Here is a 121,896-nt window from a genome sequence, read left to right on the forward strand (position 1 = left end):
CACAGAGCCTGATGTGGGGCTCAAACTCTTGAACCATGAGATCATGACCTGAGCTGAAACCAAGACTCAGGCATTCCAACTGACCGAGCCACCCAGGCACCCCTGCTCATTTCTGTTTTTAGTTTCTTAATTTTGATTCTAATTTTTTAAATCTCCGAGTGCTTTTTTAAGTGTATTCAATTCAGATTGAAACGTGTTATCAGTTTCTTTCATTTTGTTGGTGTTTGTTATGGAAGAATTTTGGTCAGCAGTTGTCTTATATGGACTTCGTTTGCTTTTTTTTTCTTTTTTTTTTTTTTTCATTCCTGAGCATAGTGTAGACAGAGTTCACAGTTTAAGAGTATCTCTTTCATCAGCTTAGTAAAGTGCAGTTTCCTTACAGATGATCATGAGAGGAATGAAAAAGGTTGGCATATCTTGCTCCTTTTTCATTTCTGCAGGATCAGTATTTTTCCTCTCTTACTGTATCACTGTGATATACCGTGATTCACTTGGATATGATTACTATGTCAATCTACAAAGGGCATAATTCATCCCTACTTATTTGATTATTGACTAGAAGCTGTGCTTCTTTGCAGCTGCCATTTCCTGCCCAGCTCACTACCAAGCCACTTTCCCTTTGGCTGATGCTGGGAACTACTGTGTCCCAGACCTGTGCTCAGTATTTTGACACTTACTGTTGCCTTTATTTTTCTGGGAGTGATTTTGTGCTTTAGTATAGCTCCTGCAAACAGAAAAGATTTTTTAATTGAATCTGATAATTCTCTATGTTAGCTACAGTTTGGTACATTTCTATTGTGATTATAGATATATTTATATATTTATATAGAATAATTTTATAATAATTTTATATAGAAAAATTTTTCTGTGTTATTTGTTTTTTATGTTTACTGCAACTACTATTTTTGTAATTTACAGATTTTTTTAAGCTGATTTCTCTTGCTGTGAAAAAAAAATTTACCTGGAATTTAGTAATTCTATTAGTTACACTTTAATATTTTCTTCTGTCAAATCCAAGTAAAATTAAATGTATTGTTACGGGGGCGCCTGGGTGGCTCAGTCGGTTGAGCGTCTGACTTCAGCTCAAGTCATGATCTCACGGTTTGTGAGTTCGAGCCCCACGTCGGGCTCTGTGCTGACAGCTCAGAGCCTGGAGCCTGCTTCTGATTCTGTCTCTCCCTCTCTCTCTGCCCCTCCCCCACTCATGCTCTGTCTCTGTCAAAAATAAATAAACATTAAAAATTTTTTTTAAAATATATTGTTACATACATACTTGTATATATGTATACATACACACATTTCTATTTGTATCTATTTTTCCCTACAATGAACACATATTATCTCTGTAATATAAAAATTATTTAAAGGTAGAGAGTTTAATATATAAATGGATAAATAAATGAGCAAATAAAAGTTATATGGAAATGATGTTGTTACACACAGGTAGACTTACCAACAGCCATAAAATGGAAGTATTCTGAATGCAGGATCTCCTCAATCCCTCCTCTCCTAAATGGTTTCACTTACAAGTAGTAAACAGGTGCAGAAAAAGAATGGGTGCAAGCAGGAGTGTCTGAGCTGAGCCCCTATGGTAAGGTTTCAGATTTAGCAAATAAAAACATGACACGAGATATCCTTATACTAAAAATGTATATGCTGTATGTCTGTGATTCAAGTGGTCTCACCCATGCATTACACAGGAGAGTGGAGGCGGGGCAAGAGGGCTCTTCCCTGTGAACCTCTGGTCTCTCCCTGCTGAATGGAGCTGAAATGTATGCCCTCTGTTTGGGCATCAGACTCATCATCTCTTATTTGCCAACACTCTCTCAAGGGCCACGTTAGCACTTAATCTAAGGAATGAGGACACTACTGCCATTGGTTTTCAGCCTAAGGGAGTCAGCATCCCAGAGCTCCAATCTGACCCCTTGCTAACAACTCTCCCCGCCCCCGCCACACACACACCCAGACCTTCTGGCAGGTTCAGACCTCAGAAGCTGGAACTGACCAGAAAAAACCCACACTGAGGGATCATGGCCAGGTATTGTCTCCTCCGAAGCTCAAGAAGACTGCTAACCAGTTGCCCCAGCAGGACATTGCTTGCTTAAAAACAACGTATGTATTGATTCCAATGGGTGTGAGCCCCCAAAATCACTGCAAAATCTGCCAGTATCTTTTGGTCACACCCCACCCCCATCCTCACTCATGAATTTTCCTGCTAACAATTATTTAGAGGTTTCCACTGTTTCTTCTCCTTCCTAAAATAGTTACAGTAAACTAACAGTTAACCATTTTGTATAAAACTCTTAAGTTTCTGGTATATTCTTCCATTATATCTGTGATGACGATCTCTCAGTCAAGCTCTCAGAAAACGTGGGCGCAAAACAGGCTTGAGTTTCAGGCCTCAATCAATCATTTAATAGCTCGTGATTTGGACCAATTCACTGACCTTCTTCAAGACGTCTATCCCCAATCTATAAAGTCGGACTAGTACAAATGCCTTCTGTGAGCCACACCCTACTCTGTTAGAAACCATTCAGACTGACAGGGGAAAACGTTTTACACACCCCACATTTGAACTAGATCTTAACCTTTTAGAAGCCACAGCGAGGAACAGGAAAAAAACAAAAACAAAAAAACTACAAGCTTCTTTTGCAGCAGAACTAGGAAGCAAATAGCCAGACTACAATGTATCTATCTGCAGGTAGGCAGGCATTACAAATTAGGAAATTCTTTTGTCCTCACAGGGGCAAGAGGTAGACTTCATTTTAGTGAGAAAGGCAAGATGGAAACCAGTATGTATAGCATGCAGCATTTTGTATAAGAAAGAAAAAATGGAAAAATATATTTTATTTTCTTATTTTATAGAAACGATACATGGAGCGTAATCAAAGTGGTTAAATCTGGTGTGAACATGGGGGATTGGTGGTGCAAAACATAGCTGTTCAGGAAGGGGGTGGGAATGAGATTTTTAAACTGTGTATCTTCTTACACATTTTGATTTTGAAAACATGTGAATATATCTTATTCAAAAATAAATGGAAAGTTGAACAGAGGGGAGGAGGGTGTGGGGATGGGTTAAATGGGTGATGGATATCAAGGATGGCACTTGTGATGAGCACTGGGTGTTGCAAGTCATGAATCACTAAATTCTAACCTGAAACTAATATCACTCTGTATGTTAAGTAACTAGAAATTAAATAAAATCTTGAAATACATACATACATACATACAAAAATTAAAATAAAGTCTAGGGGCACCTGAGTGACTCAGTTAAGTGTCTGACTTTTGGTTTCAGCTCAGATCATGATCTCACAGTTTGTGAGTTCAAGCCCTGCATCAGGCTCTGCACTGACAGTGCAGAGCCTGTTTGGGATTCTCTCTTTCTCTCTGCCCCTCTGCTGCTTGCATGCTCTCTCTCTCAAAATAAGCTTAAAAAAAAAATAAAATAAAATAAAGTGTACTCCAAAAGTTGTGAGTTAAATAAGACTATGTGTGTTAGTGTATTATGTGTGTGTGTGGGGGGGGGGGGGGGGTGAAGGCGTCCAGAAACTTACTATGGCATATGATGGTGATTTATTAAATGTAGCACCCTTCTCTTTTTTACAGTTTTTTTCTAGTTATAAAATTATACAGTTTGATTAGACAAAATTTTGCAAGTTAGAGGAAAGTCTAAGGAAAAATCATCATCCATTTTCCCACCACTCAGAAGTAACTCTCTTAACATTTTGCATATTGCTTATTAATCTTTATATTTTATTTAAATATTTCTACATAGGGCAATATACCTTAACTCAATGACATCCTTTGCAACCTCTGTTTTAATATTTGCAATATACTCCATTATATAAATGTCCTTTCTGTTCTGTTTACTTGCCTACGTTCCCATCGCCCTATCGCCTCCCTGAGGATAGGGACTGTGTCTTCTCCATCTTTGTGTCCCCTGTGTGTGGCTTGTAGAGGGATCTTGGTAACTATCTGATGGAGAAATGCACAAATTAATTAATCAAAAGCATCTAAGTAGATGCTTATTGTTGGGTGTTTGGGTCATTTCCAGTTGTTTTTAATCTCCTAAATAACGCTAGTACGGTCATCCGTATACATAAACCACAAATCACCACACGCGTCTTCACTTGTTTCCTTAGGCAAAATTCCTAGAAGTGGAATGACTGGCTGAACGGATAGGAAAAAACTTAAGGTTGTGGAAATCACATTGCTAATTTGCCTTCCAAAAAGTTGTCCCAATATGCACTCTCAGCAGCTGCCTAGCGGGGGCCTGGTACTGAGGCTCATCCTTGAATCTTTGCTCATTGCTTAGGAAGACCAAAAGCATCCTATCACTTTCATTTAAATGTGCCTCATTGTTTCAGTGAGGTTAAACAGGCTCTCCAATCTTATAAGACATGATTTTTTTAAACCAGTTGTCTGCTCAAACCCTGTGTTCATCCATCTCCTTGGACCTTCATGTTTTTCTTCTATATCTTCTCTTTTTAGATTTTGAATCTCCCTGCTTCTCGCCTGATTCATAGTTTACCTAATTGTCTCCGGGGAATTTTTCAGAGGCTTAGGAAAGATGTTGACTGTGGAAGATTTCCAGCAGACATGAAAGTAGAGAGAATAGTACGACGTACCCCCACCTTCCCATCGCCTAACTTCAAGGATTCTGAACATTTGACAATTTCATCTGTTTATCTGTTTCTTCCCCAACACACACATTCAGACATTTAAGAAAATTTTTTTTCTGGAGTATTTTAGGCAAGTCCTAGACATCATAGCATTTTACCCATAAATATCTAAAGAATTTTTAAGCTGCCATATGAGTATTTCTATTTAAGTGCACGGATTGACTCCACAATTAGGAATTTATTTATAACCTTTCAGAATGCTGCCCTCTATCATTTCGCTACATTCCGTTGACACTTTCTTACATCAAATGTGGCCTTTGTCCTTCTTCAGGCCACCTGCATAGGTTACTGCATGGGGTACTGGTGAACTATCACAGTCATGCACTTAGAACAAACACATGGCCAAGGCCTTGCCAAAGTCACCCAGGTAGGCAGGAGAGGAGAATCACCAATTTTGCATTTTGCACGTAAACAACTTGTCTCCAGGCCTGTGTTTTACTAACTGGCTGCCCACCTTAATCAAACTCAGAATTCAACAGCACCAACACTGTTAAATCTTCGTTCATCTTCATTAAATAGTAGCTGATGTTGAGAGGGGCAAACGGGTTTATTCCCTTTCCCTCCCTGTTAAATGCAGATTTCTCTGCCATCCTGGAAGCAGCAAATCCCACTGCCTTCCCCTTTGCACACTGTGTTTCATGCAGTAACAGAACTCCAAAATGGTGACGGTATCTTTCTTTCCTCTGGTGAAACCATTTTTATCCAGTTTTAAGTAGCCGTAGAAATCAGATTCCAAGCAAGCTGCCTCAAATGTGAGGACTACAGGTGTGCAGAGTGGAAAAGGACAGAAGAGAGAGAGAGCATGAAGAAGACGTGTCTGCAAGACAGCAAAAGTAGATTTTTAAAAATAAGTGCTTGCAAAGACATAACTGCAGCCAGGCTGGAAGAGGAGAAGGCCACGCCACCCCCGAGCTCCCGCGGCCCGTTCCCTGTGCTAATCCCAGTGAGAGCAACAGGAGCCGCCGGAATCTGAGCCGCCTGCCTGACTTCAGCATCTGGCGCTGCAGCCTAGGGCTGTAGGTTCGGAGAAGTTATGTCGTGCGAGTGAAGAAACACAGCTTGTCAAGGCCCGGGACCAGCCGTGGCCTGGGTCCCGAGCCTGCTCCAGAAAAGTCAAAATGCCCTTTATTGACCAGCACTTGCATTCAGGTCAAGCTTTCGCCCTGTGCCAGCCCTTTAGCATCTCCTGGCTGGGTGTGCTACGAGGAGAGCCAGGGGCAGCTCAGCCTGCCCTAATATCAAGGAACGTTGTTGTTGTTGTTGTTGTTGTTGTTGCGTGCACACGCGTGCGCACCCTGCTGTTTCCTGCTTTGGAACCTGGAAGCTACAAAGCACCTCGTTCGAAATGAAGCCTGCTGTCAAGTGGTAAACAAGGTGGATTCTGGGAATTAAAATGTCAACCCCGACCCAAAGCCAGGCCTTTGCGAACATGAGTGGTGGCCAGGTGGCACCCGGAAAGGTTTTTAAAGACTCTAGGCCGGCACGAGGTGTGTGAAACCAGAGCTTTGCCTTTCCGTGGAAAAAGCTAGGGGAGAACAGGAGGAGACAGGCTCTCTCACCATGAAACGTGTTTATAGGAGAATCTTTTGAATTAAAATAGATGTACTCCCGAAATAATCTTGTTTTGAAACATCAGAAATCTTAGGAAGAGGAAAAGGCTATCAATACACTTACCCTTTGAATCTGTTATGGCCCTTGCTATTTATAATGTATTTTTCCTCCATGTGGCTTAAAATAATCAACGGACATTATCACATTAACCCTTGAAATCCCCCCTGCCCTTCCACAGACACCTCACCTTCAGGGCCACAGAGGACACAGCCCCAGGTCTGTGGATGTGGCCTCTGCTGCCCTTGCTCCTCTGAGCCCCCAGGCCTGCCGAGGCCCAGGAGAGCGTCCTGGCCGCCACAGTTCAGTCTTTCCTCACCTGCACTGCTGCCAAGTGGCAGAGAGCCTGCTGGACAGAGACCTTGGAGCATCAGAGCCACGGGACCCTAGACACTCCCTGGGCCCCAGTCCCTGCCGCAGTGTCCTGACCTACTGGTGTCACTGTGAGGCCCACAGCAAGTCACTATGGTCAATGGTAAAGCACTGGCACTTAAAAATTGTTCACCTTTTAAAAAGTAAATTAGAACAGGGTAGAACTATCTCAAGAGAGGGTGCAAAAGTGGCAGTCCACACGGTATGTGCGTGTTCACTTTTAAGACTGAGGAAGGCTCCTATGAAATTTCGTATTATCAGCTTCTCTTGAAAAACCTGGGGCTGGTGCTCCCAAGCATCAGCCCTTGATGAGAGGTGAGGGGCCCTGCCCTTTCGGCAGTGAGCAGGTCTCTCTCCAAGGGACACTGTGAGTTCCTGAGGGGGCACGCCAATCCCAGTGAAGGTACTCCTGGCCCCTCACAGGCATTTGGGGTATGGCCCCTGGCAGGCAGAGGCAGGAGCAGGCTTTCCGGGGGCCAAAACCTATACAATTTTGGAGGTGCGTTTTATGGAAAAAAAAAAAAAAAAACTATGCATGCAAAGTTAAATGCAAAATGAGTATTTATTTACAATGAGAAAAGAATTGATAACAAATTACAGTTTTTGTGACAAATATCCATGGTGACAATTAGAAATCACAGGGATGACAATATATACACAATATGCACGAAATCTAGAAAGATAATACAGTGTTGAAAAATAATACTTCACTGCATGGCATCCTTCCATAATACTCTTGTCCTATGGTTTTTGGCTGTATATAGTCTGATTACATCTCCATATGAGATGATTTTATAACATTTTCTCTAGAGAGAATAGATAGACCTTTACTCTTTCCTCTAGATCAGCTGGCTGAAATTTAGTGTAAATTATTCATAGTTCAGAAAAGTTTCTTCTAGCTTCGCCCCTCATTATCAGTAATGTTATGTGCATTTTTAGGATTGTTGTCAGATTTAGGAAAACTTCTATCAAGTTTCTTTTATTAATGAGCTGCCCACAGTTGTACTTGAGGTTTGATATACTTCTATAGGCCTGTGCCTGTAGCACAGGAATTCTAATCGATTCTATTTTACATAATTCTCATAAAAAAAGGGTATATAGTACAATTATAATTGTATGCTCTGCCTTATTGAGAATATTCTTGCATAAAGTGGACTTCTGTTTTGACTAGGCATTGATGAGAATTGAATCCATTGCTTAGAGTTTTATGCGCCCAATAATCAGAACAGTATCCTACCATAGTCTCTGTACATTTCGAGCCTTGTTACTCCTGTGTTACCCAAATGCTTCAGGAACTGCATACCTTGGATACATCCATGTCATGATGCTGAGAGAGTTCACGGAACAGGCAGGAAGAGCATTCTTGGAAGCCATTCCTGTACCAGCATGGCCAGCAATGACTTATCCATGAGACTGATGCAGACCACAGAAATACATCCCACTAAACCCAAATGGATCCCAACTTCAACCCCCTTCACAGATACCAGCAAAGCCCTTGGCCACTCCAATGACAGTTGACAGTCTCCAATGACAGTCTGGCAGAGCAGAAGAGAGAATGGACAGGCATCAGCCATTGTACCATTGCAGTTCAAACCTCTTATCTTGGCCAATTTTACAAAAATGCAGAACCATGCACACGCACTGCGAAGGTCCCTCCCAGGATTCTTGAAAGGGGGCCTGGAAAATCAGGGGCCTGAAGTTGGAGCTTCACTTGCTTCCAGGTGAATTTGCTTCTGGTGGATTATAACAGTCTCATTCCCCCTGCTTTCTTAAATGGAAAAGAAAGAGGTTCAATAACCTGGAGAGACACACCCCACTGTATAAGCCGTAATCCTGTGTGAGTGCCCTTTCCGGCAGTACCGCCGGCTGTCGTGGTGCTTATCAATCACTGAAGTGACTTACTTCCCCAAAATTATCTTTCTGAGCTCTGTCAACATCTGGATCTTTTGGAGGAAATGCATCTTACACATGGCCATTGTCCACCAGATATGCCGCACTTGCAGAAAAATGGCCAAGGGCTGCTGTGCTGAGAAACCCTTATGCTACAGGTAGAGAGAAGTGAGAACTGCCCAAGGTGGTTGGGGCCAGGATTAGACCCCTCCTACAGCAATCCTCAGCCCAAAGCGATATTCTGCTAGTTCAGAGCAAAATCTCAGCTTTCAGGTGGCTCTACCATCTCTTCTCATCCCTTCTCAAATACCACATGCACAGCCTCCTGTAGGGTCTTGCTTAGTGTATCAATCAGGTGTTGCTCCATTATTGTATAACCATCCACTCCAAAACTCCTTGGCTTGAAACCGCCATCATGTGTTCTCAGGAATCTATGGACTGGCTAGAGAGGCTCTGCTTCATGCTGGAGGACTGCAGGTCTGGGTCTGTTCCACACATTTCTCATCCTCCTTGGGCCAGAGGACTAGCTGAGGCATTTTCTTCTCAAGGTGATGGCAGAGGTGCAAGACGATGAGCAGAAACATGTGAGGCCTCTTAAGATGCAGGCTTGGAATTGACACACTATGGCTTTCATCCACGTGCCATTGGCCAAAGCAAGTCACACTGTCAAAATCAAAGTAAAAGATGTAAAGTGTACTCCACTTAGAAACTCATGACGAGGGTGTGAATGCAGAAAAGTGTGAAAAATTGGGGACAACTTCCACACCTAGGGAGGAGAGCAGATGACAGATGGGCAAGGCCAGCAGCCCACTGTAGAGATGAGAGGATTGGGGAGCGCCACAGACAACACAGCTTTAGCAGGGCATTTGGCAGGGGCAAATGTGGACAGCTGGGTAGATTTATTGCTGAACCACAGTGCCCAAAGAGCATTGACTAACGGATTGATGTCCATCTGGAAGAGGTTTGCAGTGGCATACCATCAGCTTCTGCTCTGCTCCGCTCTTTTCATCCACATCTTGGTTGTAAGTATTTGAATCATGTTTTATCAGATTTGCAGATGATACACAGCTGAGTAGTGTGACTAATGCCCGTTGATGACGAAACCAAAGCTCAAACTGGCATCAACAGTCTGAGTTTATGGGCCCGAAATAACAAAGATGAATAAATTAGAAAGGAAACTAACATTTATTGAACACCTACTGTATGCCAGGCACACATTTTAATCCTCACAACACTTTGAAGCAAATATTATGCACATCTTTCAGATTAAAAAACCATATTCTAGAAAAAGAAGTAAAAACTACATCCAAATCAGGCAGAAGTACGGAAATAAAAAATAAGCATGGAAATTAATAAAATGGAGAATAGAAAGACACTGGAGAAAAATCAACAAAACTAACGGCGGTTCTTTAAAGATCCACAAAATTGACACATCTTTAGCTATGCTGACCGAGAGAAAAAGAAAGAAAAATCAAATACCTAAAGTCAGGAATAAGAAGATATCATTACTGACCTTACAGAAATAAAACGGATTATAAGGGAATACTATAAACAATTATACATCAACAAATTAGATAACTCAGGTGAAATTCCTAAAAGACACAAATCAGTGTGACTGACTCAAGAAGAAATAGCAAATCTGAACAGGCCTATAACAAGTAAAGAGATCATATTGGTAATTTAAAATTTTCCCATAAATTGGGGCACCTGGGTGGCTCAGTCTGTTAAGCATCCAACTTCGGCTCAGGTCATGATCTCTCAGTTCGTGAGTTTGAGCCCTGCATTGGAGTCTGCTTTGGATTCTGCATCTCCCTTTCTCTCTGCTCCTCCCTCACTCATGCCCTGTCTCTCTCTCTCTCTCAAAAATAAACATTAAGGAAAAAATTAAAAATTTCCCATAAGGATAAGCAGCCCAGGCTCATAGGGATTCACTGATAAATTCTACCAAACATTCCAAAAAGAATTTATATCAATTCTTCACAACATTTTAGGAAAATTAGAAGAAGAGGAAACACTTTTTCTTAAATTTATTTATTTATTTTGAGGGGAGGGGCAGGGACACAGATAGAGGGGAAGAGAGAGTCCCAAGGAGGCTCCATGCTGTCAGCACAAAGCCTAATGCAGGGCTCAAACTCACAAATGCATGAGATCATGACCTGAGCTGAAATCAATAGTTAGACACTTAACCAACTGAGCCACCCAGATGCCCCAAGAGGAAATACTTTTCAATCAATTCCATGAAGCCACTATTACCCTGATATCAAAACTACAGACATCACAAGAAAAAGAAATCCTACAGAACAATATTCTTTATAACATTAGATGGAAAAACCCTCAACAAAATTCTAGCAAACCCAAACCAACAACATATAAAAAGAATTACGTGCCATGAGCAAATGGTATTTGTCCAGAGAATGCAAAGTTGTTTTAACCTTCAAAAATCAATTAATGTAATACAGCATATTAATGGAATAAAGGACAGAAAACATAAGGTTGTTTCAATAAATGCAGAAAAAGTACTTGACAATAATGAATTTTTTTTATTTTTTTATAAAAAAAATGATTTTTTATGATAAAAACACTCAACAAACTAGGAACAGAAAGAAACATCTCAATCTGCTAAGGGATATCTATTTAAAAACCCATAGCTAGCAGTATACTAAATGGTGAAAAACTAAACACTTTCCCCCTAAGACTAAGATGTCTGTTCTCTCCACTTCTACTTAACGTGCACTGGAGGTTCTAGTCAGGGAAGTTGGGTAAAAGAAAGAAATAAATATCATCATAATTGGAAAGGAAGAAGTAAAACTATTTTCAGATGATATGATCTTGTTTATAAAAATGTTAAGGAATCCACTTAAACACTATTAGAACTAATAAATGTACTTTTATAAACTAGCAATTCAAAATTGAACAATGAAATTGAGTAAGTAAAATTAGAATTAGGAAAACAATTCCATTTACAATAGCATCAAAAAGAATAAGTACTCAGGTGTAAATGTAATGAAAGAAACTCAAGACTTGCCTTGTTGAGAGAAATACAGGAAGATATAAATAAATGGAAAGGCATACTGTGTTTATTGCTGGGAAGACTTAATATTGTTAAGATGGCAATACTCCCCAAATTAATCTCCAGATTCGATGCAATCCCTATCAAAATCCCACTTGCCACTTTTTTTTTCTGAGAAATTGAAAAACTAAACTTAAAATTCATGTAGAAATCAAAGAGATCCAGAATAGCCCAAACAATCTTGAAAGCAAAGAACAAAGTTGGAAGACTCCCATTTCCCAATTTCAAAACTTATGACAATGCTATAGTAATCAATACTGCGTGGTACCAACATAAGAGCAGATGGATAGATCTATGGAATAGAATTAAGAATATAGAAATAAACTCTTACATTCATAGTCAATTGATTTTTAACAAGTGTGCCAACATCATTCAGTGGGAAACGATAGTCTCCTTAATACATGGCGCTGGGACAATTCAACATGCAGAAGAGTGAAGTTGAAACTCTACCTCACTCCACAGACAGAAATTGATTCAAAATGGATCACAGAGTCAAATGTGTGAGCCAAAACTACTCTTAAAATAAAGCATAAGAGTAAATTTTCATGACCTAAGATTTGGCAATGGATTCTTAGGTATGACATCAAAAGCAAGAGACAAAAGATAAATCGAAGTTGAGCAGAATTAAAAACTTTTGTGTGTTTTGATAAGGACATTATCAAAAAGTATGAAGACAACCTCAGAATGGGAGAAAATATTTTCAAATCCTATATCTGATATGAAAGTTGTACCTATAGTAAATAATTCTTCTAAATCAATAGTAAAAAGACAAATAAATAACCCAATTTAAACATGGGCAAAGGAGTTAAAGACATTGCTCCACAGAAGATATAGAATGGCCAATAGGTACATGAAAATATGCTCAAAACCACTAGTCATTAGGGGAATGCAAATCAAAACTACAGTGAAATACCACACATACCCATTAGGAAGGTATAATAAAGATAGACCATTTGTGTTTACGAGGAATTGAAGAAAATAGGCCCCTCATGCGTTGCTGGTGGAAATGTAAAATGGTGCAGCCACTTTGTAAAAGAGTTTGGCAATTCCTCAGATAATAAATGTGGAGTTACCATATGGCCCAGCAATTTTACCCATAGGTGTACAGACAGGAGAAATGAAAACATGAATCTACACAGAGACCTGGACACACATGTTTATAGAAGCATTAGTCACAATAGCCAAAAAATGAGAACAACCCAAATGTTCATCAACTGATGAATGGAAACACAAAGTATGGTACATCCACACAATGGAATATTATCTGGCAATAAAAAAGAATGAAGTCTTGATTTGCTGAAACATAACAAATCTTGAAAATATTATGCTAAGTGAAAGAAGCCAGACACAAAAGATCACACATTTTATACAAAATGTCCAGCATGAGCAAGTCAATAGACAGAAGGTAGATTAGTAATTACTTACGACTGGGGGATGCGGGTCCGAGGGGAGTAGAAATTGATGGTTAATAGGTATGGGGTTTTCTCATTAAGGGGACCAAAAATTCTCTAAAATTAGAATGTGGTGATGATTGCACAATCCTGTGAATAAACTAAAAAATCCACATTGAATTGTATATTTCAATAGGTAAATTATGTGGTATGTGATGTATCTCAATGAGGCTCTTTAAAAAAAATTGCACAGGTGGAAAAAAGAGCTCTATCCTAGGAAAGTGCTTCTCACACTTTAATGTGCATGCAATTCACTGGGGATTTGTTAAGATACAGATTCGGATTTGTAGGTCTGGGATGGAGCTTAAGACTTGGCATTTTGCCTGGACCACACCTAGAAGAACAGGGCCCTAAGGTAGTTAGACAGCTTTCTCAGGGTTAGACAGCTACTAGATTGGGGGAGCCTGAGTTCCATTTGTGCGACACAGAGTTGCTAACAAGTGTGAAGGGTGAATTAAGCCTGGTTCTCCTCAACTGCTATAAAAAACAGCTCTATATAACTATCACCTGAATGTATCAAGAGTTCACCACAGGCACTGAAACTCTGGACACTTAAACTGAATTAGTAGAGGCAGAGAGTCCATCCCAGTAAAGAAAGCCCTGGGTGCTCCCGTCTGATTAGATGGCCTCTGGAATCCCAGGTTCAGATGCGGCAGCCACATTTAAGAGGAACACTGGAGAGTGCTAGTTTGCCTAGAAGAAGGTAATGTGCATGGTGAGAGGATGAGAAACCTCACAAGGAGGACTGATAAAATGACTGGTGAGGTTTAGAAGCCAGAAGTAAAGACGCAGACAAGCAATGCTGGCTTTAAATGAGGGCTATCCTGTGAAAGAGGAAATGAATGTTTTCTCTGTGACCCAGAGGGCAGAACAAAGATTAAGAAAGGAAGGTTGTTGGGAAGTCACTCCAATAAATTAAAGAGTCGTACAATTTTAATAATTAAAAGCTTCCTGGATCATTCAGGACTCAGAAGCCAAACACAAATTGGCTCAAGCCAAATGGGAAGGTTATTTTTCATGTAACACGCAAGTCCAGAGACAGGTTTTAGGCATTCCATCTTTGCACACTGTCTTTCTCTCTGTTAATTCCATCTCCAGGCGTGTCCTCCTCTGGTGGTGCCATGATGGTCACTAGCAGCACCAGACTTAGCTCTTATCCGTTTAACAACCAAAAGAATGAGTGTCTCTCTCCCAAGGATTCCATCAAAACTCCCAGGACTTACTTTTGCTGCACAGCTTGAGTCACATGCCTATTCTTGAACCAATCGTTCATTATGGCTGTAGTGTGAAACGTGATAATGTGCCAGGCTGGGATCACATGCCCACCACTAAAGCTGCCCACACCACGAGAACTGAGACTGGAGAGGAGATGATTCTTCAAAGAAAGAAAATAGACTGGCTGTTTTTTCCTGAAGGGAGAATAGAAGTTTGTCAGGAAAACCAACAGATTTCCCCAAACTGCAAATTAAAGAGGCTCCTTTGGGAGGGAAGGAGGGAGAGAGATCCCCATCTCTGGAGACCTCCAAGCAGAGGCTGAATGCTCACCATCATGTTGCCCAGTAGGGTACAGTGGATGGGACGGATCCCACAGGATTGCCTCTAAGGACAGCAACTCTCCGTCGTCTTCCTTCTCATTCTCAGGCACTTGCTTCTGCCTCAAAATACCTTGCGTCAAAGAAGCTTCCTAATTCATATTGCATAGAATTTTTCAAGCCCTTTCAGAAACAGACGTATTTCCTTTTGTCTTCCCTCTTCAGCCACTTTTTGTGGCCTGAATGTGCACTCACTCTCTGTGACTGTCCTTGGCCTTTTGTCTTTGCCATAATTAAAGATGCTCTCTCCAAGGACACATGGAATGAGGAGGCTTCAGCAGAGCATTATCATCTCTTGTACATTACTTTTTGGCAATTCACCCCTTATTCAAGGTAAGGCATTTTGTTTTGCAAGAAAACAAGATCACTCAAGCTAACTAAAGAAAGAGGCGTGCGTGTCTGTGTGTCTGTGTCTGGGTGTGTATGGAGCGGGGAGGATACGGCAGTGTCTGGGGATCATCTGGAACAGGAATCACTGTCAGCCAGCAGTCCTCACAGACTAGAAACTTACTGAGTTCTCACACTCAAGATCACCATCTCACCCAGCACTCTGCATTATTCACCTGGCCAACCATTGGTGACATGTTTGAATCTTCACACTTGGCCACCAACTGACTTGCTTTTCACTGTCTCAGGTCCTGGAAGAGGAATGTCACTGGACCAGCTCTTGCTTTGCCCTCAGACAATAGGCCAACCCTGGTCTAAATCTCAACTCTTTTCCAAATATCTGTGTCCAGGAGGGAAGATACAGATTTGACAGCCCAGGATGCTCTTCACCAAGTCCATGGGTAAAACCATGGAACATGGTGTTCACCTAACCTGCACCCCAAATTTGTCACGTGCATCCCTCCTCTTACACCTGAGTGTTGCAGAAAAGATTTAAGTGTGCAGCCTCATGTTCTCCCTATAAGTAACCAACCAACTGAAAGGGTACAAACTGATCGGACCATCAGGCAACACAGAATAAATGTCTTTCCAAATGGCAAGGGCAGAGGAGGCTGGGAGTCTGTTGCACATGGCCTCGAAGACAGTGCCAAGAAAGGGGTTGAGATTAAAGAAAAGGAAAAATAATTCATCAAAGCTCAGGTGTCCTCTGCACCTCCAGCCTATGGGAGAGGGAGGCTCACACCTATGAGTCCATAATCTACCCAGAGATAGAGGCTACCTGTGTGACAGGCTGGACCAACCCTAAGAAGTCCCAGCTACGCACAAAAGGAAAGGCACCTGAGTCCCCCAGTGCCCCTGTTCAGAGACCAACCACCCCCTCTAAACCTCATGTCCCCTCCCTGTGGGGTTGTCAGGGGATTCACCAGGGAAGCAGCCAGACCAACAAGACTAAGGTATCAGGGAGAACCAGGCCACGTGTGACTCAGCCACCTGCCCCTTGCTGAAAATAAGGCTGAAAATACCTAATAATGTAAGTCTCTGAGGGCTCACCAGCCCTAACTCAAAGACACCATTCCTATGAAAATATGCAGCCAGAGAGAGAGAGACTGGAGGGAATTCTAAAAAATTGAAGGGAAGCACTGGTTCCAGCCACTGTGAGAGAATTAGACACGGTAATTAATGGAATCTTATAAAACAAATTCAAATTGATCGGTCAGTAGATGAGAGTATTGCCACCCAGACTGAAACGGATTTAAAGGAACATAAATTGAGTCAATAACAAATGTGGAAGGAGACAGGAGTCGGGACAAAGCAACTAGTGTAGCATTACTGGAGTTGATGTTATTTATTATAGGGGATTAATAGTAATGAAAAAAAAAGCTCCCATGACAAAGTCTTTGAAAGAACCTACAATGTAAACTTAGATCTATAAGTAAGATCTGGTTTTAAGAGCTTAATTGAAAATATTAAGTGGGGGAACAGCAATTTAATTAAATATAAAGATGATGATAAATCACCAAGATTGTATTTAGTCATGGGAAGAGAGATCCTGAACAAGGGCTCTGAGGTAATAAAAATGTTGGGAAATGCAGACAGTTTTCTAAAGAGGACATTTGCAAAGCATCGATTGTGAACTCCCTCCCACGCCTCCCCACAGGGATACTGTACCAGGACCCCTTTAAGTGGTCAAGGCCCTCTGGGGTCTGTCTGTCTCCTCCCCTACCTCAGAAAGAAAAACAAACAAACAAACAAAAAACAAAAAAACCTTCCCTGGCTGCACAGACCTCCTGTCATCAACCTCATCCCTGAATATGCAAAAGGACAGGCCCCATCCCGTGCCCATGACTCATGGAGCAGGCAATGCCAGAACCCCCTCACATTCTATACACAAGCCAGGAGAAGGGGGAACCCTGGGAGCCAGAAGGAGTGCAGTTCACCACCAGATGGCTCTGATTAATAAGTGAGGAAACAGGATTAAAGAGCCACAAAGCTGCTTAACCCCAGAGTAGCTGACGTCCAACCCTCGCGCTTAAGTAGAGGGTCCAGAACATGTCCCTAACCTCAACAGTGCCACCCACCATGCCTCGTCCACACAGTCTCTCACAAGAGAGGCTGTGGCTGGCACAGGCTCGGTGTGGAGAGGAAGGACAGCGGCGCCGTGGCAATTGGACAAGGAGGATGCATGCAGATGACAGGAAGGAATCATGAGCTAAGAAGGGGCGGATGACTCTTACAGCAAGAGACACACGGCCCATGAACAAATACAGCAGGACCTTCTCCTCCTTAGCCCTGAAGACTTGGGCCTGCATTAGCAAGTCGGGAAGGCTTCCCTAGATCTCCTGCCTCCCCGCCCTTGGGGCACCTGGGTGGCTCAGTCAGTTAAGTGTTCAACTCCTGATTTCAGCTCAGGTCATGATCTCATGGTCTATGAGTTTGAGCCCTGCATGCTGTCCACATGGAGCCTGCTTGGGAGTCTCTCTCTCCCTTTCTTTTTGCCTCTCTCCCACTTGCGCTCTCTCTTTCTATAAACAAACAAACTTAAAAAAAAAAAAAAAAAGATGCCTGCCCCAACTCTTCAGAAACAGCCTGACTTGGTCATCTCTCCATACTGCTGGACCCCAAAGAAGTGGCCTCTTTCTGAGCACTGGGGCCTGTGCTCTTGGGTGTGGGGAGAAAGGGGGTACATCCAGAAGGCATGAGTTAGTATATGTGGAAGCTGAGAGACAGGTACATGACAGCGTATTTATACACCTCTCTACTTTTATGTATGTTCACATTTTTCCATAATAACATCATTTTAATAAATTTTAAAATATAAAAAGACATTGACCTCAAATGATTTTCCCTAATAGTCTTACTCTCTCCCCACCTCCTCTAATACAATGGTTCTCAAACTGTGGGACCCAGGCCAGCACTATTGGCATCATCTAGGAACTTCCTAAAAATGCAAATTCACAGGCTTACCTGGACCTACTGAATCAGAAATTCTGGGGTGGGACCCAGCAAACTATGCTTAACAAGTCATCTAGATTATTCTGAAGCATGCAGAAACTTGAGAATTACTGGTCTAATGGATTTTCTTTATGATCTTCCAACTCATGGCTTTCACAGATTGGTAATATTTCAAATTGTTGAAAGTCCCCTCCCCAATGCCTTTGGGAGAATGTGTTTTCTCCACAGCTGGCATCCCCTCAATCCCAGTCACATCTCACTCCCTGGACCAAACCTACACCTGGCTTAGATCCCTGTGCCTAACTCCATGATTTAAGTACATATCCAGGTCCTGGAGGTTGGGACTATAATTTATTCACCTTAGTAAGACTTACCTTGTCACTTAGGGGGCTTCTAGGTACAAGGAACAAATTAATGGACCTAGACAGCAGGCAAAAGCTATCACCTCATCTAGCCATTAAGGTGGCTGTGACAGGTTAACACAGTGGTTCCATGGTGCCATCAAGGATTCAGGCTCTCTCCTTCTTTCCTCCTAGCCACCTCTGCTTATACCTCTCTCCCCAAAGATCAACCCCCATCATGGTCACAAGGTGGCAACTGGCATCATGATCAGACAGGAAGAATAAGGGCTATTTCTTCTAGATATCTCCTATTTCACAGTGAGGGGTCCTTTCTCAGCAGACTTCTCCTCATGTCACATTGGCTGCAAGTAGGTGACATGCCATCTCTGAACCAGTTGCTGCAAGGGGAAATGAGAATGCTTTGATGAGAATAGCCTAGTCTGTGGGACCCCTGAGTTCCCCGGTAGAGGTGTGGACATTCCAATGCAACTGGGAGTTGGCCAAAAAGAAGAGGAAGGAATGGCTGCTCTGGGTCCTTCCCCAGGAGCCTGTGCATGACTGTGGGGGAGGGGAAACTGTCCTAGTGTGCAGCCCCAGAGAGTGAAAAGCAAATGTTGCTGAGTTGAATCATTGAGATTTCGGTACTGTTAGCAAAGCCTATCCTGACTGACAGACGTGGGATTCCTTCCCATGCTGCACAGACATGAAACTGGATGATTTTGCTCCAGAGAAATGGAATCAGACAAGCTTTGGACTGGAAAACACCAGAGGTTATGATGAGTGGGATGAGGCATCATTCTGAGAGTCTCAGCCATCTCCCTACCATACTTTGCTCCCAGGTTGCTGACAGCCAGGCAGGAAACTGGAGAATGTTCTGGAAACTGGAAAAAACTGCCCCAAGAGAAACCACTCTCAACTCCCTTGAGTTCTTCTAACAAGATATCCAAGCCCCTGCCTGACCTCCCTATAGTGAAGCCCCCAGTCACCACACCCTGTATAGCCAAGAATACATCCTCTTAATGTGGACAGATAGCCAAGGGTGGACAGCATGGCAAAAGTTAAGACCAGATCAGATAATTACAAACAAACTGAAGCAAAAAAGAAAATTAACAAACTTGGAAGAAACAAAATTCAGGGAGAAGAAAATTTTTAAAAAATAAACAGTGAAATAAAATACTTCATATACAAAAGAATTATAAGAAAACAATGTCATTTTGAAGAGGTAAGAGAGAACAAATTTTGTTTATGAAGTTTTAAAAAACGGTAATTTAAATTTAAAAATTTCATAAAAAAAAACAAGGGTGCCTGGGTGGCTCAGTAGGTTAAGTGTCTGACTGATGGCTCAGGTCATAATTTCGCAGTTCTTGAGTTTCAGCCCTGCATTGGGCTCTGTGCTGACAGCTCGGAGCCTGGAACCTGCTTCGGATTCCGTGTCTCCCTCTCTCGCTCCGTCCCTCTTCTGCTCATGCTCTGTCTCTCTCAAGAATAAATAAACATTAATTTTTTTAATTTAATAAAAAACAATAGAAAATAGAATTAAGGAAATTTCCCAAGAAGGTAGAATTTTTAAAAAAGATGACACTTAGGGAGAACAGGAGAGGAATAAAATAATCAACTCAGGAGTTCCAAACTCCAACAAAGAATTTGCAGAATGATAGAACAAAGAAAAGGGAGGCAGAAGAATTATCAAAGAAGAAATAACACAAGGGATTTTCCCAGGACTAAAGGACATGAATTTCCCAATTGAAGGACCCACTGAGTGCCCACCACAGAGGATGAATGAGAAACCCTCACCAAGGCATGTAATCATGAAGTTTCAGAACACTGGGGCAAAAGTTCCCAGAGAGAAACAAATAAAAGTCATGTACATATGATCCAGAATGAGAACGGTATCAGGCCTCTAACCAAAAACTTTTAATAGTGGGTTAGAAGACAGCAGCACAGTGCTTTCAAAGGGATGAGGGAAAATGATGCTAATTAGTCATGTTACAACGTGGATGGAACTTGAGGCTATTATGCTAAGCAAAATAAGTCAGTCAGACAAAGATGGATATCATATGATTTCACTTATATGTGGAATTTGAGGAACATTTTCAGACGTTCAACAAACATTCAAGATCTCAGAATCATGCACCTTTCTCCGGAAGCCACAGGAAATCATGATTCACCAAACAAGGGAATACACTAAGGAAGAGGAAGAAATAGGACCTGGGACACAGGTGAATTTCTGAGATGGGGTGAAGGAAAGCCGCAGGGTGACCACCACAGGTGTGCAAAAGGTCTGGAGAGAAACCAGGAAGGTTAGAGGAATTTAGGGCAGATGTCCCCAAAAACTGTGAAGCTGGCAGTTCCCAGCTGCATTTGCAAAAGAGAATGGGAAGATTTCATGATAGAGACAGAAAGACAGAAAGTTAAGGCAAATAAAAAATGAGGCAATTATCCCACTTCTCCACCCTCCCAGAAAATAAGAAGCAATAATTTGTCAAAGAATGGAAATGTAATCATGGAACAATAGGCTGCTTAATTGTCAATTATACTTGTAGTCATACTATTGTAAACACCAAATCTTTATTTAATCAAATCTTGTGATACAAGCAGATTGTGAGAAGGGAGGAGTAGAAGTGTGTGTGTTTGTGTGTATGCGTGTGTGTGTATGTTTGTAAAAGAGCTAAATCCTAATCTTGAAATAACAAGTCAACAGATAATGTTGAAGCTCGAAAATCAAAAAATTGAACTATAATCGTGTATTTTTGAGAGAGGTGGACACAAGAAACCAGTGCAAGGGCTCTGTTGAGAATGGCACGTTTGGGTGGAAGAAGGCAAGCAAGGGCGTCTGTTGTCCACCATCAGCCAGACTGTGCTATTTGAATTATTAAACTATGTTCCTGTTCTTTTTGCAAAAATATCTTCTGAAGATATAAATGATTTCCACTTGTTCCAGGAGAACCCACCAAAGCCTGGGCTTCTCCTGGAGATCCTGTGGGGATTCCAGCTGGAGGGCGGACACATCCTCACAACAAACAGCCAGTGGCCCCCTCCTCACTTGTTGCAGAATCTTCATTTGTAACAACTGATACCACTGAAGCTTTTGAAAGCTCCCAGGGAGAAACCAACTAGCCACTCCCAGGTTAGCCTCAAACCTCCAAGGTGACCTTTCCGGGTCACCAAGACCAACAGCGGTGGTGTCCATGTGCCAGGTTTCAGGGGCTGCGAGCCAATCCTGGGGCTCCAAACAGTCTGGAGCATCGAGACTGGGGCTGAGCTACAGCACATCTGCCCCAGACGGGGTCCCAGCCAGGCGCAGACCGACACGGGTGACCCCGCTCCTGCCAGCCCCAGACCTCCTCACCCCACTCACCACACTTGTTTACACATCTGGTTACCTCTTCCCACACGGAATCCCCCTGAAGCCAGTGCTATGGGTGGAGTGAAACTGAATCCCAACAGGAAAGACCCTGTGTTCAAATCCATACCCGACCCCAACTGGCTGCATCTATGATCTATTTTTCTGCCATCAGCCGATCAGCAACCACAGTCCAGTGGTGGCAGCTACAGTCTAAATACTTTACCTTTCAGGGCACCTGGGTGGCTCAGTCAGTTGGGCATCCAACTTCGGCTCAGGTCATGACCTCATGGTTCTTGAGTTCGAGCCCCGCATCAGGCTTTGTGCTGATGGCTCAGAGCCTGGGACCTGCTTCAGATTCTGTGTCCCCCTCTCTCTCTGCCCCTCCCCTGCTCGAGCTCTCTCTCTCTGTCTCTCAAAAATAAATAAACGTTTAAAAATATATAAGTAAGTAAGTAAATAAATAAATACTTTACCCTTCTTACTCATGGAGCCCGAATGACTACAGCCATACAGATAGTAACTGCCAACTCTGCCCTATTGGCTCCGACGTCTGAATTCTTTCCTTTATTCCAGACTATCTCTATAAATGGGGAGGGATACATTTTATTCCCAGGAGGGATGCAAAGTTTCCCTGGGAGAATATTTGTAAGCATTACTACACGACACAATTTGTTGTTTAAGAATTGTTTGTGCAAGGTCCGATGCTAGATGCAGTCCCTAGACTCAGAGAGGGCAGAGCCCAGTGTGGGAGGAAGACACTACAACAAATCAGCACAGCTTTGTGATAAGAGAGTCCGACCCCCTACTGATTTCCAGGAATGCTCAGACGCCTCTCCTGTGCTGTGGACGTGTCCCATGACTGGCCACTTAGCAGCAGTCACTTTGTTCCTCTTTATTCCCTCTTGTCCAGGGCTGTCTGCTGCTGAGGCCTCGGCCATCTCCAAGCACCCCAGCGCCACGGTGCAGCCACCCTCACCATGTACCTCCTCTACCACCACAGCAAGAAACCTCTGGAGTCCTGAAGCCCCCAGAATGTGGCCGTAGCATCTGGAGCCACTTTGCCTTCTGTGCCTGAAGGGAAGCTCTGTCACCTGGGGCCAAAGCGAGGGAGCTCCTGCACCCAACATCTTTCAAGGCCTCCACTGAAAAAATCTCCTTCCGTCTGAACCTTGAGTTTCATCTGTGTCCATAGGACATTGAGTTGGGGACAAATCCAAGTAACAGCCCTTCTAAAGACAAAGGTTTTACTCCTGAGCCTAACTCCTGCCTGCCTCCCTCTTCCCAAGAAGCTCCTCAATCCCTCATAAATATAGTCCATTCCCATCTCATCTTCCAGACACACACTGTCATGGCTCAGGGCCTATGGCGGGCTGACGCCCCAGTCCACACACATGTTCAGGCACGCATGCAGTTGCACACACCTGCACACACACACAGCCGTCCCCTGGTGCGTGACTGTCCCCCTGCCCATCCTGACTCTCCTGCCTGGTCATTCTCCCATGGTCAAGGCCCAACAAACTTACACCGTATCATTTGGGTACAGAAGGCTGCAGAAGGGCATGTGTCCTCCACACATTTCAGGACAATGTCCCGAAATTTCAGGAGATACAAGTATCTAGTGATTGATGGTTATGTAATAGAACATAAAACCTGGTAGTCTGAGAATAAGTTGTCCAAAATGGGAGATATTGCCAGAACTGTGTTTGTGCTATGATGGGATAAAAGGCACACACTTCTCAACCATTTAGACACTTCAGAACAAGGGAAATAGGAGGGCCATCCCAAGCCTGGAGGGGCCTCACTGATGGGGCTCTCAATGACCACTGCAATCACATTGAGCCTCTAAACTTCCAGACTTCTTGATCATTCCCTCAACGACCCATCAAGATAATGAAAATCCTCCCTATTTCCTCAGGGCCCTGGCCTCTGCTAGGCAAAGTTTTATTGTTGTTGGAAATCCCTAACCAATCAGACAAATTAATCTCTGATAAAAGATTAATGTAAGGACGGCAAATGGATTTCATTTCTGCAGCCTGCCATGATTGATTGGTAGGGCAACCTGAAGTGCTCATCTGAAGACTGCGGCCGGAGCTTAGCACAGCAAGAGTGCTGGGATCGATGCGGGCTGTCTGCCCCCAGCCCTCCAGGGACAATGCCATCACAGGTGCTGCTTGTCTGCAATCCTAGCATTAGCGGCTGCCCTAGGTTAACCTGTGCCTCTCTCTTGGGCATGGCCCTTGGGAGAAGCAAGTCTTATTCTAGACAGGGAAAGACCTTGAGCCCATGAGGAGGTAGATGGAGCAGGGGGACCCCACCGGCCCTCTTAGGACAGCCTTTTCCACGCTCCAGGAAAACCTGAGCTCAATCAGTAGCATCTCAGAGGGGCCGCAGCGGTGCTCCAGCCCAGGGTGAGATAAGGGCTGAGCAGCCATCAATTCCAGTTAATCACAATGAACATCATTAACCTGTACCCTCCAGGGTGGTGACAACCATCCACGTGGGGGTCAGTGTGATCTGCCCATTGGTGGTTGGACCCAGGTACCAGTGAGCAACCACCACCTGTTCTGGGGACTCAGGTCCCAGGAAAGAGGGTTGGAATCTGATCAGGCACTTACCGACACGAAGAGAAAGTGGATCAATCTTGTAAAGAAACCCTGGGTGCACTGAGGCCTCACAGTGGGATGAGGGATCCTTAGCCACCAGGTTACTTTTTTTAATTTTATTATTTTTCCAGGGCTGCTTATGCTCTTGCTGAAATAGTAAATATAAAGGGCTCCGAAAAGGTAGGAAGTTCCTGGGGACATTGTGTGGAACCCGTGATTTCTGGAACCTGGGTGTGTGAAGTAAGAGGAGAAGCAAGTAGAAGTAAGACAACAAAGCCCATTCTGTCTGCTTCTGTGGGGCTGGCAGACCCTGAGCTGTCTCCCTCCAAGGAGAGTTCACAAACTCATGCCAGGCCCCACCTCTCCAGCAAGCCATGGCCCTTCCATTCTGGGATCCACACACTATTTGCAGAAGTTTCCAGCCCATGGACAAGTCCCAGCTTGCCCAGTTAGTCCAAATAAAGCACATAGGGACCATGATGGCAGATTGGCTCATCGGAGAGGTAGGTACACTGGGAACAGACTCCCGCAAATAGCAAGCATGAGCTGACCCTGACTCCAGAGGAGAGAGACCCATAAGCATCTTCCGATGGCAGCTTTGGGGTTGGAATGACTCTTAATACAGTGATCTCTGGGGGCGCTTGGGTGGCTCAGTTTGTTAAGCATCCAACTCTTGATTTCAGCTCAGCTCATGATCTCACATTTTCGTGAGTTGGGCCTCTGTGTCAGGCTCTGCGCTGGCAGCACAGAGCTTGCTTGGGATTCTCTCTCTCTCTCTCTCTCTCTCTCTCTCTCTCTCCCCCTCTCTTTCTGCCCCTCCCCCCCAAGCTATCTCTGTCTCCCTCAAATAAATAAATAAGCTTAAAAAAAATTTTTTTAATACAATGATCACTAGATTCAACTGGAATGCCCTTGTAAGATGGCCTTCCATCATTTTCTCTTTCTCTTTGTCTTTTCTGTTCTTTACCTAATTCTTTATCTCTTTTTCTTTCTTTTCTCCTTTAGCTTCCATTCTCTCTTTGTACAAGTGTAGACATCTACTGGATGTCAGGTGTGGCCCTGGGTGCTGGGGATGCAGAGATGAACAAAGCCCAATCCCTCTTCTGGGCAGCTCTCAGGCTAGAAAGGGAGATCATAAATCTACATGCACGGAAGTACATGGCAGTACAGAGTACAGGGAAAAGGGCAACTGCTACAGAGAATTTGTCATTTGAGTTGGCATTTAAAGGATTAATTGATGTTTAAGTGACAATCAGGTAAGGATGTTTCAGGCAAAGATGTTGTCATGGGTGAAAGTACCCAGGCCTGAGAGAATATGTGGTATTTGGGAAAGTGCAGGCAACAAGGTGTTGCCAGAGTCTGTTAGCAGAGGAAGTGTAGGTGGGGAGACTGAACAGGTAAGTAGAGAGCATGGAGAACAGTGTGTGCTAAGATAGGATTTTATCCTGAGACCAGCAGGAAGTGGCCTCACTGGATTTACCTGAGAGAGAATTCTGCACTCGGGCCAGATATGGAAGAGCATGGCAGGCCAATGCTCCTGCTGCAGTGACTAGGGGGAAAAAAAAGATAAATTGGGAAAAATTTAAAGATCTTTTATTATATCTTTTTTTTAAGATCTAAGAGTACTATAGAGGCAATGAAGTCCAGATGAACTAAATTTCAGCAAAGGAAAAGCCTTTCCTAGGTGAGCTGATGAATTTTGGCTGTGTTCTCCCTTGGAGACTCTCGCCAGTTCAGGACACAGGCTCGTGACGGGACTTGGCCCAGCCAAAGGAAACTTACCAAGGAAAGAGGAACAAGCAAAGTCTTCAAGGTCATACAGGCTGGCCGATGGATTGGAAATAAGAGGAGTCCCGAAGGCAAAGCTGGTTTTGACCTAGGACAGTGCTTAGAGGCTGGGCACCAGGGCTGGAAAAGGAATGAAGTCTCCCCCCATCATCAGAAGGAGGGGGGCTGTCGCAAACATTCCAGTCTCTTTTAGGATACTTGCCAGATTTTGAACCCACCCAGAGTGGAAAGATAAAGATCTGAGCTCAAAATATCAGTGGTGTTAACTGTGTTAACTTAGCTAAATTGGAAGTGCCTTTCCCAGAATCCTTTTCCTTGTTTGGTACCAGATTATGGGTGATCACAAGATAAATTGGAGATTTGGAAAGTGGATTGAGGCAACAGTCCTCTGCTGATCTACAGCAACTGCAGGGCCCACCCCTGGACACAAACACAGCAGCCTTCCACAGACTCCCCCACAACCCCCTCCCATAACCACATAAGGTCTAATTCATATAATCACTATTCCATGTCGTTCAGACTGGTTCTGCTACTCTGATCAAACTCTGACACAACAGAGGCCACCAAACTTCTTATGTAAACATTTTATTTAATAAAAGCTATTATCATTATTATTTATAAATAATATAGATTTATGTCATAAATATTTTTATACATGTCTTACGGATCAAGAGGCAAAAATGAGGATATTATAAAGATACTTATATCTTTATAATGGCTCATTTGGTTGAGCATCTGACTCTTGATTTTGGTTCAGATCCTGACATCACGGTTGTGACATCAAGCCCTGCATCAGGCTCAGTGTTGACAGTGCAGAGCCTGCTTGGGATGTTATCTCTCCCTCTTTCTCTGCCCCTCCCATACTCACATGCGTGCTCTCTCACTTGCTCTCTCTCTCAAAATAAATAAATACACTTGAAAATATAAAAAATAGAGGTACTTATATAACAAAAGAGAAAATTGAGTTCCATAAATTTTTTGACTAAATTCAAAATGCAGTAAAAATAATTTGAAGAGGAATATTTTTTTGGTAATACAGGTCTGCTTATAAGAGGAACAGAATTCTTTTGGACATGATAGCTTTTCACTTAATAGGGAGGGATTCAGAGTTAATGCTCCCCATCACCAAATAGATTACAAATTCTTATCTCTAAAAACCATTCTTAGCTTGTGGGTCATACAAAACCAGGTGGTGGCAAGATATGACAGGTAAGCCATACTTTGTTGGCCCTGTGATACACCCTTTAAAGGGGAAGAACTTTTAGGGCTGAAGAGGTAGAGTGCCAGCAGGCTGTAAATCAAAACTTCAGAAAGATTTCACCGATGGAACAAGGACAAACTGAAGATAAGCTGAGTCTTACTAAAACTGCAATCCATTTCCAGCCCAGCTCAATCTCTGGCTGGATTGAGCTGGTAGTCTCTTTATCCTATCTACCTAACAAAGAAGGAATCCTTGCTGGTTGAGGATATTACCCAAAGCCTCTATAATTCTGTTATACACAATGACCAATATGTAATGAAAAATTACTAGATATGCAAAGGGACAAGAAAATGTGATGATAAGGAGAAAAAACAAATAATAGAAATAAGTTAGAGCACTTTTAAAATAGCTATAATAGTATATTAAAGAAAGTTGACACAGCTAAACAGAGGATTAGTGAATCCAAAGACAAGTCAATAGAAGATATCCAAAGTAAAGCACAGAGAGCTTTATCTGAAAGAAAGACCCTGGCTGCAGGGTATAGTATAGGATGGATTGCTGGGGACAAAAATTGAAGTCAAAATCCTTTGAGGAGATGAGTAGAGATTTGCTTTTTCAAATCCTCTAAAAGCAGCCAGGATGAGGAGCAAATAGCACCCAAAGCCTTCTTCTCTCCCTCCTTAAGGAAAAAGGATCTTATTCAAAACACTGCCCACCCTGCCATAGCCTTACTCAACTGAAAGCAAATAAAATCAGAGGTCTCTCAGAGAAGCATCCCCATCTTCGGGTCAAACTAGGTCTCTTTTTTTCCTTATGATAATTGTATTTCTAGCTTGGCTGAGACTGGAGGAAGAGAGGAGGAAGAAAACCTTAAGATTCTCCGAATTCCCTGGCTCTTCCTTGGGCAGAGAGAGAGAAACATTCCAGGCTCCAAACCAGCCTGCTGACTATCTCATCACTGACTGTTTCCCAGAATGTTAGTGGAGACTCTGCACCACTACCAACCCTCCTGGAAAACCATAAGCTTCCAGCTGATCAGAAGTTGTGAAGTGCAGCCAATCCAGGTCCTGGCAGAAAATCAGTCCATGTTAAAATGAAATAGCGAGCTGGGGGTAAAGGTGGGGAAGTGGGCAGGAAAACTCCCTTCAGGGGGAAAGCTCTATGTGATGCTCATTCGTTCAGCAATGTGAAACCTCTATTATGTGCCAGGCATAGGTCTAGGCCTGAGAACACAGCAGGAAACAAGATAGGCAAGGCTACTTGACTGTATCTCAGGCACTTTAATCGGTTTATACAGTAAATAAATACATAAGCAAGAAATTATCAGTTTGTGAAAAGTGTTACGATGAAATTAAAAAGGCATGATGTAGTAATATAAAATGGTAATTTGGGTGGCCAGGGAAGTCTTCTCTGAGTTGGTGATATTTAGACTAAGATCTGAATGACAAGAAGGAGCCAGCCATGTGGAAACCTGAGTTAGGAACCTTTTAAGCTCCCTCACCAACCCCACCCCCCTACACACACAGACACACACAGACACACAGACACACACACACACACACACACACACACACCAAAAAAAAGATCATTTCAAGCAGAGGAAGGAGCTAGGACAAATGTCCTAAAGGCTAGTGTAGCTGGAGAATAGTGGGTGCTGGGGAGAGAAAGAAAGAGTAAGGTAGGAAATGTGGGGGGTACCTGGGTGGCTCAGGTGGTTAAGCATCCGACTCTTGATCTCTGCTAAGATCATGATCTCACAGTTCATGAGACTGAGCCCCACATTAGGCTCTACACTGAAATGTATGGAGCCTACTTGGGTTTCCCTCTCTTTCTCTGCCCCTCCCTCACACTTGTGCTCTCTCTCAAAATAAATAAACTTAAAAAAAAATGGTAGAAAAGGTGGGAAGAAGCCAGTTATATAATTTCTTAATCATTATGACACAGAGCTTGATTTTATGTGCGATGGAAAGTCATCAGGGATTGAAACTACATAGAAGAGCCCTCTGCATTGTTTCCTGCTTTGGCTTGATCTCATGGTTCTGATCTTCCAGTTATTAATGAATCTCTCCCCAAATTCTTCTACCCCTCAGCCTTTGTCAGGCCTTTGGCTCAGGCCAAAAATCCTGGAGTCACCCCTGACTCCTCGTTCTTGAAACCCTGAGAAAATTCTGTGGGGTTTACCTTTGGTGTATGTCAGTACCCGATACTTCTCACCAACCCCTCTGCTGTACCCCACATAAGCCACTGTCATCCCACACCTGGGTGATTAAAACTTTTTCCTCTTTTTTTTTTAAATGGCTATCAGCAATGTTCATGTGATAGCCTTTTTTTAAATGTTTACTTATTTTTGAGAGAGAAAGAGTAGGGGAGGGGCAGAGAGAGAGAGACAGAGGACCCAGAGTGGGCTCTGCACTGACATCTGAGAGCCTGACGCAGGGTTCAAAATCATGAACCGTGAGATCGTGACCTGAGGCGAAGTCGGATGCTCAACCGATTGAACCACCAAGGCGCCACCCAGAGCGAGCCCCTTAAATAGCCAAGCATACCAGTTTATACCACTCCCATGCTCTGAGAGCCTCCTTGGTTCCCATCTCACTCCAGGTAAAATCTGAAGTTCTTATACACACTTATCAGGTCTCTAGGGTATCTGCTCCTCATCACTTCTCTCCCCTCACCACCTCCCACTGCCCCTCACTCACTCCATCCCCAGGTCCCTGGCCTCCCTGCCACCACAATGCTCTACCCCTGGGGCCTTTGCAGTTCCCTCTGTCCCAAACACCCTTTCCCTGGATAGCCCACAATGTACCCCCTCCTCCAGCAAATGTTGGGTCAAAGGCTACCCCTCAGCAGAGCCCTGCTTGTCTACACTGTTAAGTCAAGCAAACTGTCCCCATCCTGGCACTCTGTACCCTCCTTACACAGCTTTAATGCTCTTTTGTGTGTGTGTGTGTGTGTGTGTGTGTGTGTGTGTGGTCTTCCCACCTTCTAAAACACTGTACAATTTACCTATTTATTATGGTAATTGATTATCATCTGGTCTGTCCGCCAATGTGGATGAATTTCTGTGAGGGTATGCATCATGTCTATTTTGTTCTCTTTACGCCAAACCCCTGAAGAAGTGTTTAGCATATAGTCAATGCTCAATTAGTATTTCTGAATAAACATTGTTGAATGTATTGATAATTTTGAAATTTTTACGCTCTGCCCTAGATCAGCATAGGACATGAAAATCATTATATGTGACAATATTTATATCCACAGCATGTCACTCAATCATTCCAGAAAAGGTTTTTGAAAAGAAAAAAAAAAAAACAGTTTGAGCAGTGTATGCTGACCACAAATGCACTACCTTGGCCTCCAAGTTGAACATGATGAATTGAATACATGCATCCTCCCTAGATCCCAACAAAAAAGGCAGAATGAACCCATAAAGACAAAAAGAACAAGAGGGAGGTGACAGCAGACCAGATGCATGTACAAGGACTAATATGGAAAGCAGGTGGACAGGGGCAGCCACACGGGTGGCAAGGGAGAACTGTGCTTGTCCGAAGGGAGGGAAGCCAGGAAGGAAGCTGGTTCCTGCTGAAGCATCTAGAACCAGAAGAAGGAGGCTGTTCTGACAGGTGGGGCTGAGCACAAGAGGATGGACTGATGATCCGTGTGAGAGACAGCGGGAACCCCACACCCCCTCCCACCCCATGGACAGCAACCACACACGGACTGCTAACTTCACATAACTTGTGATGTAGCTACTTTAGAAAGATGTTATCAGTAGGGCGTTGGGGTGGCTCAATCAATTAAGCATCCAGCTCTTGATTTTCACTCAGGTCATGATCTCATGGTTTGTGAGACTGAGCACCGCGTGGGGCTCTGTGCTAACAGTGAGGAGCCTGCTTGGGGTTCTCTCTCTCTCTCTCTCTCTCTCTCTCTCTCTCTCTCTCTCTCTCTCTCTCTGTTCCTACTCTGCTCATGCTTGCTCTCTCTCTCAAAGTAAGTTTTATACAAAGAAAAGAAGAGAAAAGAAAAGAAAGATGTTATTAGGACATGTCTGCGAGATGGGGAGGGGATAAGAGAGAGAAGACGTATTCCATGTTTGGAATTCAGCAGGAAACAAGGAAAACCTGAAGCTCGCATGCTAGCAGTATTAGGAGGGTGGCAACTGCTGAGAGTGGAAAGTGCTCACCTGTGGGAACCATGAGATGTGATGGAGGAGGGATGGGACAGGAGCCCGCCGTTCTCCTTAATAAGCATTATAGAACTAGCCGTCTTTTAAACTATGTCCGTATAGCCCTTTTGTAAAAATGAAAACTGAATTTCTGGCTGCAGTGTGGAGAATAGACTGGAGAAGGCAAGAAGGGAACGAGGGAAACCCCGTAAGTAGTCCGGGGAGAGGTGGTAGGGACAGGGCCAGCGTGGCAGGAACAGAAGTGGAGATAACTGGCCACATTTGCTAAGTTCACGACAGAGTCTACATGACTTCCTGAAAGACTGACTACAGGTGTTCAAAAGTAACAGGAATCAAATTTAATTTCTAGGCATCTGGTTGGAGGTGCTTGGGTCACAGTGGAGAAGTGAATGCCTAGGGCACAGCATTCAAGGAGGCCTTGCTCCCAGGGCCACCTAGGTCCAGGTGGGCACCTGAGGGTGAGGGTCTCCTGAACTGCTGTGCTCACCTCACTCTAGTTCCAACCTTGACTTGGAAGATTCTAGTGCTGTTTACTGAGATGGGCAAATGAGTGGGAAAAGTACAAGTCACAAGGGAGGACAGAGAGTGATAAAAGTTTGAGTTTGGACAAGTCATGAGTTGTCAAGCTGTACAAGTCTGCAGCTCAGGGGTATAGCCAGGTTGGAGATGGAAATTCAAATGTCTCAGCATAGAGATTATCCTGAAAGTCATGGGTCAAGACTGGATAACCCAGAGAGAGTGGGTATGAAGAGTAAAGGAGGGACCAGAGGAGAGATATTCCAACCTGTAACAATGAAGAGGAAAGGAATGAAAAGGGTGAAGGAGCAGCCAGAGAAGTAGGAAGGAAACTGGGAGAGGCTGCTGTTCCAAAGCCAAGAAGAAAGACTTTGCAGAGGAGACCATCCCGAATGCTTCACAGCCCAACCCCTTACGGAGATTATCCTGTGAAGAAGATAAAATGCATAAGGCGCCCGGATGGCTCAGTTGAGTGTCTGACTCTTGATTTCGACTCAGATCATGACCTCATGATTCATGAGATCAAGTCTCGCACTGTCAGTGCAGAGCCTACTTAGGATTTTCTCATTCTCTCTCTCTCTCTCTCTCTCTCTCTCTCTCTCTCTCTGTCTCTCTGTCTCTCTTTCTCCCTGTCTCTCTGCCCCTCCCTTCCCCCCCTCAAAATAAATAAACACTTAAAAAAAAGAAGACAAAATGCTTGTGTCCCCCATCTTGCCCACGGCCAGCCTCCATATGTCCACCTAGGACTTCAGATAACCCAGCTTTCCTCCACCTGTGGTATGGCCTGTCATTCTGCTTCCTCCCAGCTTCCAGGTCATGCCTTTCCCTGCTGTCTGTGGCCTATCCATTCCCCAGGACTTCAGACGCCTCCTGTCTTGACCTTTGCTTTCTAAGGACTGGACTTCGGTCATTCATTCAACAACTGTTTATGAAGAACCTAGTATGCCAGCTATGGTGCTGGGCACAGTGAAGACAAAAGTAATTAGGACAAAGTAGTTACCCTGAAAGACTCTTGTCTGCCATGAAACTCTCTGCCCTGTGCCCTTTCAGATAAAACTCTTCACCTGCCCGAGTCTGTATTCTGGCTCCAAGCCCCCTGGCCAAACCTACCAGAAGCCCCAGTGAGCCTCCATGGGATGGCGAGGGGCCTAAACATTTCCCTTTTCATGAGGTGTGGCCTCATTGGAACACAGACCAATCCACTTTGGGGAAAGGCATGCCTAGGATAAGCCAAAGTATGTGCCCATTCAGCCCAGATCCTAGTACAGTGCCTGGCACATGGTCATGCATGGAATGGTGGATGAATAAATGAAGTGCCCACCCTGATTTCAATTCAAATGATCTTTTGCAACAACAAAAACAAATACGTAAGGGATCTTTGCATGGCAGACACTGATGAAGGTTGCCTGCAGGAGGGGTGTGCAAAGTCAATCTGCCTAGAGACAAGGAAAGCATGGACGAGGGAAGCCCAGACATCTCCACTCCCATGGGACCCCCCGAGCCCAGGCTGAGGCCATGAACCCACTGCCTATTCCATCTGCAGTCTGATGCTCCGGCTATGTCCTGGAACTAGCCCAGTATCCCATTCTCCAGAACATGTGGCTGTAGCAGCAGTTTGGAGCTTGGAGCAACCTCTCAACAATCTCAGCCTGACACGCAGCAACTGAAAACTCCCAACAAGAGACTGTATTCCTGGGCTGGGGGTGTGGAATGGAGGTGGGTATTCCAGACCTCTTATGGAAACTGACCCTGGACACAGAGGGTGGGAAGGGCAGCCCCAGGCTTTGTGCCACCTCAAAACCCCTTCACTTAGAAGCCAGAGAAACTAGACTGCCTGACTCTAGCTAGCAGATGAAAGGAACCTGTTTACTGATTCGTGGCTCAGCCAAGGGACTGTTCAGCTCTTACTTCAGCCAGCCTTGTATAACTTTCCAGAGTCAACTGTCCAAGCACGTATATCATCATGCCAGCCTAGAGCTGCTTTGGGAACCTCTACACATGACCACATAGATACACAGCTTGTTGGTTTTAAGGCAAATCCTATTCAGGGCTGCCTCCTGAAGGTAAGCTGGAAAGTATGCCACCCATGCCCTCTCCCAGGGTGTCCGGCTGCCAGGCATCTTCCCCGATCCCCACCATTGCATCACAGCCCCCACGCAGACAATCTTCCACATCTGGACAAACGACCTGCACCACCATGCTGTCCACCCAACACCCTGTCTGAATGTGGGGACCCGTACGCATCAGGGCAAAGCCCCCATCCCGCTCTGTGGCCCCACCTGGCAGCCAGCTGGCCCTTCTCTCACAGCCCCATCAGCTTCATCCGTGTTGATTTTCCCATTAGTTTAATAGTTCATTTCAAAGTGCTAATATTGATTAGAACAGGTCTCAAAAGCTCAACACAGTCAACGTGAAGGTGGGAACCTGCAGGCATTACCGGAAAAAACAAACCTGTAGCTCTGAGTTGAGGCTCACCAATCAGCAGTGTGTGTGTGTGTGTGTGTGTGTGTGTGTGTGTGTGTATGTGTGTGATTGGAACGAAGAACAAATTCAAAAATATTAAGGTGCCGGAACATACATTTTGAAAGACTAAGTCTCGTAGGAATGGCCTCAGTGTTTACCCCCTGGAACTCTCTCCTCTCCCCCAGCTCCATTTTTAACATGAGATTCGACTCAATGACCTGTCCTCACCCCACCTCTGTGGACGCTTCCAGGAAGGCGCATGCCCAGAGCCAGGCTACCTCTGCCCCAGCAGACAGCATGTGCCTCAGCATCCCAACCCCCAACCCCGGTGAGTTCCATCCTGCGGTGTGAGGCAAAGCCTCCACGGAACACTGAGGTTTTCTCTTCCTTCGATTCTTCCTACATTCAGCCAAGATGCTACTTGTTCTCCGCATCTCCCCGTGGTGCCAGTTTCACCTTATGGAGTCATCGTGAGAATTCACTCCCCTTCTCACAGGGTGTCCCTTCAAACATTTCAAGGCAGCTGCTCTGTTCACACCTCCTCCCTTTTCAAAGTGAAAGGGTTCTCATCTTCTCAATAATCCCTCCAAGGAGCTGGTATCCACATCAGACCAGTCTCTTGGCCCTGGACATATTCTTCCGTGTGAAAGCCCCTCAAAGGTGGACTGGAGCTTTGCAATGGATATCAAGGAACTTGACGATGTTCCTAGCTTTATTTCCAGAATCTACTTCTGGAAATCCATCCTAAAGAAAAGATCGCATACATAGCCAAGTGTTGTTCTTACAGCTCTTCCCTCGCACTGCTGGCCTTCATTATGGAACAATATACAATAAGGTGGGCGAGTAAATTATGGCATGTCCACATAATGACACAGTGTGCGACAACCATGCAATCCTATTTTTGGGGGGAATATGGAAAAAAGCAATATACGTAATTACATACTCAGTATCACACAGACGCACACCCACATGGCACACTCACATGTACTCGTGCACACGGGGGCATGCACATGAAACAGGAAGGCACACCCTTAAATGTGAGCAGTGGGAATATGTATCGGTGGCATTCTGGGTGAGGATTCTCTTGCATTCTGTCTGTATTTCTCAAATATTCAACTATGAGCATCTACTACTTCTCATTTGCAACTAGAAAAGTTATTGTTTAAAATAGAACTGGGAGCACCTGGGTGGTTGGTTAAGCGTCCGACTTCGGCTCAGGTCATGATCTCACGGTCTGTGGGTTCAAGCCCCAGGTCAGGCTCTGTGCTGATAGCTCAGAGCCTGGAGCCTGCTTCTGATTCTGTGTCTCCCTCTCTCTCTGCCCCTCCCCCACCTCTCCCTCTCTCTCTCTTTCTAAAATAAAAAAACATAAAAAAATTTTTTAATGAAATAAAATAGAACTGGACACAGGGCCCTCGTATTGTCTGAACAGCACAGGGTGTGGGTCACTCTCCCTGTGCTGTGTCCTTGCCTCCCTTGTCCTGAAGCCTGATAAGCACACACTCGTTGTCAGCCAACTGCCCTGAGGTGCTTTGCAGGAGCTGCCCTTACCCAGTACCCCTGCTGGTGACACCATGGGACATGTTTTTGCCCGGGGCAAGTCTTGTCCCAGACAGAGAATGCACACGCAGCAGAAGACAGGAGGTGGTGATTCAAGAGTAAGTCATACTTGGGGAATAAATAAAATACTGCCCACAGTAACAGGCCTGCCTTGCACGTATTCCCCTTGGGACCAGATCTTACCGGGTCATTATCACAGACGAAGGGTGGCCACAAGGGCAGATTTCACCTATGTTGTAAGTCCCCATGAAACTCTGAAAGAGCCCATCCAGGTGGTTGTCTCTTACATATGGACAGAGGGGAAAGTAATGCCAGGAGGACACGGGAGGAATTCAGTGAAGTGGTGAAAAGCCCAGAAGCACTTACTAGCTGTGTGACCTTAGGCAAGTTACTCAACCTCTCTGAACCTTAGCTTCTACCAGTATGAAATGGAGATGATACTAGGACTGCATACCCCGGTGGTTGTGAGGATTCACTGAGTTCAATTCTTCCAAACACATAAAACAGAAACTATCAGCCATCGGTGTTCACAGGTTACATGTGGCAGACCAGGGAGGGGACCTTGGCTGCCTGGCCCCACGTCAATTGCTTAGGCCATTGGGCCTATCGTCCTCTCTCTCTCTGTCCTTTAATAAATTCCCTCTGTGTAGATGAACTGCAGAAGCAGAAGTGCGTGCAGAGGGGGCTCTGAGCTTTTCTCTGGGAGTGGTGCACAGCCCCTTCCTCCCCTTGGGGACTCCGCAGGGCCCTAGCGTGGCGCCTCTGCTGTGCAGTGCCTCATGCCCAGCTTCCCCACCTGCCAGGATCCACATCCATCTGTTCACAAAGACCAGATGGGCCCCAATCTCCTCCTGTGAGTTGACTATCTGGTCCAAGGAAGCAAGAAAGGTCACTGCCGTGTGTGGGCAGGCCCCCTCTCTCTGTAAACTCATCTCTCAATAAATGATGAGTGTTGTCACATCTCACTCGAGAAGCCAGAACAATATATGCTCAAGCCTTTCCAATCAGGATTGTTCCCACAAGCCTTTGGCTTGTGTGGGGAACATTTGGTTTAAAAGGAAATGGAATTTCCCCTTCAATATTCTTCTTGGATGACAGGTCTGTGATTGGAATCAGGGCATGAAAAATCATGCCCTGGTGGTTATTTCCATTAGTGGCTTTTGACTTTGCAGGGACACCTGGAGCACAGGGTGCCCAGCCTCTCCCACCTCCTACTTCCCACCCCCACGGTGTAGGGAGGTCCTGGCTGACTGACCTGGGGCTTCCTGATATTTTAGAGCCCTGTGCTGTCTGTAGAGGAGCATGGCTAACTCATCTTGGCAAGAACCTGCTATGCAGTCCCTCCTCACATCATTGTCCCTCTAGCCCATGTTCTAGTCCAGCCTTCTTCCTCTGCAGAATGTGACAGAACACCTGAAATGCACATGGACACACATGTGTGTGTGCACACACACAGTGAATGCTTGCTTCTCTGCCTGTGATAAACAATCACAGGGAAGTTCTAATTGTCAATAAGACAGAAGAATTGTGCATTGTCTAGGTTTCAGGATACCACTGGGTTGTAGAATCCAGTGAAGGAAATGGACATGGGGCCTACAGACTCAAAGGAAGGGTAAAATGAGACCACACTCAAGAACGAGTCCTTGAAGAAGGTTCGGTGGGAAATAGCGTGGCAGCAGCATCATGGCTGGCTTGTGTGTGTCTCCTGTCCTATCCTGGAAGCCCTGGAGGGTGACCACACATCTATGTCCCTCACCCCCAGCACGGGTCCAGGAAAGGCAAGTGCTCAGGAAATGTATGCTGATGATGTAAAGAAGGAAGAATCAAGAGGATCAGGGTGGCTAGCTTCTGCTCAGAGATCTGGGTGCTGTTTTACTTTACTTCAGGCAGGGCTTGAAGAACAACAAAGTGTGTGTGTGTGTTGTGCAGGATGTAAACTAAGAGGAGCCAGGTCCTCTGCAGCCAGATGCGGAGCCTGGTCTGGTGACTCAGAGGGGAAGGCACCAGCTACATGATGCTTACACCCTGCTCCTGGACCAGGAGGGCGGGGGTGCAGACGCAGTGTAGTGAATGGGGTCACAGCACCTGCCTGCCAGCGGCACGGAGCCCACGCCAATCCCATTAACATTGAGAAGATGTCAAGAGTTCCCTGCCATTTTATATAAAGAATCTTTCTATTCAATAAAGAAAAAAATACCTTGCACTGTTTAAAGGTTGTGTTTGGCAACAGAAATCTGAAAAACAGTGACTTAAACACAGTCAGGTGAGGGCAGGCCATGACTGGCCCATCCCGAGAGCCACGTATCAAGGACGCTGCCCTTCATCCTGCTGCAGGATGCAGGCAGCCTGGATTCCTGTCTTTTTTGACGCCTGATAGTCTACTCTCTTGGGAGTCTAGATATAACCCCCATGTTCTTCTGAAGTGGCTTTTAAAAAGTTGAGTTGAGTGGGGTTCTGTCACTCACAACAGCACCCATTTAAACTGTGTACTTCCTACAGCCTCGCGTTCCTGACCCCAGTTGCAGCCAAAATGCCAAAGGTTTGCCTGAGCCCAGCAGGCAGCATGGGGTCAAGATTTATTCTTAATGGAGACGATCACTGGGGAAACCCCTGCAGCAACAAGGAGGAAGGAGCCATCTCTCAGCCTTCTGGGCACATGGGGTGACAAACAGCTCCTGTGTCCAGTCTGCAACTCCCCTCTCTGGACCTGCTGCAGGCTCAGCTGAGTTACGTCAGAGTTTCTCCTGGAGGAGCACATAAAGTGGCGAGAAGAGCCTGTAGCCTTTGAGAAATTGAATGAAGATAGAGGCACACTTGGTGGGTGTCAGAAAATGTGAGTCCTGGTGCACTCTGAGAACTTCTGCATGGTGCATTTTTCCTGGGGGACCACAGTTGGTTCTATGAAAGCATAGAGAGCTGTGTGTCCTGGGGTGAGTCATCCAACCTCTCTGAGCTATAGTTTGCAGAACTGTTGTGAGGCTTGGGGATGAGGGCAGCACCCCAGCACATGGATGATGCTTTCCCCAGCTTTCTTGGTAGGTCAAAGTTTACTGAAGGGAAGTAAAATAAAATGACCCTGCCCTAATCCTTTGCTTTGGGGGAGATGTTTGGGCATCGCAATTAAGAAGATGAACTTCCATGTTAGATGTGTCTACTGCAAGCCATACTGTGCCTGCCGTGTGTAGTCGGACAAGTTACCTCATCTCATTAGCCTGTTCCCCCACCTCTACAATGATGCTCATGATAATGCCCTGCTCAGCAGGTGTGCTGTGAGACAGTGAACAGAAAGCAGCACTTGCCAGCATTTGCTGATTTTGTAGCTGCTATTCACTTGCATTTTTCTGACCTTTCCCTGGGTCGGGAGCTGCCCTTAGGGCTGCTGATGGGGAGCTGCCTCCAGGAAGAGACTTGCTATATCTGGGGTGAACAGTGGGGTACCAGGATGACAGGAAGGAAGACTGCGGGATCCAGAGCAGCCCCCACTGCCCCTGCCAGGCCTCTGGCTATGAGAACCCACAGCAGCCCCTGCTGGAAGGCCCTTGGCCAGCCGGCACCTCAGTGTGCCAAGGACACTGCTGACCCCACCCCAGGTCAGATGTGTGCTTGGTCGCCTGAGCTCCCCAACCCCTCCCGGCCCAGAACAGCAGGTGTATGTGCTCAGTAACTCGAGCCTACCTTCTGAGAGCCCAAGCAATTGAGAGAGGACAGACAGCTCTTTCTTCAGACAACCACAAGGCCAATAAACAACTTTTCAGGGAGACTATGGCCAGCTCAAGATTCTGCAGGGCCGGCTGTCAGTTTGGGGATTATCCAGGACCTTTGCTTCTCATAACAACAACGGCGGCAGCAACCAGCACCATTTGTTGAGCAGCCCGTGGTTGCCGGCACTGCCCCGGGTTCTTTCCATGCTGTCTCCCATTTCTTCCTCTCTACAGCTCTACGCGGAGAGTGACTGATAGAAGCAGAGTTCCCAGAGTCACAAAGAGGAGGCTTGCGCCTCAGCTCTGTCACAGGCCGACTGTTTGACCTTGAGCAAGTCAAATTAGCCTTGTGGAGCCTCAGTTTCCTCATGTGTAAGATACAGCTGATCATACCTACCTCATATGGCTTTTGAGAATGAGCTGAAGTAATGTAGAAAATATTGGTAACCCAGAGCCGGGCACAGAGTAAACCCTAAAGACACGGCAGCAGTCTCCCCACTCTAAGTGCGAGGACACTGAAGCCCATTCAGGCAGAACCTGAAGCAGTCTGACAAGCTCATGCTTTTACCCACTATGTACTCTCTGGCACATCTGGGTTGTTTCCCCAAGTCCGGTAACTCTGCTAGTGAACAGAAGAGAGAGAAGAAAATCACTGGATTCAGGATTCCAGCCAGAAAGAGATAGAAAGCACCAGCTAAGATGGGGGGGAGGGGCGGGGAGGGGCATGGATGGCTTCTTCTTGTCCAAATCTTCTTCCTGCCCCAAATCTAGAACGTTCCCAAATCTTCCTGCCCCAAAATCCAGAACGTTCTTCAGAAAGCACTAAAGATGAGTACACAGAGAAGAAATCCCAAGTTATCTTGTTCCAAACACTGACTCTTCCCAATACACAGAAAGCCGCAGACCACATGTCCATGCCCCTGGGACCAAGGGCAAAGGATAAAAGCAGATGAGAATCGTCATTCAAAGGGTATGGTGACCGTCTTCAGAGAGAAGCCCTCTGTGTGTGTCTGTGTATGTGCTCACTCAGATGCCATGGGTCAAAGTGTACCCAAAGCTCTACAAAGGGTCCAAGTGACCACAATTCCCCAAAGTCTTAATTATTCTGATTATTGCTTCATTTCAACATAGCTTAAGCTGGGATAAATGTATTTATCAAGAAGACGTTTGTCATGAGGTTATTATTTTCTTCATGACAACAATTTTATACATGACGTTTAGAAGTTTAAACCCATAAGGGTCTGTTTAAACCATAATATGTAAGCAATGCCATGTCTTTTAGTGAAAATACATTTACATTAGACCATATTAAACATGTACCGCCCAATCAGACATGAAATGTCTACCCAGACCCAGCCCTTTCCCCCTCCACTCAAGCCACATGACGCCGAGGCCCCTAGCCCAGCCCCGGCTCCCGGGAAGGTCCTGGTTAGATAAGCACATCTCTTACCAGTGTTGTGTTCAAGAATCCAATCAGCACCTGGCATCCCTTTGGCAACTGTCATGGGTCCAGGGAGGGATGTGAGGGATGTGAAAGAACATTCCTTCATCCTGTGGGTGGAGGACAGGGCTCCTTGCCCGGGCCTCACTGTGCCGCACCTCTGGACTTCCTAGTTGGCAGGATGGTGAACTCCTCTGCTGAACTGGAGGGGATTTTCCACAACTTGCAGCAGGAAAGCATCCTTGTGCTGGAGATAGGCCTGGAGATAATGGAAGGGAAGGGACTCTTGAGATAACTAGGCAAAACTGAAGGCAGTAGTGGAAGAAGGTAAAGTGTTCATGAAGGAGCCTTCGCTTAAGCAATAACGACATTTCCCTGCATAAACTTATTTGATTGGAGAATCGCAAGAGAAGATGAAAGGAGGGCCAGACTCGAGCCCCAGCCCCCGAGGGAGAAGGACGGTCAAAGTGGAGAGAAGTTTCCTGTAGGTGGAACCACACAATCAGCCCCAAACAGCTGGCTCCCCATTTTTCAGGGAAGAAGTAAGGGAGGAGGGGAGAGACAGTGAGCCCCGTGGGAGAGGGCACAGAGGGGACGCGCAATCGGCGACCACGTTCCCGGGATGTGGGCACCTTTCTAGCGTCTCTGCGCCAGTTTGAACTTAAAGCCCTTGTAGACAGCTAGTATCATCTGCCAGGGGCTTCCTTCCAGCCCCTGATATACAAGAGAGTTCTTTTTCCTTTTCTCCCAGTCCAAAAGAAGATCTTAACTGTTCTCCAGGCCTCAGTCAACACTACATTTCCTTCCACGGCAAAAGCCAAATGAGAACGAAAACTGTCTTACAGCAACTTGCTCTCATGAAACCTTATAGTGCACATCTGTTGTTTTGCCTGCCTTACACCCATTTCTCCTGGGTCTGTTGACAGCACCCCATCTTGCCCTGAGGCAGTGTGGTTTGCAGTGCATTTGACCCCACCCCGGGTGCAAGGTCCAGCCAGTGAGAGCACTGCACCTCCCAGCCAACAGTAATTGCTTCCAGTGTGGGCAGGTGGCCCCACCCCAGCCAATCTGAGCTAATGAGATGGAGCTGGTCGTGGTGGTAAGTGGGGAAGAGTGTTCTTTATCTGCTGAGCCTATAAAGGTGCTGGCCACCTTGGAGCTGCTAGGTAGCTTATGAGAAGAATCTGCCTGAAAATGAAGCAAACGTGGAAAGAGAGAAGCAGACCAAGAGACAGACTGAGTCCTGATTATATCATCTAAGTGCCATGTCTAAAGCCAGTGTCCTGGACTTTTCACTGACATGAGCGAATGATCTATTTTCTACTTTTGCGTAATCGCTTAAGTTGGTTTTTCTGTCACTCGTAAGTGATGGAGTTTGGGTTAACAAATTTCAACGTTAGAAGAGAATGATTTTCCTTCTCTCTTACTATTTAATTCTTAGTCCTACATAAAAGGCTTAGGTTATTCCTAATGTCATCAAATGCTTGCTGTCTGACCTTGAACAAGTCCTATCCGTGTGCCCTCATCAGTAAAATGAGGGCATTGGGCCCTATCTCCCCAGTTCCTTCCAGCTCTGAAATTGTACACTTCTATGAATAGTCTCTTAGCAACCTTCACGCTCAGAATTAGATACAAAACTATTTTCTTCAAGAGAGCGGATTCAAAACATTAAAATAAAACTTGAAAAAGTTTAAATCAAATGTCAGATGATGAAAACCACACAAGGCCTCTTTCTTTTTGCAAAGCATAGAGCCACATGGCACGGATGTGTCACCTGCTAGTTTCTGGTGCCTGAAAACTCCCTCCCGCCACCCCCTCTCTCGCCCCTTCTCCTGAGGAATTTCCAGGTGTGGCCTTAGCCAGTCTATACCATTTTGCCATTTGGGGATGGGGTAAGCATAACAGCTTAACAATCTTCATACAGGTTTAAAAACAAGACTGTGGTTGCTTTGTCCGTAGAATCTCAGGTCCCTTCTCAAAGCCCCTCAGCGACACTCTGTCACCCAGATGCCAGGTCAGATGTCTGTACACAGGCTCCAATCCCTTCTCCTACTCCTGCCTTCTCGAGCATCCTCCGTGCATCACTTAATCTCTTGGGGCCTCCGTTTCCTCATCTGTAAGGCGAGATGGTACCTTCCTCCCAGTGTTGCCATGAATACTAAATGAGTAACATCCCCAGAACAGCACCCAGCATGCACTGAGGACCGCATGAGTGTTCACTCTCATCTCCAACGTCATTATCCCTGAAGGACTCCTCAGTGCCCACGGGTGTTTGCTTGAGCGGGTAGGTGAACAAACATGTGAAAAGCATCAAGTACTCAGAAATATTTCACGTCCCATAGGTTATTGGTAAATACTTATGAACAATGGCGTTCTAGAGACATAAAAGCGGCAATTCAGAAGGAACAAATCACACAGCCTGCTCCCCTTCCTGCCATTTCTGCCCACTCCCGGGTCCCCAACAAATCCTTTCTGTTTAGAGCTTTTGCTACTGGCTTGCAGGGCCTAGGATGTCTAGTTAATGATGATTTGCAGATCTTGGCATAAATTTGCTCTTCTTGGTCCCTAATATGAACTCCTCCCAAGACAACTGCAGACTCATTTCTCAATTCTGTCTCTTTAGGCTGAAAGATACCCAGAGTGACCAGATGACCCCAGACCTCGATTCCCTGGGGCACCTGGAAGTAACAGGATTTGGGAACTAATTCTCCTAACCCGTTCTTAAATGAAACATCTGGTCAGTCAGAAAGATCATGTACTGAGAGTAAGAGGAAACAGATTAGACCAGAGCCCCAGTCCCTAGTTGTCGCTTAGAGAGTTCTCTCCCGGGAGACTCACCCTCTAAGCACCCAAAAGGCTGCTCACTGGCTGCAGAACAAAGTGGGCCGGCCGATCTGGAGGCGTAAACCCTCCAAATAGCATACAGAGCAAAATGAGAACAGGCCGAGGACCTGCAGAATTGGGTTGTTACTCTCCCAAGATTTGTTAGCTGGGTGACTTTGGGCAAATTCCTAACTTCTCTGAGCCCTGGTTTCTCCCAATGCAAAGAGGGACCATGATACTCACCCCACGAAGTAGCTGTGAGAACCGAGATCATACATGTAAAAGACCTGCTACATCAATAAATGGTACATCTCCGTTGTTTTGAATGTCCTTCCTTCTCTTGGGAAATATTTCTGTGCCGGCAGCCAACATCAGCCCCTGGATCCACTCACTCCCCCTCATAGTGATGCATAGACTCCAAATGGTTTTCATGCTCACCTCCTGTCCCCAGATTCTACCATCTCCTACATAGCTTCATGGCAGTGCTCCCTGTAAAATACCCACACGTTTGCCCATGATTTCCACAGGCTTACAGACTCCATGAAGCCTCTTCACATGCCCTCTAGGAACACAGCACCCCAAGGTTAAGATCCCCTGCCTTAGCTGACCTTCAGCAGCTTCTGGCCTTGCTTGGTGCTTGGCCAGTGTTCCTGTTACCCACGTGCTCTCAGATCACCCCCAAAGGTGGGGGGTGGGGTGGTGAACAGGCCCTCACTTCACATTTACAAAGGGACATATTCTCACTTGGATGGTCACAAAAGGCTAATTCCACTCCTCCTCAGCCCCCTCTGTGTGGTGTCTGCCTCAAAAGGCACGCTTTCCCAGCTCTCTCCTGAAAATCAAAGGCCCCTCCCAGGAACTGGGCCTACAGAGAGCCCACCACCCACCTCCCTCCAGCTCTCCCCGTCCTGAGCCTCCTCCCACTCTGAGGCCCACCCCTGCGTGTTTCCAGGCTCCGGTCCTGAGAGCCACCTGTCCCTGCACTTCACTGACAAGTGCCGCTGTCCTGCAAAGCTCCTCTGGGCTCTGTCACCAGGGCAGGAGGAAGAATTAAGATACCAGAGTTGAAAGATAGCAGGCTTCAGAAGGAGGCTCTAAACAGACTTGAATAGCAGGAAGTTTCAAAGGCTTTCGCTGAAGTCCTCATAAAACTCCTGTCGCCTCTTCTATGAGCTGGCAGTCCCAGGCTCTTTTAGATCTCTGAGCCACCTCCTCACTGAGCCACCAGCTACCGTCCTGCCAAGAAAGCAAAGGGCCTTTTGTATTTAAGCCTCTCTGTAGAGAGAGACTGGTGAGGGGCTTTGGGCCCTCCCAATCTGAAATGTGAACGTCTCATAGCATCATTAAGCCAGAAATTCTCTATCCTCTCCTGCCAGGGAATGATGACAATCTTGAGCTGGAAGGGGACTTAGTCACATGCCTCCCCATGCTCATCTAGCAGATGAGGAAACTGAGGCTCAGTAAAGTCTACTTGTTTGCCCAGACCTCTTGGGAGGGAGTGGCTGAGCTGGACACGCTCATGGTGGTGCAGAATCCTTGCCTCATCTGAATGCTGCTCAGAGGGTGACGTAACAGGAGTCACTGAGCCTGTTCCTCAATAGCCAGTGTTGTGGGAGACTTCACGACATGGACAGGGCTAGGGCTATCAAACACTGAACATGAACAAATGGTCACACAGAGCCTTAAAATGGGTATGCGTCTTGGTCCGCTCAGGCTGTCATAACAGAATCCCACAGACTGGGGAGCTGAAACAACAGACATTTATTTTGTCACCGTTCTGGAGGCTAGAGGTCTGAAATCATGCTGTCTGTCCACAAGGGTGGTTTCCCCTAAGGCTTCCAGGGGGCCACCTTTCGGCTGTGTCCTTCCCGTGACTCTATGTCTGGGCTCGCACCAGCTGGTGTCTCTTCCTCTTGTTAAATGGACACCAGTACCATTGGATTAGGGCCACCACAATGGTCTCATTTTACCTTAATTACCTCTTTTAAAGACCCTATCTCCAGGGGCGCCTGGGTGGCTCAGTCAGTTAGGCGTCAGACTTCAGCTCAGGTCATAGTCTCATAGTTCATGAGTTGGAGCCTCTCATTGGGCTCTGTGCTGACAACTCGGAGCCTGGAGCCTGCTTCGGATTCTGTGTCTCCCTCTCTCTCTGCCCCTTCCCTGCTCATGTTCTCTCTCTCTCTCTCTCTCTCTCTCTCTCTCTCAAAAACAAATAAACATTAAAAAAAAATTTTAACACCCTATCACCAAATACAGTCACATTCTGAGGCATTAGTGTCAGGACTTCAGTACAGGCTGAACAGCCCTGTCCGTAGTTTTCTCTTTTCAGAACATAAACATTGCTAGAGGCTGAACTGTGTCACACACACACACATACACACACACACATACACACACACACACACACACACACACACACACACACACACACACACACAAATATACTGAAGTCCTAATCCACAGGGACAGGCCCCTGGACTGTGCTGAGACACCTAAGTGCAAGACTTCCTCTGGCACCCGCTAGCTGAATGATGTTTTCCTACATGCTGGCGTGTGGCCAGATAGTGTTTAGATGCTTACATCAAGCAAGGAACACGTGCAAGCGTAGAACCAATAACCCTGGGTCCCAATGAGCTCTGGTGCCTTGGGCAAGTGACTCAGTATTGCTGACACTGAGCTGTCTTTCCAGTAAAATGGGGCTAACCTGTCCTGAGCACTTCACAGGAGAGCAGGGAAGATCAAATAAGATAAAGCAAACAAATGGCAGCATATTTTGAACTGTAATCATACCAAATAAGGGAAAGTTATTAAAACTTATGTTACTTCTTCCTTGTGAGTAAACTAACATGTCACCCACAAAAAGATGACATTTCCAAAGGCATGGCTGTCATTGGCGGTGCTTCTTCACAGCCGGTGTCTGATGGGTCCATATGTCACCAGCCCTACTTGGGCTGGAGCCTGAATGAGCTCTGGGGGTGCTGAGACTTGTTCCAATGAATGGTATACGTAAAGGGTTCCTTCCTGCTGTGCCAGGGAGCTCCAGGTGGCTGAGCACTGCTTGTGCAGAGGTAGAGTGGGGCCTGAGCTGGGTCCTCGGCAACGTGGAGGACGTGAGTGGGCACTGGCATTCCGAGTGGAGAGGATCAGGGCAGAAGTCAGTGATTTGCAGAACCAGCACAGTGTGGTGGGTACAGGCCAGCCCCTGGAGCCAGGTTTGAATCTAGCTGCACATCTTTGGGCAAGGCTCTTAGCCTCATTGTGCCTCACTATCCGCATCTGTGAAATGGGAACTTTTCATGGAGTGGTGCCCACTCTATAGGGTTGTTGTGGGGTTTCAATGAGTCATATATGATGCGGTCTTAGAGCAGTACCTGGCACATGGTGGGCGGCCAGGGAGCATTAGCTGTTATGGTTCACCTTGTTCTTTCATTAAACTCGGTTAAGCTGCTGGTTTGTGCCCGGCACCATACTAGGCACACAGCCTTGCCCTCCAGAAGCACGCGGTACACATAAATGTGAAAAACACTTGAACAACTGACAAACACTCTCTCAGAGATAAGCCCAACCATTTATGGAAACCAGGAAGAGCACGTGGCCTGGCCTGAGTGGAAGTGGAGAGAGAACAGACATGGGATGGTAAGTCCAGAAAAGCATCCCCAAGAAGGTATCACCTGGTCCAGTCTTGAGGAGTAGTAATACCTTCAGAGGGGGCTGAGGGAAGGAGGGCACCACGTGCAGAGAGATGTGGGGGCAGTGGGGTCCCCACGGCAACAAAACATCAGTTCTGGGTTGGGGAAGCCTAAGCCCAAGTAGAGACGACCAAGAATACATCTGAGAAGCAGGTGGAAGCCAGTGCCTGGTGGCTCAGGTATCCTGCCATGGGCTTGGACTTGATCCCATGTGAGTTTGAGCAGGGAGTAGCATATTTAGATTTGTGTTTTAAGCCTGAGCACATCAAGAGGTCAAGGTGGAGGGAAGAACAGTAGAGGGGAGAACACAAAGTGACCAGCGAGCAGGACAAGGGGCCACGGCGGTGGGGATGCAGAGAGAGCAAGGACACCAGGAATACTTAAAAAGGACATGGCATGATGTGACTGGGGGACTACATGAAGAGGAGGAAAGGGTGCTGGCCCATGAGGGTGCCTCAGAAGGAGAAGGGGTTTGGAGGAGGACGAGTCTGACATGCAGTTATAAGTCCGTAACGTGTAGTTTTAAGTCCTGAGCATGGAGGCAGCAGCCCAGGGAGAGGGAGAAGATCAGGGCAGAGGCCCAGCCCAGAGTCGGGGAAGGCACAAGCATCCGGGGATGAGTAATCATTGAAGGGACCTCCAGGAAGCAGAGGAGCAGAGGTCAGAGCCCACCCTGGTGGAGGGAGGATGTGGTGAGGCTTGGCCACAGGAGGGCAGTAGAGTGCCCACCGAAGGCAGGCCAGAGAGGCAGAGGGTGAGGAGGGAAAAGGGACCGCCAGGAAGCAGAATAGCACATGTGGACCACCCTTTGGGAGGTGTGAGTGAAATGGGGAAGAGAAAAAGGTGTAAAGTAGAATGAGGGGAGAACTGTTTTTTAAACGGGAGAAGCCTGAACGAGGACCAGCAGGGGCAGAGGTGGGGGACGGGAGAAAAAAGTGCTGCCTGCAGGGCCCGGCCCCCAGGAGGGCAGAGGGCATGTGTGCCGGCCCGGGATCCTTTGGGGGTAAGTGACGGAAAACCTGATCTACCCTGACCTAAGAAACAGAGAATCTGTTGGCTCATGTAACTGAAACATTCCAAGGTAGTCTGACTTCTGGCACAACCGGATATCGGGGCTCAAGCGGGATCACAGGATCTGGCTCCTCTCCCTCTCTCTCCTGTCTCTGATTCCTCACTGGCGACCCCATTCTCAAACAGATGCACCTTTTTTAATTCTTCTTTTTGAAAACAGATATAACTCACTTCTAAAAGTCACCCTTTTAAAGTGTACAGTGAAACTTTACAATTATTTTTAATATATTGACAATCACTGCTATCTGATTCCAGAATATTGCCATCACCCCCCCCCCACACACACACACACACACCAAAACCCTGTACCCATTAGCACTCCCCATTTCCCCCTACTCCTGGCCCCTGGCGGAGAGGCTGTGTGCGGTTTGGGGAGGAGTGTGTTCACGTTAGAGGCAAATAAGTTGCAAAACTTTTTGTGAAAATAGCACAGAGAGCCTGAAAAATCATACCTGATCTAGTCGGCAGTAGTTAAAAACCTCTTCTTGTGCTCAGAACTTATTTTCCAGTCCCCAAATTCCATCTTTTTAACATGCACTGGCTCTATTTTTACTTAAGATCTTTGACCCACTTACCCAGGCATTTCAGTCCTCCAGAAGCCATGGAATAGTGACTAAAGAGCTTTCCCATGACTGAAATCACTATCAGCCTCATCAATAAGTAACAAGAACTGAGGCACGATTAGCCTAGGGCAGCATCGGTGTTATGTAAAATACTTAATGATCCACACCGCACAGGAGCTGAGCAATCAGAACAGATAGCAGCTGTCAACAGCCTGGTGGACCCACACCCTGCAAACCGGCCAGAGGGGGAGCTGGGCCCCAGAGCCCAAGAGCTACTGCACTCCCTGACACCTGAATCATGTGAGTGACAAGCATCAGGGCTGGAGGAGTGGGTAGAGGGAGAGGCTAGGCTATCACCCCAGCACAGTGTCTGACCAGAACCCCCAAGAAGAAGCACATGAAGAGGAGGAAAAGGGCTGTTGCTCTGAATCCATGGTCTGTGCTCCTCTGGCTACTATACAGCCGCCTCTTTCATTACCTGCAACTTTGAAGATTGATGGTCTCTGAGACGTAAGACAAATTCTTTTGGTAGTGAGGGTAAGAGTGAAGGTGGTGGAGGTGATGTCGGTGGTAGAAATGGAGGTGAGATGGTGATGGCGATGGAGGGGGTGATGGTGGTGAGGTTGGTGTTGGTAGTACTGGTGATGGTGGTGGATGAGTGATGGTGACGGTGATGGGGATGGTGGTGGAGATGGTGATGGTACTGGAGGTGGAGGGGAAAATGGTGACAGTGGTGGAGGTGATGACCTCTTGATAGACATGTAGCAATAAGATGTGCTTTGCTAAGAAGGAACAAGTCCAAGGGGAAAGTAGAGAGTGCACTCACCTCTGTGGAAATCTATCAGATATGAGTACTCGGCAGTCTACCTGAAGAGCAGTTGAGTTCAGTGAAGAAACAAATGATTTTATGATGGGAGTTAACTGGATACCAGTCAGAGAGAAAGCCATTCAGGAGACGGGAAGGCCCGCTTTGCTAAAAGCAGATCCAGAATGTGTTCTTGCCTTGTCTTGAAGGTCAAGACAATGCCACCTCCGCTTCTCCCTGCTCTGGCTGGACTCATCTCCCGGGAGCCAAGAGCCACCCGGAAGCTCCCCTCCTGGTTGGCTCACACCGGGACAGCCTTTCTCAGTCCTCAACTGCCTCCTCACACTGAGGTGGACAGCTGGGCCGACAGGGAGTCCCATGGTCATGGGCTTCATGGCTTCCTCCATCCATGACCCAGCCAGGTCATGTCAGAGCACCCCAACAGTTTGAAAGCACAGACACTTTTACAGGCCCCAAGGTCCTCTGTCTAGAGCAGCCCCACAGTGCAGCCCCAGAGCACACCAGAGCCCCAAACTTCCAGGTCCTGCACTTCCATCAGGAGGGTCTGAGCGGAGTCCCGTGATCTGATGTATGACAGCTCCCTGCAAATCCTTCCTCAGTAGCTAGAGCACAAAGTCTGCCAGCTGCCACCTTTGGAGCCAGAGAGTCAGTCCCCTTCCAGGATGTGTCACTAGTCAGATAGGTCTGTGAAGCAGACCCATGGGTGTCCCACTGGGTTTTTCATACTTCCAGGCTGGGAAATCCTGAAATACATATATTAGTTTCTGCCTCCAGTGTCTGCTCATATTTGGTCTTTGAGCCCAGTTCCCAACACAGAGCTCCTCAAAACCTTGTAATTTCCTGGGTGATAGGAGGCTAGGAGGAGGTGACGCTTGGTGGACTCCTGGGTGGGGGCTAGTCACCAGAAAATCCAAGCCATGATTAGAAGCTTAAGCCCCAGCCGCCATCCTCCAGAGAGGGGAATGGAGCAAGGAAACGGGTTAATAATCAATCATGACTATGTGATGAAGCCTCCATAAAAAGCCCAGAAGCATGGGGTTTGGAGAGTTTCCAGGTCAGTGAATACATCTATGTGCCAGGAGGATGGTGCACCCCAACTTCATAGAGACAGAAGCTCCTGCATTTGGGACCCTTCCAAGTCCTCACCCTATATACATTTTTAATCTTTTTTTTTTTAAACATTTTTATCTCTTTTTGAGAGACAGAGACAGAGCACAAGCAGGGGAGGGGCAGAGAAAGGGAGACACAGAATCCAAAGCAGACTCCAGGCTCTGAGCTGTCAGCACAGAGCTCAATGCAGGGCTTGAACCCACAAACCATGAGATCATGACCTGAGTCGAAGTCGGACGCTCAACCAACTGAGCCACAGAGGCGCCCCTAGTCCTCACCGTATGTAATCTCTTTACCCAGTTGTTCACTCCTATCCTTTAAAATATCCTTTGTAGGGGCGCCTGGGTGGCTCAGTCGGTTAAGCGTCCGACTTCGGCTCAGGTCATGATCTCGCGGTCCATGAGTTCAAGCCCCGCGTCGGGCTCTGTGCTGACAGCTCGGAGCCTGGAGCCTGTTTCAGATTCTGTGTCTCCCTCTCTCTCTCTGACCCTCCCCCGTTCATGCTCTGTCTCTCTCTGTCTCAAAAATAAAAAATACACGTTAGAAAAAAAAAGTTTATAAAATATCCTTCGTAATAAATCAGCAATAGTAAGTAAACTGTGTCCTGGGTTCTATGAGCTGCTGAAATACACCATTTCAAGGGATGACATCCCACTAATTTTTTTCTGGACCCAACCCAGTGCCTGAACAAACGGGCTCTATTTCCTGGGACTGTGGCCAGCCGAGCAGCACCGCTTCCTGAATCGTCCTTCGCTATCTCGCTCACTCTTGCTGCCTTGGAATTGCAGCCCAACCCCACCTCGCTCTCACAAAGTGTTAGCACGAAAGTCAGCCCCAGGCTCTGTTTCCTAGCCTGGAAAGACAGCTACCTGTCTGTCTTCCTCCTCACTTCCAGGGATATAGGTAACAAGTCTGGGGGAAAATTGAGTTGGAAGAGTACCGCCTGGTTCTGCGCTAAAGATACAAAGGCTGAACTGGGGACGAGATATTACAGTGGGAAACTGTAGTGACTGAAGATTGCCGTGAGCTGGCCCAGGCAGGCCCATGACAATGATTGGATGGGGTCAGGGGAGGAACCAAGATAGCTGTGTTTGGGATCTCAGCCTGAGAGGCAGTAGAGCCATTAATAGAAATAGGGAAGAAGCTGGGACTTGAGCATGGGTTTTCGGGTAAGACAGATGTGGAGTCTGGTCCAGGTTCTGCCATTTACTAGCTGTGTGCCCTTAGGAAGGTTACTTGTATCTCTGGGCTTCATTTCCTCACCTTTAAGGTGGAGACAGTGAAGACCTTTCCCCTGTTTAAGCCATAAGTTGAAAGAATATTCAGCACAGAGCCTGGGCCATAGCAGGAGTTTGAGAAATTAATGTGTCATGTCACCTTTATTGCCTTGGCCTAGCCGCTGAGTTTCCTCACCTGCACAGAGTGGCTGGAACTGAATCATGATCTCCAAGGTGCCTCTCTGCCTGACCATCCAGGGGGAGACAGAGGGCCCCAACCCTTCCTAGGATCACTGGCTGGTGAAACAAGGGATGTGGGAAGCCTCCAAGTCTGTGGAGGGAGTTCCCTCGGAGCCCTGGTAGCTGCCCATCCAGGGCCCACAGCGAGTGGGGGGACGCAGGGAGGGGACAAGGGGACCGACTTCTGACTCCTCCTGGTGCAGTATCTCTGTGATTAGTGTGACCCCACAATAGAATCTGATGGAAATGCAGATTCCTGGCCTCACTTTGACCAGAGAATCAGATTCTGGGGTTGGGCCTGGCACCTGAACTTGAATGTGCCCCCAGTGATTCTGCTGCCTACTAACACCTGAGATCCACCGTCAGGACCCTGAAGCCAGGAGCCCAGGGTCAAGTGCAACTTCTTCCTCTCCATGTGCTGAGCTAAAACGACCTTGGTTTATGAGGGTTCTTCCACCGGGAGCCTGATCAGAAGCCTTGGTCTCTCTCCCCTCTCCAACCCCAGCTACCCCAGCATGCACTCCCCTGTTTATGTCTCCAGAATTTCTTTGTCTCTCTCTGCCTCTCTCCCTGTGTCTCTCCCCATGTCCATCTTCCCCTGTCTCTCTACTTCTCCCTCTCTCCCATACCCCTCTCATTCCCCCCACCACCCCTCTCTCTCACTCTCTTTGCTCCTCTGCTCCTATTGTTCTCCCCTTCTGTCTCTCTTTACCTGTCTCTGTCTCTCAGTCCCTCTATTTCTCTGCCTCTTTCTCTCTCTCTTGCTTTTATGGGTTTTTCCTCTTATCTCTGTCCCTCTGTCTCTGTGTCTCCCTATTTGTCTCTCTCTGCCTCTGTGTCCCTATCTCTGCCTCTGTGTCCCTGTCTCTGTCTCTCTCTGTCCCCTGCTTCTCTTTCTATTTCTTTCCCTGTCTTCTCCCTCCCTGGAGGCCTCGCGGCTGGTGGCTGGAAACAGATGGCTGTCAGGCCTTGGCCAGAGGCATATGTCATCACAGGCTCCTCCCCCAGTGGCAGCCTTTCAGCCACCACCTGGGGAGTGCAAACTGTCCTGCCACCAACAGGTCCCTGTCATCACTGTGCTCCAGGGCCTGGCCCAGCCCCCAGCCCAGCCTGCCTCAGGTAACCCTGTGAGAGAAGGCAAGCTCCCTACTCCCGCTTGCTCAATAGCCACTCCAGGGGCCAGACTCCCCGCCTCAAGGAAAGGGCAGGGGGAGGAGGAAAGCCTTGCACCAGTAGGCTTGTCCCAGTTGCAGCACTGGGAGCTAGGGGTCCTCTGTGGACACAGGCCAGCCCTGACCTCTCTCACTGAGAGATATGGTTAAGGCCTCCACCCTGCTCTGCATTTCCTACCAGGAGCTGGGGGAGAAGAACCTAGGCTGGTTGGAGTGCCCTAAAGCCCCCCACCTTATTTCTCCCAGACCAGCAGGGTGGGGCCAGAAGTGACCTTGTGCTGCCGACCTTAGGCCAGCCCTGCCCCACCTCAGTCTGCATCAGTGTCTCCTGAGAAGCCAGGGCTCCCCATGCCCCTGTTCTGGCCAAGAAGGGAGGGGTCCCTTCTTTCCTGGAGCAGACCCCAAGGCAACCAGGGGAAAACCTCAGCACCGGATAGGGAGAAAGGGAATGGATGTCACGGGATCCCTCGTTACCACGTGTGCCATGCAGGAGGCCAGCTGCTGACCCCAGAACAGCTGTGTCAGGCAGGAATCAACACACCCATTGTCCCAGAGAAGGGACACGACTCTTCCAGGGCCCCACAGCATCTGTGGGGGACCCAAAGTGGCTTTGTTACACACATGCACGCACAACTGGAGTTGCTTTAAGGGAACACCCGCTGCGGGGCTCTAGGAGAACGCAGATGAATGGCATGGTCTTGACAGCAGAGTCCCCGCGCACAAATACACGGTACGCACACCACCACCTGATGTTCCTGAGATCCCACCAAGAGGTGCACGTACGGGGGCTGTTTCTGTCCTTGCTCCTCCCATCCAGAGTCCCAGAGGTGCCCTGATAATGAGGTGAGTGGTTGCCTATCTGAGGTTGTGTGCCAGGTTCGGGGACCAGACTGGCTCTGTTTATGGACCGTCATGGTCACATGCCGGCCACGTGCTGGGCCACACTCTGCACCACCTCTCTTTGTCTTCTGCCCTGGGCAGCGGGCATGATTGCTGCCAGGTTACAAATCAGGAGACTGAGGCTCTGACTTGCCTTGCAATGCTGGGACTTGAACTCCCTCGTTCATAGGTGACCTTTTTAGGAGGAAAGTAAAAACAGCCAGCAGGGCCTCCCCACCTTAGACCCAGGGAGGTGAAGGGGAAGGCAAAGCCAAGGGGAGGCAGGAGAGGCTCTGCTGGACTAAACTGGCCTCACAGGTGTCCAGATGCTAGCAGAGCCGAGGGCAGGCCCTGCACATGTGGGCTTAGGGGGAAGGCCTGAGTTTTGTAGTTTTCGTGCATCTAGGAGGCCACTGAGCCTGGGAGCCTTCCCCGGAGCCTGCCCTTCCCTGTCCCCAGCCCCCTCCCTTCATCCCTCCTGGCTGGACGGAGGACAGGAAGGCAGGATGCAGTGGGAGAAGGCTGGCTCATGTTTCCCCCCTCTCTTCCTGGCAGGGATTACATGGTGAGGAGGGAGGACAGCTGAGCTGGCAGGGGGGTGGCCTGGTCATGCCGAGGGGGAAAGCTGGGGAAGAAGGACGGCTGAGGTAACTGGGGCCTCGAGCAGCCACTCTCCTCACACATCCCCCCTTTCCAGCCACTGTGGGGCCCCGAGGCCCAGCACCGATACCTGGGTGTCTGCATTCCCTTCCCCCAAACTCTGCTCTCCAGGGTAGGCAAGGGCAGACAGACAGCCTGACTTCAGAGAAATGAAGACCTACAAGTCCGTAAGACACAGAGGGGCTCACGTGAATGAGGCCTGTGTAATTCTAGAATCTCTAATTTGCAGTGCCCCTCACCCAGCCACCGACAACCCCCCCCCCCTCCACAAACTCTGCAGGGGTTAGAGAGCCTCTGTCTGGTAAACTGCAGGGCCACTTCACCCCGCCCAAACCCCTCTCCCTGAGTTGTCGCTAGAGCCCGTGATTGCTTGGGCCACCTACCTAACCATCTGGAAATACTCCGGCCTTGGGACAGCGGTTGTCAACACTTACAGTTACTCATCAGGTGGTCAGGGAACAATTTGGTGGCATCAAACAACAAGAACTGGGTATGGATCCAGAAAGTGCCAGGAGCGATATGTCAGTGGGAAACCGTACATCCTGGGTGCCAGAGGGGGCCTGGGGCTAGGGCTCATAGACTCCTGGCTGCAGCCCTAGCAGATGGGTGGTGAAGCTGAGCTCTCCTGCCTAGGGCTATGCTGAGTCTCCCCAGGAGGAGAGCTCCAACTGGAAAAGTAAAGCAAAGCTGGACACTAGACTGGTGTACAAATGCCTACAGCCCTGCCTAAGGTGCTTGGTGTGTCCTGACAGAAAGAATCCAGAGCCAGGAATCTTCCAGAAGGACCCTGGACCTGGCAGAACCACCAAGGCATGCTCCAATTCCACGTCATACAGGTACAACCTGGCATCTAACTCCAACAACTGTGCATGGCCCTGCACCTCCTTCTAACTGGTCACCATAGGAGTGGTTCCTACCCAAACACACTTTCAGGCAACAGTCCAGAAGTTAACTGTCAAATGGCATGCTTTTCAATTGTCCCGGACCTGTTTGCTTCAGGCTCCCATTCTGATGCTCAGTGTTAGCAAGCACTTTCAACCTAGCCCTGCTCTTCAGGTTTTATTCACATGGTGCACTGAGTCCTAGTTCCTCATCTCTAAAATGCAGGGAATCACCTCAAAAAGTTGCTGGGATAAGTAAGTAAGACTAGTGAAAACACCTAGCACAGGGTCCAGCACAGAGTAGGTGCCCAACACACATTTATCCTTCCTTCCTTCTTTCCTTCCTTCCTTCCCTCCATCCCACCCTTACTCCTTCTCTCCCTTCCTTCCTTTCTCCTTTCCTGTCTTCCTTGTCCTCCACCCAGTTCTCTCTCTCTCTCTTTCCATTATTATCCTCCCAAAATGCAGAGTCTAAGTATCTTGGTTGATCCTCCTACAGCCCCTTCTCTTCTCTTTCAGCCTCTCAGGACCATCTTGGTTCCACTTCTCCCTTCATAAGTGGATCCGTACACTGTTTCCCGGGTCAACTATGAGAGAGACCCATTCATCTCTGTGTCCCCACAACACCAGACACAAGGCCTGGAGCACAGTGTCTGGTTCCAGATGGTACGAAAAAATTGGTAATGGATGGAGTGGGGGCACAAATGGGTGAACAGATGAATGAGTGGATGGGTGGAACAAGTTAGACGGAAGGGATAGAAGAATGGGGGTGGCGGAGAGACTGAGGGGTGATGTTCAGGTAGAGACGGAGGCATGGGTGAACAAATAGCTAAGTGAGATGGATGGATGAGAGAGTGACTGGATGGGTGGAGAGATGGAATGGATGGACAGATATGAAAGACCCTGTGAAAGCATGGATTTGGGGTGGATAAATGGATGGACAGAAGCACATGCCATGGCTGGCTCTAGACTGAGACAGAGAGGTACAAAGAACTCACTCTGATGCTTTTCATCCCAAATCAATGTTTTCACTGTCTCCTTCTGCTCTCGAACCCTAAAGATGTGGTAGGGAAGGAAAGGAGTGGCTGACAGCAGCAGGAGCCAGATACTATCTTCATGGCAGCTTTGCCAAGCACTCACTCACTGAGTCCTGCCCCAGGCCACAGGCATCGTGGTGCTCAGAGCCACAGGACTGGAGAAAGGCTGAGGACACCCTTGCCCCTCCCTGGCCACTGCCACCAGTCTCACCCACCCCAGAAGATGCTGCACAGAAGGGGACTGACTGTGTGAGCAGAGCTTTGAGTGTCCTCATGCTCAATACCAAAGGCTGGAAACTTGCCAGTTTCACTTCCCAGTCTGCCTCTCCCCCAGCACAAACTTGCACACTGGCCCACGCTGAGGTTTGGCTGGAAGTGGCTTCTATGCTGCCCTCGCTAAGCCCAGAGATCTTGAGAGCAACTGTATCACCTTCACTGCCTCATCCCAGTGATAGAGCTCCTGACACAGAGTTGGCATAGAAAAAAATGTGGTTAAATAAAATGGATAATAAGTCTTAGACACGACTGACTATCATTTGGGGAAAGACCAATGTAATACAAAACAGTGGTAGACCTTGATCTAGGATGCTGAGCTTGAAGCCCAGCTCCCCTACTTCCCACCCATGTGGCCTTGCACAAATATCTGCACCTCTCTGAACCCGCATTTCCTCCTCTGTGAAATCAGGATAGTAGTGGACACCTGCTCAACTCTCTTCTGAGGTTGCAAGTTTTCCTTCGGGAATGGGCTTCTCATCTGGTCCTTCCGGGTCACCCCCACCGGGGAGGCTTGATAGCCAAGCCCCAAAGCTGAATCCCTCCTGCCCCACCTGGTCACCCAGAGGGCAGAGCAGGACGTTTTGGGAGGGGACGTGCAGGCTGCAGGAGGTAAGCATGTTCCACTTTCCGGCTTCTCTAACTGGGGCTATGCATAATCACCCTGACCTCAATCTTTCTTGGTGAATTATGGAAAAAGAGTTCTCAGAAAATGAGGCATGTGCAAAAGTTCCACTAGGCTCCCTGTCCTCCCCCTCATTTCACCCTTCCCAACTTAATAAAGACCATGGCTTATTAGCTGTTCCTATCCAGCTCTCCTTGTCCTGTGCCTGCACACGTGAGACTAAAAATACCCGTGGCTCCTATTAGAGGCTCTGCCCCAGGGACAGGCAAGGCTGGAGTCCGAACTGACACTAGAAACTCATTCCCTTGTGCCCCCTGGGATCCAGGCCACGGCACCTGTCCCGTTTGAGGCAGATGGGCACCAACCTCATTCCGACAGTCCCCAGGGGTCTTCAGGGGTGATCAAAAGGCTGTTCTGACTTCATTTGCGTTTTTGTTCAGACATTCCAGAGCTGTCTCCTGTGACCCTCCTCACCACCTCATTAGACAACCTCCCACCACCCAGGTGTGAGGGCTCTCTCCCAGGGGGCACATGTCACTCAGAGCACTGGCTGGGGCCCTGCAAAAGTGGCTGGCCCAAACCTCAGCCTGCCAGTAGAAACGACATCTGTGCCCCTTTTCACTAACACATGCAGAACAGCAAGCGTGTTAGGTTTGGCGTGAGCCCTGGGCCCACGTAGAAGCCATTGATGGCTCACTGAGAAAACTGCACGAATTCACTTCTTGATCCTGTTTCAGCATCAATAAAATGGGTGTAAAGGCATCAGCCCAGCCCCAGGGCACTGTGAGGGCTACATGAGTTCATGGAAGAAAAATGCAGACTTCTGTACAGAAGTAGCTGACTACCAAGGGACAAACTCTGAAGCGTCAAGTCCACTTCAGAGGACCTTTCGTTTCCATCAGGGAGGCGGATCGAGGAATATGCGAGGGGCATTTCAATAGCTCGGCAATAAACACTTGGGGAAGCTGAAGAGGTAATCTCTCCATGGGCTTTCATGTGCCACTGGATACCTCTGTTGGCATGGCCTGAGATATTTTGGAAGAGGTGATGAGAGACAAATTGATTTTCATCATCTCCATCCACAGGAAAAGGCCAAGAATGCCATAGTGTATAAAGACTCCAAAACTCAAATGACCTGGAATTTGGGAGGTAGGGCTCCCCATGTTTACACATCGTTATGTGCAAGAAGATGGGATTGTAATAAGCTACAGACAGAAAAATAGGGAAAATCAATGAAGGTGTCACGGATAGAAATACTGAAACAGGCTGACAGGCCGATCAGGGAGAGACATGCCAAAAAGGCTGAGAAAGGGAATTGTGTTTAACAGAAAAGTCACAGCTTATGGCTCCTGATTGGGGCGGGGTGGAGGCGGCTGCATGGGACTGAGCGGGGCTGTTAGAACCAAGCACTCCCCCAAATTCATGCTCCAGATGGCTCTGTCAGCAGTGGGAGAAGGTGCCTTTAGAGCTGCTTGTCCTCACTTAACCTCCTTCTCTTCCATCTCGTGATGGTCAGAGAGAAAGGCACAGCAGAGCAAACGCTACAAATCTACAGGAGGCTGGCACACCTCTGGGCTAAAGGGAGAAATCTTGGCTGACTGGGAGGGTTCGTTCTGTCTGATTTGATTCAAACATTTATTGAGCACCTCCTGTGTGCAATACACACAGGAGGCTCAAGTCTGGTAGAGGAACATGGGAGGGACTCAAGAATGAGGAAGACCATGACCTGGCCCTCAAAGAGCTTAACATGGTCTAAGGCCAGGAAATGACTTCATCATACACTTTGCTATGAAATAGGAAAGACCTGCCGTAGTTTGGGAGAGTATTTTTTTTTTAAACCTTTAAATGTCTGTGCCATTCCAGCAGGAAAAAGAAAATGAGGACGGCTAAAAAGCACCACAGAGAGCTGGCATTCTCTAGGATCTCCAAGAACTGGGGTAATCAGGCAGGCTTCAGGGTGGAGGTGAGGGCTGGTGTCAGACTTCAAAGGATGACTAGACTGTACTTGCCAGGAATGTCCAAACAGGTTTTCGGGAAGAAGTGACAACAGTAACAAACTCAGAAGTGGGAGTGAGCCAAGTCAGGCTGGTCAAGACACCACAGGAAGCCTATACCAGCTTTCAAAAAGGTTTGCGGGAAAGGCGTCTGTCTGGTCCCCCATGTAACAGTTTGCCCATATCAGCAGAAGCCAAGGTGTGAAGAGGCTGGGATGTGGTCTGTGCTCTTTACCAATGTGCCCCACTCTCTTTGTGCCCCTTCCCCACTGCACCAATGGAGAAAAGCATGTCATGTCTACAAACTGCCTGCTAAAAGCCTTTCATGTACTGGTTTTGTATAGAGAAGAGAAAAACTTACCTCCCGGGATTTCTAGAGGGGTGAAAAAGTTATGACTGGTGATCCCCCGAAGAACCACTAAGCCTTTGGAAAAATGAAAATGTGAGTCAGAACACACCCTTTCTGGTGAAAGCCTCATCTGCCAGAAGCAAGCCTCTCCCTGCCAGCCACTCACCATCTCCAACACAGCTCAGGGCTCAGAACCATCCGGACAACTGACGAATCCCATCTTCAAGCAAAGGTGTGGAAGCAGTGTGGATAATGGAGGATAACGGCAAAAATACAACCATTTTGACTGCTCTTTGTCTTTTGGTCTCCTGAAGTTTCCAAGTCATTGTGATGAAAATTATTAAAGGTCTGCCCAAGAACGGAGACATCCCCTGATTTGTCAGATCCTAAGACAAGGATGCAGATGACTTCATTAGGTCGGAATGTGGAAGTCCCTGAATTCCATGTTATTCAAGACGGTGGCAGGATGGAGAGGCCAGCATGTTAAGGAAAGCCTAGAAGCAGAAAGGTCAGATAGATGTGTTTGGGGAGTAGTGGGCATGGCGATGGCTACAGCATGTGTAGGTTGGCAGGGAAAGTAGAAGAGGTGAGTCTATAGAAGGAGGCTGGACCCAGGGTGTAAATCACAGGCTGAGGGTCTGTTCTGTGTCCCATCGGTTGAGGGGGGGTTTGAGCAGAAGGCATAGACCCTCTGAATAATACCTCATAGCCTCCTTCTCTCCTGCTTCCCCTCCGCTTTCCAGATACATCCAAAATGCCTTCCTGTGGCATCCTCCTCTCAGCCAAAACAAGTAGTGTAGATGAGAGGATGGGTCGACAGAGTCCAGGGCTGAGGGGAACATGAAGAGTGAGGAGAGCATCTCATCTTTCTGCCCATGCTGCTGGCAGGGAGCATCTGTGCAGGCCCAAGACACCAGCTACTGGACTGAGAGCCATGGGTGGGAACATGTGGAGAGTGGGTCCAGGTTCTAGGCAGCATCAGGATCCAGGAGCAACAGCATTTTCCAGAGAAGTCAAGGTAACACAGCCCCTATGTCATGGGTTGATTCCAAAGCAGTTTTCACTGCATTTTTGTCACTCAGGAAACATTATCAACATCTGGACACGCTCTGGGTTCTTACAACAGGGAAGTGGGTGCTACTGGCATCTAGTAGGTAGATCACAGGGATGCTGCTAAGAATCGTCCAATGCACAGGACCACCCCTCCCTCAACAACAAGGAACTCTATGGCCCCAAATGTCCATAGTGCCATGGATGAGAGGCTCCTCTCTAAAGGATCTGTCTTCAGACATCCTGGAGGGGCAGGAGGCCCCCAGACCAGCTTCCTGGACCTCTGGGTGATACAACCCCCCATCATCTCCTGCTTCAGAGGCAGCTCTGGAATGGGATGTCATGTGAGCAAGCTCCTCACAGTGATGCTCTCCAGCTGGGGAGTAAGGAACAAGGATGGGAATGCAAATTTCAGGCAAGGGGGCTTCAGCTTCCTTGCCCTTCCCACTCGGCCCCATTGAGTAATGAGAGATGCTGCACAGAAGCTTCTGTTGGGACCAACACCCCTGAAGGAGGTACACGGTGCTTTCTCAGGTCAGATGGGGGATGCCGCCTGGGCAATCTCTAAGACTCCAGGAACTCTGAAGAATCCATTGTTCTCACTTCCCTAGCCATCTAGAGAACAAGCCTCAGCCAGCCTCCCAGGGGTGTGTGTGTGTGTGTGTGTGTGTGTGTGTGTGTGTGTGCATATGCACACATGCAGGCAGGACAGCAAGGGACAGGACTCACTACATGAGGAAACATGCTTTGGGAGCCACCCACCTACACCAGTCCCGCAGCTCAGCTCTCTTGGGACTGCAATTCAACACTGTCAGAAACCAGTGACATCTCCTTCCTCAGATGCCCAGTGGGCGAGGGGTAGTGGTGACGCAGCAAGGCACTGGCCTTTACTGGCAGACAAACTGTGAGTCACAGTCCGCGGACAAAGATCTTCAGAATCTGAGGGTAGATCTGTGTGTCCCCCCCCAATGACTTGTCACTTCACCTGTCCTTTTCCTCCCCCCTTAAAATGAAGTATGAATGACAGCTACCATTTGGGGACCGCTTGCGGCGCGCCAGGCACCTCAAGTACACGTTCTCACAACAGCCCTGTGAGAACTCGTATCATGCCACGATAGAGGCGGGGAAATGGAAGGAAATGGCTTGTCCACAGTCACGCCGGCAGTGAGTGGCCAAGCTGAGACTGGAACCTAGGCCTGCACAGTAGAGTCTGCCTCCGAGGGGGAGGCAGGGGCTCTCAGGAACCACACTGCAAGGTAGGGTCATCACACTCCAATAGGAAGGGGCCCAGAGCAAAGGCTTCCGGGTGCACGACATTTATTAATGGTGGAAACTTAAGTTAGGGGACTGGCCCAGGTTGGGTGGGCCCACCGTGCCAAGGGCTAGCAGGCAGATGCCGCTGTAAACACTCCTGAGACCCAGAGCCAAAGGGCCTGTTGCTGCTGCTGGCTGGGCAGGCCAGGCCCCACTAAAAATAGATGGGTTCTCAGGTCCAGCTCCCTGAGCACAGCAGGCAGGCTGCTCCCTGCACCAGCCTCCTCCTCTGCCCCTCCCCCCTTCCCCACGGAGCATGAGCCAGGCTTCTAGAAGGAACAGAGATGTTAAGACTTTCACCACAAGCCAGAAAGAACTGTTAAGTTGATGCCCAGTACTCATGTTCCAAGTTCTGGTGCAGCCATAATCGCAGAGGTCCGGACCCCAACACCCTACCCATCTCTCTCTTATAGAGGAAGCCATCAACCTCCAAAACCCACCCGGGGAAGGGAAGGAGTGGGGCCACACCGTGCTGCTTTTCCTTTTCCCGAATTTACTCTCACTGTTGACAGCACCGTGAGATTTCTGCGTTCGCCGAAGGCTCCGGAGAAGGTCTACCTCGGGCCCTCCTGGGAATCCCGGGACCAGCTGCGGAGACCAGGCAGCGCCCGGCCAGCGGGAGAAGGGCTCTGGAGCCCGGGACGAGCGCTCCAAGCGCACGGGGTAGGAGGCGCTAGAGCCTGAGGCTACGCCGCCCGCGGCCTGCGTGCAGGTCAGGGCTCGGCCCGGGATTTCCTTTCAAAGGTGACTTAGAGCGGCTTCATTAGGGTAGCGCCCTCCCGGGCGGGCCCTAATGGCGTGTTTGGCAGAGTCAGCGAAACGCGGCGCCCAGCGGCTCGGCGGCGGGGGAGCGCCCTCTCCCGCGCCCTCGCGGTCTCCCGCGCCGGCCAGCGGCGCGCACGGGGCCATTTGCAGCGCAGGCAGCCTCGAGAGCGGCCGCGGCGCAACGGCGGGGAGCGAGGCGGCACCATGGAGCTGAAGAAGGACAGCAACGCCGTGTCCATCGACATGCTGTTGATCGTGCACTCGGAGAAACGGCGCGCAGCGCACGGCACGCACTCGGACCGGCAGGCGGACCCGGGCGCGCTGCCGCAGCGCAGAGGAGGTAACGAGCGCCCGGCCCGGGCCCCCAGACCCCGGCACCTCGGCCTCCTCGCCTGGGGCCCGCCCGCCGGGGGGCGCCCCACGCGCCCCCGAAAGAGGCCAGGGAGACCGACCCTCTCTCCCCACCGCTGCCTGCTCCTCTTGCTCCTCTGCAAGCACTGGCGTCCCGTCCCGTCCCGTGGCAACGCGCAGCCCCGTGATTGCCCCGGGTTGACTCCCTGTGCTTCCGTCACCCCCCGGGAGCCAGCTTCCTCCCAGCCACTCTCTGAAGGGTGCACGACAGGGTTGGAAGATGCCTGGGAGGAAGGGGGCCAGAACCTCAGTCCTGACCCCTGGGTGACCGAGGCCTGCTCCTCACATGGCACTTTGTAGAGCTCAGGGGACCCAAGGGAATCTGTGTGCTGAATCAGACTTTGAGACGGGGAGCTCCCTTGGTGTCCTTGCACAACTCATGGCCTCAGTTTCCCCTTTCTTGAAGCCTCTCTCAGCCCCCTACAGTAGAAGGCATAAGGGTGGTGTAAAAGGCTTGCTAGAGTAAGCTGAAAATCTGCTCTCTCCGCTCTCACAGATCTATTCATTTTACTCCTCCTGTAGACTTTCTGAGAAAGGGTAGACTGGAAAAATAAAGTGACTCTTTATAGAGCAATTGTGGAAAGCAGCACTCAGGCCTCTGTAATCCCAGAGGAAAGGGCACACTGAAGAGAATACAGATGGAGAATAGGGGATGTTAAAGCCCCTCAGAAGTCCTAGGTGTATGATGAGGCCATCCCGAGCCTTCACGGGGGCTGGTGTGAGGTTTGTGCTAGGTTGACGGAGGGCCAGTGCTTTGGGACTGATGTTTTAATAGCCCTTGGTGCATTGCACATCCACCTGCCACCTGCCACACTGAAGCAATGGTGCCTTGAATGGCTTTGCCCCCACCAGTCACATAGGCTGGACCTGCCCCATGGTTCCTTGTGACCTCTTGGGGAGGAAGGCAGGGAAAGAAATAGATTCTGGAGAGCTGAGAATGTTGATAGGTAGTCCGATCTCCCGCGGGATTTGAGGCCAGTTGTTTGGGTTAGTTGGTTCTTCCATTCCCAGAGCTGCTCCCAGGAGAGGCGGAAATGCCCCCCACCCCGCGTATTTGTAATGAGGAAATCGGCAGAGGCCCTCTGCCCCTTGATAGAAAAGAGGCTGCTTCTACTCTGGACACTGCAGTCTGAAGGCCTCCCCCTATGCGTGGCAAGGCCAGAGGACCCCCACAAGGCCTGGCTCCAGGCCAGCCTGTGAGTCCCTCCCTCCCCCGCCCCCTCTGATCTCATCTCTCCTAAAGGCTCCAACACTAGAAAGAGAGGGCCTTTCAACAACACAGGGAAGCCTCGGAAATGCCAGGGATCAGGACTGGTTCAGAGGTGTCTGACCCCTAGCACTAACCCTACAGGACTCCAGACCAATGCATTTCACACTCGACCATGATGCAAGGCAAGAAGGCCCTGCTTGCCAAGCCCTTTCTGCTAGTTTCCTCCACAACTTTCCTGACGGAGGTTTTTTCCCAGACACTATGGCAGTGCAGAGACCAGTGTCACTTATTTACAATCAGACAGTTCTGTACCAGAGTATAGAAGAGTGAGAATGCACAGCCTCTGAGGCCTGCTGGGCAATGGTGATGTCCAGGAGACCCCTGGCTAAGCCAGCCTACGGGCCCACACAGCCTAAGGCAGGGAAACACTGAACTAGACAAGCTTGTTCCAAGGCCTCCTGTTGGTGCACAAGATCCAAAACGCCCCCACACCTCTTCCAGGCATCTCCTCCTGTCCCCCCACTGCCCCCAGCCCAGGTCCTTGGCTCTGCAAAGGAGGGCCTGAGCTCCATTACTGTCACGGTGCAGAGGACTGGGTGGCTTTCTGCTCTGTCCTTGTGGCAGAAAAGAGTCAGAGGGAAAGGAGGCAAAGGCAGCATGTGCCAGGGATCTGGGCTGCCAACAGATGCTCTCTGCTCTTTCCCTCTATGGCCCTAGCATTTTCCATTGTGCAGTGCTTCTCAAAAATATGCCTGGGTGCCCTCACTTCCTGTCATATACCCCCTAGCCATGGAGGAGGTGGCCTAAAGTCCCCTGCCCCAAGTCAGGTTTCATCCCCAAAGTCAGTGTGATGTGTGTATTCTACTCTACATGTGTGTCAGCGAGGGTTCTGAGCCACAAGCCCCAGATCTTGCCTGCGGAGAGCTCTGCAGAATAGAAGAGCATCAGGAAGGGACAGAGGGACTTGAGGAGTGGTTGAAAGGGCTGGAGAACCAGGCTAGAGGCACAGCTTCCAGGAAGAGTGCCATAAGCTGCACAGCAGGGCTGGTCTGGTGAGGAAACCTCTGTTGCCACCAAGGAGCCCTAGATACTCCGTCCTCACCAGGAACTTGATTTTATTGCAGCTGCTCCCATTGCCAGAACATACGCCATTTCTGCGCCAGGAACTCGACCTTGCAGCCACCACTTTCAGCCAGGACCAGAGAGAGAGTGCGCATGCACTTCCATTCCCTTCCCTCTTGCATCACCAGGTCCCAAGATGGAACCAGACGCAGGTGCATCTGACTGGCTGTGCCTAAGCCACATACATCCATGCTCTAGCTGCAAGGGAGGCTGGGAGAGTAGGCAACAATCACTTGCAGTTCCCACAGGGATGGACCATCTTTGCCCATCCCCCACCTCACATCATGACCCTAACAGTGGGAGATTCACCACATACAGGAAAAGAAAGGCAAAATCAATGGCAAACATCTTCTACAATAATACTTCCATATTTAAGAGGTAGAGATGTGGAGTGAAGAATAGGCATCTGCACCGTGAAAATTCTCCCTGGATGATGCTGATAACCAACCCCACCATCCTTGGAAACCACTGTTTTAATATTTTAAAGTGCATCTCATTCACAGGCAGTCCCCCTTGAATCCTGAGAGAGCCAAGTTCCACCAGCCCCACTTCACCCCAGATACATTTGCAACTGACCTGTCACTCGCTGGCCTGGGTCTCCCGGCCACTGAGAACCTCACTCCAGACCTTGTTATCCCACAGGACTCCAGGGTGTCGGAAATGGAATCCGGAGATGGCAGAAATTCGAAGGAAATGACGTGCATGGTAAATTCTCTCTTTTCATTTTGTTTTCCTTTCAATCTCTGTAATTCAACACATTGAAAAATGACTGGAAGCATTAGATTTCACATGTTCGAAAACTGGCTCTAGACATCTAACCACTCAGGAAGTAGCTGCTCATGACTCAGCAAAGCTCTGGGGCTGCTGTGACTCTAGAAAGTTTTCCCTGAGATCAGGTCCCCCAGTTTCCTGGACGCTGTGAAGGGAGGGGAGCAATTCCATAAGGTTGAGCACCCACTTGTTCACTGGCTATATATAGGGAAGGACTTAGCATCATCTGGCACGGTGAGGTTTGAGTGTGTTCCCACTGGGGGTGGGGCTGCTTATGTCATGCAGGGCAACCATCTTTGAAATTTTTTCCAAATGGAGAGGACAGTGGCCTGCTTTGGGACATTATTGCTCCAGGCCTAGGGAGATGGGTTCTATGGTTCCCGGATGGCCTGGGACCCAGAATACAATAAGCTCAGAGAAGTCAGTTTCCAAAGCCTCCTTTCTCTGGTGCCAGGCATCTGTTGCCCTGCAGGGAACAGGCCCAGGACATCTCTGGGAGTGCCATGCATGGACTGACTATACTAGGCCTTATTCTGTACCTTTCACAGATTCATTAGCCCAGCTTCCAGAACAAACATCAGTGAAACTTCACTGTAGGCACATGAGAATTCTACTAAGAATTAGACCTCCACTCCCAGAGCTCCATCAGGGGGCTCAGTCAGACCTGGGCCCATCAAATGCCAATGTGAAGATACCACCCCCCCATGACCCTCTGCAGATGGGGAATCAGGACCCCAATTGCCTAAGACCAAACAGCTATGCTCTGCATCCTGACAGTAACAAAAGGGAAGGATGAAATTCTGAAAGTAAATTCATTCACTCATTCCCTTAATAAAGCTCTACAGGGCTTACTTTGTGCCAGGCAGGGATCCAGTTGTTGAGATGAAGATAGTCAGGAACGCTGCCCTCATGGCACCACATTGATGGTTATAATCATGATGCTTTTCACTGCAATAGAGTCTCAACTCCCTGGAAGTGAAGAGCTTTCCTGTGTCCCCTGCCCTGTGCATGGGGACACGTTGTCCTTAAGACATACCCCTGCCCTGAGGACCACCCCTCAGGGTCCTGGCTAATGGGCATACATGGTGGGATGGCTTCTTTAACTTTGTTACGAGGCCATAGGGCGATAGATGCATCAACTCTGGCTGTACTGAAGCAAATGCCAAAGTTAGCAAAACTATGCTTCAGGCTCATGAGAATTATAAGAATCAGACCACCAGAAACCTGTCAGCTGCAGAAATGCACAGCAGCTGGTACAGATATGCACTGCTTGGCCTGTGTACAAGTGGGTAAGTGGGCAAGTGGGTTGCAGTGGGAGGAAAGAGACAAGGCATCTTCGTTTGTTACAGCTCTCTCACCTTGAGTTGTCTGAAATTCATCTTATGGCTTCTTGGCCACGTTCTTACATTAGAAGATTGAAATATAGTAAATTTATCCTATTTTTACCATCTTTAGCATCCCGGGTTTGAGGGAAATTTAGTGGAAAAATACAACAAAATAAATAGGATCATGGGGCACCTGGCTGGCTCAGTTGGTGAAGCATGTGGCTCTTGATCTCAGGGTTGTGGGTTTGAACCCTATGATGGGTGTAGAGATTACTTTAAAAAAACATAAAAATATTTTTTAAAAAATAATTAAATAAAGAAGATCACTAAAGTAGTTCTTGCAAAACTACCCGAGAACGGAGAGTTTCAGGTAAATGGAGGGCTGGAGAGAGGTTCTACAGAGGCCTTGAGCTTGGAAAAAATGATGGCTGCACCACTCCACTGATACATGTAATTTAAAGTAAAATTTTATTTTTATTTATTTTTCAAATTGCACGTTTGCATGCATGCAGAAGTTAAAATTACAGCTTTTTTTCTGTGTTTTCTAATGGCAAGATTCTGGGTACATACTTGCCTTGCTGGTGCCCAAGGCACCCAGCCCTGGAAACTGGACGGCTTTCATCTGCAAAGGAGGCAGCTGACGGCTTATGCTGGTGGAGTGTGCACAAATGTGGCTGAACATGGAGCTGATCCAAAAAGGCACATGTTCCCCCTCTTGCTGCCCTGTGCACTCCTTGGGCTGGGGCGTTGGCAGGGTGGGGGGAGCCTGGACTGCTCCAAACTTTTCCGAGCAGCAGGTGTTTGGGCCCAGCCAACCCCACTAGCTTGCCCAGCAACGGGCTTCCCCTACTGTGATTGGCTGCTTTCCTTGGTCCTGGCTGAAGTCTGCCTAGCAGCACAGGGACTGACACCCCACAGCCACAGGGAAACCAATTGTGCAGCCCTGACTATAAATACCCACAGCAGCTATGCCAGCCAATCGTCCTCCTTGAGGATTCCCTCCCAGATCCTGTTTCTTTCATCGGCCAGCCCAGCAGAGAAGTAGCCAGCTGTGCCTGAAGGAGGTGGCCTCCCTGTCCTCGCCTAAGTCTGGCCTAGAGCTCCAGACCAGCATCACCCTGGATTGGCACACACAGTGCTCCTAGCCCTTGGCCAACCCACCAACCTCAGCCCATGGGGTGAGGGTCCTGGCTGGGCCTGCTCATAGGAGAAGGCTGGAGCAGGCAGGTTCTCCAGGGCAAGACCCTGCCAGCTGGATCACAAGTCCAGCCCAGCTCAGTGACCTGCCTACCCACCTTGACTGGCTTCTACCTAGGCCAAGGTGTGGGAAGCACTGAGTGACAGATCTGATCAGGTCCAGGGAAGTCATCTGAATGGAACCTGCTTAGGCCAGTGCCCCAGAGGCATGCTTATTTCCAGGCCCAGGCAATGGTCCCAGTGGCTACTTCCAATGTCAGGCTCGACACCGTTTCTGCAGACCAGTGTGAGGCCAGGGGAGAAGGTGGCAGGTGAGGGTGGTAACAGTGGGGGAACCCCCTGCTGCCACAACCCTGGCCCTCCTCCAGCCCCTCCCTTGATCCCTCTGAAGCAGCCTCAGCAAGACCAGGCCACCACAGCAGCTGTTAAGGGAAAGATGTAGCAGAAGGTGTTGCATCCCATAGGAGGGGCAGGTAAGCCTGTGGGTTCCCCCTTCATGGCCTGTGGCAGGAACTGGGCATTTCTCCACAGCAAGCTGACCCCACTAGGCTCTGAGGACAGCTCTGTGTTCCAGGACATAAATACCCTTCGTGCATGGAGAGAGCTATCACATAGCGGATGCCCTGCAAATGTCTCTAAAACTGACCCATGCGGCAATCACCCCAACTCCTAAGCTAGGAAGGCTGCCCCCACTTTTCTCAGAGGAGGAGGTTGAGCTAGGAATCAGGAGACTTGGGGTTCAGATCCCAGTCTGACCTACCCTGGCAGGAGGGTCTTTGGCCAGAAGTTAAGCCTCCAGGCAGCAGGCTCATCCGCTGTAAAATGGGGATAGAAAGGCATGATGATCAGCGAGGCATCTTTTTGTATTTTGGCAACTGAGCCTGGTGACACTAAAGTTGGGAGTTATGGTTACTCAGCCCACTGGAGCTGTCCCCACCTTATGGAGAAGAAACCCAGCCTCTGCTGGCACCTGCTGAGAGGTGTGAGGGTGTGTGCACACGGGTTCATAGTCATTTGCCTCTGCATTCATGTGTGGAACTGTGCCTATTCCCACGTGTGTACACCATGGGGATGTGCTCGTGGGTGTGCGCATGGTTAAGCCAGGCCTGGGGTGAGCTTGACCCCCACCAGCTCACCTTTCTGGCGGACGCACACAGCTCCTTGCTCCTTGCTTTGCCTGGGGCAAACTCCTCCACGGTCCCTGTGGCCACTGCAGGTCCCTCTGTCTTGCATCTACAGGAAACCTGGCGGAGAAACAACACCCTCAGCAGACCCAGGTCATCACTTCCTACGACAACCAAGGTAAGGATTCACTGCTACCCGTGACCTCTCCTCCAGCTCCTGTGTGGCTGGATCCGCTGCCCAGGCCAGAGACAGCAAGTGCAGAGCACAGACTGTGGGGAGCAGGATCCCCTCTGCCCTGTGGACATTGGAGCACCTTTTTCTTCTCCCTCTCCCCGTGTCCCATGGGAAACAGTGAGAGGCTGCATGGGATAGAGTGATAAAGTCCTTGGGCCACAGAACTCACAGCTGTCCTCTTCACCCTTGCTGCCTTCACTATAGCCAACATTTATGAGTGCTAACCGAGTGCGAGGCACCCTGCCGGTCCATTTACATAATTATTCTCATGTAAATGAAGCTTACCTATCTGATAGGCCCTCTTAACTGTCCTCAATTTACAGATGAGTAAACTGAGGCTTGGAAAAGTTGTCATATGTTCGAGAGCACATGGCTGGTGAGAGTCAGAGCTGGGGGAACCTGCCCACCCCGCTACAGCCACCACCAAGGCCTCAGCTGTTAACCCTCACACAGCCCTGCTTCCACAACGACTCTGGAAACCGGCCTCCGCACTGCCTACCCACTCTCCAAGCCTTCCCTCCTCCTGAGTCACACCGGAGTCTGAGTCTTCCAGGGCCCTCCCCACAAGGGATGAGTTTAACTCGGCAAGGGGAAGTGAGAGGGCCCTTCCCTGAGAGAGCTCTTCCCTGAGAATCCTCACTTTGCTGGGATGGGTTCCGGGGCTCTGGGAGGACAGGCAAGGGCATCACCATGCTGACTCTGCAGTTGACCATATCTGAGAACACAGGGTATGTGGGGTGGTGAGGCTACAGTGATAGAGACGGGAGGACTTTACAGCTCCGGCTGGAGGGGAGGCCAGGTTAAATAGAGACTCCCACCCCCTACTCAGCCCCCTCCTCTCCCCCTCCCCACCAATAACCTCCCACCTTGGCCTCCTGCTCTGCATTAAAGACTCAGGGCCTGGTATCTATCTGAGAGCTCTCATAGACTCAGCCCTAAGATTTCACCCCTATTGCTCTCAGCACTGATGTCCTAACTTGTAAAGAAATTATCTGCTCGTGTTCAGGGAGCAGTGGCAAAGTAGGAGTCCCTGGAGGACTCGGAGTCTCTCACGGAATCGCTCTCAGAATCACAGACTAACCCACCATCACCACAGAAAGGCACTGGCAGGCGGTGAGGAAGGGCCTGTCAAGATGGGTTACCAGCACGACACCGACCAGTGTATCTTACGGCAGAACTCCGGGGAATATGGCTCCACAGCAGGCCCCCCTCAGTGGGCCCACCACAACCTGCCCCCTGCCCTGAGCCCTGCAAAGACAAACCCAGGCCCCCCTGCTTCCCTGAAGTGAACTAGCAGCACACAGCTCACCACAAAACAAAAATAAGCAATACCTCACTAAAAGGAAAGTGGATTAGCCACCGCCAATCTTGCTTAGTTCTGGCTACGCCCCCTGATAGGGCCATGGTGTTATCCCCATTTGTGCACAAGAAAACTGAGATGGGGTACTGTGGTCCCCGAGTCAGGCACACCTGCCAGACCTCCACACTGCACTGTCCCCACAGTGTCCCAGACAGACAGGAGTGGTATGGGGCCCACCAGACACCAGAGCCCCACTTGGCACACCACACCCTGGCTCTCATGGGCCACTCACATTCCACCCACCTGCTCTAGGGGACAATCTGGTCCTTGACTCCTCCAGTTTCTAGAGGCTGCTGGCACTTCTTGACTTGTACACCTGCACCACTCCATTCTCTGGCCCATTGTCACATGGCCTTTTCTCCACATTAGTAGTTTAATCTCTTGACTCTGTTTTATGAGAATCCTTGTGATTACTTAGGGCCTGCCAGATAATCCAGGATGATCTTCCTATCTCAAGATCCTTAACTTAATCACATCTGCAAAGTCCCCTTTCCTATATAAGGGAGCATTCACAGGTTCCTGGAATTAAGGCATGGATATCTTTAAGGGCCGTTATGCAGCCTACCACATGGGTACAATTTAAAACAGAGTAGTTGAGAAGGTGACATTTGAATAAGGGAGGAGGTGAGGGAGCAAGCCATGTGGGCATCTGGGAAAGAGCATCCAGGAGAGGGAGCACCAGGTATGATAAATTTTATGCAACAGCTGACAAACAGATCAGTGGAGTCTCGGATCTCCATGCGGAAGGGTGCTTCAGAAGATTAATCTGTAATGGGTGTGTGAGGAGGGTGGTTGCTGGAGCCCCTGTGACTTGGGGCCCCAAAAGTGGTTCCTGAGGAGCCAGTTTTCTTTTGAGGCTTCCTTTCTTGCCGGTCATGCACCCTTGTCCCCAAGCAGACACTCCATTCCTTCTTTGGTCACGCAGGCACTGGGGTCAAACGGCCATGTTTCCAGATATGGGATGCTCCTGTGGAGCTCCGTGCTGCAGAAGGGATCATGAATGGCCCCGTGTTTTCAAGAGCCCGGTGAAAGCCGGGGTCGGTCAGGGCTGCGAGAGACACCCTTCATCACCCCCTGGCTGGTGTCCCAGCCGTCTCAGCCCACTCAGCTGTCAGGTTGTCACCTGGTGACTCGGGCTGCTGAGTGGGCCTTTCACGCTGCGTCCAGTGGAGCCTGGCGAGGGTTCTGCAGAGTTAGACTGTCCCTGTCATCATCCAGCATGCTGCTCTTGGGCTGTCAGAGCACTAGGCTTCCTGCACTGAAGCGGACTACCAGTCCCTGGGCTGAAACCACGCACAACCCTGCTGAACACCTACCCTGGGGCTCTTTAAGGGCGTTTTTATTTCATTTTTTTTTTAATTTTTTTTAACGTTTATTTATTTTTGAGACAGAGAGAGACAGAGCATGAACGGGGGAGGGTCAGAGAGAGAGGGAGACACAGAATCTGAAACAGGCTCCAGGCTCTGAGCTGTCAGCACAGAGCCCGACGCGGGGCTTGAACTCACGGACCGCGAGACCATGACCTGAGCCGAAGTTGGACGCTTAACCGACTGAGCCACCCAGGCGCCCCTTTAAGGGCATTTTTAAATTACAGATGCTTTAGCTGAGGCTTCCTGACTCTCAGCTACTGCAGAGGAACATTCCAAGGCAAGGAACCCGGCTACTAACCTGGGTACGGTTATTAACCCGGGTTCCAGGTACAGAAAACATTAGTGAGCACCTTAAGTCAAGGATAGCAAGTATCTGACCTGAATCCTGCAGCCCTAGGCACACAGACACCACCCCCCCACGTGTGCACGCTCACACACACTCACATTCATAACACACACACGTGCCTGACAGTCTTTGCTAATTGATCAACACTCCAGGCAGCTACTTGCAGCCAGTCAGAGTTAATGAACAACACGAAATCTGTTTGCCATCTCTGCATTAGATATTCTGAGCAAATTAGGGCTTTAGACAAATCCTGATTCAGACCTGCAGAGACCTGGGGAGAACCCACTGGAGGGAGAACTCTCCCGACCAGGTAAAAGGCAGACCCAAGGCAGTAGGGCCACGGGCAGGGACGTTCTGGGACTTCCTGATGCATCTCCGGATCTGAGGGCTTAAGAGGAAAGGACATGGAGCTGGTGGCACCTGGGGCAGGGGCCTGGGAGGCACTTCTCAAGCAACTGCTGATATGCTGCTACTAAGACAGCCAGGGCTGCAGCCTCAGGAGTGGTATTTCGGTGACAACTGGTAGAACCAGGGAGGGACGCCATGAGAGAGCCAGCCAGGTGACCTGAAGTCCCGGGAAGGACCTCCTGTGGGTTTGGTCGTGACTGTTAAAATTGGTGCAATGGTATCTGACTATAGTTAGGTTTTAGATCTTATTTTAAATTTTGCTCCAAATGATGTTCCACTCTCATTCATTGGAAATTGGTCAAATTAATTTTCTTCTTAGATTAAGAGTTGATGTGATACGGGAATATAGTAGACTGCAAAATCTTACCATTTCACTCCCTTAGGGAGCACAGGGCTCTCCAGTGACTGCTGCTCACCTGTGACAGCACACCCAGGCCCAGTTTCTGGGGCAGAGAGGCCTCCGAAAATGCCCTCACACACCTGTGTGTGACAAGAGTGGGTATCACACTCCCACAGATCAGGAAGGCTAAGGAGCTGTGTTTTCCTCAGCAGGGGGCTGATGAGCAGCGCCTCTTTGGGGGAGAGTCAGGAAGTGGGGCTCAGGAGGATATTGGAAATTGGGCCCCTGTCCAAGAAGGGGGAGGGAAGAGGAAGTTCAGGAAAGAGAGAAGGGATTGGAAATGGTGCTAGGTGGAGGTTGCAGAACAGGACCACATCCGGGTGTGAGAATACCTCAATGTCCACCTTTACCACCGCTTTACCAGTACCTAGTTTCTCACATCACTCATTCTTGGACAAAGAGCCAGGGCTGAATTGGGGGTGGTTGGAAGTGCCTGTATGTTAGATGTGAGAAGTTGGGGGAAGAGGTTTGCTGTTGACTAAACCAAGTTGTTCAGTTCTGCACCTTCTTTAAGCTTCTGGAGGTTGTTGCAGTCCAGCGTTTTCCAAATTGTGTTTCACAAAACAGTACTGGGTCAAACTAGCTTCTTCTCTGCAGGACTTCTCAGAGCATTACACATTACGACCCACAAAAAGGGAGACAGTGGGCATGTTTCTCAAATCCTTTTCTTGTAAAGCATCTTGTAGCCAAGTACAGCTTGGCACCCACTTTGAAAAACACCCGAAAGTGTTTCAGATGGGAAAAGTAAAAAGGCAAAGGAGAATAGACCTGTGCTTCACGCAGCATGGGAAGACACACAGGAAGTGTTTGCTCTTAGCATTGACACTCGATCCTATAACCAGAACTGAATTATGCTTTAAACTCTGAAATGCTTAAAGTCTTAATTATAAAGTCACACACTGATTTTCTTTGACAGTGAATGTACTAGAAACTACCCTCAAAGTGAAGGTTAACCCCTTCAAAGTAATACCTGGGAAGGTCACATTGTATCTTATTAAGTTGTTTGAGAATTACCCTCTTTGGCATGCAGAGCAAGTTTCTGAGCTATACAAGATAGTCAGTATTGTCATTCTGTGAAAATCATCGCAATACATTTAGCAGGGAAAGGGTTAGTAAAAAGAGCTCTTACAAAACTAATAAGGAAAAAATAATACAACTAGGAAAATAGGCAATTCACAAAATAAGAATTTCAAATGGCAAATAACTATATGAAAATACATTAAAAATTAAATGCACAAAAATGAGATGCCATTGTTCATTAATAAAAATCTCAGAGATTGATAAAATCACACGTCAGTGAGTATATCAGTGATCTATTTTTACATTGCAAACCACCCCAAAACTCAGGGGCTTAAAATAATAAGCATTTACCAGCTCACAGGTTGGCTGTGCGTTCCCGCCTGAGATACGCCCAGTTCATCACGGGTCTTGGCTCGGCTTGCTCATGTATTTGTGGTCAGCTGGTAAGTTGGCTGGAGACCAGGTAGGGTAGGGTGGCCTCACCTGAGATGCCTCTGCTCTGTTCCACGTGGTCTCTCCACCCCCAGCAGGCTAGCCTGGGCTCATTCACACGGCAGTTGTGGCTAGAATCCCAAGAATGAGAGTGGAGGCTGCAAAATTCCTTGAGACCTACGCTCAGAGCTTCCCCAGGACCCCTTCTGTTAACATCCCATGCTAACTAGACAAACCAAGTCCTATAGATAGCCCAAATTCAAGGGACAGAACAAAAGACCTCTCGTTGGAAGTACGAAGTTTTGTGATGAATTTTGCAATCAAACACAGTAAGAATGAGCAAAATGGACACTCCCTTGTGCTGTTGGTGTGATCAACTGATAAAATCATTCATGGGAAGTTTGCCAAAATACAGCAAAAGATCCATATTTAAAAATGTATTCAAAGAGACTGATTTGAAAAGTGTGTAAAGAGATGTGTATAAGAATGTTCATGCATCACTGATTCTAATAGCAAAATATTTGGGAGAAGTTAACTATCCAACCAAAAGGGATTGCTTATATGGATTATAAACGATGTGCAGAATAGAGTACTATCCAGCTCACTTAAAACGATGACATAGGACCAGATTCACTGACGTGTGAAGACTCGAGAAGGAAGCAGGTGTTTACTATAATCCTGCTCTGGACTTTGAATTTCCATTTTGTATCATTCTGGATCATCCAGTTCTTGTTTTAATTCTTCTCAGGCTTGTTTGCTCAACTGGTACTTATATTTATTTTTGTTTTATTTTAAATTACTAAAATTGAATTGTCTGGCATATACTTGCATGGGTTTTAATGCATACAGAACGCATGCTCATATTCTGACTACTACAGTCAGAATACAGGGCAGTTCTGTCACCCCAAAATCCTCTTGTGCAGAATGTCAGTGGTTACATCCTCCTGTCTCTCCTAAGAGTTTCTTTGTATTGTTGAGAAGTATTCCTTGATATGGATGTACCATAGGGTGTTTATCCATTCACTCATTGAAGGACATTTAAGCTGTTTCCAGTTTGGGGTGATTATGAATAGAGCTTCTATAAACATTTGTGTATAGGTTTTTGTATGAACAAATGTAAGTGTTTATATCTCTGGGATAAATGTTCAAGAGTGCAGTGGTTGGGTCAGATGTTCAGTGTATGTTTTGTTTTATAACAACCTGACAGACTGTTTTCAGAGTTGCTGTATCACTTCACAGTCCCACCAGCGATGTCTGAGAGGTCTGATTTATCCACAACCTTGTCAACGTAGAGTATTATCACTATTTTTTATGACTTCTCTTCTAATAGGTATGATATCTCATTGTGGTTTTAATTTGCATTTTCCTAATGGCTAATCATATTGAACATCATTTGACGCGCTTATATGCCATCTGTAATCTCTTCTTTTACCCATTTTCTAATTGAAATGTCTTTGCACTTTTGTAAAAAATCACTTTGCCATATTTGTGTGGGTCTATTTCTTAACTATTTATTATGCTCCATTGATCTATATATCTGTCCCTTTGCCAGTATAACACTGTGTAATGACTGTAGCTTTATAGCACATCTTAAAATCAAATAGCTGGTTCTTCCAACTTTTTTTTTTTTTTCAAAATTGGCTTGGCCACTGTAGTTGCTGTATCTTTCCATCTAAATTTTAGAATTATCTTGCCTATATCTAACATCTATAAAATTCCTGTAAGGAGTCTGAATGAAGTTGCATTAAATCTATAGATCAATTTAGGGAGAATTGACAACAATATTGAGTCTTTCAATTCATGAGCATGGTATGTCTTCCCACTTATTCAAGTCTTCTTTAATTTGTTTGATCATAGTTTATGGTTTTCAACATACAGCTCTTGCACTTTTTTTTTAGATTTATATTTAAGTATTTCAATTTTTGGAGCTATGGGAAATATTGATTTTTAAATTCAATTTCCAATCATTTATTGTGACTATAAATAGAATAGATTTTGTATCTGACCTTGTATCCTGTGACCATGCTAAACTTACTAGTTCTAGGAGCTTTCTTTGTAGATTACTTGGTATTTTCTACACACATAGATAAGTCATCTGTGAATAAGGAGAGTTTTATTTATTTCTAATCTATAGGACTTTTATTTATTTTTCTTTTTTTCTTTTCTTCTTTTCTTATTTCTTATTCTTTTTCTTGTTTTATTTCACTGGGTAGAACTTCCAGTGCAATGTTTGTTAGGAACAGTGAGAGTGGACATCCATGCCTTGTTCCAGTCATAAGGGGAAAGCATTTCATTTTTGACCATTAAATATGCTGTTAGCTATAGATTTTTGTTAGACACTCTTTTTCAGATTAAGGAAGTTCCCTTCTATTCCTAGTTTATTGAGAAGTTTCATCATGAATAGATGTTAAATTTGTCAAATGTACTTTCTGCACCCATTGAAATGATCATGTGGTTTTTCTTCTTTGGCCTGCAAATATGGCAAATTGCATTAACTGGTTTTCAGATATTGAACGAGCTTTGCAGTGCCATGGTATTCTTTTACTATATTGCTGGATTTAATTTTCTAATATTTTTTGAGAATTTTTGTGTTCATAAGAAAGATTCATCTGTAATATTCTTTTCTTATACTGTTTTTGCCTGGTTTTGGTATCAGATTAATGCTGGCCTCATATAATGGGCAATGAAATATTTACTATTCTGTTTTCTGAAAGATCTTATTTAAAAATTGATCTTATTTCTTTTTAAACGTTTGTTAGAATTTATTGGTGAAACCAACTGGACCTGGCCTTTGTTTGTTCCTGGAAGATTTTGAACTACAATTAGTTTTCAAAATAGATGTAGAGATATTGAGGTTTTCTATTTGGGTGAGTTTTAGTAGTTTGTAGCTTTCAAGGAATTGATCCATTTCATCTAAGTTGTAGAATTATGTGCATTGGGTTGTTGGTAGTATTCCCTTATTATTCTTTTAATACATACAAGATCTGTAGTGTTCTCATCTGTTTCATTTCTGATATTGGTGTCTTAATTTCTGATTTGTGTCTTACCTCTTTTTCTTTTTGGTCAATCTGGTTACAGGCTTATCAATTTTGCTGATCTTTCCTAGGAATCAGCTTTTGGTTTCATTGATTACTTTCTCATCATTTCTTTAATTGTTTTTTTTTTTTTTTTTTTTTTTTTTTTACCACACTGTTTCTCCTCTCCTCCTGGGATCTCAGTAACATGAATGTTAGATCTTAAAGTATTATCCTACAGGTCTCTGAAGTTCAATTCATTCTGCTCTGTTTCTTATATTATCTTTCTTCAAGTTCACTGACTCTTCTGTCATCTCTATTTTTATTATTTAGCATATCCAGATAGTTTTTCAAACTGTTATATTTTTTTCCTCTAAAATTTTATGTTTCTTCTTTGTATCTTCTGATGTTTTGCTGATTCTTGGTATCTTTCCATTTATTTCAAGACTATTTGCCCTTATTTGTTAGAGCATGGTTTCCATGGCTATTTGAAAGTCTGATAATTCCAAAATCTTTATCATCCCGAGGTTAGCATCTGTTGATTATCTTTTCCTTTCAGGTAGAGATACTCCTCGTTCTTCCTACACTGTATAGTTTTGGATTGTAGCCTTTGCAATACTCTATAGATCTTCTCAGAACATGCACCCCCAGTAGCCAGTCTAGGCATTGGTCTACACCGTAGTTTAGTTCTCCAAGACTGTGGTATAATGTTTAGGATGAGATCCATGTGTGCTCAGCTCGGAGGGGACCACAAGAGTTCATCCATAACTGTATGGATTTGCTTTCTTGAGCTCCCACCCCTTCACAACCCGCTTCTCAACTCTCCAGCACAAAAGCTGGACTCTAATTTCCCCACTCTGCCAGGCACTTCTCACAACTCTGTCTACATCTAGAGACAATCAGTGGGGAACAGAGAGAGAGAAAAAACAGTGAGTATTTGCTCCCACACTCTAGGGAATCATAGCTTCCCTCGAAGACTCGAGTGCTTAAGGTTTGGGCTGACCAACAAACTCACTGCTACACCCCTACCAACAGACTTTCCTAGAGGCTGAATGGGGAGATAATAGAAAAAAGGGATGGGGGAGGTCCAACAGGGGATTTCCCCCATGCTCTCTGACTCTTAGAGGTTTCCCTTCTTACTCCACAAGCTGGAAGAAAGAGCTTCTCTTGGAGCACCATTTCCCTGTACCCACTGTGCACTTCTGGGTTTGGGGCTGCCTGTGAGTCAAGTCTAACCATATGGGAAAGGGAATAGTAAACTCACTGAAAATTTAGTGATGCTTTAAATGCTAATCTTATTCCCTGACTTGCCTTCTATGATTTACAGAGGACTACAGAGTCCTCAAATAGTTGCTCCGTGCTTTCTTTCCAAGGTTTATAGTTGTATTCACTGGAAAAGACAAGGTAGTGTTCTTATTTCATCTTGCCTGGGTTTGGAAACTGTCTGCTTGTATTTTGTTTTTCATTTCTTTAAACAAGAATTACTTGTATATTCAGAAGAAAGCTTAAAACCAATCGTGTTTTGTTGTTCAAACATCTGTCATGGGACATTGCACCCTTTGCTAGCAGCATCTGGCTGAGAATGTCACCTCCCATTCCTTTGCAGGGACACAGCTGACTGTGGAGGTCCACCCTCGAGATGCCATGCCCCAGCTGCTCAAGAAGTTCTCCTTGGCTAAACGTACGTACGTACAGGGCTGCTCGTGTGTGGAGGGCTGGAGGGAGGAGTGACAGTCACTTAATGGGCCAGAGTCCAACCTGGGCATCTTGTGGGGGCACGAGAGGAGTAACCTAGGCCTACACACTGGAAAGAGGCAGAGGCATGACAGCTTCATTCTAGGGACTCCCTTCTCCATATCTAACACCCACTGTTCTTGTGTCTGTGCACTTAGGTGTGGGTAACACAAAGCACTTCGCTAAAGATGAATTTCATCACAAGAGTGTTGTTCTTAGATACCATTTATTGTCTGCCTAAAAAGTGGCATACACAGTGGTAAGCATTTTACATTCATTAACTTTTTAACCCTTTGATAGATGCCTCACTTTTTAAATCACCAAAGTGAGACCCAGAGAGGTGAAATAACTGTGAAGGGACTAGCTAGGAAGTGGGTCAAAACCAGGTCTGACTGAGACCTGTGCTCTTAGCCACCATGTTTGGCTGCCTTCAGTGCAAGGTGCATGGGGTCAGACCCATGATGTCTTTTCCACTCCCTTCTTGGTCCTCTCTGGGCATCTGTCTACCTTATAGCTACAGGGGCCTGGGGAAATGCTGGCCAAGGAATGAAGTCTACAGAGCATCCAGAGCTCAGGTTCTCTCTGTGTCCATGCCTGAGCAAGGCAGGCCCTCCCACCTGCCTTGTCCTGTAGCCCTCAGAGGTCAGGGTCTCAGAAGGGCAGTCAGGTATAGAGCGGACAGGCTGGGTTCAGATCTCAGCTCTTACCTTGGGCAAGTAGCTTAACCTCTCTTGTGGAGTCAAATTCCTCATCTATAAGAAGAGGAAAATAATTCAGCTTCCTTCATAGGACTGTTGTGAAGTTAAATGAGACTGTCAATATAAAGCACAAGGCAGGCATAGTAAGTGCACAATAAATGCTAGCTACTATGTTGAACCCTCATTACCCTATCAAAGAATGGAGATGGAAATAAAATGTAGGTGCAAGAAACACAAGGACAACTCTTTCTCAGAGCCTCTATACATTTGCAACCTTCCATTGTTATATTTACAGCCTTTGGTGGGCTTCAAGGGCATAAAACAACCTGCCTCCTCAGCTCCCCCTGGCTCCATCAGGGACCCATATCTTCCTGACCTGGTTTCAAATCAGCAGCTCCTTTCCTGTTTCCCAGGAGTCTAATAACTATTGGTAACCATTCTGCATTAACGGGTCCTGGATTGATAGGATTTGGTTGCCCTTGAACCTTCCTGAGGAATAATTTAATAATTGCTTGACTTTTCTGGGCTTCGGCTCCATAGAAACTGCCTTTCCCCAAGGGAATTAAAAGCAAAAATGAACTATTGGGACCTTATGAAGATAAAAAGCTTCTGCACAGCAAAGGAAACAACCAACAAAACTAAAAGGCAACCAACAGAATGGGAAAAGATATTTGCAAATGATATATCGGACAAAGGGCTAGTATCCAAAATCTATAAAGAGCTCACCAAAATCCACACCCGAAAAACAAACAACCCAGTGAAGAAATGGGCAGAAGACATGAATAGACACTTCTCTAAAGAAGACATCCGGATGGCCAACAGGCACATGAAAAGATGCTCAACATCGCTCCTTATCAGGGAAATACAAATCAAAACGACACTCAGATACGACCTCACTCCAGTCAGAGTGGCTAAAATGAACAAATCAGGAGACTAGATGCTAGAGAGGATGTGGAGAAATGGGAACCCTCTTGCACTGTTGGTGGGAATGCAAATTGGTGCAGCCACTCTGGAAAACAGTGTGGAGGTTCCTCAGAAAATTAAAAATAGACCTACCCTATGACCCAGCAATAGCACTGCTAGGAATTTACCCAAAGGATACAGGAGTACTGATGCATAGGGGCACTTGTATTCCAATGTTTATAGCAGCACTCTCAATAATAGCCAAATTAGGGAAAGAGCCTAAATGTCCATCAACTGATGAATGGATAAAGAAATTGTGGTTTATATACACAATGGAGTACTACGTGGCAAGGAGAAAGAACAAAATATGGCCCTTTGTAGCAACGTGGATGGAACTGGACAGTGTGATGCTAAGTGAAATAAGCCATACAGAGAAAGACAGATACCATGTTTTCACTCTTATGTGGATCCTGAGAAACTTAACAGAAACCCATGAGCGAGGGGAAGGAAAAAAAAAAAAAAAAAAGAGGTTAGAGTGGGAGAGAGCCAAAGCATAAGAGACTTTAAAAACTGAGAACAAACTGAGGGTTGATGGGGGGTGGGAGGGAGGGGAGGGTGGGTGATGGGTATCGAGAGGGCACCTTTTGGGATGAGCACTGGGTGTTGTATGGAAACCAATTTGACAATAAATTTCATATATTGGGGAAAAAAAAAAAAAAGAAAGAAACTGCCTTTCCCTCGCCCACATTCATTTCTTCCCATGGTCAGTTCTTATGTGGCAATGAATTCACTGGTGCTGTTGGCATCTCCAGCTGTGTTCCAAGATGGCAGGGGAATCCAGAGGAAGGCAAGAGCTCTAGGCTGTAGGTGGACCCACTGAGGAACACAAAGTTTTGATGTCGGGGTAAATTCTGCCTTTGCTTACAGACTGCAGTTCTCTTTCTTGTCATTCCCTCCCTGGTTGTCAGTCCTTCCTCCACCTCAGCAGGAAGTCCAGGACAATTCCAGCAGTAATAGATGGTGGGTGAATATGGGAGCAAGAAGGCGGGGCACAGACATAGAAGAGGAGGGGTCAGAAGCCAGGACCACCACAAAAAGAATCGTCTGTGCTTGCATTTTGACTTCTCAGGTGTCTCAACTTCTGACCTTTGGGATATTGCAGGTTTGCAAGGTGATAAAAATGGAAACACAAGACCCCGGCAGCCTGGAGCAAAAGATGCCCATGGTAAGTTGCAGGTCCTTCTCCAGGGCCGTTCTGTGAGATGGTGAACTGGTTTAGCCCCATGGGCCAGTCTCCAGACAATTGGAAATGGCTCTCTGGGTCCTATGAGAGTCTGGGGCTACCTCTGGGCTCAGGGTGGGGAGGAGTATCATGATTGATTAGCAAGGTCTGCCATGGACATAGGCAGAGTAATGAAAAGCTCACACACCATATGAGCCCAAAGCTAAAGCATAAACCCCAATAACAAGGCAGCCCATTACAGAAAACATATTAAACAGAATTAACACAGAATTCAGAACTGTGTTAACTTTAAATGGAATGCCAAACCTGTGTAAGGTAGGAGGCATATGAATAAGTAGAATGGGACAGAGGGTAGAACCCTGAATGGGGTGATCGATGGCCTGGCTTTGAGTCCTATTTTTGTCCCTCCCTCACCTTCCTGGGGCCTCAGTTTTCTTCTCCACAGACCAGATGGCATCTAAGGTTTGGGAGAGCTTGGCACTTCTTCCCATTGTTTTGCTTTAAAGTTAGAATAATTTAGTTAATGCCACTGGTATTTTAAATGTATTTATGCAAAATCATATTTAGATCTTATATAATCTCTTCAGAAGGTAAATGTAATGAGGCATAAATCATTGTGGGTATTTTTAATGTTGAGATATTGTAAAATGGAACCAAGAAAGGGTAAAACTAGTAATAGGGTTTTCAGTCCCATTTTAGAAATGTCATCCTTCTTCTCAATGGGGGCGGGGGAGACCTCATTTGGTATAACTCTGCAGTTATACCAAGCAGAAATTTGTTAAATGTAAGTTCACTTCATATCCACTTAGGTCACCCTGCTAGCCCTTGTCAGAGAATGGCAAGAGCCAGATTCCGCAGAGGGAAAAGGCACTGAGGACCTGCTGCGGGTCCCCACCCCCTTCTGAGAGGCTGGCTGGACAAGGGCTGCGCTCAGACCACACAGGACAGGGGCTGACAGGGATCTAAGTGATGAGAGACAAGAGATCCCAGCGCCAGCACCAGAGGAGTGACCCACAGTGGTGCTGGGCTTTCAGGGAGCCCCAGTGTAAGACTGTACAGGACACAAGGATTATGGAGGGTCCAGGAAATATCTTGGTCCTTATAAAAGAAGTAGAAAAATGAAGAAAGAAAATACTAGGTTGGTGGTGACACCACAGCCTTGGGGTAGGGTTTACATAGCCTGCCTGCCCCCCACACGGTCTGCCTCCTCTTCAGAGAGGAACAGTCCTCAGGTCCTGGATGTGTCATAGCACGGGATGTGGTGAGGACCCAGTCAGAGGCCTAGGGTCAAAGGGACCAAACCCCTCTAGGGGCTGCTGCAGAGTGTCCTCAAGAAGCAAGAAAGCAGAACAAAGTGGCCTTGGGGAATGTGCCAGACCCAGTTGGGCTGCAAAGAAAGAAGGCCTCGTTCTCAAAAGGAAGGGATGTTGGAGTGGTGGGGAAATGAGGATGGACCCACATGGCCTGCGCCTGACCGCTGACTAGAGGCTGGGATCTCCTCTGTGGCTGGAAATTGGTCAGCTCCCTAACCAGCTGCCACTGTGTCTCAGCCAATGCTGGCCCAGAGAGGATCTCGCAGGAGCTCGGGCCGGAGCTGGTGGGCCGCCCCCTCCCTACTCTCACTCTCTCGCCACATCTCTTGGGTCTGTAGCACCAAGGCCTGGGTCTCTCACAGACCTCGAGGGATGTCTGGGCAAACGCAGCTGCAGCCCCCACACCGGGCACAGACGCTTCACACCTCTACCCTTGTATTTGCCCACAGAGGACCCCCACCCTACACCCTCCCAGGGAGCAAAGCGGCACTGACCTTACAGCGTGATCCACCGTCTCGTTCACTCTCCCAGCTGCCCCATAGATGTGCACCTCATGCCTGGCGGCTGAGTCCAGCAACCCCTAGCACGGTGGAAGTCGTGAAGGTCAGGCCCCCACTAGAACCTAGGCTTCATGCAGCCCCCATCGGCTGCTTCCCCATGTCACTCTGCTCTTCCCAGGCTGGCTGCCGTGCCCTGGGGCCCCACCAGCACCCCCACAGGAGAGTGGGGTTATCACTGAGTTAGGGGATCAGTGCCCCTTTGGCCCCACCCTCCTCACCTAACCCCTGGCCTCCCACCCAGCTTGCCTGACTTGGTCAGCCTTGAATAATGGGAGGACCTTGCCGTAGGCCAGGCTCTCCTTTGGGCTGAGACAGGGATTTGCTGCCCATCCGTGGCTAGTCTGACGACTGGTGTGCCCGGCTTCCTATAAGAAAGGCTGGCACAAAGGAGTGATTCTGGGGCCCAGCCTCCCTCAGAGCCCCCCCTCCCCGCAATACCTGGGGCACCTGTTGCTACAACACACTTGGCTTTCTTGGGGTGCTCCAGTCTATGGCTGACTGTGGGCAAGGGAGGAAGCCTGTCTGAGTGCCAAACACGCCTCACCCTACAGAAGCCTACAGAGCCTGGCTCTGGCACACCCTCCTCCCATACCCAGAGTGCCCTTCACTCTGGGCGTCATAACTAGAGTACAGACCCTCCTTTCTTGAGCCTGTCAGGGGCTGGCCGCATTGCCTGGACACTTCCCACAGAGCACTCATTCCTGGAAAAGTTAGCAGAAATCTGCAGAAAACTAAACGGTGGGGAGAAGGGGACTCCATCATTAATCTGCCTGGGCACTGCTGAGTTCATTGAGGTGAAACCAGTCTCTTTACTGCTGACTTCCCAGGGTCTGCAAATAGGCTCATGTTCCCCGTGACTCTCCAGACGAACTAGAGAAGTTGCCATAGTTCACAAACCAATTTGACCAAGGAACTCCTCTAGGAGATATAGCTCTTGGGAGCAGTTTTCCAGGTTCTGGGAATCATGCTGAAGGTCAGGCAATCACAGCACTTCAAAACGACAGAGAGGCCTGGGCCGAGCAGCACTCACCAGCAGGCCTCAGTGGCTAACTGAGCTTCCCTATGTTTCCAGTTTACCCCTGGGATCGGTCCAGCCTGAAATCCATGCCCCTGGACCTGCAGGAGTTTGAGAAACTGGACACGTATGCCTCACAGGTAAGAGAGCAAGCCTCTCTGCATAAGGTGGGTCGGAGTTTCCCGAGTCAGAGTAATGAAGTCTCTGCTCAGGCCCCTCCTAAATGCATCCAGAGTCCCTTGGATAGATGGCCCAGAGTGCCTTCTCACATCACATGGATGGAGAGAAGAAGGCCAAGTCACCAGGCCCCTGCTCAGGATGGAAGACCATTCTATTCCCCCCAATGCCACCCACTGTCCTGATGCTCCCACCCCAGGCCGCACACCCCGCAGGCACCCCATTGCCAGGCCCCTCTGGCCGGCCCTATGCTGACCGCCTGCCATTGCCCATTTGGGCATTGCTGCTGCTGAGCCAGGCCACACCCGGCCCCATGAAGAAAGGTGGCAAGAGGATGAGGGAGGGCCATGGGTGCAGCTGGCCAGCACCCACTGCAACCACAGCCTTGCTCACCCCTGGAGCACACAGGCTGCCAAGCTCTCACACGTCTGGGTCTAGGCTCTTCTGGGGTGGGGTTGGGGAGGGGCAGCTACAAAAGCAGAAGCACTAGAGACAACTAGAGTCCCGGGAGCCAGGTGCTGCCTGATTGGAATGGCCAAGGAGCTGGACCCATTGCTGATGTCAGAAGTAAGCCATCATAGGCCAGTAAGCAGGGAGATCATCTACAGCCTAAAAAGACCCCCCTGTGGCTGGCACATAGCAGGTACTCAGGAACCTTGTTTGCTAACCAATGAGTAGATGGATAGGGGCATGGATCCAGAGTCAGGTTAGAGGCAGGGCCATCAGTGGGGAGCCATCAGCTGTCCCAGCAGGAGCAGGCGTGACCTGGATTAAGTGGGAACACTGAGAACAGAGAGGAGCAGAAAGGTCAACACTGAGCTGGGGACAGAGGGAGGACTCTATCCCAGTGTGTGCAAGGCAGTGGATGTGTGTGAGGGAGGGAGAAGGCAGGGGGCTCACAGGCTGCAGACTGGATGACGGAGGGAGAATGGGACAGCCAGCTCCTCACTACAAGAAGCAGTCTCAGGGGATGATGAGATCGTTTAGGGGCAGTGGGCTCCAGTATCTGTGGGACAGCCAGTGGAGGTGGCTGGGTGTCCAAGCGTGGAGCTGTATCCAGCCTGGAGAGGTCTGGGCCAGAAACACTGATTCAGGAACCATCAGATTTAGCTAAGAGCTGAAGCCACAGGCTGTCATCTTGGGGAGGACAGGGCAGGAGGTCCAAAGGGCCCGGAGCCACCTGAGGCCGAGGCAAGATCAAGAAAGATCAATGTTCTGGCAGGCTCAGTTGGCAGGCCAAGGAGCAAAGCGGAGGTTTGGGGGGGTGAAGACCCCACAGGAGCCTGGCAAAGAGGGGAAGGCTAGGTGTAGGCAGTCCTGAGAAAGAGATATAGGGAGGGGTACAGACAGGAGGGGATAGGGCAGCCAGGACTGGAAGGGAGAAGGTGAGGACACAGGTGAGCAGGGGCACTGCCTGAGGAAGAGCAAGCCCCGCAAAGACAGGAGGCATGGCTGAGCAGGGGGGGCCTTGTCGAGTCTGAGGCCAGGCTGTCTCTGAGGAGAGAAGGGGGTGCAGTGCCAGAGTCTGAGGAGGGTGGGCTGTGTGGTAATGGCCACCCGGAGGGATGGGACAGGCTGCCGGTCCTGCTTGGAGAGCAGTGCCAGGAGCGCAGCTGAGGCCAGAGACTCAGCCACAGAGCAGTGAGTGTCCAGAGCCAGCCGGGCCCAGGTAGAGGAGACCAAAGGACCAGAAGCCACAGGGTTTTAAGTCAGGAATCAGCCAGGCTCGTGTGCAGGCCCTGCAATGTGTCCAGTGCTGTCCTTGGCCCGGGGAGAGCAACAGAGACCAGGACTGTGGAGTTGGAGCTGGACATTGAACAAAAGGAGGTGGGCAGCAGCTGGGCAGGTGGGAGGCAGAAGAGGGATCCAGAGGTCTCCTTGTCGTCAGACAGTGGATCCTGGGGTTCGGATGTGAGTGGCGAAAAGGATCCAGGCGCTCAGAGAGCTTAAGATGGGGGCTGGCAGAGGTGTGGGCAGCTATTGTAGAATTAAGCACTGGGTTGCCCCAGCTTCTCTATAAAGACTGTACATAGTCAGGGCTGCCTTTCCCACAACTCTAAACCTTGACCTAATTTGTTCTTTTTTTTTTTTTTTTCAATTGTGGTAATATAATAAAATTTGCCCTTTTAATCATTTTTAAGTGTACAACTCAGCAGCATTGATTGCATTCACAGTATTGTACAACTATCACCACCATCTGTTCCCGAATCACCCAAACAAAAACTCTGTACCCGTGAAGCAATCCCTCCCCATTCTCCCTCGTAACTTCTAAAGCACTTACTGTCTCTATGAACTTTTGCACTCTCGATTCCATTTAAGTGGAATCATACGTACATGTCCTGTTTTCAAGGCCCGTCCACACTGTAGCAGGTGTCAGAACTTCACTGCTTTTGATGGATGAATAATATTTCATGGTACAGATATATGCCACATTTGTTTACCCATTCATCTGTGATGGACACTTGGATTGTTTCTACCTTTTGTCTGTTGTGAATAATGCGGTCATGAACGGAGTTTGAACAAGTATCTGTTTGAGTATCTGTCTCCAGTTCTTTGGGGTGTATACCTCGGAGTAGAATTACTGGATTGTATGATTAATTCTGTTTAGCTTATTGAGGAACCCCCCCAAACCGTCCTCCACAGCAGCTGCACTGTTGTACATTCCCATGAGCCATGCACAAGGATTCTGATTTCTCCACATCTCGGAGATCTTTTTGATGACAACAGCCATCCTAGTGGCTGTGGTGTCCTGTGGTTGTGATCTGCATTGCCCTGGTGGCTAATGATGTGGAGCAGCTTTTCATCGGCCGTTTACGTATCTTTGGAGAAGTGTGTATTCCAGTCTACCCATTTTAAAATTAGGTTGTCTTTTTGTTGTCGAGTTGTGGAAGTTCTCTTACATATTCTGGATTCTACACCCTTATCAGATACATGATTTGTGAATACTTCCTCCCATTCTGTCAGTTGTCTTTTCACTGTCTTAATAATGTCCTTTGATGCCCACAAGATTTTTATTGTTATGAAACCCAATTAATCTATTTTTTCTTTTTTACCTTGTGTCTTTGGTATCATACCTAAGAATCTGTTGCCAAATCCAAAGTCATGATGATTTACTCCTGTGTTTACTTTTTTTAATTTTTTTTAATGTTTTATTTATTTTTGAGACAGAGAGAGACAGAGCATGTGCAAGGGAGGGGCAGAGAGAGAGGGAGGCACAGAATCCAAAGCAGGCTCCAGGCTCTGAGCTGTCAGCACAGGGCCTGACATGGGGCTCGAACTCACAAACCATGAGATCATGACCCGAGCCAAAGTCGGATGCTCAACCGACTGAACCACCCAGGCGCCCGTCTCCTGTGTTTACTTCTAAGAGTTTTATCATTTAATTTCTTTTAAGTCATTGATCTTTTTTGAGTTAATTTTTATATACGGTATGAAGTAGGGAGCCAACTTCATCCTTTTGCATGTGGATATCCAGTTGTCAAGCACCATTTGTTAAGGAGACTATTCTTTCCCCACTGAATGGACTTGGCATCCTTGTCAGAAAAGTCAGTTAGCCATAGGTGTATGAATTAATTTCTAGACTCTCAATTCTATGCCATTGGCCTATATGATCCTTATGTCAGTATCACACTATTTTGATTATTGTAGTTTTGTAGTAAATTTTGAAATCCAGGAATATGAGTCCTCCAACTTTGTTTTTTTTTTTTTTTTTTCAAAATTGTTTTGACTATTCTGGGTCCCTTGCAATTCCATATGAATTTGAGGATGGGCTTTTCCATTTCTGCAAAAAAGACCTTTGGAATTTTATAGGGATTGTGTTAAGTCTGCAGATTGCTTTGGGTGGTATAGATCATGAGTAGGGGCTGCTACAGCTGCCCAGATGTCTGCCCACCTGGCTGGCCTCAGGGTCTGCAGTGAAAAGATATGTAGCTGTAGGGCCAGTGACTCAGCTGGTCAGCCCTACCTGATATGTCCAGCCCCCTACCAAGGGTTGCCCTCAGCCTAGCCTTTGTGCTTCCGGCCCTTTCCTCCTCCTCTGCCTGGAAGAAAAGCAACACCAGCTGAAGGTGTCAGGGCACTGGGCTCTCACAGCCCTCATCCAGGGTCTGACATATGACATAGCATGCCCCTCCCACTCCCCAGGTGACAGTCAAGAGTGGCCTGGACGAGCTGGTGAGCGACCTACTCCAGGAGGCCCACAGTGACCTGGAGAGGGTCCGCGTGATCTGGATCTGGATCTGCCACCACATAGGTAGGCCCACCTGTGGTGCCACTGGCTCTAGGACTCCTTTGACACCACTTCCTGAAGGACCCTGTTTGCAAGGGAACCTCTCTGGGATTCCCTTGACCAGCAGTGTGTAGGGAAAGAGATGGACGGTGGAGGAGAAGGGTTCCCAGATGGCTAGGTTGAACCACCAAAGACTAATGAAGGAGGGTAAAACTCAACATGTGCTAACGGTCTCCATGAAGTGTTGTTTAGTTGGGGGGGGGGTGTCCCACGTGGTCATCTGCCCACAGCCCGTGACCAGAGCTAAGGCCCCTTCACTCAGCGGCAGTATTCCCTCAGTCCTGGCTTCCCGGTACACCTGCTCCACAGACCTGAGAACCCAGGACAGAAGGTCATCTCCAAGAAGGATGGGGCAGATTCATAGCTGTTGGAGAAGTTATTGCCACACCAAAGGTTTCTTCAAGTACCAGTGCCAGGAAAAGTAGGCTCTCCTCCCCCTGCTCACTGATCTCACACAGGTGACCTCAGCCACCAGTCCTCACCCCACCTCCAGGCAAGCTCAGGGCACCTGGGCCTGTGCAGCTGTCCCCAGCTCTGCACAGGACAGCCGTGGGGGTCTGACCAGCTCAAGCCAAGCCTCACAGGTGGTTGCTAGGGGGATGCTGGATGCAGCCCCTTGCAGTCGATGGAAGAGCCAGGTGGTGGGGTGGACTTCCAGTGTTTTCCTTGTGACATAACAAGCGGGGCTCTCCTGATCTGCTGCCATTGGGCCTTTCCTTTGTCCTCCCAGAGCAGCAGTGAGGGATACAGCTTACAGCATGAACTCACTTTACACAGGTAGGATATCTTGACCATAGGGCCTGAGAGGCCATTTCCTCCCACCCCAAGCCCAGCAGCTCAGTTCAGCCTGGGTCTTGAGAGGGCAAAATCAGAAACAGAACATTAGGTAGGACTTCATTTACTGCCTGCCACCCTTACATATGTTCCCTTTGTGCCCTTAGTGGCCACAATGATTCCTGCCTCAGGGCCTCACTGCTGGCCTTAGGCTGTTAGTGAATGACAAGCTGTTTGGCAGTAGCTCGGAGGGCCCCCTGTGGGTCAGTGTGAGGCCCTGGGGGGGGGGGGGGGGTGGCTGCAACAGGGATAAACTGCTTGCAGACCTGCATGGTGGGGGTGGGAAGGGAGGGCAGAGCCCCCACCTCTAGTGCTATCTTGGTCTCCTTCCCTCCCAGCCTCTCCTTGGAGGCCAAAGGAACCAGTCAGCAGCCTCTTCTGCCAATGCCTTGTTCTTCCTCTCGCCACTGCACATTTCTCGCCACAGTGATGTTTCTGAGAGTTGGCCCTGGCTGGACTTGGGTTCCCTTCAGCCCACAGCAGTTTCTCCCCGACCTGAGAGAGGCCCACCCAAATGGTGCCGAAAGCACAGCCGAGGGTGAGGGTGGGGCCGCAAGCCATGGACTCCCCGCCCCCTTCTCCTCTGCACCAACCTTGGTTGCCTCCCAGGACCTGTTTCTCACAGCCTCCTCTGCCCTCCAGAGTACGACATTGAGGCTGCCCAGGAGAAGGACCGCCAGGCCTTCAAGCCCACCGACATCCTGCGGACCCAGAAGACCAACTGTGACGGCTACGCTGGACTCTTTGAGAAGATGTGCAGGTACGAGAGGGGTCCAGCAAAAGGCAGGGAGCCCTGGGCTGACCACCCTGACCCATCCCTTCTCCCCTTCCGAAGCACCAAGCACCTTCACCCACATGCCAGGCCTGAAACCTGAGTTTGCAAACTCTGCTCTGGAATCCAAGTGAGTCCTGAAAAGGTCAATTTCTCCCTTTTTAACACCAGCATAATTGACTTTGTACCATCTGCCGGGCTTCACGATGCATTAACATAATGGCAGATGAATGCACTGAGATAATTTGGTTATAAAAGGCCCTTTTCCCACCTTCTCCGATCTCTGTGCAGCTGAAGGTTAGAAGAATGGCAGGTCCGGGAACAGGAGGACAATGGCTGCTGACGCCAAGGGGACTGTGAAAGCTGTCCTCAGGGCTGGCACAGGGGCCCTCTCTTAGGGAAAACAAAAGAGCTCCTACCTGAAAAGATCTGTCAGTTGGAGAAGCTGAATAACTAGGAAGCAGCTTTTCTCCTGGAGCCTTTGGGCTCCACTTTCATTGCTCTGGGAACACGCACCTGGTCACGCTGCCCAGGTGGGTGACAGCAGGCGAGTAGCTGGTAAGGAAACCACTTGTGTTTGGAGATACCGTTGCTGCTTCTAGGTGACCTCGAGACAGGCTCCAGGCTGGGGGAGCCCCGCCGACCCCACAGCCTCCTGTGCCCAGTCTCCAAGGTCTTCGGTGTTCCACAGGACACAATCAGTCAGCCCTGGCCTCCTCCCCAGGGAGATGGACAGGCTCTGCCCACCGTCTCCACAGGCCTCTGCGGAGAGGGGCCCCTCGGGCACCCAGATATCAGCCCACCAGGACTCAGGTGGCAATTCATCATCAAACCAAGCGCAGCAACAGACACTTAAGAGTCCACAGGTGGGCATTTGTATTCTGTCCTCGCTGCACACACAGCCCATTCCCGGCCTAGCACCCAGCTGTCGGGTTCCCACCCTGCAACATCACCACCAGGCATAGACATGTGCCTGCCCCCGTGTGGCTCCAGGCCTCCTGCCTGTTCCCCACTCTTCACTCCCCCCACCTCCAAGCCCTGCCCCTGAGACCACAGTCCCAGAGGCAGCCAGGGCAGGTCCCGGTGCAGAGGATGCAACCCCTCTGCAGCCCATCCAGTCCACCGGACCGGTCCTTCCCACCCCTCACATTTTTGCCCCCACTCCAGACCCGGACACCCTAACATGCCAGCGGGCCCCTCCAGGAACCGGGACCCTCACTGACCCTCTGCCCAGACTCCCTAGGCCCTGACTTTCCGAACAGGACTACCGACTCATGCTGTCCTGTAAAGTCCTCTAAAATCTGACCTCCGGCACCCTTCCAGCCCTGCACCTGTGACACTGCCTGCACTTCTGTGTCCTCAAGCTTGCTCTGCTCCCGTCTCTCATGCTCCTTCCAGGATGGCCCCCTCCTTTTCCCTCCCTTGATGTCATCAGCACACCTTATACACAAGCTCCCGTCTTGCGTTATGCTTCTATTTAGTAATTTTTCCAAATTAAAAAAAAAAATACTTGTTAATGATAGATGACTTTTAAAATGCAAAGAAAAAAGAAGAAAATTCAGTTACTCTGACCATTTAGAGAGAACACTTCACATTGCCACATTCCTTTCCAGACTTTGTTCTAGCACAGATGTGTTCCCTGTGCTCATCTTTTCTTATATGTCTTATAGGTCTAATACATCTTTTATGTGTCTTTAGCTGCTCTCTATTTCTGCTTCCCCTATGAACACCCACTCAGAATCCTTCACACCGTAGGTCCTCAATGACAGGAAATGACAAGATATTCCGAGTGCAGTTGTATGAAATGGGTCTTATTCTCTTTTTAAATAATGGAATAGCCCTTAGACTGTTTTCAGCTCTATTTGTGCCTGGCATCTTTCAGAGTGTAATTTTCATCTTAGTTTGCCAACTTGAAAGCACTCAGGACTTTTAAGTCATATAGTATATCCTTCTTTATCCACCACAAGCTTTCCAGCATGGTACAGAAAGGGTGCCAGATTTAAAGCCAGAAAGACTTTTGCAGTCCTCAGTTTACCAGTCCTTAATTTCCAGTTCTTGATTTACCACTTGTTAGTTCTGTGTTTTTTGGAAAGGCACTGAACCTCTCAGAGCCTCAATTTTCTCATCTGTACATGGGGACTGTATTGCCTATTGGCAGTTCTGTAGGGCTAGATGAGAACACGCATTTTAGAGTTTGCTCACCTGACATACGGGTTGTTTTTTCAACCTTGCCTGTCTTTCTTGAGTATGGGAGTGTTGTTGCTCTGTGGAACTTTCTTACAGACACACATAGACTCAGAAAATTGACACTTGCCTTGAGTGAACCTGTCAGCTTTTTGGCCTGGTCTGGATGCTTAACAATGGCCCTATTCTGGCCTGCAGCTGCTCATTAAAACATCCCAACATTTTACAGCATTTAAAGCTAAGTTCCAGCCTGGCAGTTAGCATGTGGAAAACTCTGCACATTGCTCAGACGTTTAATCGTAGCTCACGGTTCCCTGGATCCCTTTAACTTTTGCTTTAAAGATCAGTAACCTCGGCCATGCATCACTTTCCTAATTCCCCGACCTTCCAAATAATTGCCGAAGGTTTGGTAAATTCATTAGCGGAGTCCTTAATAACAGAAGACATGTAATCCACACTTGCTGATTTATCCCGGCTCAGTTGTCAGGGTGGCCTCTTAGCAAGAGTAGTACCCACGCAGCCATCATTACTTCTGCCAGTCCATTCTGCCTCCCTGCAACAGCCTCATTAAAGACTGATTTAATAAAGTAATTTGGTGGGGAACTCAGATATTTTTGCAACATCCTTCACTTCCTCATCGTCTTTCCTGAGTAACTGATGGGAGTTGTTTTTTGGGGTTTTTTTGTTAGTGCTATCGCTTGTAACTGCTGGTCTGGTTTCTTTCTGATTTCCCATCATCCAGCATTAATGTCCTTTCTTCTGCCTCAATTCCCCACAGCCTTCATGAATTCTGCTTAACTTCCTTGCAGGGGCCAAGCTCAATTCCCCAGATTCCTGTCACCAAGTCAGCCTCCAGTACAGCCCCTCCCCTTGTTATCATGGCTCTAGCGCCACCAGCTATAGCAGATTTTCCAGAGACTTTTGGTAAAGCAAGGAGCCTATTACAATTTGAGGCTTTGATATTGTGGAGACTGATTGTCACCAATCAGATGTCAGCCTGTTTTGCATCCATCCTTCAGCTGTTCCCTGAGAACAAGAGCAGAGGCACACTTCTGCTCAGCACAATGTCCCAGACGATCCCAGCACAACACTTGGTTCCAAAGGCCCTGAAAGGCTGGGGATGGACCATCTTAGCCTCCTAGAAGAGGCAGATACCCTGCATAATGTTAAGTTATCCCCAGATCTGACTTTGTCATAAAAAGCCTCTGAAAGGGACATCTGAATTCCCTCAGCCTTATAGATACGCCAAAGGATAGCATTCGCAGACATGGATGACATCACCAGAACAAACCATCCTTTAATTTTGCTCAGTGCCCCAACCATACATTTATAAATTAAAACAAACCTTGGCAATCAAAACGGCTAGTACAATACAAAGCCTCCGGAACTATGTGCAGCAGGACAACTGAGTCCTGGTGCGGCTCTGGCCACTAGTTGGCTGTGTGTCCCCAGGCAAGTCAGCTTCCTTCTCTGTTCTGCTGACTCCTCACCTGTCAGAGAGGAGGCCCCTGAGATCACACCCCACAAGGCCCTTCGCAGGGTCTCAGCATGAGACTTATTACTATGGTTATAGTTACTGACCTCACCATAAAGGCTGGTGCCAGAAAAGGCAAAGGGGACCGTATTGTAGAAATAGAGACACTGTTGAATTTACAAGAAATCAACTATATAAACTGTGAAACATAAGCCATGGTTATGATTGTCCTGCTGCAGGAGAGAAATCACAAACTGTTTTTGGTAGATTCTAAACTACCTTGATTGCATCAATATTAACTTTCTTGAGGACCAATGTTTCAGGGACAACAAGGGCCTAAAACTTCTAATTCGCATATGCTTGTCCACTTGAAGTGACCATTAGGCTTAAGGTTAGTGAAACTACATTTCCAATAAAAAATTAACATTAAAAATCATGATATTTTCATCAAGATACAAGAAAGAAAGTATGCTTCATTACCTCTCCCTTGGCAACATCCCTTCCTCCCTCCCTTTCTTATTTTCCACATGATTCACACACCCTAGAGAGGTGATCAGAGTTCGGGGAGTCTGCTATGGTCAGAGCCTGATGCCCACAGGGCACATTGCCCACCCCAGACAGTGCGGCCACCCTGCTGGGGGCCTGGCAGTGGTGTGGCTAACACAGCATTTATGGTTTTCATGGCAGGACCCTGACCATGTCTGTATAAAATAACAGTCACAGGCTGGTTCTACCACATCCTCAATTGATACCACTAGTGTTGGTGTTTTAAAAACGGTCAAGGGGCGCCTGGGTGGCTCGGTTGAGCGACCGACTTCGGCTCAGGTCATGATCTCACGGTTTGTGAGTTTGAGCCCCGCGTTGGGCTCTGTGCTGTCAGCTCAGAGCCTGGAGCCCGCTTCGGATTCTGTGTCTCCCTCTCTCTCTGCCCCTCCCCCACTCATGCTCTGTCTCTGTCTCAGAAATAAATAAACATTAAAAAAAATTTTTTTTAACGGTCAAAAGGAAAACCCAAGATTCTGCAGCCTGAGGTTATTAGGTAGATGTCGTGGGATGCTATTTTGGTCTCTAAGATGGCTGGTCAGATCTCAGTAGGAGGTGGAAACATTTCTGTCCCTTCTTCAATGCTCTTCTAGATCTTTCTAGCGAATTCCTCTTCCTTTGGTCCCCTAAAAGGGCTGTGTTCATCGCTGGCATTTTAGTGATGGTGCACATATCTGCTCCCCTTACAACTATGAGTGCATCTCGGGCAGCCAGTGAACTTTACTTTTACAATATTTTATTATGCTATAGTATTTATCATGCTATGAGATATGATATTATTCCCTAGTGCCTGGTACAGTGCTTTTCACATAGTGTACACAGCCAGTGATCTTCTGGTAACATGAAATGGCCGTGGGTCATCCTGACTAGCACCCAGCAGCTGGAATGACTAGTTCCACTATTTTGCATGAGAATTATGGATTATTAACAGTAATGCCTTATGACTTCTTTGTCCAATTCATCTTGCATATTGCTGCCAGGTAACAAAATATCCTCCTATCATAGTCAAGCATGGCATAAGCCTACAGCTGAGTTTATTTTTTCCTCTTTGTTCTGCCCCAGGCATTCCCCATGGCCTTCCCAGTTTCTGTTCAGCCTGTCACAGGAGAATTAGCCCCTAGAGATCAGTTCATGCCAACCTTTCTTTTTGCCCGTGATGGGCCTGGCAAGGTCACACTGGAGGCGACTGTACAGCTGAGATGGAGCCCTGATCCCCTGGCTCAGCCCAGAGCCCACCCATCCTGCCACCCAGTTCTGCCTCCTTCCGCCCTTCGCAGGCTTGGGACTGAGCCCACTCCTCCTCCCCCACTTGGTTCTCAAATCCTATCTCCACCCCTCAGTGGGAGGGTACCCGCAGGTCCACTGCCTGGGACACGCTTCTCCCGGGAGGGCATTCAGGCTGAATTCCAGTGGGCCACACTGCCCGCAGCGGCACCTGGGCCGTTGCCCTGTAACACCTGGGGGCCGTGTGGACGCTCAGTGCTCAGCTTCCCTCCTGGACTGCAGGGGGCTCTGGGGCGAGACGGGGCCCCAGTGGGTGGCTTGTCCAGAGTGTACAGCCCGCCTCAGTCAACTTACCCCTCCGCAGGACTATTCCCAGGGCTCCACGTATCCCTCCACATGCTCCTTCCTGCAAGTGAGCGCGCACGGACATTTCTGGGCAAGAAAGGAAAATAACTCACTGAAGAATGTAATTTCAAGTAGTATTTATGGATTTTTTCCAATTCTAAAAGTAACACATAATCATTACTGAAAATTTAGTAGATATAGAGAAGTTTGAAATAGAAAATTACAATCACCCCTAATCGCATTACTAGGAGACCAGGTAAAGACAGCCGCAGCTCGCTCTGCCGCCTCCTCCGCTTCTCCCCCTACACACGCACGCACACGCACCCACACGTGCACACGCGCACGCTCAGGCCTTGCGCTGACGGCAGAGTTTTATAGACATTTATCAATTAACATCGTCTGGGGCGTGTCTTCCCTCACGTTTCGCACTCTCTCTGAATAGATGGAACACCACCCTCTAGGAAAGCACCCCCTCCCCCCGCCAATGCGCACCTCCATCCCACACTCTGGCCTTGGTTTCCCCCCCACCCCCTCTGTGCTGCGCATTTTTTCTAAGACCTTAAACATGTTCAGATCCCCCCACCCCAGAGAGGCACCCCCCCTTCTCCCCCTCAGCTAAGGAGGCAGGGGGCTCTCCAGAAGCACTTTCTCTCCTCCTGGGGGCTCCTCCACTCCTCCTCCACCCGCAGCTGCCTCCTGTGCCTCCTACCCCAGGGTCACCCTTTTGCTCCAGGAGTGGGTTTTGGCTTTTACCAGCAGGAAAACCTGACATCAGGATCCAGTCCCTCTTGCTCCCTGCCCCCATTCCCCAAGTGCTCCTGAAACCCTTCCCAGAGGGCTTCGCTGCTCTGCTCGTGTGGCATTTCTTAGACAGCCTGGGAGGCCTGGACCCGCTTCTGTGAGGACGCAGGCAGAAGGGCAGGCCTACCCCCTGCAGAGGAGGAAAGCTCAAGCAGACATGGGAGCAGCGGTTGTCATGTGCAGGCGAAGCAGCACCTTGGCAGGGTGGGAGGTGGAAACGCACAGGCTCCCCAGGTCGGCTTCACAGACTTTCTCAACAAATGACAAGTAATATTTAGATACATAATATTTCATCCAATATTCTGATGTGGGGTTTTTTGGGGTTTTTTTGTTGTTGTTGTTTTTTGTTTTTTGTTGTTTTTTTTTTTTTTTTAGAGAGAGAGAGAGAACATGAGCAGGGCAGGGGCAGAGAGAGAGAGGGAGAGAGAAAAAAATCCCAAGCAGGCTCCCCACTGTCAGCACAGAGCCTGATGCTGGGCTCAAACTCACAAACCCCGAGATCATGACCTGAGCCGAAACCAAGACTCCGCGCTTAACCAGCTGAGCCACGCAGGTGCCCCCAATATTCGAATTGCTAATCAAACATATATTTTTAGAGGGAAAATTTCCCGTTCCTGTGATGAATGCAGAACCATTCCCCCTGCTGGTTACCTGGAGAGGCTGCGTGGCCCTCTTTTGGAAGGCCCCTGAGCCTGCAGGCCTGGTCCGCAGAAGGACCCTGGCCCTGGCCACCAGGGACCACTGGGCCTGATCCACACCCACAGTACAGAATTGCTTCATATGAGGGAAGTGCAGACTCAGCGGGTACCTTGCATGATACTCAAAGGAGCTACATTTGAGGGGCCACCATGAACGTCCTGGATAGCATGCACTGTGTGTTTATTATACCCATCTGCCACAAGTGAAGGAAAAGGGTCATGAAGAAGGAGCACCTTTCTCTAATTCACACAAAGGCCCCCAGGAGAGCTAGCACAGGGTGTCCCCGGGGGTCAGAGTAGCGGTCTACACTGGTAACTGCCATGCAGTGGGCAGGGCCACTGAAGAGGAAGTCCAGCTGGTCATGGAGGGACTCTCAGGGCTCTTGCTTTGGCCTTGGGGTGGTGCCTCAGGGTTTCAGCTGTAAATGCCCAGGTTGTAGCTTGCATGATTTCTGTGGTCCCCACAGGTGACCAGCATCCATCCCCCCACTGTCCAGGCCACAAAAAGTGGTGCCACCTAGGTTGTGAGCTCTGGGGGAACACATTCTCGGGAGGGTGGAAAGCTCAGGTTGAGTGAGTGGTCAACATTTTCACCCCCAAAGGACTTCCACAGGGGACTCTGAAACTGTGGCCAGGGCAATCAGTCATCAAATGAGCTTAATGCACCGCAGTGGCCCTGGCAGTCAGCCCTGAGTAATCTTAGCAACGGGCCGGTCCTCTCCCAGTCAGGGCTGGAGACACTGGCTGCCCCGCCCCAGGTGTCCCCACACAGGTGTCCTAGGGCAGTGTCCACTTTCTTCTGTACCCTCACATCCAGCACCCCTCCCTGATACTGGTCACCTAGACCAGCTCCTCAGTCACCTGTTTAGAGCTGCTCTGGTTCTTCAAGAACATCGTCATTTCCTGGGTTTCCATGTTCTTGGGGTGACCCTCACCATTGCACCCACCATCCTCCGGAAGAGCTGCAGGTGAAGCACCAGGCAGGTTCAGTCCAGGGAAGGATGTTTCAGGAGTCTTTAGGGATGCGCAGGCAGTAGGGACTAAAGCCAGTCTGTGCAGGTAGGACCCACCGACCCTGTGTCCCCCTATCCCCCAGCCCTGGAAATAAAAGCCCTCAGGCCATCTGTATGTGGCTTGTGAAAGGCAGGGAAAAGGAAGGGGGCGGGGCAGGGAACTGACGGACAGCAGATATGTCTGAGGCCTGGGGCTGTGGACAGACAGACTTGTGGGGGAGGGGCAGCGCCAGCAGGAACCCACCTCTCAGACCCCCTGTCCCACCCTCAGGATCGCTGGAGTGCAGTGCATGACCGTGCCTGGCTACTCCAAGGGCTTTGGCTACCAGACAGGACAGAGCTTCTCCGGGGAGTTTGACCATGCCTGGAATGCTGTGTACCTGGAGGGGAGATGGCACCTGCTGGACAGCACCTGGGGCAGCGGCCTGGTGGACTCTGCCACCTCCAAATTCACCTTCCTGTAAGTATAAATCTCAGTTCTGTTGCCTGTCTGCTTGGTGGACATGGGGGAGGTGCCAGGTTGAAGCAGCGGGTAGACAAGCCAGGTGGGTGGGGAGGGTGGGCTCTGCTTGCTGCTGGCCACTCCCGCCCTTCCTCCAGCTCTGAGATGAGCCACCTCCAAGCCGACAGTAAGGGTCCAGACATTTCTGTCACCTCACCCTCCACCGGCAAAAGTCCCTCCTCTGGCTCCCGGTAGCACCCTCCACCCAAGTTCTAAAAGCCCAGCATTTGCCCACAGGCCATATGGGAGACGAAAGGCGGGGCTGAGAAGCTTCTTTAGCAGTCTGTAGATTCCCTTCAGGCCTTTGGCCCATTGAGGCCTTTGGCCCATTGACCGTATTACAGCTCTCACTGGGATGCCAGAATTCTCTTCCTGGTGTCTGCTACCACCAGACACCAGGGTTCCTCCTCCTCCTCCTCTCTGGGCTGAATGCAGCCACATCATATCTGTGCGGAAGGGGTTATGGCTTGTAGGAAGGGGTGCTGTGGGTGCACAGAGTCACCGCGAGACACGGTGGGGCAGGGTGGCAGGGTGCAGGGCGCTGGAGCATGTCTGTTCTCCAAGGCTTTGACCAACTGTGGTTTTAACCTAAGGCCGTGACATTCATCCTGGATCATAAATGAGAGCACTGTCTCTGATTTTTGCAGTTTAAATCTCTACAGTTCTGCACACAACCAAATATAAGCTAAGAGTGAAGCATCCCCATCTCAGATGAACCTCCCAATTCTTCTCTTGATCCCTATCACTAACCTCTAGAGAGCCATGTCTCATTGGCCCCAGGGACCAGAGGAGGGCTGCCCACCCAAGACCTTCCCTGCCTGCCGGCCCTCTGCCCCACTAGCTGCACCTGATCCATTGGTTATGCCTTTGCTCCCTCAAATCTCTGTTTGGCTTTGAGACTAGCAGGAGCCCATTCCCCACCTAGACAGCCCCAATGGACTATGGCCTTCTCTTAAAAGGGGCCTCAGATCCTGCCATGGCTCCTATTTCTGGAAGCAGCCACTGAGGGGCCATCTGCAGTGCTCGTGTTAAGACTGGAGATAGTGGCCCTTCCACTGGGTTGTTGGCAGGACCCCTACTGTGGATGCACTAGGCAAAAGAAGGCCCAAGAGATCCCCTTGCGAGCCCCCGCCTCCTTCTCCACAGAGCTGAGGCCTATCACCCCACATGGCTACTGACCAGCTTCACCCTCCCCCAACCTCTAGCTACAATGAATTCTACTTCCTCACCCATCCTGCACTGTTCATCGAGGACCATTTCCCAGACAACAAGAACTGGCAACTGCTCAAACCTCCTCAATCTCTGAAGCAGTTTGAGAACAACATGTACCACAAGAGTGAATTCTACAACAAAGGGATGCTGAGTGCCCACCCAGAGACTTCGGTGATCAAAACAGGTAAGCCCAAAGCAGGTGGCCAGTGAGGTAGCAGCAGGGACAGAGCAGCCTGCTCTGTACCTCAAGGCATCCGGGCCCCCAGGGGACTTCCCTGCCAGGGCCTGTGAGCTTGCTGTAAGCTGTATGTATGTGCAGGTGCTACTAAGGCAGCCAAGGCCATCAGGGTATCAGGGCAGGACGCAGCCATAGGTCACATTTGCAGGGACAGATGCCTGAGCACACCTATGCATCCTTGCGTAGGAAGTCCTTGGGTTTCCCTAGCCCCTGAGGGCCACACTCACATCCCAACCTGTCAGCAAGTCAGGACTGAAGGGTCCGTAGCTAGGTGAGTCTCTCCCAGTGCCCACAGCAGGGAAAGGACTGCCTCAGGCCTGGCTGTACCCACCTCCCAGTTCAGGTCCTCGACAGAAGCTCACTAGCCTGCTCTGTTGTTCCGACCTCCTGGAAAAGAGGACGTGTTGGCCCAGCCAAGCTGGGATCTGTGTATCAGTGGTCTAACCGGCTAGTGGGGGAGCAATGGGGGTCTCCCGGGACAGAGAACTGGGGGAGGTTTTGTTACGGGGAGTGGCTGCTGAGCGGGGTCTTAGGAGCTGGAAGAGAGCAGGCATCACAGTACACAGGGACAGACATGCACTAGCAGGACACAGCAAGCCCTCCAGCACCCCTAGGCTAGGGCTGGCTCCAGAGGAACAGCCTGGCTTCCTCGGCGCCCTTCCCTCTCTAGCCCAAATGCCCCTTGGCTCTGCTTCCCTCCTGGAGGCAGAGTCCAGCCTTTCCCAGCCAACTTCCCTGGGAGTAGGCAGTGCAGGACACCCAGCTGAGCTGTCCCATGGCTGACCTGGACTGACCTTTGCTCCCCGGATCCCCACAGCGGCCTCGGGCACCCAGCCTGGTGTGTTTGTGCGCTCTGAGGTTTACAGGGGCCACCTGTATGTTGAGGGGAGGGGAGGCCACAGAACTGTGGTCACAAGCCTCACAGGGCTGACTCCAGAGGACTTTGTCTTATGTGTGTTCAAGGCCCTCGTGCCTGGTCTGGGGCTGGGAACATAACCTGGACACACTACAGGGCCCAGCACAACCCTGTCAATGCACCTGCCCCCACCCAGCCACCCACCCACCACACACTTTAGCAAAGGACTGCTGGTCAGCACCATCTCTGCTGCATGGGGCCTGGGAAGGCCTGAGCTCACACTGGCTGTTAGCACAGAGAGGTCTGTGCGCGGGTCTGTGGGTGAGCCCCACCCCACACTGCACAGTGATCGGGGTGCAGGGAGCACAGGTGTCCCCACGCAGCTTCCAACTGATTTGTCCCTTCCACCTCACAATGGTTGCCGTAACCAGTCTGCTGAGCTCTGGGCTACTTTTTTAAAACTACAAATACCTGGAGGCTCCTGCTGTTAAAATAACAGCATGAGGTTGCTGTCTTTGAGAATGCATTTCGGTGCTTATATCTGATGGGGAGCCTGGTCGGTCTGTTGTGGCCCATGGAACCACAGGGAAGAATGGACCAGGCTACAGCAACATCAAATTAATAGTGTAGTAGAACTTGCCTTTACAAGAGACACAGAACTGTAAACACTGGGTTTCTTAATATACAGTAATCTCAAATTTGATTCCATATTCATGATGCATATTTAAAGAATTTTTCTTTGTTGGAGCTAGTTTTGTTAAGAGTGGGGACGGGAAGAAAGCAGAAGAGGGAAACAGGTGGGCAAAAGCAGGGAAGGAAGAGGACACAGGATGTAGGGGGTGGAATACCACTGAGACGGATGAGGGGAAGTGGAGGGAAAAGGGATGCAGGGGTGGGTCACAGGCTCCTGCAGAGTCCCTGAAGTCACCAGCCCTTATTTCAAGTCTTCCAGCCATTCAGCTCACCTTTGCCTAGAATCTGCTGGGCCAGGCACCCTGGTCCTTTCCCTGGACAGTCAGGAAAGGAGGCAGGAGTGCAGTTCCCCACAGCCCCACCCCTGCAGGGAAGACAGACATTGCAGAGAACTAATTCATTGCACTGGTGCTAAGTTTCCTGAAGGAGATGCGGAGCTACAAGAGAGGCTTCCTGGGAGCTCAACGTCACTTGAGGGCTTGGAAAAAGGCTTTTTTTTTTTTTTTTTTTTTTTTTTTTGCATTCTTTGCAGTCAGACATTATACTAAGGTCTTACCTGGTTTGGAGGAAAGCAGTGGAGGGAAGAAGACTGTGAAGGCTACTGGATGTGAGGAGGTGTGCCCTGAAGGATGTGAGAGAATGCCCTGTGGTCCCCAAAAGGAGGGTCCTGACTCAGGCCAGGCAGGAGGGACAGGTCTCTCACTGGTCTCCAGTTTGATGGTGACCCACACAAGTGAGCCCAAGAGTGACCAGGTATTTTCCTCGGGGTCCTCGGGCAGCCATGTGGAGGTGCTGGTTGGCACTCCACATCAGACATGAATTCCACAGGATCTCACAGCCAACTCTCATGCAAGATGGAACAGACTGGGTCCGTGAGCAGTTGAAGGCTGAGACAGCTTCTGCCCACTGAATTGGCTTAGAAGAGGAAGCAAAGAGAGAGTAGAGATTCAACCAAGAGAAAGAAAGTAGACAAAGAAAATAGCACCAAAGCACAAAACACTCCACAATTGATATACCAGAAAGGAAAGGGATGGCAGCAAAGATGGGGCGGTGGTCAGCGGGCTGGGAAGAGGGCTAGGCTAGAGAGCATGGTGGGTGAAAGGGGAGAAGAGCACTGCCAGGAGGGCATGCCAGCAGCCCAGACTCTAGGAGTAAGTGACTGAAGTCTTTGGAGAGTGGGGTCAGGGGCCAGAAGAGAGTTACATGGGTGGAGGGGAACTGCAGTGGGGGAATGGGTTGGCAGTGGAAGGTAGGGAAAGGTTTCTGCATGGAGGAAGGTGGGTGAGGCTCTGAAAGGAGCCACCGCCCCTCCCCATGGTCCCGTGAGGCAGGGAGAACCACGTAGGGGAATGCTCACGGGCTATAAAGCCAGAGAACTGGCCACCTGTCCCTGAAAAAGTGACGAGGACAGAGGAAGACAAAACTGGAAGGCACAGGGAGAGGCAGAAGGTGGGTGGATGCAAAAGGCCCTCCCCTTCACCTTTGACCTTTCCAGAGACACACCGAGCCACTTCCCTGTGGGAGGCCTGGGTGGGGGCTCCAGGAGCTAGGAGGCAGCCCCACCCCTTGAGCGCAGCCTTCGGTGGTGAACCATTCCAGCCAGGTTTTAAGGTCCTGCGTTCACCTGAGAGCTGCTGACACTGTAAAGAACAGATGCCAGGAGGGGGAGGTGTGAGTCAAGACTCGAGACTGGAAGGAGACAAAGGGTGCTCTCCAACTGGTCATGGACCCTCTCCCCTGCTCCAAGAACCAGACTAAGCCTCCATGCAACTTTCATCTAATGTGAATCACCTGGGCGGGGCAAGCACATCCAGCCGGGGCAGATTTTCTTTGGAGACCCTCAGCTTTCAGCTCACTCTAAGAGAACCACCCGCAGCTCGGCGGGGAGCCCTTCCAGCGGTGTGCCGCAGCTGGCTCACATCGTGGTCGGTGACATCACTTCGATTGCTTAAAATCCATCGTGCTGAAAGTATTTACACCATGGAAGTGGGCAGCCACTAGAAATTAGGGCTTCCCCCACCCCCACCCCTCGCCCAGAGAGCCAGCTGCTAAACATTTACCAGCAAATCAGCACATACTGGGCCCATCCCACCTGACCCTGGTTCTCTCTCCACAGTGAACGGGAAGGCCACCGTCACCGTTGAGAGCTGCGCCCCCACGCTCTTCATGTTTATGCTCAATGGCAAGCAGGAGCATGGGCTGCTGAGCCTCAGGAAGAACGGGATGAAGCTGGACATATACCCTCCAACCGTGGGCACCCACAAGCTGCAGATCTTTGCCAAAGGCAAGTCTGACATCTACAGCTCGGTGCTGGAGTACACGCTCAAGTGCAACTACGTGGACATCGGCGTCCGGCTGCCAGCTGAGCTGCACCAGCCCGTGGGCCCCAGCTGGTTCTCAGAGCAGATGGGCATCATGAAGCCCTCCCACCCCGACCCCATCATCCACACCAGCGACGGGCGCTGCTCTGTCAGCTTCGGCGTGGAGGAGAGCACCAGCGTCCTGGCTTCCCTGCACGGGGACGAAGGCCCCATCACCGAGGAGACGCAGCGGCGCTACATCTTCCAGATGCAGCGGGAGAAGCGGGCAGAGCTCAAAGTCCAGTTGCCCCAGGCCGGCAAGTTTGCCCTCAAGATCTTTGTCAAGAAGAGGCTGGAGCCGGGCAACTATGTCTTCGTCTTCAATTATCTCCTGTGCTGCACCAACACCAAGGTGAACTGGCCCATGTTCCCCGAGAGCTTTGGCAACTGGGGGCAGGACAATGAGCTGCTGGAGCCTCTGTCGGGCGTGCTTCCTGCCAACCGGAACGTCCCGTTCAAACTGAAGCTACATGGCATCGCCAAAGCCCTGGTGAAGGGGCAGGACACGTGGCCCCTGACCCTGAATCAGGAGGGCTACTGGGAGGGCAGCTGCAACACGGCTGGCTGCCAGGAAGTCTATGTCATGGTGCTGGAGAATGCCAACCACAACTTCTACTCCTACATCCTGAAATACAAAGTGAACGCCCAGTGAGGGCCGGCACCCCGGCCACACCCTCCCAGAGGGCCGAGGCCACACTTGCCCAGGGAGGGCCCAACGGGAAGTGCAGAGAGCCCTGGACACCAAGTCTGCATGAAATCACTTCTAGGCCTCTGACCCAGTCTCTCCGCTCTGCCGCGGGAGCTGTGACGCTTCTGTTCTGATGGCTGCACTCGGTTGTGGCGGTGGCCGAGGGGACTGAGGCAAAGGCCCTTTAGAAGAAAAAGGTGCTATGTAAATCCAAGGTATTGTAAACTGTACACCACTGCCCAGATGCCCCCTTCTCGTGTTAATGCTGTTGTTGTTTTTATAGGGCTGATGTGGGAAAGCAGGGACATGGCTCAGGCAGAAAGCTTTTCACATGATGGTGAGAGAGTTCTCCTCTGTGCCCAAGAGGGACCTGATCTGCAAGGCTGAGTTATTCTGAATCACAGAGCCCCTTGCAGGCAGCATCAGTGTTTCTCACCAATTCCTGGACCCCCGGGAGGGTTGCACTGCTGTTTTTTTCCCAGACCTGACCGTCTTCAGCATTCCTGCTGCCTCTCGCTCCTCAAGAGCCTTAGAAAAAAGAAGGTGTGAAGAGGGAGCTGGCCGGCCCACGATGGGCTGGAGGCTCCACAATCCCTGTGCATACCTGTGATGTGGCAACAGAAAAGTTACAAGGGGACTCCCGGTACCCACCCTTGGGTGTCGGGGGTAGAGGGCCCAGGGGTGAAAGATGCCACATTAGCCCTGCCACCTGAGTCTAAGGGTGAGAGACCTCCTACTCTGTGCTCCCAGAGGAATCTGAGGGTCAGTTCAGTTTAGTTAGTTGGTGGCCCTCCAGGCCCTCTCAGAGCCTGACCGCAGGCCCTGGCCTGCAGCTTTCATAAGAAGCCACAAGAGGCTGCTAGAGCCTTGAGGGGGCCTTGTTGGTAACCCTAAACAAAGACCTGGGCAGGGAGGCCAGGCAGGAAGTAGTGCAAATACCGTAGTGCCAAGCAGACTCATGTAAAAACAGGATTATGCCGGCCCCCAGTGGTCCCTACCAGCAAAGCCTGGCTGGGGTTGGGTGGGGGGACCTCCACCTGCTCTGAGAGCAGTTTCTGTGCTCGTCCATATTCCAGCTCCCTTCCTTCCTTTCTCTGACACGAGAGACCCTGGGGTCCTGCCTTCCACACTTGCTCAGCCCTGGGAGCCTCAGCTGCCCACCAGCCCTCAGCAGCACCTCAGGCCGGTGTTGCCATGGCAACAACCAAGAGGCTGGCTCCTGCAAGGGCAGCGCGAGAGGGAGGGATGGAGAGGCCTTGCGTGGTCACTACAACACCATCCTGGCTCCTGGAGGCCCTGCAGGTGCTCCCTGCCTCCTGGCCTCTCAGCTCTGTGGCCCCTGCCTAACCCAGCACCCCCACCCTGAGAGCTGGCACTGGCCAGCACTGCCCCCACCCCCCACCATTCTAAATGTCCTCAGGCTCAGCCACAGCCAGGGCCAGCCCGATGCTTGTGCCTTCATCCGCACATTTGTGTCTTCAGCAAATGTTCACGGGGCACTTAATATGCACCAGGCACTGTGCTAGATGCTGGGGTTACGGGCAGGACCAAGGGGCCCCTGCCCCTGCCATCTCAGAGCTCAGGGTGAGCAGCAGCAGCCTCCCCTGCACAGGCCTGTCTAAAGCTCCATCCCAACACTTCAGGCCATCATCTCCCTGAAGATCCCCGCTGCCACCCAGCTTGGACCTGGCCCACGGCCACGTTACAGGGAAGCCCGTCCCCTACCAGGCTGGGGGTCCTGGAAATGAAGGGAGTACACCACGAGGGTCTGAGCTCTGCCCTGGCCTATGTCCAGTCCTCTGGCAGGCTCCGCCACCCAGGCATTTGGCACTGCATCACTCATGCCTGGAAAATGCACAAAGGCCCCAGAGGCGGAACTGCTATGCACTAGGACAGGAAAACAAGGGGAGTTTTTACACCCTGAAAACAGCCTCTTTTCACACCTTTGATTTTATGGGCTGAAAGAAATGTGCTGTGTTTTGTCAAAATAGTAAGTGCCTTCTGTGATTCATGTCACTCACTGGACCCAGAGCCATGGCTAGTCCTGATGAGAACGGCATGTATCTTTTTTAAAATAATATAATTAATACCTTCTGGAGCATGCAGAGAATGCCACCCAGCAAAACAGGAGCTGCCCCAGGAACCAAGACAAGGCCCAGCCTCTCAAAGTGTCTGCAGAGCAACCACGTGCCCCCCCACCTTTGTAAAGACAGCTGTAGGCACAGTAAAAAATCACCTGTATTTCTTTCCACTGAAGTAAAAATACATGAAATGAAATCCAATCTTCATGAATTTTTATACGCATGCTGCTCAGGGTAGAATTCGGGGTTGCATTTTGAAATCTTTTATTCAAATCCCCATCTTTGTCTCCTGGCGGTGGGGTCCCAGCGCCTGGTGGAATGACACGGGCGCTCCCTGGTGCCCAATGTGTGGAGCTGCCGGTGAGGAAAACTGTGAGGCTGAGTCTATCACCAGGGTTTTTACGCAGAATCTGAAATATGCTGCTGAGATGTTTGTGTTAAATCCACTGGGTGCTTTCTCGTGGAATCTCGCCGCTTCCTTGTGTGCACACGGAGCACATCTTTGCTACGTACAAGCTGTGAGGTGAGCTTGGGGACTGCCTGGCAGGGTGATAAGACTCGGAATATAATATTGGGGAGTGGTTTGCCCGGAAATCACAACGTGAAATGCAAACCCTGGATATGGGACTAGAAGGGACAGCTTTCACCGCACTCATTACTTTGCCAGTGAAGGATTGAAACTGATCAATCTCAGAGCTTTGGCTGGCACGTCCTAGGGTGGCAGACCTCAGGCCACAGGCAGAAGGGTCCAGAAGGCTGGGGAGGGTCGGGCAGTGGGAGGCAAATGGGCTACAACCACAACTGCAATTACCTTCTTTTCGCTGGTTTCAGAAACGCCAGCAGCACAGCTGGACTCCCGTTTCAATCTGATTATGATCATTGTGAGTTCCCCATATGCTACACTGTCCCACCAAGACAAACTCCTCACAGCCTGCTGAGACTAAAAGGAAATAAATAGATTAACTGAAGCATGAAGGATTTAGGCTAGACATAAAGAACTACTTCCTGTTTTTAAGCAGGAGAGACAAGTTGCCAAGAAAGTTTGTGAAATCCTCTTCTCAAAGGACTTGAAAAGTTTTCCCAGTGGTCTGGGTTTTAGATGCCATGCTAACTGGAAGGACTAAATTCTCTCTAAACCAGTGAATCCTTGAAATACACTAAGTGGCCCGCAGCAAACACAAGGTGAGCGAGGCTGCTGCATCCTTTGCTGTTAGCAGTGTGTTCAAAGGGGGTGTGCGTCTGTGTCCCACATCAGTTTATCTGGGGTCTATCATTTCTTTTCATTTGGAATAAGTAGCTGGAAATCTTAAGAGGTGATTACTTTTCATAACGTGTGTGTTGAGTTGTGGGGGCCAGTGGCTGTTGCGTATGCTTTCCCCACATTGTTGCTGGTGTTGTTTTTCAATAAAATTTATATTCATTTTTATCCAACAATGTAATTATCGATCTGTTCTTATCACTGCTCTCACAAGGGGGTAAATAGGAAAAAACACTTTCATGTTCAAAGGGAGCCCAGGCGGGGGCGGGGGCGGGGGGGTGGGGTGGAAATCAATGTCCCATCGGTGAGGTGCAAATGCAATGTCAGGCAAATAGCTATTTCACGTTAAAGAAAACATAATTGGGTTAGCTCCAGCCCCTCTCTGGCTCACATGCCTTTGAAGAACATGAAGGCAGTGTTTCTTTCACTGAATCTTGTTTAACTTGAAAATTTTAAAGTCAATCCTAATTTCTGTTATCAGGAGGAGAAAAAAAAGTACCCAAAATGCCTACCAGCCTGCTTGTTTTGTTGTTTTCACTATATATATTTCTTGATTTTCATATCCATACAGAAACTTCCAGTAGGTTACCTAAACAGACTATTCATAAATTAGACATTTAGGGAAATAGAGAAAATGAAAATGTAGACCTCTGAAAAGCTGCCGTAACCATGGAGACCATCCTCGTAGCTGTAGTGTGAAGGACAAAAAGAACTTGTGTTCCCAAACCTGGCCTCGTCGTGTCCCTCCCTGCTAGATCCACAAACATGAGCCCCAGCACACTTCTCCCAAGGAAGAAGGCCCACGGACGGGTAGGGCCATGTCTTTAATAGCATATGAAGGGGAAGTTAGAAGAAAGTCTCCCACATTAATAGGAGGAGGAACTCTTAAATTACTAGAACAGTCTGGAAATGCCAACCCCGAGGCTGGAATGGATGACCTCTAACGTCCCTTCCAGTCCGGAGAGTTTGTGATGCTGTGTCTCTGTGAACAAATGCTGGCAGGTGGTAGACCTGAGATTGTCAGTTTCGGAACATCTGAAGGGCCCTGCTGTGTTAAGAGCCTGCCCTGCAGCCCCCAGCAGACTGCGCTGCCAGCTCCTCTCTTGCCTGAGGGCATGGGGCTGGAGAAAACCCAGCAGCGGGACCAAAGGGAAAGCAACAGCGCCTGACAGGATGCTGCTTCTCTCTGATTTTGCAAGCAGAACGAAAGAAAACTAAAAGTCAGGGAGCAATTGGGATGCTCTCCCTTGGATGTCCCGCAGGCATCCCCAAGTCAAAAGATACTGAAGTCACTTTTCTCCCCCAAATTACCTCCAACTCCTCCTGGGTCCCCAACACAGTAAATACATCCCCACCCCCCAGGTACCTAAGTCAGACTTATGATGGTCACTAGTGACTCCTTCATTCCCCTCAATGATGAAATCTCGTCCATTGTGACCCACTCTCCCACCCCCACATCCACTGCACTCCCACAGCTTTGCCCTAATTCAGGCCTTTGCCATCTCTCAGCCATGCTGTGGTGATTGCTTTCCATGATGACCCGAGGCCCCCCCCCCACCACCTGATCCATGACTCCCCATGTTTCCTCTTGTAAGAACACCAGGACTATTGGTGTATTAAGCCAAGGTTTCCTTGAAAGCCTCCCAGAAGAACTTCACCATCTCAGGAGAAAGCATAATTTGTGTCAGGTGCAGGTAGAAAAGGTAGGTGTTCAAACAAAAACTGGTTTTAACAGAGGGGCAGAAACTCCTCCTTTTTCTGGACTCTGAAGAGGCCAGGTGCTGAGGTCTTCACTCCTGGGCAGTACTGTGGAGGATGGCTCATAGCACCACAGCCAAATGGGGATGTGTGACCGTAAGTGGTGGAGCCTAGCCCGAAGGTTAGCAAGCTACACTTTGTAAATCAGATTATCCATATCCTGTGGCTCATAGATTTCCTTGTTCTCCTCCTGGAACCAACAACAGTATCGAGCGTATGTTCAAATTTACCCCTTGGATTCCCTGGCAAGCAGTTTCTGAGACAGAGTTAGGAATGCACACAGGGTATCAGAGGGTAATACCTGCAAAAGATAAAAATGGAGGAAGCAGGATCAGGCAGGGAGAACTTCAGGCAGTGGTCCAAGTCTCAGACAACACAACAGAAGAGTCCCTTGTTGTGCAGAAACGGCCAGGCCAGACCCTAGTCTGCTCAGTCACTGGCTGGGGGCTGCTCAGAAAGAGCTCGGCCTCAGTTCAAAAGCGAAGGCAGACATATGATTTCTGATCCAGCATGTAAGAAGCTTCGAAGCCATCACTCCCTCCTAACAGGTAAAAAGCTGACAAACTGAAAAATCAACGGCCCTTCTTATGTCTGTAGGACAAGTGAGGTCACGTCACAAGGTAAACTGGAGAGACTGACAGGTGGTACAGAGAATCAGAACCCACCAGAGCAGAAACCTCCATGGGAAGCATGGTCTGGGTGGGACAACCTGAATTGTAATTGACAAATTGCTGGGGCTCCATGTGGACAACTTTGAGAGTTGAAAACTCTCCAGGGACCCAATCATCAGGGCCCCCATATTTTTTTGAGTTTGATCTCCCAGATCTCCACTGGGTCCCACCAGGCATATCAGAGAAAAATCCCCTCCTGTATCTGGAGTGAGAGAATGGACCCCATCCACAGGCAGAAAATCAGTAAAGACATAGTAGAACTCAACACCACCCACAAACTACTGGATATAATTGACACCGATAGACTACTTCACCCAACAATAGCATATTACACCTTATTTCCAAGCTCACATGGAATATTCACCAAGAGAGACCACATTCTGGGCCATAAAGCACACCTCAACCAATTTAAAAGAACAGAAATCATGTGCTGTCTGCTCTCAGACCACAGTGGAATTAAACTGGACATCATTAACAGAAAGATAACTGGAAAACTTCAATTTTTTTTCAGATTAAACAACACACTTCTAAATAGCTAATGGGTCAAAGAAGAAATCTCCAGGGAAATTTTAAAATATTTTGAACTACATGACAATGAAAACAAAACTTTTCAAAACTTGAGAAATGCGGCAAAAGCTCTTTTTAGTAGGAAATTTAGAGCATTGAAGGCACATATTAGAAAAGAAAAAAACTCTTAAAATCAATTTACATTAGCTTCCACATTAGGAAACTAGAAAAACAAGAGCAACAGAAGCAGAAGAAAGGAAATAATTTTAAAAGAACGAAAATCAATAAATGGAAAACAAGAAATCAACAGAGAAAATCAGCAAAGTCAAAAGCTTGGTTCTTTGCAAAGATCAATAATATCTATAATCATCTAGCCAGGCTAGCTAAGAAAAAAGGATACAATTACCAATATCAGAAGTGGAAGAGGGAGTATCACTACAGATCCCATGCACATTAAAAGTATAATAAAGGAATACCATGAATAACTCTAGGCCCACAAATTTGATAGCTTAGGCTAGCAAATGGTCCAGTTCCTTGCAAGACACAATCTTCCAAAATTCACAAGAAGAAATAAGTGATCTGAATAGGCCTATAATCTATTAAAGAAATTGAGTCAATAATCAATAACCCTCTACAAAGAAAGCTCCATGGCCAGATATAGGTGCACTGGCGAATTCTACCAAACATTTAAGAAAGAGGGTATACCAATTTATTACAATCTCTTTCAGAAGATAGAAGCAGAGGGCTTACTTCCTAACTCATCTGAGGCCAGCATTATCATAAGACCAAAACCAAAGACGTTATAAGAAAACAACACATTAATATCTCTCATCAACACAGATATAAAAAATCTTCCCCCCAAATCAGCAACTTGAAGCCAACAATGTCTAAAAGCTAAGGCCGACACTGAAGATGCTGCCAACTGGAAGCTCTAAACTATCTGATACAATACACGCCTTGCAGATAATCAGCAAGTTCTCTCTTGAAGGGAAATCTGAGCAGCACCCCTCTGTGTCTGCCACGGAGGATTCAGATAAGAACGGGTGGAGGTTCTAGGAGGGGGGCAGAAGATTCCAAAGCCATCTGGGATCCAGCGATCATTGGTGAAATGCCACCAAAGGGTTTGTCAAAGGGGCGGGCTCTATGTCTGGCTGTCTCTGCCCAGGAGGAATGCATTCCCCAAGAGCCACCTTCAAGGTGCTGTGGACCAATTTGATAGAAGGCAGCTTCTTCCTTCCCTCTCCTCCTTGGCCTCCTGGATCCTGTCAACCAGGACAACCTCAACACTAAAGCCAGAAGGATCTGCTCATATTATACTCTTACTTAAAACCTGCTGACGACTCCCCATTGTCTAAGGGATAAGATTCAGTTCCCCATTGTCTTATTCTGTTCTGGCTCCTATAATGGATACCACAGATTGGGTGGCTAATCAACAACAGAAATTCATTGCTTATGGGCACCTGGGTGGTTCAACTGGTTGAGCATCTGACTTTGGCTCAGGTCATGATCTCGCAGTTCAGGAATTTGAGCCTCACATCAGGCTAGCTGCTGACAGTGCAGAGCCCACTTCGGATCCTATGTCCCCACCTCTCTCTGCCCCTCTCCGCTCTCTCTCTCTCTCTCTCTCTCTGTCTCTCTTAAAAAAAAAAAAAAAAAAAAAAAAAAAACACAATCCAAATTCATTGCTTACAGTTCTGGAGGAAATCTGAGATCAACTCATTCACAGATTTGGTGTTTGGTGAGAACACACTTCCTGATGGTTCTCTTCTCCTCGTGTCCTCACATGGTAGAAGGGGCAAGGGAGCTCTCTGGAGTCTCTTTATAAGGACACTAATACCATTCATGAGGGTTCCACCCTTATGACCCAATCACCTTCCAAAGGCCTCATCTTGAAACACTATCATCTTGGGGATTTGGTCTCAACCATGAATTTGGGGGAGGGGTACAAACATTCAATCTATAGCACGCACTCTGGCTTCACAATGTTTTCTCTACTTTAGCTAGAGATTCCATGAGATGCTTCTTGCAAAAATTAACTACACAACACCAGGCAGGCCATGGACCCTCATACCACCATGTTTTGTTTTGTTTTTTAAGAGAGAGAGAGGGCACAAATGGGGGAGAGGGGCAGAGGGAGAGAGAGAGAGAGAGAGAGAGAGAGAGAGAGAGAGAATCTTAAGCAGGCTCCAGGCTCAGTGGGCAGGCGTGATCCCACAACTCTGGGATCATGACCTGAGCCGAAATCAAGAGTCAGATGCTCAACCGACTGAGCCACCCAGGCACTGCACGCCCGCCCCCCTCCCCCATACTTTTTACACATGCTGTTCTTTCTCACTGGAAATCCCCTCCCTCCCCCTCTCTCTGGAGAAGCCCTGCCTGGTCTTCAGGGATCCAAACCAACCCCAGATCTTTTGTCAGCCCTTCCTTAGCCTTCCCACTAACCAATCTCATGTGGAATTATCTGCCCACCTTCCCTGTTCCACTTAGCACTTTGTCAGCTCATCTGTTAACCAGGTACTTTCTACATGATTTATGTGATTGTGGGGGTTGTTGGAGGTTCCACACACTTAGTCATGAATTGTTTGAACACAGATACTTTGGTTTTTCTCCATGGCACAAAATAGTGGTTTGATAAATGCTGGGCAAGTGTTTCATTGGGAAAACAGAGAGGAAAGATGAAGACAGGACCAGCAAAGTAACGTAACTCAGCAGTCCAGTAACCAATTCACTGACATTTGTTGAAATGTTTCCAATTCACCAAGACTGGCCCCATGCCTTTTGCCCAGCTCTGGACACCACAGCCTGAACTTGAGGAGAATCTAAGATGCTCTCAGGGAGGGCCACACCCCAGGAAGGGCTGGGAACCTGAGGCAGGGGAGATACTGGAATGACCACCCTAGGGATGGTGGGGGAGGTAGTTCATGGTGGTCTTTAAAGAAGTGGGTGAACTTTTTACCAAGACCAGCAGCCCACACTTACTTCTGAGGCTCTAAAGAGAACACATGCATATTCCACAGAATAGGACTCAAACAAAGGGCATCAGCTTGACAAGAGAAAAATGGTCACCCTGTGTGTGAATGTGGGTGGCAGGGGGTGGTCAGAACTCTTTGTCCATGAATAGCTTCATGGAATTGCCTTTCCTCTCCCTAATTATGGATCCTGGCCCAGATTTCCCCTTCCAGGACCCTATTTAAAGGAGATTCTATAGCCTAAGCTCAGTGCTTCTGTTTAGTAGCACATAAATATAGCTCAAGGCATCTGCAGCCCTCCCCACACCAATCCCAACAGAGCAAACTAGCCCACTAACAACCAGTCAGCTGCCCAACCGTAGGTCCAAGGATGGTCTGGAGGCCTCCCAATGCCTCTGGGCTCCAGGGAGATGCCACCCAACATACCCACTTGGAGCTCACAAGTGCACGCAGGTATACACCACCCCAGGAAGAAGGAGCCCAGGCTGGACGTTCCTGCTGTTTCATCTCATGTCATGATTAAATGACACCTGCATTTGGAATAAATGATCAGTAAGTTTCTGAAGTAAACATCAATTTGTCATTTCAAAAGAGAATTCCTAGATCACTGGATTTATTTCCAGGGCTGTTGACCAAAAAGGCTGTTGAGTTACAACATCCAGAGCAGTCATTTCCCTCTTTTTCTCAACTGAGTACAAAATACATGCCCAGCAGCAAGTTTCTCTGCCTTGTGGGAAATGTATGTTTACAGGAAGACAGAAACTGCCACCAGCCGGGAGCACTCACACTGTTTGCCACCAGGAAGCCATCAGGGCACCAGATCGATCAGAGGAGTACCCTTCTTCTCAAGGAACACATGGCCCTCAGCTTGCGCTGAGATTGCTTTGTTTCCATCAGGAGGGATGGCTGACTGCCTCTCTGACACAAGGAATCAGACATCACTGCACCCCGGCTGTGCAGGGACGGAGGCCGTGGCGCCCTGCCCCGGGTGGCAGACAGGACTGTGGAGATGCTTGGGGCATGAGGGCACAGGAGCAGCCACAGCCCTGAACAGCCAAGAACAATTGGGCCACATGATTAATGAAGTACAGATGTAAGGGCCCCGGCAGCTCCCACATGGACAAAGAATGGTGACAGGGGAAAACGGGGGGATGTTTATTTAAATCGAAACAACTGCAGGATTACAAATTGCTCCCTGAACACTGGCTGCTGTATGTGTATGTACGTGAAACCAAGGGGATGGGAAAGTTAACATTTATTATACTACAAAATTAGGTGTAGCCAAGACGCCTGAGGCATTTAGAGGCTGTCCCCTCCCCTGCCCATATCCTTTGTGATGGTTCCGCCCTTGGGACTTGGGCAAACGTGGGCACCATGAACCCTCTGGCCTCCATTTCTTCAGCAGCGGATCTTCTTCCCCACCTCCCAGGAGAAACACAGTGAAGAGAACACGTTAACCTGATTGCGGGAGGAAATACACTCTGTCAGTAAAAGCTTCACTTGAAATTTTTAAAGCTCAGCAAGAGTGTTAAAAGTCCATTTTAAAAAGAAGAGAATGGGCCTCTTTCTGGAAAGATGTCCTCTTAGCTGCTGGTCCCGTTTGACTGAAAGCTGTCTTGCGCCATCAGGAGCCATTAATGTATGATCGAAGCCATGGTTTCTTTCTGTAAATATTGGTTCAACTTGGGGAAGCTCTGCAGCTAGCTGAACATCCCTTCTCACTGAGCTCTGGCCGGCCCAAGGCCAGGGAAGGCCTGTAGCTCAGACCCTGTCTGCCAACGTCAGGCTGGCATAACAGGAACGCAACCCCCTGGGTCCCGTCTTAGCTCGGCCACTTCCCTCTGCTTTCGGCAAGTTACTGATCCTCCCTGTCTTGGTTTCCTCAGCGGTGAACTAGGGATAATCAAAGCGCTCAGCATGCAAGTTTCTTATGGGGACTGAATGAGGTAACATGAATACAGTGAACAGAAGAGCCCCTGACACATAGTTCCTGCTTGGTGAGTGTCAGCTGTCATCACTGCCACACCATGGGTGTCCTCAGCATTATGAGGATGATATTAAAGGGCCATGTGTTGTTCCCAGTGCAGTGTTGAATCCAAACGTCCCAGGCTCCTCCTGAAATCCTAGTCATCACTGATTCTAGCCTCTAAGAGCAGAAATCCTGTCTCCACCACTTGGCCACCTACCTCTCCTAGAATCTTCCAGAGACCAGGAGCTCATCTGTCCATGAAACAGCTATTCCCTTCCTAAACAGCTCTGTTAAAAGACCTTCCCTCTAGGTAACTGCCTTAAATTCAAGCAGTTGAGCCAATCCACCCCCTGGTCCATGAACATACCTAGAATTTTCCAAGATCACTAGATGACAGGCATCCTGAGCCACCGGTACAAAACCCAGCTCATCCAGGGTTTCTGGGAGTTGGCTGGAACAGCTGTAATCTACCTAGACAAGGAAGGAGAGTCCAAAGACAGGTAAAGAAAAGGAAAATCTCCCACTCAAGAGAGCCTGCCAGTGCATCTGAAACCACATGAAGAAAAGTAATGGTTAGAAAATATATACGATTTGCATACTGTATGGTGAGACCACCCCAAGCCCTTATCCCACATAATGCCCCTGGCTGCCTGCCTTATACCCTCCAAACATTTCTTCTTTGAGAAAACTAACCAATCCAAGGTCTCCAGTGACAGGACCAGGACCCTATTAGACCTCTAGGGATTCCTCTAGGATCCCTCCCCATGCGTGCACACACACACACACACACACACACACACACACACACACATGCAGGTATTCATATGCACATACACACACATATACACACACATGCATGCACACACACACGCAACTCACACACAGAGTTTGCAAATGGCATCTATGGTGGTTTTACTTTATTTTTTTACTATTTTATTTTATATTATTTTTTGAGAGAGTGAGGTACATTCGAGGAGCAGAGGAGAGAATCTTAAGCAGGCTCCATGCCCAGTGTGGAGCCTAATGTGGGGCTCAGTCTCATGCCCCTGAGATCATGACCTGAGCTGAAATCAAGAGTCAGATGCTCAACTGACTTAGCCACCCAGGTGCCCCTGTGGTGGTTTTAAAATACTTTTACAGATTCGTTGGTACTCCTCCCTTCCTAAGGTAGAGCCTAATCTGCATCCCCTTAAGTGGGAGCTACACTTAGTGACTCTCTTCTAACAATTAGAATGTGACAGAAATAACAGTGTGTGATGTTCAAGATTACGACATATAAGGCATTACCACTTCCTCCTGTAAGCCAAGAACAGTGTGCACTGGGACCAGGAAGCTCCTACAGAAAGGGAAGACAAGGGGGGTACTCAGGAGGATGGTAATGGACAAATCTGGGGAACAGCTGCATGACAATGAGGATGGACACGGTCTAGAAAGGAAGAGGGCAGACCAGTCCAGGAGGCATATCACAGGAAAAAATAAAATGGGACCACTAAATTAGTTACCCGAGGTACTGGGGCTATTTTACAGTGACATTGAGGAGTTTGCAGGACTATTTGGTGAAAGCTATGATGAAAACAAAGCAAATACTAATTTCATGAAGAAATATTGTACAAAAAAGTCATATTAATCATGGTATATATTATATGTGGGTATTTACAGGGTCATAATATGTAAAGGTCAAGTACTGATTTGCATTAGACACTGTGTTTGGATATCTCCTGCCATTCTAGCCCTGCCCATCTTTTCCATCTTCCAATTTTGAGGCTGAGGTAGGAAATTCTTCCTTTCTCTCAGTAGTAATGTTTAGTAGATTTTGTGTTCAGTAATGTCTTTTGTTAGATATATTTTTAGGTATTTACAGGTGTATTTTCATGATGTGGTAAATGGCATAAATTTTAAAGTACATTTTCTAATTGTTTCTAGCATATGGACATACAGATTATACTACATGAAGTCATGCTGTGCATTCTTTGTGGGTGAGCAAAAATATAGCTATAACAAATACAAAAATATAGTTGTGAGATGTTAACACCATCACTAGGACAGCACTTGCTTCTTGGAGACAGAAGAAAGGCATGGAATTAGACCAAAACTAAGACATTTTCAGTAGTCTTTTATTCTATGTAATTTTGAAGAATGTATGTTGAAATGTTGGCATTCATTAAATTCAGGGGCAAAGAAATCATCCGTGCCACCATTAAAAAAAATAATAATCTTTGCCTAAACCAGGGTCTCAAAGATTTTGTTTTCTTCTACAAGTTTTATGGTTTTAGCTCTTTTTTTTATTGTTTTAAAAGTTTATTTATATTTGAGAGAGAGACAGAATGCAACTGGAGGAGGAGCAGAGAGAGAGGGAGACAGGATCTGAAGCAGCCTCCAGGCTCCAGGCTGTCAGCACAGAGCCCGACATGGGGCTTAAGCTCACAAGCCAAGCCATGAGATCATGACCTGAGCCGAAGTCGGATGCTTAACTGACTGAGCCACCCAGGTGCTCCTGGTTTAACTCTTAAAGAAGTCCACTCTATTGCAAGATGAGCCCCATTCTCCATTGAGGATGGAACACATGGCGGGCAGCCACCTTCTGTGGCATCAGTTTCCCCGGGAGCCCTGCAGGCAAGAAAGATGACCCTTCCTCCTGCTGCCTTGCTACCCCCTGAGGGGCCTTGCCAGGGATAATGGAGCCTGGTACCAGGTCATCCTTATCACCCCAATACTGGTGTGGGCAGAGGTTGAAAACTACTGCTCAGCATGCAGTATTTAAAAAAAAAAAAAAAAGTTAATCAGTGCCAACATTTAAAAATCAGGAAAATCACACCGAAATCTGGCCAGCATTTCTCCAGAAACCTGTGAGCATCTGCATTGCAATGCAGCCCCCACCCCTC

The 121,896-nt window shown here is 48.4% G+C and overlaps 1 protein-coding gene and 1 long non-coding RNA gene across 2 annotated transcripts; both read left to right on the forward strand.

Annotated features, from left to right (window-relative positions):
• Positions 1-63,892: 63,892 nt before the first annotated feature.
• Positions 63,893-108,041, forward strand: KY (kyphoscoliosis peptidase). Its single transcript, XM_042903057.1, has 11 exons — positions 63,893-64,028; positions 67,074-67,136; positions 70,964-71,026; positions 81,040-81,114; positions 83,931-83,993; positions 86,957-87,039; positions 91,220-91,328; positions 92,841-92,958; positions 101,524-101,712; positions 102,960-103,150; positions 106,870-108,041. The coding sequence occupies exons 1-11, from the start codon at positions 63,893-63,895 to the stop codon at positions 107,763-107,765; spliced, it is 1,986 nt and encodes a 661-aa protein (XP_042758991.1). The 3' UTR covers positions 107,766-108,041.
• A 4,575-nt stretch (positions 108,042-112,616) lies between these two features.
• On the forward strand, positions 112,617-121,199 carry LOC122229916. Its single transcript, XR_006207183.1, has 3 exons — positions 112,617-112,843; positions 118,932-119,042; positions 120,938-121,199. It is a non-coding gene; the product is annotated as an uncharacterized LOC122229916 (long non-coding RNA).
• Positions 121,200-121,896: the final 697 nt, after the last annotated feature.

This window comes from Panthera leo, chromosome C2, assembly GCF_018350215.1.
Source record: "Panthera leo isolate Ple1 chromosome C2, P.leo_Ple1_pat1.1, whole genome shotgun sequence".
NCBI lineage: Eukaryota > Metazoa > Chordata > Mammalia > Carnivora > Felidae > Panthera > Panthera leo.

Excerpts from the sequence above, each read along its gene's own strand:
- KY (XM_042903057.1), top strand. The coding sequence starts at position 63,893 with ATGGAGCTGAAGAAGGACAGCAACGCCGTGTCCATCGACATGCTGTTG. Across the intron at positions 64,029-67,073 it reads GCTGCCGCAGCGCAGAGGAG|GACTCCAGGGTGTCGGAAAT; the intron begins GTAACGAGCGCC and ends GTTATCCCACAG. Across the intron at positions 83,994-86,956 it reads TGGAGCAAAAGATGCCCATG|TTTACCCCTGGGATCGGTCC; the intron begins GTAAGTTGCAGG and ends CTATGTTTCCAG.